This window comes from Helianthus annuus, chromosome 13, assembly GCF_002127325.2.
Source record: "Helianthus annuus cultivar XRQ/B chromosome 13, HanXRQr2.0-SUNRISE, whole genome shotgun sequence".
NCBI lineage: Eukaryota > Viridiplantae > Streptophyta > Magnoliopsida > Asterales > Asteraceae > Helianthus > Helianthus annuus.
In genome coordinates, this window is record NC_035445.2 from 172,403,687 (window position 1) to 172,540,200 (window position 136,514).

The following is a 136,514-nucleotide window of genomic DNA, read 5'->3' on the forward strand; positions in this document are numbered from 1 at the left end:
GTACTTGACACTAATTAAAATCTTTAAAATCCTCTTTTTTATAATTAATTAATGGAAACTCATTCTATTAACTAGTACTTTAAAATGTATTATATTATACAGATATGACTTATAAATATTCTGCTCGTATATAATATTTCCAACATGCTATTTATTACATAAAGACAAAAAAACCCAAATTATCATGTTAGATAAATTGTTTATTTATGGTATAATATTGAAAAATTGGATCCTGGTGACAGTTGGTAATTATCAAGGATGATACTTCATGTCCAAACAGCTTGTTTTCCACTTTCAGTTTACCATGTCAATATACAAACTTTACTAAAATAGTAACACATAGTAACACATTTTAACCTTTTAGTAAATCGACAAAATGGCCCCTAGGTTTGGTCACTTTTGTCACTTTAGTCCAAAACTCAAAATTTTTGAATCTGGATCCCGTAGTTTCAATTTTGCTATTTTGATCATTTTGCGTTGTGGTTTCAATTTTACATACAATCGTAGCAAACCTTTTGAGTTTTGGACTAAAGTGACAAAAGTGATCAAATCTTAGAGACCATTTTGTCAGTTTACTCATTTTAACGAGTGTATTTTTGCAACCTTCTATATATATATGATACTGACATTTTGCTACAATTGTATGTAATTACCTATCAAGATATAGATATGTTGTGTTAAATCATATGCTGCACTAAAATTGCTTCTAGATGTTCTTTACATTTAGATCATTAAAAAAAATTAAGAGAAGACTCTATCGCTATCGAATGCAATTAAACGTACGTGACATATGTTATAAAAAAAATATGCTTGATTTTGACGCAAACCGCTATATATTTGCTAACACTACATCAACATATGTCGGTTTTTTTAACTTGGTAGATGTAATTAAGTTGGTAACAACAACCCTATAAAGTATTTGACAAGAACTATATATGTATCTTAACTTTAAAGATGAAAATTTAATACTCTCTCCATTATATAAAACCAAACCTATTTCACTAATTAAATGGAGTTAATTACATGGTCATATACCGGTTTAATTAGATTAGATGAAGCAGTGGCGTTTTTTAGAATTTATGTACCCTATTCGAGCTCGAAAAAATGTGTCTTTATAACGATAAACAATGCAATTACTATTTAAACCATAAAAATTGGACTCACTAAACCCAATGACAATTGGCTAACTTCTAAACTATAAAAATTGATTTGTAAATTGAGCTATATTGGAATTGGTATGGGTATACTATTTAAAAAAATAACATATACAAGCACACATACACATATATATATATAGACTTTAAAAAAACACGTGCCCCTCAAAATCACATGCCCTGTGCGGTGGTCCTTACCGCATACCATAAAGGCCGCCCATGAGATGAAGTGTGCAAGCCAAAAGCCTTCTAGTTGAGTGGTAGCCTCCTGGTTTTTCAAATGGGAAGTCATGAGTTAGAGTCTTGCTTTGGACAAATTTTGTTCCGGGTTGAACCATGGGGTTTTCCATGTTGTGAGTTTCCTTGTGGGTGGGTGGGCTGGGACATCACGTTTTGTTATTCAGGCTATGGGCCAAGCTTTTAAGGGGCGGGAAGGGGCGGCCGACCCCCCAAACTTTTCGCTCAGTAGTGGAGAGTATGTAGTTTTCGTATATAAATTTTTGGGTATATACGTTTTCGACCCCTAGATTGATAGAAATTTTTAGGCCCGCTGACTTCCGCCCCCCAATCGGAAATCTCAAGTTTCGCCACTGATTCGGGCAGGATGATCCCAGATTCCCAGGTGTCCGGACTTTTGATTTTAAAAAATAAAAAGATAAAGTGTGAAATTACCAAAGTGCACTCTTATGACCCCTACCGGACACTTTGTTTGATTGATGCAATCATGCATGCTATACAGTGACTTCATACACACGTAAAACGAAGGTAGGGGTTGGGAAGGACCATTCATTATTCACAACCAACATTTGTCTCCTAAGAAATCAAACCTAACATAGCTAAAAGCTCAAACACTTTATTAGTGCAATTTCACCAACCATTTACTAATTTCATACATATGTTTATCTTTAATTCCTACGATCCTTAAGATATATTTTTTCGATAGAAAATTTGATGAATTTGACACATATAGGTAGAGTTGATAGTGTCATATTTGGTGGGTTAGTGGTATTGCGTTGTCGGAGTAAGGAATTTAATTTATTGAACCCAAACATGATTAATAGATTTATTCGGATCGAATATATCTACTATAACCCAGACTCGACTCTTGTATCATTTTATTTGAACGGGTCAAACATGTTGACAAATTAAAACGCGTCAACAAGTTAGAAAGATGTTGATGGGTGAAAATTATGAACTACACACACATATTAAAAAGGCTTCATAATGTGGAGGTTGTATTTGTAGAAATGTGTGATTAGTTAAAATATTAAAATCCAAGTCAATTTCTCATCTTGTTTTATTTGGTATAAAAAATCTGCATACCTACCTATACCAATTATACTATGTAACCATCTTACAAAAAATATTCCATGCATATAGATAAAACAAGCTTAAAGGTGTATTATATGCTATATTATTCTTTAATTGTGTCATTAGATATGGTGTAGTTGTCAAAAGCTTGCATTATACCATTAATTAATAGCTAATTTATATATAAATATTTTGTAATCATCTACTTTTTCTAAATATAATACACAAATTAAACTTTTATGGGGTCACGAAATCAAGAAGGATTTCGTAATAATTTTTTTATAGAATAACTTTATAGTAGTGAGTAATGAGTAGACTCGAGAATTTGTTTGAGAAATGTTGTGGTGGTAAGCTGTCTCCTTAATATCCTAGAGATTGTGAGTTCAATTCCTGCATAGCATATGTTTTATTGTTAATAGTAATATATTAGTTTATCGTATAAAGAAAATAAAATTTCAGTTATATAATGTCTTCAATATTATTTTTTTTTATCCTTTTCAATTTAAATTATGGTCTTAAAAGAACAATCTCAGAAGAATACTTAACATACAATGGAAAGTTTGATTCGATCAAAGATTACTATACTTAATATACAATGGAAAGTTTGATTCGATCAAAGATTACTAGTGTTTTTAAGCGGTTATTCAAAATTAAGAATTATAAAATATCTCTTACATGAAAACTTTAAATTATATATTCGATATCAGGGCCGGAACCACCAATAAGCAGTCGTAGCACAGGCTACGGCTCAACCCTGTATTCGCTATGTTTTTTTGTTTTTCTATAAAGGATATCCCTTAAAAATACGTCTAACCATAAAAATAGGATAGTATAAAGTGTAAATCTAATTTTTTTTTACAAGCCCAAACATAATTGTTAATAGCCTATTAAGCTGGTCCATTAGCCCAAGACCCAAAATAATAATAAAACACGCCCATCTATTTGTTGATTATGGGGGCGACAATGGAACAGTAACGACACAAGAAAACCAAAGGTCGAAGTTCGAACAAAGAAAGAACAGGAGCCAGGCAGCCAGCGATCTCACCTCCTGCAGCTCTGAACTCGCACGGTTGCACCTCACATGCGTTTCGATTCATCCCTGAAGCCCTGAACTCGTTGCATTTCCTTGATGCTATTGCTGGTGAAATCATTGAAAATCAGTAAGTTTATATTAAGTTTTTTGTTATAGTTTGTACGTGCACCTGCGTTTCACTTATTGTTTTTAAGTTTTTTTGTTAATGAAAATCAATAGGTTTATGTTTATGTGAAGTTCTTTAAATGTTTGTGTGGTCGAAAATGATTTTTTTCATAAAGTAAAAGTCGAGGAAGGGATGGAACGATTTCAAGCTATGAAAAAAGAAATGACATATCTATTAGGTATTTGTTTTACTTTATTTATTTATTGTCTTTTTTAAATATTGTATGATTGCACGGTTAATTTTTTTTAGATACCCCTGATTTAATATTTCCACCACTGTTCAATATCATATATAAGACGGAGAAGAAAAGAAATCCATACGCCCATCAACCATCAAAATTATCTACAAGCACCTTCTAATCAGATATGACTTTTATATTTCAGATTTTAACATTCAAACAAAAAATCAAAAGGTCCTTCAAAATTATACATGGTTTGGCAGACAAAGAAGAAAAATTCGAAATACCCTAAAAAAATAGCCATTTTGAGACTAGGGATATCTTAGTATTTGCTCAGATGTATCAAATACATAAAACGAAGAAAGAAAAAAAAATTACACTAGTTTTACAGATCATTGATAAAAAAATTGAAAGGTACTCTGGGCTACCCCTAAGCCCTTCATAGAAATTTAAGGTTAGGTTAAGAAATTGATTCCTCAATGGAAATTTAACAAGCTAAAGGCTTTATATATTTTTTTAATAAATGTAAATAGTTGAGTGGTTATTAACGTTTCATAAAGATATATGACATATCATATATGCTAGGTCGAGGTGGTTTCTATGTAACCAAACTACAAGACATACAAAAAATCATATGATATGTGTGGCTTTATCATTGGTCGTAGATTTCTTTATGACAAATAAATTATATTATATCATATACAAATCACCAAACAAGTCATTGTCTTTTTTTTTTTTTTTTTAATTCTATCTACTTTTGTTCTTTTGCATACAACTACAAATAAAGAAATAATTTAAAAATCATAAAATTTGGAAGTTCAATGACTCAATGAGAAACAAGTTAAGTATTAAACCACCCAAAGTAGTCCCAAAATATTATCTAAACGGCAAACCGACATTAAGTAGTAACAGTAAAACTATTTTTATTTTATGACTTGTTGTTTGCAAGTTAACATATAAGTAGTAATCTTTTTGTTTTTTTAATTGCTTTAAGTAAGTAGAAAAAAATTGCTTTTCACAAATGTAATATTTTTATTTTTCTTGTCTTTAATTGGTTTTTAAACCTAAGAAATTAACCGAAAATTAATTTTTGTTATATATATTACTTACAGACAATTAACAAAATTTTAGACAATATACGTAAACATTAGATTTTAATTTTACAAGTTATAACCTATTGTACAACCATTCGAACAGGATCATGTGTCTTTACAACTGATGTAATAAAACTCACGGTAATCTAATAGTGAATAACCCACAAATTCCGTTTTTCTTACAAACAATGCTAATTCTGCCATTACTAGCTATACATGATACAACGAAAACAATGCTAGCTCTACCATTACTATACATGATTCAACGAAGTGGATATCAAAAATTATGTCTCGTTTTGGATTCTCTAATTTTTTCCTCTATGACATTTACTAGATCAGTCAACTTAACACAAAATCAACACGATTATAGTCAAAACACACGAAAATGAAACACAAAAGTTAGAGTGGTTTACCTCTTTTATGTATATGATCATATGTTCACACAAAACAATTTAAAAAAATCATTTTACAAGTATAATATTTTAGTAGAGTTAAATGTCATTTTAGTTTTTGTGGTTTGGGCCATTTTGTCAGTTTAGTCCAAAGGTTTCATTTTTCCTCTGTGGGTCCAAAAAGGTTTCACCGTTGCCATTTTAGTCCTCTGAGTTAACTTCATCCATTTTTTCTGTTAACGAGAAAGACAATTCGGTCATTATATATGTAATTCTGTGAACTAGAAGGGCAATTCGGCTATATAAAATGATCGAATTGTCTTTCTCTTTAACAAAAAAAAATAGTGAAGTTAACCCAGTGGACTAAAATGGCAACTGTGAAACATTTTTTGCACCCACAGGGTAAAAATGAAACATTTAGACTAAACTGACAAAATGGCACAAACCACATAGACTAAAATTACATTTAACTCATTTTAGTATAAGTCAAAATAAGTTTGTGTTAACCAGTCGACATCTTTATCTGTTTTATTTAGTTTTTATAAACCAACATGTGCACTAAAAATGTATACTATCAAAATATTGTTCTAGTAGTTTAGAAAATAACTTAATGCGTCATAAACTTTTTAATACAGTTAAAACAACTTTAAAAATCGTTGACCAATAGCACCCTTGTATATACTTCTTTTAATTTTTAAATCTGCTTATTTGACCCATTAAAAAGAATAATATTTTAGAAAAAAAGCCAAATCTGTCACGTTAATGATGACCCATGTTATCTCTTTTCTAAAAATCGTATGATTAAAATATTTATTTTTTATAATTTTAATTTTGATGATTAAAGTACAACAAATATAAGTGCTAATAACTTTAATGATTGATGGTATGAAAAATGGCATCACACGATGGGGATAATGACTGGTTAGTTTATCATGGAGTGGGTTTACCTGATCCGTCAACAAAAGTAAGCTTCCCACGTGTCAAATTATCAACCCTTAGATCATTGCAGCTTCAATCAAGTGTTGATTATGGAATGGGGGGACCATAGTTGTTAAGGTTTCATTACCATAAAATCAGACAAACAAAGGATATATATGAATATTAATAGCTAATAATATCCACATAGAGACAAACCAAGTATCATTACATTTGCCACTAATTTGCCTTTTAAAAAAATATATTGATTAGAAAGATTACATTAATTATTGTTATTGAAACTGGGCTACTCGAACCGGCCCGTTTGATCACTTAATGGTTCAGTTAAACCGTTCGGATCTTAAACCAGCCAACCCAACTAAACCGTCAAAAAAGTTTCCATTAATGTATGGTTTTCTAGCTACTAGTTGACCGTCTTGATAGATTTAAATGTTTCATTTATTTTCAAGTAATAACCTCATCAATGGAATGTTGACGAGTCGTCAAACATGCCACGTATCAACGTTGTCAAATACACATTAAGAAACCCCTCGTTAAATACCGACCATCTTATAGAATAAGCACGTGTGGTCAATTCGAGCATAGGCTACCCTATGCTGGAATAATTATCATTATCAGTACTCCAATAAATATGACCTTAGGTAGTTATGGGGTTAGTCCTCTACTCCTTCATTGTCCATACAAAATAACTCATAGAGACCCCCACATCAAGAGTCAATTTACACTGTAGTTGGTAACCAACTAACCATACTATTTATCTAGGGTTGTTCACGAGTCGAACTGACCCGAGCTAGGATCAGTCGGTGCTTGTCTTGGGTTTTAAACAAGTCAACTCGAGTAATGAGTTGATCCGAGCTCGACTTGATTTATAAACGATCTTAGCCGAGCTGATTGGATTTTTAAACATGCTGATTTTGAGCGTGTTTTTTCGAGTGTATCATCACTCATTACAATTTAAAGCCCAAATGATGATTATATCCTCTATCAGATGTTATAAAGTGCAAAAGACACAAATGACTTATGTAACAACTAATGTCAAACTCATGTTTTAAAAATGTGAAACACATATTGTAGTGTTTTGACAAACTAAACTCACCTTGATGGTTGGATGATAATCACAACTCGTTTCAACGTCATGCAGGGGCGGATCCAGGGGGTTTCTGGAGTTCCGAGAAACTCCCTTAGTTTGGAAAAAAAATAGCGATAATTAATGAAAAGCTATCAAAAGAAACCCTCGAATAAAAGTCCTAGATCCGCCACTGACTTCATAGTCCAATTCAATCTTGGAACATTAAATAATAAGGAAAACAAATAAGCTTAACAAATACACAAATTTTATAAGTTTTCGCAATTCATTTATTCTATACATTAAAAATTGGAAAAAAAATGCACCATTTAGAAACTACAATACACATCACCAAATATTACACATTTAGGATCGTGAGAGTTCATCATGATATAACCAACAATCCAACATGATGAGGTTGGTACCATCGTGGGAAATTAAGTACTTGATTGATATATGAAAGCAAATAATTGCATAATGTAATTTTTGTCCAAAAAAGATATAAACTATTAAACGTTCAATTCAAAATCAGTCATCATCATCATACTCAGTAAATCTCACCAATAGCAAAGCAAAGGTAGGGTCTAATGAGGGTAAGATGTAGACAATTTTACCTCTACCCCGTAGGGATAGAGATGCTGCTTTCAATGAGACCCCCGACCCGATAGTAGTTTTGCATCAAGACTTGGACATAAGGCACATAACACCCAGTAATCGGGACAAAGGCCGATTAGTGCATGTACCCTTTTGTCTTTCAGCTATCAACGCCACCACATGATACATGATTAACCGTCCTCATCTTTTACCGTTATTTTCACGAAATTAGTAAAATAACATTAAATTAGTGCACTTTCTCTTTTGTCCCTGATGGCCCACACATATACATTATATGCGTAAACCGCAAACGGACATTAATTGAAAATCAATCAATCTATTATTGCAAGACTAAAAATTTATAATTGTTCCCAATAAGTTGCAAAATAGGCATCTAAGCCGTATAAAATTCATCATATGTTGATTACAAGTTAGTCACTAACATTTGCATAACTTGAACAAATTCTTCGGATCATTTTGCATAATTTAACATCATTTATTCACGGAACACAAGCAATTTTAATCATGAAAACACATAATCGTCTGCGTATAGTTTGACTAAAAGGAAAATTTGATTGAGATCTTGAACAAAACTAGACTGATATTGAATTGATATGACTAACCTTATGATCTTCTTCATCTGCGTGATTTCGACCGATTATTGAACGATTTGACATCGACTATTGCGATTATCTAAACTTGTTCTAGATTTTGGGGAAAATGAGTGAAACATACGAAGTGGGGGAAGAATCACATAATACATTATAATCACTAACAATTATACACGTAAAAAAAGCGTAACCTATATACATAATCACGCGCCCTTGTATACATAATTACACAACCTTTACATGCAACACAACAAACTTTTAAAAAATAAAGTATTTTTTTAAGCATAAGCAATACCATATATTCATACTAATATTTTTTTTTAAAGAATAACGAAGTGTGTAAAAATATGTGTGTTAAAAAAATTGATGGAAATAAGATCAACGATTGCTAGCATACTTTTTTTTTGTGCGTTAGTTATAATATTTTCACGGTCTCCATCTTAACCATTGATTTGCCTTGATCAACGTTCGAGATCAATTTCATACATGATACACCTCACACACCTTTTGGATTTCGTATTTCATCCCACTTCAATTTAGCCCGACCTATTGGGCTTTCTGTGCGCGAAAAAGCTTCAAAACTGGTGGACATTGTATTTGGGCTTTTTTTCCTCTTTGTGAATTCATTTGGACTCGTTGGCCTTCTCTTATAATATACATGTGGGCTTCCTACATCATGATAATTATCGACTTATTAACAACCCCTATCGTTTATTCGTTTAAAAAAAAAAGTTAAATGTCATTTTAGTCCCTGTGGTTTAAATCATTTTGCCAGTTTAGTTAAAATGTTTCATTTTTCTCATCTGTGGGTCCAGAAAGATTTCACCATTGTCATTTTAGTCCATGAGTTAACTTCATCCATTATTTCTGTTAACGAGAAAGACAATTCGGTAATTTTATATGGCTGAAGTGTCCTTCTAGTTCACAGAATTACATATAAAATGACTTAAATGCCCTTCTTGTTAACAAAAAAAAAAATAGATGAAGTTAACTCAGTGGACTAAAATGGCAACGGTGAAACATTTTTAGACCTATAGGAAAAAAATGAAACATTTGGACTAAACTAATAAAATGGCCTAAACTACAGAGACTAAAATGGCATTTAACTCATTTGTTTTCATCACAGATATTGAAATTAAACAAAAAAAAAACTTAAATTAAACGAATACATCACTATTGTAAAATTAAACCAAAAAAAAACCTTAAACTAATACATCACTATTGTAAAATTAAACCAAAAAAACCTTAAACTAAACGAATACATCACTATTAGTGACAATATGTAACATCACACACCTATAAAATAATAAGCCACTATTACTTTTTTTTCTTTAAAGGCTGATTTATTAAACCCAAAATATATACAACCAGGAGGGTATCGTCCAAACCACATTTACAATCAAGAATTAAAAACTAAACTTGCACCATTGCCCCCATTCCAACGTGATTGCTTTTGCACGATTCTTTACCATAAGTATCCGAGCGATTTCACTTCCTCCATCATATTCACGTTGTGATGAATTTACATAACATTCATTATTCACGTTGTGATGAATTTAAACCACAGTCCATATTTGATATCTCATAGACCATATAAATTAAAAGAGGTCTTGGGTTCAAGTCTCACAGACCATATAAATTAAAAGAAATTCACCGTTAAAAAAATTTATAAATGTGCAAAGTTTGATATGTACTTTACCTCAACTGTATTTTTCAATAAAATACTAATTTTTTAAAAACATAATTATCTATACAAGCGATCGGTGACACTGTTACGTGATATGAATATGAAAACAAAATGTTTAATGTAAATATCATGCAATCTTCATCAAGTAATAATAAAGGGTATGGAGAGGCTCATCCCCATGAGGATATGAGCCGTCACGTAGGCACCATATCATCATCTCATGGGGGATGGGCCTCCATACATTTTGAGGGGGTGGAGGATGAGCCTACCCCACCTATTATTTTATAATTTTCTAAGTTTTTTTTGTTAACTTAATAAAAACTTCAAAAACATTTAAAAATACAACATAAATAAATTCATTTCATAAGATTAAAAAAATTGCATTCCCTAAAAACATAAAACCGAAAAAAAAATCCGATACGATTAAAAAAACTAAACAACCTACGACGTCCATTTTTTCTTCACCTCTTATTTCATCCTCCGATAAACCTCGCGTTCATCCTCCGGAACCGAGTCGTGATCCAACCTCATAATCCTAAAATCATCCGCTCGAGCATAGTCGGCCGACACGGTTTTCTTGTGAGTATATTTTTCGGCCGCGAACTCTTTGAACGAACGGAATTCGTTTATCAAGTCGTCCATTTTCGAAGACGCCTTCGAGCCGCCCCCTCCACTCGAGTCGTCCCCTTTGCGCTTTCCGGACGCCTCTTTTTAAGCTTTGTCCCTTCCGGTGGGACGTTCCGACTCGTGAACGGGCAACATATCCTCGTCATCTTCCGGGTCGTCGTTTATGTCGATTTGACAACGAGCAGTGGAGCCTCCCGCACTATAACTTCCGGACTCGGAAGTTTTAGTCCGTTTGGCGGTTGCGACCTCATTTGGAACCGCCTTCCATTTTGGTTCTTTCTTTAAAACGTTCCATGCTCGGAGGTGCGGGAAAGGCGTTGAATTTTGAGAGTCCCACTTAGCCATAGCAAGGTTAAGAATGTCCTCGTCGTTACTCCTGCTAGGAGGACAAGTGTAAATTTGGTTATAATACCCGTTAAAGGTATTGATGGTCTTGCTCATTTTACGCCACTTGCCTGAGACGGATTCGACATCACGAGCCGGGCCATGCTCCATAATCCCGTTAAATCTTTCCGTTGTCGGGCCTCAGCCGGCCCCCATACCTATTAATGACAAATGACGTCATAAACAACTTAAAATTGCACACCCATATATCGTATAATTTGGTGTAGATTTGCAATATCAACAAAATATAAAGGTATAAATCTTAAATAAACAAAATACGAAGGTATATATGAGATTAATAGAAAAGGTAAAAATAAATTATATTTGGATATTAGTTCTAACCACGTATACCGTTCTTTGGTTCAACGGATCCTCGTTCTAACCACGTATACCGTTCTTTGGTTCAACGGATCCTCTCATGATTGACCATAATAAGATTCATATTGAAACACAGATAAAAAGTAAGTGCATCACAATGGTATATTTGATATTTTATAAAACATATATTTGAAAAGAAACCAAATATGTTACATCAATAAAAAACAATAAAAATAAATACCGAAACCAAACCAGTTTCTATAATATAGATACATGACGTTGTTTGGATTCATTTCATTACATTACCGTAACGTACTGACATAGAAAAGATAAATCACACATATATGAGGAAATTGTTGGGAAAAAAAGCATGAAAACCACTTTTGAATTTTAATATTCAGTTAAGTCTAACTTTCCACTTTAAATAAGATAGAACACATTTTAATTAAAATAGAATACATTAAGAGAGACCAAATGGGTAAAAGCAAAAGGTAACAAAAAGGTTGTGATCAAAAACACAAAACTATAAAAGTACGTTGTAGATACTCTTTTCTTTTAATTTTTACTTAATGACTAAGTATCTTTTACACTTCTAGAGTTTTAGACTTTAGAATAGCAGGTTACCAAAAATATCAAGGCAAAGATGTAAAAAGTAGTATGAACATTTGAAAGATGCTTGATATGCAATTAAGTAAACGTGAAGCTTTGAATATTAAAACCTATATAAGTAAACTTTTTTTGCATTATTAGTTGTAAGTTATGCTTTATGAGTTTTTCAAAAAAAAAAAAAAACTTGATTTTTTAGTTTTAACCCAAAGGTTTGTATCTTTTCCAGTTTTAACCCTACATAATTTGTTTTTTTAATTTTAACCCAAAACTTTTCATTATTTGCAATTTAACTTCACAACTTTTGTCACTTATACTTTTCATCTTTCGCAAATTTTCGTTTTACGTATAGTTCTAAATTTTTCGAGTTAATACGACGCAACGTGCATGTGTGGTTCAACTTTTTTACCTCTATTTTTCCATGTTTGACAGGTTCGTCGCAATACGCATATTATAGGTCAAGTCAGTGTTGGTTGTCGATGACGGTTGTGTGACATTAGTACTATTTGACACCGTTTTACGCCCCGCCGCAACGCGGGGTGTGCTTTGGGGGTTTTCAAAGAAAAAATTGTTATGCATATTGTTGTCGTAACGTTGGCTTTGGGGGTTTTCAAAAAAAATGTTTTTTTTTTTTTACTTTTCACCCAAAAGTATTTCATAAATTACTTTTAACCCAAAACTATTTGTTTTTTTACTTTTAACCCAAAACTTTTTATCTTTTGCAATCTATCATCATAACTTTTTTTTACTTTCAACTTTGGTCATTTATAGTTTCCATTTTTCGCAAATTTTTCGCTCTATGCTTGGTTCTAACTTTTGTGACTTAACACATCACAGCTATGTCTTTGGCTTAACGTTTTTACGTTTCGTTCTAAATTTTACGAGTTAACACGACACAACGTGCGTGTGTGGGTGAACGTTTTTACATCGTCTATTTTTACCCCGTTTGACAGGTTTAACATAACGTGTGGGTCGTAGATCGACTTAGTTATAAATAAAGAATTCCCGCCGCATTGCGGCGGGTCGTAATCCTAGTTAATAATAATAATAATAATAATAATAATAATAATAATAATAATAATAATAAATGCTATGGAAAAAAAATACTCTATTTGACCTCATGATCTAATACCCTCTTGTTATGGGTGAATGTTTTAATCAATATTCCAGACTAAAGTTGACAATCCGGGATTACGAATAGATTTGATATTCTGAACCTAGTTCTTATGTTTCACAGACGTATTTCTTGCAGATGTTATTTATTAAATGAAGGGAATAAAATAAATGACTTGATCAAAACTAAATATAGGTTTGATGTCCTGAACCTATATATGTGACAATTGGTAACTATCCATGATTGTGATCTCATCCGTTTTATCACTTGTTTTTGTATTTGGAATTCAATCTTATTTCCATCGTGAATGTATTATTGATTAATAAATCAATAAAGTATCTTGTTCCCTTTAATCAATCTCATTGTATTTACGAATTTACTTTGATTATGCAAACATGTGCGTATTCATTTAGACACTTACATAACCATATATCCGATATTTTTTTAACCAACCATACACAATGGCGGATCCGCCCCTGACCATACAAATATTTCATTGTTTTTTCCTTTTGGTAAATTCTCTTTAATTCTTAGTAATCTTTTTCTAAATTCGATAAGGTTCTCATTATTTTTTCCATTTTCCCCAAACGCACTGGGTTTATGGAAACCCACAAATATGGCTGGATCCGCCCCTGACCATACAAATATTTTATTATTATTTAAAATATATTTAATTCTTTAAATTCTAACAGATATCTATACACATAATAAACTCAAAATATTAAATATTAGAACTTTACTATCCTTTTATTCTACTAAAACCTTAATACTAAATTAAATTTAATTCATTATCACTATTTTTTTCTAATTATTTTTTCAGTCTGCAACGCTAGAATTAATATAAGGTTATGTGGTATGATGATGGTCTTCCCTTGGAGGATGATCCGCTACGTAGGCGCCACGTAGATCGGGTGTGATGATGTGGCAAAGAGAATGGAGGTAAGGAAATGGGAGATGGGCCTAAAATATATGTATATGTTGTATGATGTATATATGTGCGTGAGGGGGTTTTGTCCTCTAATGGGACGTCTTCAACGTTTGCAGGTAGCTAAACAGGCCGCCGACAGTGGGGGGAATGGGGGAGTTGTGGCGCCGGTCTTCGACACCCCAAGGCCGATGCCCACACCGACCAGCCTAACTAAATAACTTTCTGATAAAACTATGAACAAAAAGTCACGGTAACCGTTGTTTTTTGTTTGATTTAAAAATTCTGAATTCATCGTAATTCATGTATTTATTTTTACTTAAACTTTGCCAAAAAATAATTTTAATGTAAAAGTATTTCGCGATGCAAAGGCTACCTACACAAACTCCAAATAGAAAACAAACACAATAAACTTTATACTAATCATAGTAGTTACTTATTTTTAACAATTTTTTTACAAGTTTGGTTAGATTAATCTCTTGTAAAGCATCTAATTTGTTTTTAGTCATTCAATGTTATCGTCCCTTCTAGTGAAGCTTCTTTGTATATTTCTACAATATCAACATCACACGTTTTATTGGTGTCATGCCAGAAAACCATGTCATTTCATTGACTTAAAACTACACCAAAGTTTTAAAAACCGTGAAAATGAACAGTAGTTTGTGTTTTTCTTAAGTTTATCCCTTTTATTATTATAATTGATTTTGAGCATATTTTGTTTTTCTATTATAACTTTTCAGATACAATATTTTATATAATTCCAAGTATGTTGTTGCAATATGTCTGATTTTATCTTCATCTTAATATAAACTTTCCTCGAAACCGAGTTGTGAATAGTATTATACAAATAATGGAAACTCAAACATATATATTATTAAAGTTGAATCACATATAGGTTTTTTTGGTAAGTTAACGTTTTTTTATCCTTTTGCTTATTCAAATAACATAATATGTTGTAGGACATGGGCAACAATTATAAACTATAAAGAGTTAAATGCTTGGTTGGTCCCTGTGGTTTTTAAAAATTGCAGACTTGGTCCTAGTGGTTTACTAATTACACGCGTGGTCTCAAAACTTGTCAAAAATGCACTCGGTTGGTCCCTAGCCCTAACATCAGTTAAATTTCTCAGTTAAGTCCATGTTAAATGACCAAAATACCCTTGCTTATTAACTCTCTTTATAAGTTTTGTTTAGTTTACTTTTGACCCATCTTCGTCTTCATTACCTGATGGAGACGATGAAAATGTTGAAAATTAGGGTTCGAGATTGGGGGAATTTGGAGTCGGCAAGAAAGCACCGGCAACTGCCGACATCCCCACACCCTCACTTCTCCTTCTCCTTCTCCTCCCCCTCTCACCTCTGCACACCTCTGTGTAATTAGTAAACCACTGGGACCAAGTCTGCAATTTTTGAAAACCACAGGGACCAACCAAGCATTTAACTCAACTATAAATTAGCGATAAAATGTTGCTTTATGTAGTTGTACCATATGCATGGGGAGATTTAAAAAAAATGATTTTTCATTTCTAACCCAATATTTTTCCTCTTTTGTAATTTAGCCTTAACACTTTTTTATTTTCATCTTTGACCTCTCATAAGTTTCATCTTTCACAAGTTATTTGTTTTACGTTCGTTCTAAATTTTGTAAGTTAATACGCCGTAATATGTGTGTGGGGTTCACCGTTTTTTGGTATATTTTTTCCATTTGACAGATTTATCGCAACACGTTTATTTTTCTCTGTTCTACTTACTTATCAGTTGTAACATTGTGTTATACTTGGACTATCGAGTTCACTTCTATCAGTTGTAACTGCTACTTCGATTGTTGTACTATAAAAGATGTATCAATATATGTCATGTGCCACTTAGGCTAGAGGGTATGGTGATGGCCCTTCAAGGAGGATGATCCGTCACGTAGGCGTCACGTCATAGTCCTTCTAAGGATGGTCCATCTCACAAAACTAGAGGGTATAGAGGATGGTCCTAGATGATCATACCCCACCACTTTTATGTTTTTTATTTTTTTAATCTTCTACTTTTTTTAACATTTAACAAATAAATTAACAAAATATTTTCATTAATATTAAAAACCATTACACAAACTCAAAAAAAAAAGAGATAAACTTAAAAAAAAACGAGAAAAATGCCCGGATAGTCCCTGTGGTTTCGCCTTTTTTCACATATAGTCCCCAACTTTCTAAAACTACCTGAATAGTCCCCAACTTTTCATTTTTTGTTCCCGTATAGTCCCTGGGTCTAACTTCAGTTTGTTTTCTCTGTTAAATGGGTGTGAAATGACCAATTTACCCTTTCCTTTAAAAGGCCAAACCACAGGGACTATCCGGGCATCTTCTATATTTTTAGAGAAAAACCCCACCACCACACTTCATCTTCAACCACCACCCACCATCACCCTCCTCCACCCTCCACCATCAAAGGTGGAGGAGGGTGATGGTGGGTGGAGGTTGAAGATGAAGTGTGGTGGTGGGGTTTTATAAATAAAAATGAAGAAGATGCCCGGATAGTCCCTATGGTTTGACCTTTTAAGGAAAGGGTATTTTTGTCATTTCACACCCATTTAACAGAGAAAACAAACTGAAGTTAGACCCAGGGACTATCCGGTAACAAAAAATGAAAAGTTGGGGACTATTCAGGTAGTTTTAGAAAGTTGGGGACTATAGGTGAAAAAAGGCGAAACCACAGGGACTATCCGAGCATTTTTCTCAAAAAAAAAGTCATAAACTTAAAAAAAATCCTAAAAATATATTACACATATAGGATTAATTAACCAATACATAATATTATAATACAAATATTACACAAAACGAAAACTAATATAAAAGGCCCAGCAAAACTAATATAAAAGGCCCCAAAGCCCAACCCATCCTAAACCAATACATATCATCCCCTAGGGTTTGTTTACCTGCACCTACCGCAGCAAAATCTCCAATCTCTTCAACAATGGCAGGTCTATTATTTTTTTTTTTTGAATTTTTAATTTTTTAATCTGTTAATCATCGTTCCTCACAAATTTTTGGCATTTAGCGCCCGTCTCCAACTTTAAGTACTTGCCGGTGACGACGGGGACGGAGGGGGGCGAGATGGTGTTTTGGCCGGCGACGGTCCTCGATGGTCCTCGACGGTGTGGGGACGTACCCCATACCGCATAACGTTATCAAATCTGATTCTCAGTTGTGGCTTGACTTTTGTTATTGTCTATTGCATGGGCGAAGGATAGTGGGGGCGGGAGGGGGCGGCCGACCCCCCGAACTTTTTGCTCAGTAGTGGAGAGTATGTAGTTTTCGTATAGAAATTTTTGGGTATGTACGTTTTTGACCCCCCGTTTTATAGAAATTTTTGAGTATATATGTTTTCGACCTCCCAGTCGAAAATCTCAAGCTTCGCCACTGGTCTATTGTATGTGTTTTTACATGTTTATACAGACAATATCATTATACAAACAATATATACATATTAATTTTCATGTCTGAGAAAATAAGGAAATTTCCTAAACATTTCCTCGTTACTTCTAACCGGTAGATTGATGTTTCAAGCATACTTAAAAAACTAAACATAATTAGAATATTAACATTGGAGCCTTTCATACATGTATTTTATATAATATAGATAGGAAAAATGAGGAAACAACAAAAACACTACTAAATTATAATCTCTAAAATAGAGAAAAGTATATAGAAACTAAAGTACACTTCTATATTTAGAGGCTTACATTAACAATGTATATGTTTATTGTGAATGTGTAGGAAAGGGAAAAAACTAATTAAATAAGTGTTTGTAAGTATGATAGAGATAAAGAGAGAGAGTTGGATGTGAAAGGTTTTTGAGAAATATTAAATATTTAAAGAAATGTGCTTTTTTAGTGTTATTATATAGAATGAGAATAAAAGGTCCACTATGAATGCTCTTGCTGCCGTCCAAATTCATGCATACCTAGTTGACAGTTGCATATCTCTATTAAAATAAACACGTCACATTATTCCTTTAACACATCAAAGCATAGTCATCCTATCTAATATAGGGTTAAGTTTATATACAAAGTGTTTTATCATACAAAACGTACGAAAGACATGCAAAAAAAAACACGGTGTCAGTTTCGTAATTATTTGCTCGTATGATAATTATCAAAATTACTCTAAAAATAATCTTGTAGAGTAATTTTGATTTTGTAGGGTAATTATCAAAATAACTCTACAAGTATCTTGTAGAGTAATTTTGATCTTGTATGATAATTATCAAACTTACTCTACAAGTCTATAAAAATTACCCTGCATCAAAATTACTCTACAAGTGTATCAAAATTACTCTGCAAGTTTATCAAACAACATACAATTCAAAATTACTCTGCAAATCATTTGTATAGTAATCATAATACTCTACAAAATTACCTTACAAAATCAAAATTACGATACAAGATCATTTGTATAGTAATTATGATACTCTAAAAAATTACTCTACAAGATCAAAATAACTTTACAAGATCATTTATAGAGTAATTTTGATAATTACTCTACGAGTAAATAATTACCAAAAATGTCGCCGCTTGTCTTTTTTTTTTTTTTTACATTTTCATCATATTTGTACGTTTTGTATGATAAAAGTATTTATATTTGATTATTTGTCATGTAATATAATCTATACATATAATAAAAGAAACCAATTGATGGACACATGTCAATATGAGAGGCATCTATTTTTTAGTTTTCCCGCCATATATCTATGTTTATTTAAAATAATTTATCAAGTTATCCCATATTTTAAGTCGACATTTATCTAGAACTATATCTCTATATTTATCTTTATCTTCTAATATAATCTTCATACTTATCTTTATTTTATTATTTTGCGAGTAAATTGCACAAAACGTCCTTTATATTTCCTCAAACTTGCAGGTTCCAACCTTAATGTTTAAAACTTGCTAAAAACATCCTTTAAGTTTATTTTTGTTGCTGGTTTAATCCTTTATGACTAACCAAGTTAATTATCTTAGTTTATTTCCCTCACGTGCCTAACATGTGAGGGTCCCACTATCGTTTAATGACCGACATCAACTGACTCGCAAAATGGAACGGAGATGTGGTGCAAACGCAAAACTGCCTGAAACCCAAGCAAAATTGCCTATGTTTTCACCGGAGATGTAGTCCAAACACAATTGGATCTCTTAAATTTATGGGGCCATTCACATGGAGCAAGCCCCTTTTCATTCCGAGCTATCAACATCCACTCGGAGGAGAGATCCAGCCCGCGTTTCGCTGACTAAATGCCAAACAAGGCATATTTGCAGGTTGATAGACTCACATTAGTTTTGTATGTGATTTCAAATTGAAGAGTGCATATTATTTTCTGTAATTGTTTTCCTCTTTAATTTTGATTACTTAATTGAGATTACATGTATTAAATAGGGAAGAATAAAAACTAATATTTAGGTACAAAGCAATGGGTTATGAATGGGGAAAGAAGAAATAAGTGGATTTAATGGACTGAATGTATATTTGAGTGCAAAATTTGCGTTTATTTAAATTGTGAATAGATTCATTTCATACTCAAAAGTCTCTAATGGTGACGGTGGCTGAGGGCCTAAGCCTTTTTATTTTTTACACTTAATAATAATAATAACAACTATTTAATATTTTATTGATCCGACCACATGTAACACAGACGTTTTTAACCTGTTAATAAATAAAAAAAACAACAAAGTAAAATGTTATAATATTTGTAATACACAAGTTTATAACCTAATAATAGAAAAATAAAAAAACAAAGTAAAATATTCTAATATGTAAATAGTATATCAAAGTTCTTTTTACCAAAAACGTATTTTGACGACTGTGTGTGTTAACTGATTACATTATATTTATTCAAGTTGTGTAGTACACGTGCTTATTTAACTCATGTTATACACGGGTAATTAAAGACGTAACTTTTTTATTATACAAAAATATATTTAATCACCCCGTGTAATACACGGGGTTCTAACCTAGTAATCATATATTCCAAATCATCGTAAACATTTGGACAAAAATTATCTTTTGTAGGTATCATCAACGACGACTAGTTCTCAAGGAACAAAGTATCTCAAACCAGAATATTCCCCTCGTGACATACTTCATTGCACTTTGGCAAATGAATTTCAATAAATAAATTTAAACCTCATCCTCCGATAATAATATATACTCAGTACGTCGTACGACAACCTTATATAGTGGAAAAGTTACTATCTTTGACCTTAATAAACAATTAGCTATAATATTTATCACAATAAAAATGTTATAAGTTGTTTTGAAACGATATAAATGAAAGTTAGGGAGACACATAATTCTTTTATATTAGCAACAAAAGTGAAAGTCATGAGAATACTGGTACAAATTATATCAACTGATTGATTACATTTTGAACTATTAATTCAATTTGCTTTTACTTTGTTGGTTCCGAACCCTTGACATGTTAATTGAAGGAAAATAGTTCCATCCACTCCATCATTTACCTTACATGTTCCAAACCTTGACGTGTTAATTGAAAGAAAACAGTTCCATCCACTCGACCATAAATAATTTTTTATTTGATTTTCAACTAATTGTTTATACGTCATCGTAGAAAAATAACTATTAGGTCACTCGAGTTTTCGTTGTATTATTGTCATATAAAAGTAAAAATATCTAATGGGTTCCTGACGCGATTTGCACCTTCATAGCTCCGCCCCTGATTATTAATAAATTTAATATAAAGTTATTTATATAATTGGTTAAAGTCTTTTAACATAAGTAAATGATGAAGAGTTAATAGTCAAAGTTAAAACTCATAGGATATGTCAAATCTCGAAAGTTTGAATATAATTGTTAACTAGTGGGAAACCCGCGCGTTGCGGCGGAGTCAACAATACGTCACTTGGAAAAGAGTAGAACATGCGAACTTGGGTTGGGATGAGTTAGGTTTGTTGATCAGAAAACCTTTAATAGTTTGTCCATTCTTAGGCTGTTTTCACGCAAAAACCTCCTACGAGCCCTAATTTTGACCAATTGTGACCCAAAACTACATGAGGCGCGCCTTCATTCCACGATGTGTAATTAACAGAAACCATAATAATAACAATAATAAGAATTATATAATGCATTTTAGGATGTTTAGCATTAGAAACACTCTTTGGGCAACGTCCGAACATATTTGGGATATCATCATGGGGCATTCCTCGTCCATTGTCCTACAAAACATTTCAAAGCATCGGTCATCATCTGAACCAAACAAGAAACTTATTAACCTATATCCATGCATTACAAATCTGAAAAATCAATTAATAAAAGGTTCAGAGCAGGGATATGTCAGACCTTACAAGTCACTCTGTAAAACGAGGCCTCGCCTCGACCCTTAACGGCCTTTGCAGAAGTCGGTTCTTTCACGTTCTTCCCAAGGGCAGCATTTTTCGCCTGAACTTCTTGCAAACGGGCTTATTTGGCAAGCCGTTTCTAATAACAGAACAAGAAGCAGTGAAAGGTGAAACAACATAAGTGAATACAAGTTTTTTAAGATGTCTAAGCTGTTAAAAGAACTTATTGTTTCGAGTTTTTCAAACTTATTCACTAACGCGTACATGATTCAACTTCTAATCTATAATACATCAAGTCATCAACAATTCATTGTTGAAAAATTAAACTACAACTTACAGACCTCACGAGCCTTGTCGGTCTCAAAATTACCGTACAGCGCCTCATCAATTCGCTCACGGTCAATCAGACCAATCATGGAACTGAATTTGCTTTTATTAATCTCCTCACTGTCACACCAAAACAATATGAAAAACACACCTAAAAAGCCCTATGTGCTTATAGCCTTATACCATAAAAAATACACACACACACATATTTACAAAACCCTAGCCACTTACATTGTAACTTCAACTAACGGAAGCTCAGCAATGGACTCTGCAGAATCAAGTGCATTTTCAACAAGTTCTCTAACAGTAGTGTAAGAGATTTCCCAGGCTGATATTCATCCAAACAAAACACAACTTGGTTGCTCAATTTGCACAATATATAAACAATCATATGTTTTCAACAAACTAATGGAACTCACGTTGTCAAATCCGGCAATATTTTTGTTCTCCGCAAAAAATTCAGCCGGAGATTCTGATAGATGCAAACGTAAAAGTAAATTAACAGTGAAATAGTAAAATTTATATATGTTGAAGGGACTGCTTTTGAAACGTCTCTTAGCGCGTCAACATCTAATCCAAAATCAATTTCATCCAATATCGCCAAATCTGCCCCAAGCACCTTTTTCAGAAATAAAACGATCAAATAACAGAAATAAAAATATAGGGTTCCTCAACATTATCATTTGAATTTGATTAGAAAAATATGAGAAACAGAATAGCACTTATTTAAGTTGACAAAAATAAGAAAGTAAAGAAACTACAGACATAAATTTTATAAATTGGAATGCAGACCGCGAGTTGTAAAATGTCGTTTCGCTTCTCCAATTTACAAGTTCTCATGAACAAGTATAGAGACCATATAAAAATTAAAGTGTTGTCAAGACTAAAATAACTGAGTTAGAAACTATGAACCTGAAGTGGATCAAGCTCAGGTTGACCAAGTTTCCTTCGTCTGGCATTGTACGCCATCTGCAGAAAGTAACTATTGCTGACTCCGGGAATTTCAACAGGAGACTGAAAGCTTAGAAAAACACCAGCAAGTTGATGTCGTTAATGTTGTTGATGCCGTTTTTAACTGATGATTGATTTTTCTCGGTCTCCCATGGCTGGCCCGCCATGTATCGCTCTAACCAACTCCAACCCCATTGCGGATTCGTCGCGTCCATGAAGAGTAAGTTTGTCGTTCTCGGTGATTTCTTCCTTGGTTGCTGTTTTGAAAAGGATTGTGTCATATTAGGAGCTAGAACCCTCTACCAAAGGTAACAAAATGGATTGAACATCTGAAGGAGCTTTATCAATGTCATCATTCTCTGGTAGAAAATAAAACCAAATTGTTTCGGCGCGAATCGCTTTGACGCCAACCGTTTCGATGCGTAACATTTCGACGCGAACCGTTTCGACGCGAACAGTTCAATCTGTACCGTTTCGACCCGCATCGTTTCTACCAGTACCGTTTTCGACCCGAACCGTTTCGAATCGAACCGTTTCGACACGAACCGATACTGGTTGACACGGTTCGGTTCGAAACGGTACTGGCAGATTAACACTCAGTTTCACATCCCAGCCCAGGTCATCTTCTTCGACAAAATCTATTTGTTTCAGATCATACATGCTATATCAGATCACAAACAGCCCTGCTCATCTTTTACAAATCTAAACAAATTCTTTTTTTTTTTGAAAATCTTTCGAACTCAATGTACACAGTTCAAAATATTCGAAACTACAACCTGAAAACAAGTTCAAAATGATTGAAATTTTGATCGAAAATCAATGCAACAGATCGAAATGAACAATAATCGATCTCATACAGATCAAAAACTTGTTCAAAATTCACCTAAAATCAAATAATTCAGTTCAAAACTCGTCGAAATCACACCGAAACACATTGAATCAGTCTGAAATACACATACAATATACCGAAACTTATCGAAAATCAACTGAAATTGTCCGAAATTCGACAGACAACCTGCAACTTTAAATTGACCCGTTGTGACCCGAACCCATTTCGACCCGAACCCGTCTTGACGCGAACCAAAACAACCCCTTTTCTAATTGACCCGTTTTGGCCCGACCCGGTTGACCCATGACCCGACCCGACCCGTTTGCCAGGTCTAGTTTAACCCGTTAAGTTAAAAAAACCAATAAAAGGAAATTGACCCACAGAATCAACAAATCAACAGTACCTATTAAAACTTTAGCTATGAAACTAATTTAATTGTGTTTGTAAGGGATATTGAACAAAATTTATATTGGTTTCATATGGGCATAAATATGGTGACTTTCTACACGAGAGATAAATTATCGTTAAAATCAAGCACTTCTTGTATGCATATCATGACTAATAATTCTAAAATTAGATAAAGTTATAGTTTTAACTTTTACCTTTAGTTTGAGATTCTACTAATAATCGCCACAAGAACAAGATCCACAAAGGAAATGATGAAAACAATTCATGTCTCTTTATATGATTTGTCGCTCTACCACCAGAAATCTGTGGTAGCCCCTTCGCCACTTGTCGCCCATGCATATACATTAATTAATAAATTTGTTGCGGGTATTAACTAAGACGGGTACGTGGATCGGGTGAGACGTGTATACTCATCTCGCCATTTGTCGCACATGCACCCATGCTATGCCACTTGTCGCACATGCATAGCCTCTTTGCCACTTGTCGCGCATCCACACTTGCGTCACCGCTTGTCGCATATGCATAGCCCCTTCGCCACTTGTCGCCCATGCATATACATGTCCGCCACTTGGCATACATGCAAGGATCTCCATATCCTATTTAAACGGATGTTGGGACTTGCATTTTGGGGTTGGAAGAAGTTGCTCTAAAACTCTCTCAAACACCCACAACAACCACCACCGCCGCCGCCGCCATAGCCACCTCAGCCATCGCCGCTTACCGCTGCCTGTACCGTCGGCCACCGCCGCCGCCGCCATAGCCACCTCAGCCATCGCCGCTTACCGCTGCCTGTACCGTCGGCCACCACCGCCGCCACCCGGAATATACTCGCGTTTCGCCAGTTCGTGTGACTAGCACGTGTTCGTTGAACCTCGGTGTCCCAACCGGTTAGTTATTAACCGAGGTATATCTTTCTCATCGATAGCTATATATCCTAATCACTGTGCTCGTATTTGCATGTAACCGGATCCTGTCGAGTTTCGTTTTGTTGATCACTTGTTTATTTTTCCGTTGCGTTTTATTAATTAACTCGCTTAATTGATTGACTATTACTTATTTAACCGGGTTTTAATTAATTAAAATTTTAACTGATTACCATGGAATCCCTTCATTTCAATGGTGCAAATGGGTTCCTCTCAAATGCAACATAATGGCATGAAAAGCGAACCTAGACAGATTAGCAACAAGGAAGAATTTAAGAAGAAGGAATGTAAACATCCTCTGTCTTATATGTGATGAGCAGGAGGAAACGGCAAATCATCTATTTACGGCTTATATGTTATTGAATAGAATTTGGTTGGGGCTTAGTGAGTAGTGCAATATTCCGCCAATTTTTGTGTTCGAGTTCAAAGACCTTATGGAAGCTCAATTTTTTTTTTGCAATTGAGGAAGAAAGCTAAGAAGATTATTAAAGGTATCGTTATAATAACAAGACGATGCATTTGGAAAGGAAGAAATGAGGTGCTTTTTCAAAACATTAAGCGCGACCCGCAAAATATCTTAGGAGAGGTTAAATCTAGAGGGTTTGGGTGGTTAAAAATAGGTCTTCCTATAATTCTATTAGATGGAAGGAATGGTGTAAATATCCCTTGTACATGTTGTAATTTGTGTGACTTCTGTCCGTTTGGGTCGGAGGTGTGTTGTTTGTTGACCTTTTGCCCTTTTGGGTCGGAGGTGTGTTTAATGAAGTTTAGTTTTCAAAAAATTTTTTTATTAATGTTATCCAGTTTGTTATGATTAATTTAATTATCTCTTTCGTAATTAGGACATTGTATGTGATTAAATTTCTTTCCAGCCTCTTTGTAAGTTTGTAACCTAATATATAGTGATCAATAACTGTGGATCTTCACAGATCTTACAAAATGATATTCTTTGTAAATTGTTTTCAAGAGGAGTTTATTGATTAATGTTACAAAATGATTATGACATATAGAAGTGAAATTTGTTATTTCACTAGGAGTAGTAGGATCAGCCTGCAATGACTTTTTTCAGGTTACAGAAGTAACTTATTTGTTGTGGTGACCACAACAACAAAAAGAGTTGTGGTAATGAAATCGAAAAGCGAACAGTTGGCCCTTGTTTGCTCCATCAAACTTGCAGTCGGCTACACCCACCGTCCGTTTCTTTGAATTCCCTCCGAACACGGTCAGGCATTTTCCTGTACCGCGAGAGACCCAGAATCTGAACTCCCTATGGTTCAGTCGCTTGGGTGGGGCTATTGATTTCCAATCTGCAAACGCCAAGCTTTCCAATGAAGTTAAGGACTGGAGGCTCACTTTGTCGTGCTTGCTGACTGTGAGGTAGTTCTCTCCTCCTGAGCATTTATCCATGTAGTTAGTGAACCTGTTATCTCAAAGTAGTTTAGATGTTAAACCTGTTGAATAAGGTGAGTGTGTATCTATACTGTTAAGTAGTTCAATTATAAAGTTGTGTCAACTACAACAAACAAGCTATATGTATACACTTTTTCCTACAAGGTTATGGGAGAATTTGTTTTTTTTTTTTTAAGAAAAAGGATTTTACACTAGATTTAATAAAAGATAGGGTAATTTTATTCCGATTATGTGTTAGTTGATGTCTAAAATAACGACTTCTGATATCTTAAATTTCACACAACTCGTGATATCATACTAGGAGGGGGCATTTTGTTTTGTAAAAGCTGAAAGGGCTATCTGATATAGCAACTTCACCTCATAGTGCGAATATCACCAAATATAAAATTCACCACAAGAAAAAAATAGTTTCTTGAACGACAAACACAGAATTGAAAAAAAATGGCCCATTTGTCATCATTAATTTTGAAATAATCCATTTCTAAAAGAAATACAAATTTGATTTCTTTCTTAATTTTAAGCTATTCACACTTGTAATTTATAAACACGGATAGATTAATAATCTTCATAGAAAAATATGACGGAAGAAAAGAACATGTTACAGAAAAGAAGGTCTGCACTACTAAGGGTGACAGAAATATATGTCTCTGAATATTCACAATCTGAGAAAATGTTTGCATCAAAAGTGAAAATTCTTATTACTTTGCATATTTCTTCTTGTTTGCAAGTTTAACTTTTTTCAACGTTTACAACGCGTGATAAAATCTAGTTGTCATTAGAGGACTAACCGGTGATAGCCAGAAGCCGAGCCAGAGGTAGATTTCCATCCAAAATAGGCATTATACTGTGCAGACTCGCCACCAACAATGTTTGGGACCGAGTAAACTCCTCTGTCACTTGCATTAACATAGTCAGACTGCAATGCACCAGCAACGAGGGTGTTATCAAAAGCTGTCATGTGAGGGTAGGCTTCGCTTGGTGGACACGTTTTGGTGTCACATTTGGAGCACTGGTTGCATAATCTCTTGCTTTCTAATACGGTTGGAGGAGTGGTACCTGCGTGCACCCTTGCCAGTGGTACTGCCAAGTTGATCAAGATGATGATGCTGCATAATGCGCGTATAATATTCATATGCTCTCGGTTTTTCCCCACTCTCTCTCTTGCGTCTGACATTCGTGCATGCGTGTTGTTCTTGTATGTATATGCAAATTCATTCGGCATATGATGCTAATCTGTTATATATAGTGAGCTCTTTGTGACATTCATTGCTCCTAAGACCGTTAGAAAACGACTAGTTTTTATTGTTTATATATGTTGTTATCTTTTATATCGCCCCTATATTTTCACCTGTCCCTTCTTTCAAAGCATCCCCACATAGAAAACATAAAATAATTTCAAACATAGTTAATATCAACAAAGTTCACAGCCTTCAAAGCTTAAATCTAAGCAACAAATTATATATTGTTACAAACAAGCAAACAAACAAAAGAGTATCACAAATTAGACAAGGTTTTATTAAAAAGTAGGTTGTTTTCCAAACGGCAGATGACAACTAGGGTCTTTCTGGTGCGGTTTGAGAAATGGGTTTAAGATAACGCAATTGTTTCTTGGAGTTGCCAATATTTCATACGAGATTTTGTCTTAAAAGCAAAAAGACAAAACTCATATCTCACCTCAGATTGCAAATTCCAAATAGCTAAAGACTAAAGAGGATATCGACATTTCGTAAACCCCACCATAAAAAGACCCTAGTTATGTTTTCAAAACAACCTACTTCTATCTATACAATTCAACATGATAAATATACATATACTATAATCGATCGATCCAACATGAGTGTTCAGACACCTCCTGTGATGCAAGAGAAAAGCTTTTGGCTCCTGAACCGAACAAGTTGCTTCTCGTGGACATGATTCTTGGTGGACTTGCTTCGTTTGGTTGAAACTTGGTGTTGAGGGTACTTGTAAATGTATCCTTCGGGGTAGAAGTCTGCGATGTTGTAGCTTTTAGAATGTTGTTTTACGGTTATGCTTCTCTTGATGCTCTTATAAACCGTTGGGATCAGTCCCTCCATGATCACAGTTCTAGCTCTCGCCAATAATACAAACACAAATCATCAATCCCGGCCTTATAGCTGATGTATAATAACTGAATGTGCAGATCATGCCTTTTTTGCTCATTTGACTTCATCACACTCGCAATATTTTCTTATTTATTTCTTATCATGTTGGTGCTGACTATGTCCATCCGACGTGAGTCCCATTAGGCACCTGGATATGTGATATGTAACCAAACTACAAAAAAATCATATGATATGTGTGGCTTTATCATTGGTCGTAGATTTCTTTATGACAAATAAATTATATTATATACAAATCACCAAACAAGTCATTGTCGTTTTTTTTTTAAATTCTATCTACTTTTGTTCTTTTGTTCTTTTGCATACAACTATAAATAAAGAAATAATTTAAAAATCATAAAATTTGGAAGTTCAATGACTCAATGAGAAACAAGTTAAGTATTAAACCACCCAAATTAAGTAGTCCCAAACTATTATCTAAACGGCAAACCGACATTAACTAGTAATCGTTTTGTTTTTTTAATTGCTTTAAGTAAGTAGAAAAAATTTGCTTTTCACAAATGTAATATTTTTATTTTTCTTGTCTTTAATTGGTTTTTAAACCTAAGAAATTAACCGCGAAATTAATTTTTGTTATGTATATTACTTACAGACAATTAACAAAATTTTAAACAATATACGTACACATTAGATTTTAATTTTACAAGTTATAACCTATTGTACAAGCATTCGAACAGGATTATGTGTCTTTACAACTGATGTAAAAAAACTCACGGTAATCTAATAGCGAATAATCCCACAAATTTCATTTTTCTCACAAACAATGCTAATTCTACCATTACTAGCTATACGTGATACAACGAAAACAATGCTAACTCTACCATTACTATACATGATTCAACGAAGTGGATATTGAAAATTGTGTTTCGTATTGGATTCTCTAGTTTTTTTCCTCTATGACATTTACTAGATCAGTGAACTTAACACAAAATCAACACGATTATAGTCAAAAGACACGAAAACGAAACACAAAAGTTAGAGTGGTTTACCCCTTTTATGTATATGATCATATGTTAACACAAAACAATTTTAAAAATAGTTTTGCAAGTATAATATTTTAGTTGAAGTCAAAATAAGTTTGGGTTAACCACTCGACATCTTTATCTCTTTTATTTAGTTTTTATAAACCAACATGTGCATTAAAAATGTATACTATCAAAATGTTGTTCTAGTAGTTTAGAAAATAACTTAATGCGTCATAAACTTTTTAATACAGTTAAAACAACTTTAAAAATCGTTGACCAATAGCACCCTTGTATATACTTCTTTTTAATTTTTAAATCTGCTTATTTGACCCATTAAAAAGAATAATATTTTAGAAAAAAAGGCCAAATCTGTCACGTTAATGATGACCCATGTTATCTCTTTTCTAAAAATCGTGTGATTAAAATAATATTTATTTTTTGTAATTTTAATTTTGATGATTAAAGTACAACAAATATAAGTGCTAATAACTTTAATGATTGATGGTATGAAAAATGGCATCACACGATGGGGATAATGACTGGTTAGTTTATCATGGAGTGGGTTTACCTGATCCGTCAACATAAGTAAGCTTGCCACGTGTCAGATTATCAATCCTTTGATCATAGCATCTTCAATCAAGTGTTGATTATGGAATGGGGGGACCATAGTTGTTAAGGTTTCATTACCATAAAATTAGACAAACAAAGGATATATATTAATATTAATAATTAATAATATCTACATAAAGACAAACCAAGTATCATTACATTTGCCACTAATTTGCCTTTTTTAAAAAAGATATATTGTTTAGAAAGATTACATTAATTATTGTTATCAAAATTGGGCTACTCAAACCGGCCCGTTTGATCACTTAATGGTTTTCAGTTGAACTGTTTGGATCTTAAAACAGCCAACCCAACTAAACCGTCAAAGAAGTTTCATTTATGTATGGTTTTCTAGCTACTAGTTGACCGTCTTGATAGATTTAAATGTTTCATTTATTTTCAAGTAATAGCCTCATCAATGGAATGTAGACGAGTCGTCAAACATGCCACGTATCAACGTTGTCATATACACATCAAGAAACCACTCGTTAAATACCGACCATCTTATAGAATAAGCCCGTGTGGTCAATCTAAGCATAGGCTACCCTATGTTGGAATAATTATCATCAGTACTCCAATAAATGTGACCTTAGGTAGTTATGGGGTTAGTCCTCTACCCCTTCATTGTCCATACAAAATTAACTCATAGAGACCCCCACATCAAGAGTCAATTTACACTCGCTATCCAATGTAGTTGGTAACCAACTAACCATTCTATTTATTTAGGGTTGTTCACGAGTCGAACATACCCGAGCTAGGATCAGTCGGTGCTTGTCTTGGGTTTTAAACGAGTCAAATCGGGTAATGAGTTGATCCGAGCTCGACTTGATTTATAAACAATCTGAGCTGAGCTGACTGGATTTTTAAACATGCTGATTTTGAGCGAGTTTTTTCGAGTGTATCATCATACATTACAATTTAAAGCCCAAATGATGATTATATCCTCTATCACATGTTATAAAGTGTAAAAGGCAAAAACGACTCGTGTAACAACTTATGTCAAAAGTCATATTTTAAATATATGAAACACATCATGAAAAATGTGTGTTGACAAACTAAACTCACCTTGATGGTTGGATGATAATCACAACTCGTTTCAACGTCATGATACTCTTCAATCCTAGAATATTAAATAATAATGAAAACGAACAAGTTTAACAAATACATAAATTTTAAAAGTTGCTACAATTCATTAATTCTATACATTAAAATTAAAAAAATGGAAAAAATGCACCATTTAGAAAATACAATACACATCACCAAATATTACACATTTAGGATCTTTGTAGTTCATAATGATATAACCAACATAATGAGGTTGGTACCATCGTGGGAGATTAAACTTAGATTGATATATGAAAGCAAATAATTGCATCATGTAATTTGTGTCCAAAAAAGATATAAACTATTGAAAGTACATATGAAAATCAATCAATTTATTGCAAGATTAAAAACTTATAATTGTTCGGAATAAGTTGCCCGCATAAAATTTACATTGACATGTCGATTACAAGTTAGTCACTAACGTTTGCATAACTTGAACAAATTCTTCAGAACATTTTGCATAATTTAACATCATTCATTCACGAAACACAAGCAATTTTAATCATGAACACACATAAATTACACATAATCGTCGCATATAGTTTGACTAAAAGGAAAATTTGATTGAGATCTTGAACAAAACTAGACTAACATTGAATTGATATGACTAACCTTATGATCTTCTTCATCTGCGTGATTTCGACCGATTATTGAACGATTTGATGTCACACCCCGATTTCCACGTGTCTCACCGGTGGGCCCGGTGGGGGATTACCGTGACGATGTTGGCAACAATATAGTCAAACCACACAATTATATAATGCACAGCGGAAGCATAAGATAAATATATAAATTTCAACCTCTGATCGTAATATCAAAATGTATTACAGGGGTTGGATATATCCACAGTGGATCGTAAATAGATATAAAGTATTGTTCCATCAGATACTGCAATCAAGCTTGCGAGACTTATCCCGACGCTAGGGAGCTAATACCAGCCAATTACGTTTAGGTACCTGCACTTAATCTTTTTGGGGAAAATACGTCAGTTTACACTGGTAAATACATTCAACTGACACATTTGAAAATGTTTATTAAAATTGATTTGAATGCACAAGGCACAAACTCTTTTATAACTTGGGAAAATTCATAATGATCTTGTGAACGTTTTACATGTTCTTTTATGTGTTCAGTAGCCCGGGTCGTGCCGGGTTAAAGATTTATAGACACATCACGTTTGCGTAAAACCGTAGTATGAAAACCAACGGCTACGTCTTTTAATTTTAATGTCGACACTTTATACCGGGTGTACGCCTACACCGGGATGTCGATGGTCGTGGCCATTTCGTAAAATGATGCCAAGGATATCCGGGACAACGGTCATTAAACCCCCCAAAGGCTTATAAGCAACAAAACTGTTTAAATGAGCCGATCATATTTAATCAATTAACCACCTAAGCGATGGAATTATATAATGCTCAATCAAGCGGTATTAATATACCGTAACCCAAGCCCATATAGGGGAAATAAGTTAAAGTATTTACCTTTGCAAGTATAAATCCTTAATTTAGATCAAGTCACCGATAGCTTTTACTGGGGCTCCTAATCTGGAACGAAGGTTTTAATTAACCTCTTAGAATCCTAACGGTCCTTATATTAGCCGTAGCTTAAACCGGTTGATTCCGATATATAGATATGGTTAATTCGCACGAAAAGGCGAAAACCGAGAATGGAGTATGATTTGGACCCAACAAGTTCAGTGACTTGTTTTATATGGGTTTATAGTTCATACTCTGGATTTTGGGGTTCAAATAATATAATTTGATCCATATCGGCTATTGCACGAAAACTAGTTCCATGGGCCGTACCGTGTGCGCAAATAGGCGAAACGGTTAACCATAAGTGTCCTACGCTTATTTCCTAAGTCAATATGCCTTAAATGTGTTGTGGTATCAGTAGGATACCTTCCGTGACGCCCGTAACGAGTTTAAGTAAATATTATGCCCCGTAGGGGCTTTTCGGTCATTTTAAAGACTTTAAAATGGCTTTTCGAGTTCTACAGGAAATCTGAGTTTCCTGAACAGCTTATAAAGCTTAAAATACTTTATTTATTATTTAAAACCAGTAGCAACTGGAATCGGGTCAAAAGACCTTGTAGAACTCCCGTTTTGGCAAAAAAGGGCATATTCGGTATTTACCGAACCGTAGCCATAACCGCAGGTTATGAGCAAGGTAAAAATTTTTAAAAATCTTTAAAATTCCCAAAATATTATTTTACCACAGTGGGTAAAAGTTTTGGTGACGAAAACTTGGGTTAGATGGGCGTTATGCTAATTGCGTCGTTAATTACAAAACTTTCTTAAAAGTGCGCCTTTTAGCATAACTCTCATTCTAGACCTCGGATTGACGTGAAACTTTAAGGACATGTTTATAATTTAATAAGCAAGGTTTTGGTCCGTTCACGTGTCCGAAATACTCGTTTTAATTTTAAAAGGTCGTTACGGTCAACTTTTAGGCGAATGACGGAATTGCGCAAAAGACACGGATAACTCATGAACCGACCACAGAGGCTTATACCAACATGTGACCTGGTCCTAAGAGAGTCCTAAGGTATATTTATACCTCACTAAAACGGGTCAGAACTGAAGTCAAAGCAAAAGTCAAACTTTTGTGACATTCGGCTCCGAACCGAGTTAATATAGTAAATGATCGATTCAAACGAGCGCAAACAGGTTTATATACTTATTATCATGTTTTATGATTGTCAAAACATGTTCCATAACATATACATTACAGATTATGCATAAATTGCTAAAATAGCTTTCTGTTGACTTTTTAACCGCACGTTTGACTCGACATTTGACATAGTTAGAGTGGTGATCAGGGGGAACCATTTTAGAGGTTTATTACCCACATAAATACCAACTCATAACCACTTTTGATTCGTCATAAGACTGAACCATTACTGATTTATTGTAAAGTCAAACCGTAGTTACGACGGTTTGGTTCTTAGCCATTTACTAAGGAAATGTGAAACCACAAAGGGTTAGATCACTTACAGAAGTTGTGTTCTTGCTTATAGAGCAGAGAAAGATGCTTGGAGCTTCTTAGAATGATCAGTAGTTGTGTTTTGAGTTGTGTGAATGTTGTAACTACAACATTGCTATTTATAGTGCAAAATGAACCTCAAGATCATTCCACATTGGCCTATACTGATCATGGATCATGGGCAGGTGTCCCTAAGGTGTATGGGTCGAGTAGGGGGCGCCCATGCTTCATTAATTGAAGATTTGATCGTTCACAAGCTCCAAAAGGCAAGAAACTACAACTTTCTGCATCTGGGCACTTTACGCGGCCCGCATGGGAGTTCCCATGCATTATAACGCGGGTCGCCTGAGTTTAATAAATCAGATGTGTAATTGAGGTGGCTCGCGGCCCGCCTCAACTTAAACATAACCTTCACGCGGGTCGCGAGAGGTTAAGATTTCAGAATTTTTAAATCTTTTGTTATGATTACAGAATCTGGCCATTAATAACGAAATCTTTCGTAATGATTTACCTGACCTTTCGGTTTTGAAGGGGTAACTTTGCGGTTTGGCCCTCGGTTATTTACCGATAGGGGCCTCGTGTTATTTACCCGCATTATTAAGTCCCCGGTTTATTTATTAATTTTATTGGAAAGCCTTAACTTTCACTGTTGACGCTTTTAACCCTTCTTCTACGAATTCGAACGTAACTTTCTCGTTTCATATCGAAACTTCGCGAAATTCATATATATTATTTTAGTGAGGGTATAATACCGTTACAAAGTCTTTGGAACGTTAAAGGGTCACTCAGAGGTATTATTAAACATGTTGACACAGTTAACCCCTGCAGTTTGTAATCTCTCACTTTCTTCCGCGTTTTGTTTTTGTACGATCTATAATTTATTCGTTTAAGGTTTAAGCATTATTTAGGGATACTATACAGTATATTTACCCTTGTTGACATTTATAACCCTCGAATTTATATACTTTCAAGGTTTGTCAAAATTTGTCCTTTATTTATTATAGATGCCACGTGTAAACAAATGACACGTGTTAACACATCATTGGACACAAAAATTCGAGGTGTTACATTTGACATCAGCTATTACGATTATCTAAACGTGTTCTAGATTTTGGGGAAGATGAGTGAAACTTACGAAGTGAGGGAAGAATCACATAACACATTATAATCACTAACAATTATACACGTAAAAAAAAAGCGTAACCTATATACATAATCACGCGCCCTTGTATACATAATTACACAACCTTTACATGCAACACAACAAACTTTTCAAAAATAAAGTATTTTTTTAAGCATAAGCAATACCATATAGTCATACTAATAATTTTTTTAAAGAATAACGAAGTGTGTAAAAATATGTGTGTTAAAAAAAATTGATGGAAATAAGATCAACGATTGCTAGCATACCTTTTTTTTTTGCGCGCGTTAGTTATAATATTTTCGCGGTCTCATCTTAACCATTGATTTGCCTTGATCAACGTTCGAGATCAATTTCATACATGATACACCTCACACACCTTTTGGATTTCGTATTTCATCCCACTTCAATTTAGCCCGACCTATTGGGCTTTCTGTGCGCGAAAAAGCTTCAAAACTGGTATTTGGGCTTTTTTTCCTCTTTGTGAATTCATTTGGGCTCGTTGGCCTTCTCTTATTATATACATATGGGCTTCCTACATCATGATAATTATCGACTTATTAACAACCCCTATCGTTTATTCGTTTAAAAAAAAGTTAAATGTCATTTTAGTCCCTGTGGTTTAAGTCATTTTGCCAGTTTAGTTAAAATGTTTCATTTTTCGTCTGTGGGTCCAAAAAAATTTCACCATTGTCATTTTAGTCCATGAGTTAACTTCATCCATTATTTCTGTTAACGAGAAAGACAATTCGGTAATTTTATATGGCTGAAGTGTCCTTCTAGTTCATAGAATTACATATAAAATGACTGAAATGCCCTTCTTGTTAACAGAAAAAATAGATGAAGTTAACTCAGTGGACTAAAATGGCAACGATGAAACATTTTTAGACCTATAGGCAAAAAATAAAACATTTGGACTAAACTAATAAAATGGCCTAAACCACAGAGACTAAAATGACATTTAACTCATTTGTTTTCATCACAGATATTGAAATTAAACAAAAAAAAAAAAAAAACTTAAATTAAATGAATACATCACTATTGTAAAATTAAACCAAAAAAAACCTTAAACTAAACGAATACATCACTGTTAGTGACAATATGTAACATCACAGACCTATAAAATAATAAGCCACTATTACTTTTTTTGTTTCTTTAAAGGCTGATTTATTAAACCCAAAATATATACAACCAGAAGGGTATCCTACAAACCACATTTACAATCAAGAATTAAAAACTAAACTTGCACCATTGCCCCCATTTCAACGTGATTGCTTTTACACGATTCTTTAGCCATAAGTATCCGAGCGATTTCACTTCCTCCATCATATTCACGTTGTGATGAATTTAACTCACAGTCCATATTTGATATCTCATAACACCTGGGTTTAAAGGAAGATGTTTTGGGTTCAAGTCTCACAGACCATAGTAATTAAAAGAAATTCACCGCTAAAATTGTTTATAAATGTGCAAAGTTTGATATGTACTTTACCTCAACTTTATTTTTCAATAAAATACTATTTTTTTAAAAACAACTTTATTTTTCAATAAAATACTAACTTTTTAAAAACATAATTATCTATACAAGCGATCGGTGACACTGTTACGTGATATGAATATAAAAACAAAATGTTTAATGTAAATATCATGCAATCTTCATCAAGTAAGATTAGAGGGTATGGAGAGACTCATCTCCATGAGGATGGGCCGCCACGTAGGCGTCACATCACCATCTCATGGAGGATGGGCTTCCATACATTTTGAGGGGGTGGAAGATGAGCCTACCCCACCTATTATTTTATAATTTTCTAAGTTTTTTTTGTTAACTTTATAAAAACTTCAAAAACATTTAAAAATACAACATAAATAAATTCATTTCATAACATTAAAAAAAATTACATTTCCTAAAAACATAAAACCGAAAAAAAAATTCCGATACGATTAAAAAAACTAAACAACCTACGACGTCCATTTTTTCTTCATCTTTTCTTTCATCCTCCGATAAACCTCGCGTTCATCCTTCGGAACCGAGTCGAGATCCAACCTCATAATCCTAAAATCCTCCGCTCGAGCATAGTCGGCCGACACAGTTTTCTTGTGAGTATATTTTTCGGCCGCGAACTCTTTGAACGAACGGAATTCGTTTATCAAGTCGTCCATTTTCGAAGACGCCTTCGATCCGCCCCCTCCACTCGAGCCGGACCCTTTGCGCTATCCGGCCGCCTCTTTTTTTGCTTTGTCCCTTCCGGTGGGACGTTCCGACTCGTGAACGGGCAACACATCCTCGTCATCTTCCGGGTCGTCGTTTATGTCGATTTGACAACGAGCAGTGGAGCCTCCCGCACTATAACTTCCGGACTCGGAAGTTTTAGTCCGTTTGGCGGTTGCGACCTCATTTGGAACCGCCTTCCATTTTGGTTCTTTCTTTAAAACGTTCCATGCTCGGAGGTGTGGGAAAGGCGTTGAATTTTGAGAGTCCCACTTAGCCATAGCAAGGTTAAGAATGTCCTCTTCGTTACTCCCGCTAGGAGGACAAGTGTAAATTTGGTTATAATACCCGTTAAAGGTATTGATGGTCTTGCTCATTTTACGCCACTTGCCTGAGACGGATTCGACATCACGAGCCAGGCCATGCTCCATAATCCCGTTAAATCTTTCCGTTGTCGGACCTCAGCCGGCCCCCATACCTATTAATGACAAATGACGTCATAAACAATTTAAAATTGCACACCCATATATCGTATAATTTGGTGTAGATTTGCAATATCAACAAAATATAAAGGTATAAATCTTAAATAAACAAAATACGAAGGTATATATGAGATTAATAGAAAAGGTAAAAACAAATTATATTTGGATATCAGTTCTAACTACGTATACAGTTCTTTGGTTCAACGGATCCTCTCATGATTGACCATAATAAGATTCATATCGAAACACAGATAAAAAGTAAGCGCATCACAATGGTATATTTGATATTTTATAAAACATATATTTTTAAAGAAACCAAATATGTTACATCAATAAAAAACCATAAAAATAAATACCGAGACCAGTTTTTATAATATAGATACATGTATTGACTTGTTTGGTCGGCAACTCGGTATTGTTTCGATTCTCGATTCATTTCATTAGTGTAAGGTACGGACATGGAAAAGATAAATGACACATATATGAAGGAAATTGTAGGGTAAAAAAGCATGAAAACCACTTTTAAATTTTAATATTCAGTTAAGTCTAACTTTCCACTTTAAGTAAGATAGGATAGAATACATTTTAATTAAAACTAGCAATAAGACCTGCGCGCGTTGCGGCGCGATACATCGTAAACATCGAATAGATTACTCCAAACGTTATGTGATGCGTTAACCATATGAAAACACGTGTTTCAACGTATTTGATTGAACTCAACGTTACCTATATAAGCATTGCAATTGGATCAAACACAAAGTAAATCAAATTTATACCCAACAATCATAACGTATTATATGTGACCCGAGTCATACATAGAAAATGTAACGGGTATAACGGAAAAGCTGACACGTATAATCAAAAGAGATGAATTAGAGCTTCTGAAAAAATGGAAAAAAGCAAACCCTAATTTGATTCCACTCGATTTGAAACAAAATTTACGAAGCATCACCTCACTCGTTTTCTAGAAAAGTTTACGTCGAAACATACACCAACTCAAATTTATACCGAAACGTACATAAAAATATGCACGTAAAAATGTTTTTTAAACGAAAACATATTATATTTGACCTAACTCGTTTCCAGAAAAAGTTTACGTCAACACGTAGAGAAAATCGAATTTATATAGGCACGTACGTCAAACTATGCACGTGAAAAAAAATCAGTTTTTCTTAAGTAAAGAAGGTATAACGGTAAACTCAAAACAAATTATTAGTAAAAAAAAAAAACTTAATAGGTTAAATACGTTAGTAAAATTGTGCCAAGTAACACTAATGCCAAACCACTGCCAACGAACACCAACATCAGAAGAGCTTGTAAAAATAAAATAAATAAGAAAGTAAAAAATAACACCGGACAAAAAACATACGTAAAATCGTTGAACCACGCACCCCAGTCGCGGCGTGTTAATGCGAAAAAATTATATAGAAACGTAAAACGTAAAAAAAATAACTAAGTCGATCTACGATTCGCGCGTTGCGATGAACTTTTTAAACGTGGGAAAAATAGACGCGCTACGACTGGACTGTCAAACAGGGAAAACAGACGAAAAACGTTGCACCCTACACGCACGTTTAGGGCTGTAAACGAGCCGAGTCGAGCCGAGCTAGACCCAGCTCGAGCTCGGCTCGAACTCGATTCGAGCTGGCTCGGCTCGAGCTCGAATTTCAAATCGAGCTGAGATTTGAGGCTCGAGCTCGGCTCGATTAGAATTCGAGCTAGCTCGGCTCGATCTAGCTCGAACTAACAAAGAACCGCAAAATTTATTACTTAAAAAGCCCTTAAAATGAACTTCTTCATAGCCTAAGGGCCATAATTGCCATTTAATTTAACCATATGGCTAAATATGCAAGTATAAATAGTTAATTCAGTATCTCCATTGTCTTTACCTTCTTTTATAGGGGAGATACTCCCTTAGTTTTTGTTTTCTAAGCGATGTGGGACAAAAAATGAGGATGTAAACCTTATTGAGCCAGCTCACGAGCTCACGAGCCGAGCCAGGCCAAGCTCGAGCTCGGCTCGTTTATAAATCGAGCCGAGCCGAGCTGGCTCGTTTACAACCGAGCCAATTTCGAGCCGAGCTTTCTTCGAGCTTTTTTCGAGCGAGTTTCGAGCGAGCTGCGAGCCACGAGTTTTTTAAACACCCCTACGCACGTTGCTGCGTGTTGACTCGCAAAATTTAGAACGAAACGTAAAACGAAAAACTTGCGAAAGATAAAAAGTATAAGGGACCAAAGTTGAAAATAAGAAAGTGTTGGGGTTAAATTGAAAAGTTTTAAAACTTTGGGTTAAAACTAAAAATGTCAAAGGGTTGAAAATGAGAAACATAAAAACCTTTGGGTTAAAAGTTAAAAATGCAATTTTTTTTGAGAAACACCCAATGCACATCTTACCACTATCAAAGCAAGAAAAATTTGTTAATTTATAGTTTGTAAATAGAATACATTAAGAGAGACCAAATGGGTAAAAGCAAAAAGTAACAAAAAGGTTGCGATCAAAAACACAAAACTATAAAAGTACGTTGTAGATACTCTTTTCTTTTAATTTTTACTTAATGACTAAGTATCTTTTACACTTCTAGAGTTTTAGACTTTAGAATAGCAGGTTACCAAAAATATCAAGGCAAAGATGTAAAAAGTAGTATGAACATTTGAAAGATGCTTGATATTCAATTAAGTAAACGTGAAGCTTTGAATATTAAAACCTATATAAGTAAACTTTTTTTGCATTATTAGTTGTAAGTTATGCTTTATGAGTTTTTCAAAAAAAAAAAAAAACTTGATTTTTTAGTTTTAACCCAAATGTTTGTATCTTTTCCAATTTTAACCCTACATAATTTGTTTTTTAAATTTTAACCCAAAACTTTTCATTATTTGCAATTTAACTTCACAACTTTTGTCACTTATACTTTTCATCTTTCGCAAATTTTCGTTTTACGTATAGTTCTAAATTTTTCGAGTTAATACGACGCAACGTGCATGTGTGGTTCAACTTTTTTACCTCTATTTTCCATGTTTGACATGTTCGTCGCAATACGCATATTATAGGTCAAGTCAGTGTTGGTTGTCGATGACGGTTGTGTGACATTAGTACTATTTGACACCGTTTTACGCCCCGCCGCAACGCGGGGTGTGCTTTGGGGGTTTTCAAAGAAAAAATTGTTATGCATATTGTTGTCGTAACGTTGGCTTTGGGGGCTTTCAAAAAAAATGTTTTTTTTACTTTTCACCCAAAAGTATTTCGTAAATTACTTTTAACCCAAAACTATTTTTTTTTTTACTTTTAACCCAAAACTTTTTATCTTTTGCAATCTATCATCATAACTTTTTTTTACTTTCAACTTTGGTCATTTATAGTTTCCATTTTTCGCAAATTTTTCGCTCTATGCTTGGTTCTAACTTTTGTGACTTAACACATCACAGCTATGTCTTTGGCTTAACGTTTTTACGTTTCGTTCTAAATTTTACGAGTTAACACGACACAACGTGCGTGTGTGGGTGAACGTTTTTACATCGTCTATTTTTACCCCGTTTGACAGGTTTAACATAACGTGTGGGTCGTAGATCGACTTAGTTATAAATAAAGAATTCTCGCCGTATTGCGGCGGGTCGTAATCCTAGTTAATAATAATAATAATAATAATAATAATAATAATAATAATAAATGCTATGGAAAAAAAATTACTCTATTTGACCTCATGATCTAATACCCTCTTGTTATGGGTGAATGTTTTAATCAATATTCCAGACTAAAGTTGATAATCTGGGATTACGAATAGATTTGATATTCTGAACCTAGTTCTTATGTTTCACAGATGTATTTCTTGCACATGTTATTTATTAAATGAAGGGAATAAAATAAATGACTTGATCAAAACTAAATATAGGTTTGATATCCTGAACCTATATATGTGACAATTGGTAACTATCCATGATTGTGATCTCACCCATTTTATCACTTGTTTTTGTATTTGTAATTCAATCTTATTTCCATCGTGAATGTATTATTGATTAATAAATCAATAAAGTATCTTGTTCCCTTTAATCAATCTCATTGTATTTACGAATTTACTTTGATTATGCAAACATGTGCGTATTCATTTAGACATTTACATAACCATATATCCGATATTTTTTTAACCAACCATACACAATGGCGGATCCGCCCCTGACCATACAAATATTTCATTGTTTTTTCCTTTTGGTAAATTCTCTTTAATTCTCAGTATCTTTTTCTAAATTCGATAAGGTTCTCATTATTTTTTCCATTTTCCCCAAACGCACTGGGTTTATGGAAACCCACAAATATGGCTGGATCCGCCCCTGACCATACAAATATTTTATTATTATTTAAAATATATTTAATTCTTTAAATTCTAACAGATATCTATACACATAATAAACTCAAAATATTAAATATTACAACTTTACTATCCTTTTATTCTACTAAAACCTTAATACTAAATTAAATTTAATTCATTATCACTATTTTTTTCTAATTATTTTTTCAGTCTGCAACGCTAGAATTAATATAAGGTTATTGGTATGATGATGGTCTTCCCTTGGAGGATGATCCGCTACGTAGGCGCCACGTAGATCGGGTGTGATGATGTGGCAAAGAGAATGAAGGTAAGGAAATGGGAGATGGGCCTAAAATATATGTATATGTTGTATGATGTATATATGTGCGTGAGGGGGTTTTGTCCTCTAAAGGGACGTCTTCAACGTTTGCAGGTAGCTAAACAGGCTGCCGACAGTGGGGGGAATGGGGGAGTTGCGGCGCCGGTCTTCGACACCCCAAGGCCGATGCCCACACCGACCAGCCTAACTAAATAACTTTCTGATAAAACTGTGAACAAAAAGTCACGGTAATCGTTGTTTTTTGTTTGATTTAAAAATTCTGAATTCATCGTAATTCATGTATTTATTTTTACTTAAACTTTGCCAAAAAATAATTTTAATGTAAAAGTATTTCGCGATGCAAAGGCTACCTACACAAACTCCAAATAGAAAACAAACACAATAAACTTTATACTAATCATAGTAGTTACTTATTTTTAACAATTTTTTTACAAGTTTGGTTAGATTAATCTCTTGTAAAGTATCTAATTTGTTTTTACTCATTCAATGTTATCGTCCCTTCTAGTGAAGCTTCTTTGTATATTTCTACAATATCAACATCACACGTTTTATTGGTGTCATGCTAGAAAACCATATCATTTCATTGATTTAAAACTACACCAAAGTTTTAAAAACCGTGAAAATGAACAGTAGTTTGTGTTTTTCTTAAGTTTATCCCTTTTATTATTATAATTGATTTTGAGCATATTTTGTTTTTCTATTATAACTTTTCAGATACAATTTTTTATATAATTCCAAGTATGTTGTTGCAATATGTCTGATTTTATCTTCATCTTGATATAAACTTTCCTCAAAACCGAGTTGTGAATAGTATTATACAAATAATGGAAACTCAAACATATATATTATTAAAGTTGAATCACATATAGGTTTTTTTGGTAAGTTAACGTTTTTTTATCCTTTTGGTTATTCAAATAACATAATATGTTGTAGGACATGGGCAACAATTATAAACTATAAAGAGTTAAATGCTTGGTTGGTCCCTGTGGTTTTTAAAAATTGCAGACTTGGTCCTAGTGGTTTACTAATTACACGCGTGGTCTCAAGACTTGTCAAAAATGCACTCGGTTGGTCCCTAGCCCTAACATCAGTTAAATTTCTCAGTTAAGTCCATGTTAAATGACCAAAATACCCTTGCTTATTAACTCTCTTTATAAGTTTTGTTTAGTTTACTTTTGACCCATTTTCATCTTCATTACCTGATGGAGACGATGAAGATGTTGAAAATTAGGGTTCGAGATTGGGGGAATTTGGAGTCGGCAAGAAACCACCGGCAACTACCGACATCCCCACACCCTCACTTCTCCTTCTCCTTCTCCTCCCCCTCTCACCTCTGCACACCTCTGTGTAATTAGTAAACAACTGGGACCAAGTCTGCAATTTTTGAAAACCACAGGGACCAACCAAGCATTTAACTCAACTATAAATTAGCGATAAAATGTTGCTTTATGTAGTTGTACCATATGCATGGGGAGATTTAAAAAAAATGATTTTTCATTTCTAACCCAATATTTTTCCTCTTTTGTAATTTAGCCTTAACACTTTTTTATTTTCATCTTTGACCTCTCATAAGTTTCATCTTTCACAAGTTATTTGTTTTACGTTCGTTCTAAATTTTGTAAGTTAATACGCCGTAATATGTGTGTGGGGTTCACCGTTTTTTGGTATATTTTTTTCCATTTGACAGATTTATCGCAACACGTTTATTTTTCTCTGTTCTACTTACTTATCAGTTGTAACATTGTGTTATACTTGGACTATCGAGTTCACTTCTATCAGTTGTAACTGCTACTTCGATTGTTGTACTATAAAAGATGTATCAATATATGTCATGTGCCACTTAGGCTAGAGGGTATGGTGATGGCCCTTCAAGGGAGGATGATCCGCCACGTAGGCGTCACGTCATAGTCCTCCTAAGGATGGTCCATCTCACAAAACTAGAGGGTATAGAGGATGGTACTAGATGATCATACCCCACCACTTTTATGTTTTTTATTTTTTTAATCTTCTACTTTTTTTAACATTTAACAAATAAATTAACAAAATATTTTCATTAATATTAAAAACCATTACACAAACTCAAAAAAAAGAGATAAACTTAAAAAAAAAACGAGAAAAATGCCCGGATAGTCCCTGTGGTTTCGCCTTTTTTCACCTATAGTCCCCAACTTTCTAAAACTACCTGAATAGTCCCCAACTTTTCATTTTTTGTTCCCGGATAGTCCCTGGGTCTAACTTCAGTTTGTTTTCTCTGTTAAATGGGTGTGAAATGACCAATTTACCCTTTCCTTTAAAAGGCCAAACCACAGGGACTATCCGGGCATCTTCTATATTTTTAGAGAAAAACCCCACCACCACACTTCATCTTCAACCACCACCCACCATCACCCTCCACCATCACCTTCTTCTCTGCAATTTTCTTTAAAGAAACCCTAAAACACCCTAGTCACCTCTAAACTAACTGTCCATAACCATAAATCAAAACATCCTTAAATTAAATCTATGACTTTATATTCACCATCTTAAATCATATGACACCATCATTTTGTTCTCAAGTACTCTGTTTTACATGACAAATAACAATTCAGTTTACATTTTGAAACAATGGAAAATACAGTTCAAGAATAAAGAGGCAACAAAAACACATCTATACACCTTCACCAACAATCTCACAAATCAAATAACCGGGCATCCATCGACCACAATACTTGCAGCAGCCGGACAAGAACCCAATAATTATCCAACTGTTATAGTTCCCGGCGAGACACCACCGACCACCACCGCCGTCGCTGCATCTAGCGGCTCTACCGCCGCCGCACACCACACTTTATCTGATCTGTCTCTCTCGTCCCTCTCTCCGTCTCTTCTTGTTCTGCCGCCACGCCGCCGCCGTGCGTGGCGGCTCTCTTTCTGGTTCCATTAACCGACGTAGGGGGTTTGATTGTTTGTCGATGAAGGGGTGTTGTGTGGTTTGTTGTCTGGTCGGGTTACGCAACACCGGAGCGCCGGTTAATCGGCTCCGGCAGCTGTCTATCGGGGGTGGGAATGAGGAATTGAGAGGGGGGAAAGGCTTGTTGTGGTCTGTGTTTGTGTTGTTTGCTGTTTTCAGGCGGTGGAAAAGAGGATGACGACAACGGCAGTGGTTATGCGCGGCGGAGACGGCGGCGGCCGGTGATGGTGGAGGGTGGAGGAGGGTGATGGTGGGTGGAGGTTGAAGATGAAGTGTGGTGGTGGGGTTTTATAAATAAAAATGAAGAAGATGCCCGGATAGTCCCTATGGTTTGACCTTTTAAGGAAAGGGTATTTTTGTCATTTCACACCCATTTAACAGAGAAAACAAACTGAAGTTAGACCCAGGGACTATCCGGGAACAAAAAATGAAAAGTTGGGGACTATTCAGGTAATTTTAGAAAGTTGGGGACTATAGGTGAAAAAAGGCGAAACCACAGGGACTATCCGAGCATTTTTCTCAAAAAAAAACACATAAACTTAAAAAAAATCCTAAAAATATATTACACATATAGGATTAATTAACCAATACATAATATTATAATACAAATATTACACAAAACGAAAACTAATATAAAAGGCATAATATTATAAAAGGCCCAGCAAAACTAATATAAAAGGCCCCAAAGCCCAACCCATCCTAAACCAATACATATCATCCCCTAGGGTTTGTTTACCTGCACCTACCGCAACAAAATCTCCAATCTCTTCAACAATGGCAGGTCTATTATATTTTTTTTTGAATTTTTAATTTTTTAATCTGTTAATCATCGTTCCTCACAAATTTTTGGCATTTAGCGCCCGTCTCCAACGTCAAGTACTTGCCGGTGACGACGGGGACGGAGGGGGGCGAGATGGTGTTTTGGCCGGCGACGGTCCTCGACGGTGTGGGGACGTACCCCATACCGCATAGCGTTATCAAATCTGATTCTCAGTTGTGGCTTGACTTTTGTTATTGTCTATTGCATGGGCGAAGGATAGTGGGGGCGGGAGGGAGCGGCCGACCCCCCGAACTTTTTGCTCAGTAGTGGAGAGTATGTAGTTTTCGTATAGAAATTTTGGGTATGTACGTTTTCGACCCCCCGTTTTATAGAAATTTTTGAGTATATATGTTTTCGACCTTCCAGTCGAAAATCTCAAGCTTCGCCACTGGTCTATTGTATGTGTTTTTACATGTTTATACAGACAATATCATTATACAAACAATATATACATATTAATTTTCACGTCTGAGAAAATGAGGAAATTTCCTAAACATTTCCTCGTTACTTCTAACCGGTAGATTGATGTTTCAAGCATACTTAAAAAACTAAACATAATTAGAGTATTAACATTGGAGCCTTTCATACATGTATTTTTATATAATATAGATAGGAAAAATGAGGAAACAACAAAAACACTACTAAATTATAATCTCTAAAATAGAGAAAAGTATATAGAAACTAAAGTACACTTCTATATTTAGAGGCTTACATTAACAATGTATATGTTTATTGTGAATGTGTAGGAAAGGGAAAAAACTAATTAAATAAGTGTTTGTAAGTAGGATAGAGATAAAGAGAGAGAGTTGGATGTGAAAGGTTTTTGAGAAATATTAAATATTTAAAGAAATGTGCTTTTTTAGTGTTATTATATAGAATGAGAATAAAAGGTCCACTATGAATGCTCTTGCTGCCGTCCAAATTCATGCATACGTAGTTGACAGTTGCATATCTCTATTAAAATAAACACGTCACATTATTCCTTTAACACATCAAAGCATAGTCATCCTATCTAATATAGGGTTAAGTTTATATACAAAGTGTTTTATCATATAAAACGTACGAAAGACATGCAAAAAAAAAAACACGGTGTCAGTTTCGTAATTATTTGCTCGTATGATGATTATCAAAATTACTCTAAAAATAATCTTGTAGAGTAATTTTGATTTTGTAGGGTAATTATCAAAGTTACTCTACAAGTGTATCTTGTAGAGTAATTTTGATCTTGTATGATAATTATCAAACTTACTCTACAAGTCTATAAAAATTACCCTGCATCAAAATTACTCTACAAGTGTATCAAAATTACTCTGCAAGTTTATCAAACAACATACAATTCAAAATTACTCTGCAAATCATTTGTATAGTAATCATGATACTCTACAAAATTACCTTACAAAATCAAAATTACGATACAAGATCATTTGTATAGTAATTATGATACTCTACAAAATTACTCTACAAGATCAAAATAATTTTACAAGATCATTTATAGAGTAATTTTGATAATTACTCTACGAGTAAATAATTACCAAAAATGTCGCCGCTTATCTTTTTTTTTTTTTTCATTTTCATCGTATTTGTACGTTTTGTATGATAAAAGTATTTATATTTGATTATTTGTCATGTAATATAATAATCATATATTCCAAATCATCGTAAACATTTGGACAAAAATTATCTTTTGTAGGTATCATCAACGAACGACGACTAGTTCTCAAGGAACAAAGTATCTCAAACCAGAATATTCCCCTCGTGACATACTTCATTGCACTTTGGCAAATGAATTTCAATAAATAAATTTAAACCTCATCCTCCGATAATAATATATACTCAGTACGTCGTACGACAACCTTATATAGTGGAAAAGTTACTATCTTTGACCTTAATAAACAATTAGCTATAATATTTATCATAATAAAAATGTTATAAGTTGTTTTGAAACGATATAAATGAAAGTTAGGGAGACACATAATTCTTTTATATTAGCAACAAAAGTGAAAGTCATGAGAATACTGGTACAAATTATATCAACTGATTGATTACATTTTGAACTATTAATTCAATTTGCTTTTACTTTGTTGGTTCCGAACCCTTGACATGTTTAATTGAAGGAAAAGAGTTCCATCCACTCTATCATTTACCTTACAGGTTCCGAACCTTGACGTGTTAATTGAAAGAAAACAATTCCATCTACTCGACCATAAATAATTTTTTTATTTTATTTTTAACTAATTGTTTATACGTCATTGTAGAAAAATAGTTTTGGTTGTATTATTGTCATATAAAAGTAAAAATATCCACCTAGCTCCGCCCCTGATTATTAATAAATTTGATATAAAGTTATTTATATCATTGGTTAAAGTTTTTTAGCATAAGTAAATGAGGAAGAGTTAATAGTCAAAGTTAAAACTCACAGTATAAGTCAAAATTCGAAAGTTTGAATAAATTGTTAATGATTTATGAATTTATCGTACTTCGTTAGTTCGTTGTATGAAAATAGTTAAATAGATTTTTTTTCTCATATCCTATTCGGCCCATCGTTATATTAAATAATTGTTAAATAGATTTCTTTTTCTCATATCCTATTCGGCCCATTCAAAGTCAAGACCCTATAAAAGCTTATGTTGTTGTGATCATCATTTATTTAAATGTTACTTTTGTAAAAAAAATCGTTTATTTAAATGTTAAAAAAAAGTTAAACATCAGTAAAAAGTTTTTTTTTTAACAGCGTACGGTTAGGATGTCACTATTAGTAATTAGTATGTTAGTATAACAAGTTAGTAAAAATTAATATATATTTCATATGACTTCAAATTGCGTCGTTTTTTTCAAGAATAATAGCAAGTAATGTTATAAATGACATTTATTTAATACCATACAAATGATATATCCTCTGAAAATGCATATAAGTATCTACATATGTATCGATAACTTTAACAAAATTACAAGAAAAACAAAAAGTACTTTTAGTAATTTTTTTCTTCAATAAAATAACAAATACAAAACAAAAACTAGTTTTCATTATTGTCATATATAATGACGATTTCTAGAAGGTTGTGGCTAGTTGACCATAAACAAATTTTAGTCAATGGTCGTATAACAAGTATACCAAGTCATTGCTTCAAACCCAAAATACAATTGAGAAGAGAGAGAAAACATAAATTTAGAGATCATTATAAACAAATATTCTATTCAATTTAATATATTCAAGAATGGCCTATGTGGTTTGACCATAAGCTCTATTTCAGTCCTTGAAGTTTTTTTCCCTACAATCCTCTGTAATTTTTGTTCTTTGTCAGTTTAGCTCTAGAGACCAACACCATTACATTATCTTGTTAGATGAAAAACATTTTAGTCTTTTACCTTATGCATACATGTCAATTGAAGAAATTCTGTTGCTATACAATAAAACAATCAAAAGCTTTACATAACAACATAATTAAAAGGTAAAAGACAGAAATATCTCGCTATTTAAAAGTAGAATGTCACAACTTCTTTGAAAAAACACCATTTCTAATCCGCTTAGCTTATAACCAAAGATATAGTCTCGACGGGGGGTTAATCTTTAATCCCTTTAAAATCGACAACTAATGATGTTCCGAGAGTACATATGCAAAATAAGAACACTGTGAAGCTCGTTATGAGAAGGAGAGACGAGGGGTTCTTCTCGTAACCACCATTCGGCGTGAGAATAAGTATGGCTTTATAAAGAGTAAAGATGTGTGTGTTAATTGTGAGAGAGTGACAAAACGAATCCTTAAACTTGTGGTTTAAGGTTGATATTTATAACCAAAGAGTGTGGAGAAGGAAACTGGCCGATGGGCCTTGGCTAGACGTCGCCAACAAGGAATATATGGTTGGTCCCTTTTGACACGGCATATAGTGTTTACAGAGGAAGTGGGACGTTGGCGCATTGTGGTAGGTGCCACGTGGCCTCCGAGTGTACTTGTTAAGTCTGTCACCAGCTGTGATTGAAGATCATGGAACAGTGAATGATGCATGCTGATTGGCTACACAACACTGTCCTTTTGTACTGTTTGTCTCCTGTACGATTGATCATCGTGGGAATTGTATAGGAGAGCCTGACGCATGATGATTGGCTGCAGACTCATGGCTCCTGCTATTTGTATTATTTATGAGCGGTCATGTTATGCGCGAAGGGTATCCGCACAGAATTACTATAAGAAGCCGAGTGTTTGCTGCGATTAAGTTTGAGCATGATCCTTTGTATACATCACATGACTCGCACATGATTTAAGACTATACCCGTTCATTCTCATAGACAAAAATATCACCAGATAAGTCTCTATTTTAGACATCGAACCATTGGGTTGGGTAGGGTAAACCATGGTACATATGAAAGAAACGTGTATAACAAGTTAAGTATAGGTTAGAGGAAGTGGCGAAGAAATTGCAACCGTAATTTCACCAAATGGCAACTGTTTTTATGAATAATAAAATATCTATATTATATGTACAGCAGTCAACCAAGTAACAAACCGGCATAAGCTCAAAACAAATTTCCCCCTTTTTGTAGGTGTAATCATTGCAACTTTTCCATTTCTCTTTCGATAACATCGATTTCAGTAGTCCGTTTTCACCGCCATACACTTTTTCCACTTCATTTAGGGTTTTCAACATGTCATGAAGCTTCAGTGATTGATTTACTGAAATTGAAGAAGGATGTATGTAGATATTCATCGCTGTAAGTGTGTATATAGCTCGATTGTATGTTGTGTTTGATTGTTTCGATTGATTCATTTTGAATTTCTAGATATTCATCTGTGTAACTGTGTATATTGCTCGATATATGTAGATATTCATCTGTGTAAGTGTGTATGAGTTTGAATTTGTGAACAAACATATAAGTTATTTTGTGTTTTAAGCAACTGATATTCATCTATGTATGTGTGTGTATATAGTTCGATTGAGTGTTGTGTTTGATTGTTTCGATTGATAATCTCATATGAGTTTGAATTTGTGAACAAATATATGCATATATAAGTAATTTCGTGTTGTAATTGATTGATTCTGTTGATAATTGCAATTAATTAATATTCATCTGTGTATGTGTGTATATAGCTCGATATATGTAGATATTCATCTGTGTAAGTGTGTATGAGTTTGAATTTGTGAACAAACATATAAGTAATTTTGTGTTTTAAGCAACTCATATTCATCTGTGTATGTGTGTGTATATAGTTCGATTGAGTGTTGTGTTTGATTGTTTCGATTGATAATCTCATACGAGTTTGAATTTGTGAACAAATATATGCATATATGAGTAATTTCGTGTTGTAATTGATTGATTCTGCTGATAATTGCAATTAATTAATATTCATCTGTGTATGTGTGTGTATGGAGTTCAATTGTCTTTTATCTTTGATTGTTTTGGTTGATAGCCACTCATGAGTATGAATTTGTGGACAAACATATGCACATACAATGTGTGAGTGTGTTATAACTGATTGATTCTGTTGATTATTGCAATTGATTTGAGTATAAATGAACGTATTCAGGACTGTTATGATAAGAAAACCTAACGTTTGAGATGGCGAGGATGAGTGGGATAAGGTATCCAGTTGTGGACACATCGGGGATCATGGAAATTGTTGAAGATAAGGTTTATGTGGCGGTTGGGAAGAATATGAAAGAGAGTCAGTCAACTCTGCGATGGGCGCTACACAATTCTGGAGGTAGACAGATATGCATACTTCATGTTCACCAACCTGCAGAGAAGATGAACATTTGTAATGTCTTTTTCCTTAGCTTTAGTCGATAATTAGAATTCAGTCAGTTTGGTTAATGTTCGATAGATGCTATTGTTTTGGGGAGTTATATTAACATGATTTTAAAATTATTTCAAGGAAGTGCATACATGTCAAAAGAGGTTTAAGGTCAAAGGGGTATGATAGGGCAACTTTTTCTCAATAAGGAAACGGTTATAAGTAGAGAACTGTTGGAACCTCATAAACACTTGTACGTATTGTTTTCACTACGATACATAAGTCGGTTACATTACTGCATAATCTTCTCTCTTTATCTCTCCGAGTGTATCTATAAAGCACCGAGTACAAGTGTTTATGAGGTTCTCGTGGTACTCTACTTGAAGTTGGTTTTGTAATGAACATGTAGATATTTATAGGTAGCTCACATCATATAGAAAGAAACATGATTTCACATGTATATGCTACAATATCGTTAGCGCATCTTTGAGTTGATGGTTTGTTCTAGGGAGGGGATGGGTTACAAGTTTTTGTTCTCTAATATCTTTAGTGTGTCGTTAGAATATAGGATGCGGTGTTGAAGTGTTACAAAAATGTTATATAATCTGGGTGGGCATTTATGTACAAATTTGTTAATGTTTATTGACTCTGCTTTAATTCTCAGTGGGCACAAACTTTTCAATAAACGAACTTGAAGCTAGTAAAGTAGAGGCGTACCATGAAACAGAGAGGCAGGATATGCGCCGGCTTCTTGACAGATATAACAAGACATGTCAGCAAACAGGGGTATTGTAACCAGTTGTCGGGGAACCTTATTGTTGCTAAGGGGATGCGGATCTGCGTTTTGTTAATGATTGTCTGATTATTGCCCTTTGAAATCAGTTTTTAGTGTTTGGATGAAGAGATCTTGCTTCTGATTATCTGATTATTGCGGTCAAGTAATCAGCTTTATACCAGTTGCTAAAAAAACTGATTATCTTTTTATCTGTTTGTATTCTTAAACAAATCATAAATTTTTAAACTCTTTAACTTCTTAACCGAGTAGTATAACTTTAAACAACAAAGATGTTCCCAAACACTATTTTCGGCAACTAGTTTTGTTTCAGCTGATCATCAGCATTTGATTACTTAATATGACATAATCATTTCCAATACACACGCTCCAAATACCCCTTAAATCCATTACATTCCCAGCTTTTAACCCTGATTTGCGGAATCGCGATTCTTTAAATTACATAGGTATCTGCCGAGTTGCACCCCATTGAAATGGATTCTATTGAGAAAGGTATTGTTGAATTCATTCTTCAGCACAATGTCAGAAGACTTGTCATGGGAGGAGCTGCTGATAAGCATTATTCAAAGTAAGTTGTAAGGAAGCTTCACAGCTTGCGTTTTCATTCTTAATTATATGAGTATCGCATTTTCATGCTTTACGTAACTTGAAAATATAGGAAAATGGTAGACTTGAAGTCCAAGAAAGCTATCTATGTACGTTTGCTAGCACATCCTTCCTGTCAGATTCAGTTTATATGCAAAGGAAACCTTATTTTTACTAGGTATGCCGTACTGTCTATTCTTGTCTGTTGCATGTTGTATGCTTGTACATATATGTATACACAAAAAATACCAAGCTCCAAAAGGACCAGGGGTTAAAAACGGGGGTTGGGTAATGGGTTAAAAACGGGGTTGGGTCTAAACAAGTTGCGGAAAAACCAGGTTGGGTTGACTTTATACAAGTTTTTGTATTTATAGAATTTAATTTGAAGTTTACAACTTTTTACAATTTTTTTGTATGCATAGAATTTCTAAGAGTAAAATGCCATTTTCGTCCCTGAGGTTTGGTCAATTTTGCGACTTTCGTACAAATGTTTGTTTTTCCGCATATGGATCCAAAAGGTTTAAAATCTTGGAATTTTCATCCGACTCGTTAACTCCATCCATTTTTCTCCGTTAAGTCAGGGGTGTTTCCGTTCTTTTTGCTAACTTAAAGGGCAATTTGGTCTTTTTCACTTTATGTAAAAAGACCGAATACCCTTGAAAAAGACCAAATTGCCCTTTATATTAATAAAAAGACGAAAATACCCCTCACTTAACGGAGAAAAATGGATTGAGTTAACGCCCCGGATGAAAATGGCAAGATGCGGAAAAACAAACCTTTGGACGAAAATCGCAAAACTGGCCAAACCTCAGGGACGAAAATGGCGTTTTACTCTAAAATTTAATTTAAAGTTTGCAACTTTTTACAAGTTTTTTTGTTTTCATAAAATTTTTAATTTAAAGTTGTCAATGCAGGCCGGCCAGGTTGGATGGAGTTGGTGTCGCAATTTCATCTCCATCACGCTTACCAAATACAAACTCTAGTTCTGTAGAGAGTTCATTGAGGTCAAGATCCATTACTGAAGGACATAGTAATACATTACCGCTCACTAGTCCAACTCCAGACTACCGCCGAGTCATGTCTGACAACCGTGGGACCAGAATATCGCCAAATTCCGCTGGGGAGTTAACTCTTACAACCAGGTTACCTTCAGGAAGGACCTATGATGAATGGGGTGGGATTTCACAAAGAAGCCCTTCCACTGGTTCACGATTCTCTACATGTTCTAGTGAAATGGCGGATGATTCAGGATTGATCCCATATGCAACAAGTGAAGCTGATTCAGACTATGGTTCCGTGCCTAGATTTAAAGACGATGTTCTAAATCCTTCCCCTCCCAGTGTCCTGGTATGTAAAATAATCTCCTAAGATGGACGGGTTGAAATGGGTCCCGGGCGGTTTGACATTACGTTTTCCGTCCGTTTTCTAAAATTTACTTATAAATAATGCGTTATTTTTTATTTCAGAAACATTGTTATTACTGTAACAATTTACATCTTTGAATAAAACGATTTGGGAGGTTGAGTGCATTAAAAATAGATTATTGATCAAAATTGGTCACTTTCTGCTACGCGTTGAGTTTGTTGACCTGCAAACATTTATTTGTCCATTTTTTATATTGTGTAAATAAATATTGCAGTAATTATGGTTACAAAAACAATGTTATGACACTAAAAATATATCTTTAAGTAAAATGCTTTAGGAGGTTGTATGCGTTTAAAATAGATTTTGGCGACTTTTTACCTGTTCGAACGATTGATCCATTCTCCTTAAGACCCTTTGTTTCCTTGTTTGAATATTGAGATTAAATGCAACCTAAAGCTATCCATTCCTACATAAATCGGTTGTGATTGCCACCTGTAATCGAACATGTTTACACAACTGTTTTGAACATTTATAATTAATTTTTAGCGAGAGTTTATTCTTCAGCAGGAAAGGGGAATGAATGATGAACTTTATGATCAGCTAATACAAGCCATGGCTGAGGCAGATAATTCTAAACGAGATGCAAATGACGAGTCTATCAAGCGCAGGAAAGCAGAAATAGATGCCATTATGGCTAAACGCAGGGTAAATTTTTAAGTCTTTGTTTTAAAAATAGGGCTTGTTTAATATTTTTCTTACTTTCATGTTGATCATGTTTACGGGAAACCTTCCAGGTTAATTTATATAAATGAAATGTAATAAGGGAAATCTTCCAAGTTGTTTGATGTCTTAAGGGGCTAAACATGTTATTATTAACGTTGAGAGGCTAAACATGTCATTATTAAAGTTGAGGGGTTAAAGTTGCTTTATGTAGTTAAGGGGCTAAACCTGTCATTATTAAAGTTGAGGGGCTAAACTTGTCATTATTAAAGTTGAGTGGCTAAATTTGTTTATTATTAAAGTTGAGGGGCTAAAGTTGTTTTAGTTAAGGGGCTAAACATGTCATTACCAAAGTTGAGGGGCTAAAGTTGGTTAATGCCAAAGTTGAGGGGCCAAAGTTGGTTGAAGTGACAAAATAGCATATTTAGTTATAGTATATATAATTAGCATAGTTATCAAAAGCGGTCGCTTTTGGCGCCTAAGCGATATTTCTGGGCGAAGCGAGTTGAATGCGCTCCTACTTCCTAGGTGTTTTGAGCGCAATGATAAATAATCTTTTTTTTTAATTTGTAAATTCCTCATTATCTGCAGTATTTATAGGACTATTGGCAACTGATTATATCACTAAATGTTGAATTCGGTATGCTGAATTAATCATTACTACTCACAGAAACTGCATATCCTATATATATGGCTAGCTACTTTTATCCTATTTTTTTGCACGGCTAAAAAACTTTCATTAGAATCCGGCAAACAAATACAACAGGAGCTAGCAAGTTACTCTTATCCTAAATACATTAACAGCAGCTTTTTGTTCTCTGATTTAGTTCTGTATTTTCCAGTATTTATTTTTAATTAGTTATGAGTATAAATGTTTTATTGTTTTAGGAATCAAGATCCAGATTTTCCTTTTAAAGAAATTCAATTTGATTCGTCCCTCTTCTTCATTTCTCTCTGCAAAAAAGTGAAAATCTATTCTTTTTCCTTTCCCATTCGTGTTATCCTTTCTCATTCGTGTTTTTTTTAATATTATTTTTCCGATAATATTTCATCTTCTTCTTGAATCCTGCGTGATTCTGATTCTTCATTTGTATGTTCATCAACTGATAGTATCATCAGTTGATTGTATTGAACATTTGTTCATTTCAGATCTTATAGAAGTGATTTTTGTTGAATGACAAGTTGAGCCACCAGGTGTTCGATCAAATGCCTCAATGAAGATAAGGTTTTTTTAAAAAAAACTTGTTTTTAGCAATCTTGTGGAGTGGGTATTGGTTAAGGCGATTTGATCTTGTAATTTAGATTCAATTGTGTTAATCTTTAACTACACGGCATGGGGTAAGAGGTTAGGTGGGACACCATTTAGAGGGTGGGCAACCAGCGGTTGCTGCCCTCCTTCATCTTCTATAGAATTTTACCGGATTTCTACCCCCCACAACTCATCTCGAGTTTGGTGTATCATTAGTTAACATACGATAACATACGCGCATGGCTCCTACAAGGGGGGGTCGGAACGTTAAGTCAGGCGGCCATGCGCAGGGCTCTGACAGTGGTTTAAAGACCTGTCCTTTCAAATTTTTCCACGAATGTAAAGATGGTAAACCGGGGTCTGTGGGTTTTTTCCGCCTATTTGAACACATGCAAAGCACCCACCTCAAGACAGAAAACCGAAGGCTATCTTTGAAGGAGGCTATTTCAAACGACCTGGACCTTTTTATGGATGTTGCAGAAGTTCTTAGGGCAGGGGATAAATGGTTATGTGGTAAGTGCATGGTGATGCACGCACTCAGTAGGGGATGCAAGCATGATAATGAGGTCGTGTCGTTTGCCATGATCTCGGGGGGTGTTGAAGATTTCATTGTTGGGATCGGGAAACCATGCCAAGTGGTGGTTGACACAAACCCACCTCACCCAGCAAGGCTCGGGAGTGATGTTAACCTTCTCGAGCGTGTTTTCTCCCTCCCTATTCAGACTGTTAAAAGCATTCCCCCTAGTTGTCGGCTGTTGTTTGCTCAGGTCCTAACAGGTGCTTTGCGCAAAGTGGTAGCGTCACCAGGATCGGTCAACAATTGGGTCCAATTGCTTTTACTACCGCGTTGCACCTTGCGAGTGGTTAGACCATCCTCCAGACAAGAGCGGAGATCAGGGAATAGGAAATCTCTACAGTGTAGTAACATCTTGCACGCGCTTACAGTGTGGAAAGATGGGTCTGGGTTTGATGATTTGGTCGCTTCCCTATTGGATAGCGTGGGGGAGACGGGGGCCCCTAGGGGAGAATGCAGGAAAGAGGAAGAAAAAGAAAGGGACCCTAATATTAAGCAATGTCTTCGGAAAGTTAGGGATGGACATTTCACGGCTGCGGTTAAGGTCCTATGCTCTAGTGGAGTTGCCCCTCTAGGTGATTCGACCTTGAAAGCTCTTATTGATAAACACCCAGTGGTGTCGCCCCCATCATTGCCTTCCAACCCTTTGGCCCAACCCACTCTTGTTGTTGATGGGGATTGTGTGCTCAAATGTATTCGATCATTTCCTAAAGGGACATCATGCGGTAGAGACGGGATGCGGGCCCAACACCTGTTAGATGCTATTGGTGGCGAGGGCTCGGTGACTTCCTCAGGTTTGCTTACGAGCATTACTGAAGTTGTTAACTTATGGCTTGGGGGATCCTGCCCTATGGTGCTTGCTGAGTTTGTTGCCTCGGCCCCCCTCACCCCCTTATTGAAACCTGATAAAGGAATTCGGCCTATTGCTGTGGGGGGTATTTGGCGAAGGTTGGTTTCCAAGGTGGCGATGAAGAAGGTCGGGAAAGAAATGGCCCAATACTTAGGTGACTATCAGTTTGGGGTGGGGATGCCAAATGGGGCAGAGGCGGTACTTCACAGTGCAAACAGGTTTCTCAACTCATTTCATGCAGATGGTTCCTTAGCCTTGCTTACTGTGGATTTCTCTAATGCTTTTAACACGGTCGACCGCACAGCCTTTCTCCAAGAGGTTCATCAGTGTTGCCCGTCAATCTATCGGTGGGTCCAATTTCTTTACGCTCAGCCTGCTAGATTGTATGTTGGTAACGAGTGTATTGGGGCTACTACCGGAGTTCAACAAGGAGATCCTTTGGGGCCCCTTCTTTTTGCCCTCGCCTTACACCCCCTTATTCTCCGAGTTCAGAACCGCTGTAAACTTCCGTTTCATGCTTGGTATTTGGATGATGGGACGATTATCGGCAATGCCTCTGAGGTTGCTAAGGCCTTAGACATCATCAACGAGGAGGGGCCATCTCTAGGGCTTTATCTCAATATTAAGAAAACAGAGGTTTATTGGCCGACATGCGACGGTCAGAAAGTTCAGGACGGGCTTTTCCCGAGAGGGATCGGTAGACCAGAGAAGGGGGTTAAGCTCCTTGGTGGAGCTGTTAGTCGGGATCCTAGCTTTATTGGAGAGTTGGCAGGGCGACGGGCCTCGGGGGCGGTTGACCTTATGAAACTCTTACCCTGCCTGAGGGATCCCCAATGTGAACTCCTCCTGCTAAGGTCGTGCATGGGTGTTGCTAAGTTGCTTTTTGGGCTACGGACTTGTCAACCCCATTTGATGGAGGATGCGGTATCTCGGTTCGATGATGGCCTTAGAAAGGCAATAGAAGACATAGTAGTGGGTGGCGGCCCCTTCTTTGGTGACCTCCAGTGGCGTCTAGCATCTTTGCCAATGCGTCTAGGTGGTTTGGGCCTCTTCTCAGCCCGAGATGTTGGGGCTTATGCCTTTGTGGCGTCTAGAGCTCAGTCTTGGGAACTACAGGATCATATCCTTCGAAACGGTGGGGTCGTCGGGCTTGACCCAGACTATCAACAAGCGCTCGAACGCTTAAATGTCTCTCTCTCAGACTTGGATATTGGCGGTTTCTCTAACAAGGACACCGCCCCCTCGAAGCCGCAAAAAACTTTGGCGAATGCACTTTTTAGCAAAATCGCTCAAAGCCTGGGAGAAGCTTTTGATTTGTCACCCCGCCAGAAGGCGGTGTTTGAGTGTCTGAAGGGTCCCCATGCTCAGGAATTTTTGACCGTTATCCCGATTGAGGGGTTAGGACAATGCATGTCGGCAGTAGAATATAGAACCATTCTCAAATACCGGCTAATGATCCCTATGTACCCAGAAGATGAAACCTGCCCGATATGTCGTAAAGCTTGTATGGATAAATATGGGGAGCACGCAGTTCACTGTAAAGAGCTCCCTGGGTTTAAATATCGGCATGACTGGGTGCGAGATGTTTTGGGGGACATCTTAAGAAGAGCTGGGATTTCTGCTAAGAAAGAGGCCCCTGTGAATTTCCTCACGGACCCTATGGAAGGGAGATCTACTCTGCGACCAGCGGACCTGCTCGTCTTTGGCTGGGCTGGGGGGAAACATGCTTGTGTAGACCTCACGGGGGTTTCCCCTTTGGTTGGTTTAAGGGAAAACGGGTTTGTAGCTGGACTAGCAGCAAGAAAGGCAGAATTAAAGAAAGTGGATAAGCACGCTAAAGCTTGCGCAGAGAACCAACATGTCTTTATCCCTTTTGCCTTTGATACTTTTGGCTCCCTAGCGCCAGAAGCCATCAACTTCTTGACGAGGGTTCAACGGGTTATCCACAGCAATTGTTCGACCCCAAGGGGGCAGGGGTTTGTGTTCGGGAGGTTGGGGTTTGCAATTCAGAAAGGGTTGGCGGCGCAGCTTGTTGCCCGTCTACCTTCTGTTTTGATGTAACTTAACAAGTTTTCTTGTTATATTAAAAAAGTATAATTTGTTTTCTAAAAAAAAAAAAAAAAAAAAAAAAAAAATTAGTTAATTCTGAATTAGTTCTCTAAGTTCTAGTTTTTGTTCTCTGATTTGATTCTGAATTCTGTTGTCACATTATTGTTTTGGTTTTGAGTACTTTATTCCCGTAATGAACTTTTTAATTTTTTTTATTTAAGTGCGCTTTTTTTTTCTCGGGCCCACGCTTTTTTTTTCTCGGGCCCACGCTTTTTTTGCGCCTATTGCCTAGGCCCTAATCGGAGCTAATGCGCCTAGAGTGCGCTTCGCCCCTTTAATAACTATGATAATTAGTGTGGCAAGTATGATGAAAAAATAATGATGTTATTTTAATAGCGTTCTATTATTTAAATAAAATAATTTTCGAAGGTTTTATGCTTTAAAAGTACAATTAGGGCGGGGTTTTGACCCGTTTAGTGTTAGTTAAATTTTTATCTTACCTGTTTGACTTGTTGATAAGACGTAACCCAATTAGGATTGCAAACGAACCGAACGTGTTCGTTTCGTTTGTTAAGGAAATATATGTATTCATGAATCGTTCATGAACACTTAACGAACGAGATTTTTTGTTTGTGTTCGTTCGTTAAGGAAATGAACGTGTTCGTTTGTTAATTTTAGGTAACGAACGCAAACGAACATCCATGAACACAAATGAAAACAAACGAACTCCATCTATAATACACTGATACTTGTTAAATATTTTATTTGTTGGATTTGAATTATTTAAAAAATGTATAACAAATAAAAGCGCTAATAAACTATTGAACACAAACGAACATAAACGAACACGTTACCGGACGTTCACGAACATAAATGAACGAACGCGGTCTCCGTTCATGTTCATTCGTTTAGTTAAACGAACGAAATTTGTTGTTCGTGTTCGTTCCTTTATTAAACGAACGAATACAAACGAACTTCCCGCCGAGATTCACGAACTGTTCGTGGAACGTTCAGTTCGTTTGCAGCCCTAAACCCAATTAGACCCATTTATTAGTAAATGATGAGTTCAAAGTGTTAATTTAATTGCCATAATCTTACAGGTTAAAGAATATGAAAACTTGTATGCGGAAGAATTGAGACGAAGGCTAGAGATTGACGAAGCTTTCAAAAAAACCAATGAAGAACATGAAAATATCAAAAGGGAGCTAGATGAAGTTTCAGAAGAACTCCGCATGGCACTTGAACAAAAATTAGTTCTCGAAAGTCAAATTGCTGATTCTGTCCAAACGGTGCAAGATCTGGAACGAAAAATGTTCGATGCTGTTGAGCTTTTGCATAAATACAAAAAGGAACGTGATGACATGCAGGTAGAGTGTGATGATGCACTTAGATTGTTAGAGGAAACGAGGGAGAAACAAGCGGAAGAAGCCTCATGCTCAAGTGCCTCTCAGTTCTACACTGAGTTCTCGTTCTCGGAAGTCAAAGAGGCCACTCGCAACTTTGACCCGTCTCTCAAGATTGGAGAAGGGGGTTATGGAAGTATTTTTAGAGGTTTTATTCGGCATACGGAAGTTGCCATTAAGATGTTGCACTCGCATAGCCTGCAAGGGCCCACCGAGTTTCAGCAGGAGGTATGATGGTTACAAAAATTACTATATAAATAATAATCTAGTTTTTTTTTTTTTTATTATTATTTTTTTTAATACTGAGTTTGATTGAGTATCATCAGAGTTGGTTACTTGGGTTATGCAAATCTGTAATATAGGCATTTATCTTGTTTCTTAATTCTTATAATTGTCTATTCTGTTTTTTTTTTTTAATTCTATTTTTCAATTTCCGCATAATTTTTGCCCGGTTGCTGTTAGTTTGACCCAGTTGACCAGTTTTGTTTCTAAGTAAGTATTTTAAGTTTGACCATTGTAGAGATCAAATATAACATAAGAGTAAAGTACGCGGATGGTCCCTGTGGGTAACCAAAATTTTGGATTTTGTCCTCACCTTTTTCAAAGTACACGGATGGTCCCTGTGGTTTGTACTTTGTGATACATTCAACTTTTGCCAGAAGTACATGGATGGTTCCTGTGGTTTGCACTTTGTGATGCATTCAACTTTTGCCAAAAGTACATGGATGGTCCCTGTGGTATGCACTTTGTAACACATTTAGTCACTAAACATTAGGGACTAAATGCGTTACAAAGTGCAAACCACAGGGGCCATCTGTGTACTATGGGAAAAAGTTGGGGACTAAATACGTTACAAAGTGCAAACCATAGGGACTATCTGTGTAGCTTAGAAAAACTAGGGACTAAATCCAAAATTTTGGTTAACTACAGGGACCATCCATGTACTTTACTCATAACATAAATCCAAAAGGTCAAAACTATCACCTCTAACGATACTATACTCTGCTCAGTGGCGGAGCTTGAACGGAAACTCGGTGGGGCCAGACTCTAAAAATCAAATGTTTTTGCTTGTTGACTTTTCAGGTCAATATTTTGAGCAGGCTGAGACACCCGAATCTTGTAACCTTAATAGGAGCCTGCACTGATGCATGGATAATCATCTACGAGTATCTTTCCGGTGGAAGCCTCGAAGACCGACTCAACTGCAAAGGCAATACGCCCCCATTATCATGGCAAACTAGAATCCGGATAGCTGCTGAACTTTGTTCCGTTCTTATTTTTCTTCATTCTTGTGACATTGTTCACGGTGACTTAAAGCCCGCTAACATCCTTCTAGACAAAAACTCGGTAACAAAGCTAAGTGACTTCGGAATATGCCGTGTGCTCTCCCAAAATGAGCTTTCAAGCAATAACACATCTTATTGTTGTCGAACCGACCCGAAGGGTACGTTCGTGTACATGGACCCGGAGTTCCTTTCTACCGGAGAGCTTACTTCGAAGTCGGATACGTACTCTTTTGGTATAATATTATTAAGGTTATTAACGGGTAGGCCCGCTTTGCGGTTACAAATGGAAGTGCAACAGGCAATTAATGAAGAAAATTTGAAGAATATATTGGATCCTACGGCTGGAGATTGGCCGTTTGTGCAGGCACAACAACTGGCTCTTTTAGCAATGAATTGCTGTGATGTTAGGAAAAATCGGCCCGATCTTGCATCCGAGGCTTGGAGGGTGCTTGCACCCATGCGGGTTTCTTGTGGACTTCCGTCATTTGAATTCGGTTCAGAACGACAATGCGCGATTCCACATTACTTTATTTGTCCTATCTTTCAGGTTAGTTTTAACTTCTTGTTGCATTGTCTAATTCTCCTTTAGCGATCAAAATAAACTTTTTTATTCGACCCATTTAAATACAAAAGTCAACACACTCACAAGTAAGATATGTGGTAGGGGTGTGCAAATGGCTATTCGGTTCGGTTTTTACTTTTAACCATATTCGTAACCGCTATCTTCACTTATGGAATTTCGTTAACCATAACCGTAACCGAACTTCGCTTCGGTTAATCGGTTTTGAGACTCGGTTATAGTTTGGTTTTGGTTAATTAACCGATCTAAGTTTGAACTAAAAATTAAGAGTAAAATGCACGGATAGTCCCTGTGGTTTGGTGAAATTTCACCTTTAGTCCAAAATTACACTCTTAGTCCCTGTGGTTGACAAGTTGTTACTCGGATAGTCCCCAAAGCGGATGGAGGTTAGTTTTTCTGGTTAAGTGGGTATGAAATGACAAGGACTATCTGAGTAACAACTTGTCATACCACAGGGACTATCCGAGTAACAACTAGTCAAACCACAGGGACTATCCGAGTAACAACTAGTCAAACCACATGGACTATCCGAGTAACCTTCATCCGCTTAGGGACTATCCGTGTAACAGCTTGTCAAACCGCAGGGACTAGGAGTGTAATTCTGAAAAGTTGGGGACTAAAGGTGAAATTTCACCAAACCACAGGGACTATCCGTGCATTTTACTCAAAAATTAAACTAAATGAACATATTAGACAGTTATTGTCTCGGTTACAATCGTTTTTATAAATACAAAAAAGACAAAAAAGCACACACATTTTATGCTTATAGGGTTATTTTTTTGTATTTATAAGAACGATTCATAAATGTTTATCTTAATTATATAACATAAAAATCTTCCGTATATGTTTTTTTTATGCGTATAGGGTTTGATTCCTTGAACATGTATATTCTAAATATTGATATATATATATTAAAAGCATGTCTTAATTCATTTCGGTTCAGTTATGGGACATCTTTAATCATATTTATAACCGACTTATCAGTTAATCAAATAGCATTATACATAAAAGTCGGTTAATATCGGTTCGGTGGCGGTTCGTTTATCGGTTAGTTTTGGTTAACGGTTAAGGTTTGCTCACTATGTGGTATAACAAGACTGGGATCACATTTGCAGGAAATCATGCAAGATCCGGTGGTTGCTGCCGATGGGTTTACTTACGAAGCGGAGGCTTTAAGAGGATGGTTAGACAGCGGTCGTAACACCTCACCCATGACCAATCTCGAGCTAGCCAATTCCAACCTTGTCCCGAACCATGCGCTTCGGTCCGCCATTCAAGAATGGCTCCAGCAAGCATGATACCATGTTCTTTCACAACTAATTATAATATTATTGCGTACATGTGTACATATTTTGCATTGTTGTGTATATGAGTACGTTATGCCTACTAGTTATTCTGTATTAAAAATTAAAAATACTTTCATAAACTGTTATAAAATTATATTTAGCATAATATCATGGAACATTGGTCTTCTTGGTGTTATTATGAATCAAAACTAGACCTATAACCGATACTAGTGGGATATCCCGTGCTTCGCGGCAGGCTTTTGATTGATATCGGTTTGGTGAGTTACAACACCATTATGATACTGGGACTAGTATAGCAACCAAAAGAGATACAAATGACCACTGGCGTCGGTACCGATGTTGTCCAGACACCATCAATTTGCTTTAGCACGGTACTCGGCCCAAATGGATATCGACACGTGCTTACACCGATCGAAAACCTTAATTTACTTTGAAATAGCCATATTCTTGTATCGAATCCAGTAATATCAATAACGATAGCGATTGTTGTTCGGTCAAAATCGTCGTTACAACTGTACTATATGAAAAAAAACTTACTTTCTTTTGAATATAACCATATTTTCAATAATTATATTTACCCGTTTAAAGAAAAAAAAAACGATAGTGTAGCCAATAGTTGCAAATTAATATAAGAAATAATAGTGTATCCCTATTGTCTTTTGTATAATATGGATATTTGACAAATTAAAGGATAAAATATGTGAGTCATCCAATATTTAATGTATTTTAAACATGTCATTGATACACGAAAGTCGTCCAATATTTTCTAAGGTGTGCAATCAGGGGTTTAACCAAACTTTTAAAAAGCGATCGAGATTTTTGCATACAAAGTACACTAAATTTTTTTAAGGGGGACCCGCCTCCCCACCCGTACATGTAGTTATGCCCCTGCTTAGAAAGCTCACCCAAAGACCAAGAGAAAATGTATATGATTCTATATGAAACCGTCAGTTTTGCATGAACCTTACGTGTTATATACAGTTCGTTACATAAAAACCCAAATTTGAAAGAAAATATAGTTGCGCCTGCATGTAAAATAGTAGAGATTGTGTATCGCTAGACGGTGTGAAAAGAAAAAAATCAAAGCGATTATGGCACCAGATGTGATGCTTTTAAACCTGAAATGCAATAGAATTGATTCTGCACATTTGGAACTTGAAATGTGAATCTTTTATTCATGTAAAAGCCACTAATGACAGTAACCAATTTAAGTGGAGTTTGCATCCATGTGGATTACACCAATAATATAGCATGAATTATGAAATCTCAAATAAAGCATGGTGATCAGTTTAAAAATTATTTATTAAAAACCTGATTCAATAAACAATAGTCATTTAATTAAGCGAGTTAATCAATAAAACACAGCGGAAAAATAAACAAGTGATCAACAAAACAAAACCCAACAGGATCCGGTTACATGCAAATACGAGCACAGTGATAAAGATATCTAACTACCAATGAGAAAGATATACCTCGGTTAATAACTAACCGGTCAAGACACCGAGATTTAACGAACACGTGCTAGTTACAAGAACTAGCTAAACACGAGTATAGGCCGGGTAGCGCGACAAACGGCGATGCAAGTGTGCATGCACGACAAGTGGCAAAGAGGCTATGCATGCGAGACAAGTGGCGAATATGCAAGAGTGCATGCACGACAAGTGGCGTAGCATGGGTGCATGCGCGACAAATGGCGAGATGAGTATACGCGTCTCACCCGGTCCATGTACCCGTCTCTCAGTTAATACCCGCAACAAGTTTATTAATTAAGATAAACATTTATATTATTAATAATATAAACCCGCTCATGATCATATATATAATTATGGTCCGTTTCGCATATCGTTCGTAATTACCAGTTAAACCAGTTAAGCGGATTTTAGTTCGTTGTCCACGGTGTAACTCTTATGGGTCATAACTCGGTCGGCCGCGTTAATTAACCATACCGGTCCATTTTCCAACAAAAAGTGCTACAAATCTCGGATATAATGGAAACGGAGACAGGTTAGGCAGGGTCAAACAAGTAAAAAGTACTTAACACAACCAGGCCAGTTTGACAAGCAGTAAAAGGTACACATTCACAATATAACCCGTTACGCACATCTAGTAAACCGACAAGTTTAAATAGGAAGGCAGCTATGCAAAACCATAAGATAAAGATATACATTATGATGTAAACAGGGAACTACAGTTCATATTTGTCTTTAAGAATACCTTAAGATAGATGGTAGCTCTATACTGCCATTTTCATTTCTATTTTCTGGTGGGGATCATAGCCCACGAGTTTAAAATCATTCGCCACAAAAGCATCTATATCCTTCTTCTCGGGATTGATCTTCAAAATCTGCAAGCGTACATTTAAAAATGAAAAACGAATCGCTTCATAACTAAGATATGGGCAGTAAGGTAGAGGATCCTGTACATTAATCCAGAAGTGTGAGAAGTGTATTATAACACTATATATAACATTATATAACACCATATAAACACCGTATAACAATATGTAACACCATATAACACTATATGACACTATATAACAAATATAACACTATAGTTTGTCTGATAGATGTATAGTGTTATATATTGTTATAGAGTGTTATATGGTGTTACATAGTGTTATACGGTATTTATATGGTGTTATATATAGTGTTATAATACACTTCTCACACTTCTGAATTAATGTACGATATCCCTACCCTGGGCAGTAAAATGGTAAATAGCATAAGAAAATTATGCTACGCGATATACTTACAGGAAAAGGTCTAGGCAGCTTCTGAAGCTGGTCCTGCAGAGGTCGGACGTGATTGGTATAGACATGCGCGTCACCAAGAACGTGAACAAAATCACCCGGAACAAGATCTGTATGTAAAAAAATGAAGAATTAAATTTACGTGTTAGTATAACAAATCGTTTAACCGACAAATGCCTACTTGAATACGCACAGGCTTTAGATGGCCTTATAAAATTTAGAGTAAAATGCCATTTTCGTCCCTGAGGTTTGGTCAGTTTTGCTACTTTCGTCCAAAGATTTGTTTTTTCGCATCTGGATCCAAAAGGTTTGAAATCTTGTCATTTTCATTCGACTTGTTGATTTCATCCATTTGTCTACGTAAAGTCAGGGGTAATTTCGTCTTTTTTGTTAACTTCAATGGCAATTCGGTGCTTTTCACTTTATGTACAAGTATTGAAAAGACCGAATTGCCCTTTCAGTTAACAAAAAAGACAAAAGTAAAGTACACGGATGGTCCCTATGGTTTACCAAAATTTTGGATTTGGTCCCTTGCTTTCCAAAAGTACACGAATGGTCCCTGTGGTTTGCATTTTGTAACGCGTTTAGTCCCCAGCTTTTCCTAAAAGTAAATGGATAGTCCTTGTGGTTTGAACTTTGTAACGCATTTAGTCCCTAACTTGGACCCGCTGAAACCTTTAGATTTTTTGGTTAGGGACGAAATGTGTTAAAAATTGCAAACCATAGGGACCATCCGTGTACTTTTAAAAACCTAGGGACCAAATCCAAAATTTTGGAAGACCACAGGGACCATCCATGTACTTTACTCAAAAGACAAACATACCGCTGACTTAATGGAGAAAAATGAATGAAGTTGGCGAGCTGTATGAAAATGGCAAGATTTCAAACCTTTTGGATCCAGATAACCTTTGGACGAAAGTCGCAAAACTGGCCACATTACATATATAAAAAAAATTCTAGAATCTAGAACTTAGAAACTTGTTCCTAATCAGTAATCAATTATCAAAAGCACTAATATAGTAATGAGTTTAAAATATCCATACCGCAAACATGCGCGATCATGCATGTCAATAAGGCGTATGATGCTATGTTAAAAGGAACACCCAAACCCATATCGGCAGATCGTTGATACATTTGACAGGATAACTCTCCCTGATTTACATAAAACTGCAGAAAATAACAGAAATATGTTACTTTTAGAGACCAACGAGAGATGAAGAAACATAAACAGATCGATACTATGCTGCCGACGCACACCTGTGCAAACATGTGACAAGGTGGAAGTGCCATCTGCTTAAGATCAGAGGGGTTCCACGCTGAAATAATTATTCGACGATCGTCGGGATTGTTTTTTATCTTGTTGATAACGTCTAGCAGTTGATCAAATCCTTGGCCAGTGTAGTCAGCATGCATGTTGGTATAGCTGTAAAAACATTTTTTAATTTCTATTAAGCTGATGTTTGAACTTTGAAACATTGCCTAGTGTAATAACCTATGCGGTTAATATCGGTGATATATCGGTCCCTTAGTAAAATATCGGTCAAAATATCGGTACCGATATTATCGGCGATATTGACCGATATTTGACAGATATAACCGATATATCACCGATATTTGACAGATATAACCGATATATCACCGAATTATTGGTGTTAAATTGCTATATATATAAATTCTGCATTATATTAAAGCTACCGATATCCCACCGATATCTCACCGAGATAACCTATATTTCAAATACTGGTCCTTGACCAATATTTTACCGCATTAACTGCATAGGTAATAACTAATATAACAGACTGCCAACCTTGCACCAAAGTGTCTCCATTGAAACCCGTATACTGGTCCCAAGTCACCTTCTTCTCTATCCACCAACCCAATACTGTAGTGTGAATGTAACGTGAGATCAAAAATAAATAAAAAAAAAAACGAGTAAATAGCCATTTTCATTCCTGAGGTTTGGCCAGTTTTGCGACTTTCGTCTAGAGGATTGTTTTTTCCGCATCAGGATCTAAAAGGTTTGAAATCTTGCCATTTTCGTCCAGCTTCGTTAACTCCATCCAGTTTTCTCCGTTAAGTCAGGGGTATTTCCGTCTTTTTTGTCAACTAAAGAGCAATTTGGGCTTTGTCATTTTATGTAAACTAGCTGGAGATGTATGAAAACGACCGAATTGCCAGTCAACAAAGAAGACGGAAATATCCCCAACTTAACGGAGAAAAATGGATGGAGTTAACGAGCCAGATGAAAATGGCAAGATTCCAAACCTTTTGGATCTAGATCCTATAAAACAAACCTTTGAACGAAAGTCGCAAAACTGGCCAAACCTCAGGAACGAAAATGACATTTTACTAAAAAAAAAACGCATATCACTTGCGAAAGGAAAGGCTCTTGCCTGTCTAGGTAGTTTCTGGATGCGTTACCGTCCCATATATGAATGCCCTTATCTTGTAAAACCTGATGACCATATAAATGAAAACGAAGACAATTAACATATGCTTGTACAAAATCAATACAAATTCTATTCAGTTCTTCAGATAAATATTTTCAACATATATATAAACAGTATTCCTTGGTTACTTATGTAGCTATGGGAGATATTATATTCTATTCTATGTTGTCAAAGACGCAAGGCGCAGGCGAGGCGCATCGGCCTCGCCCGGAGCCTAGGCGCAAGGCGCAAAAAAAACGTGGGCTTTTTTAAGAAAAGCGCACAGAGAGAAAAAAAATATAAAAAATATGTTATGCTTTGAAAATAAATAAGATTCCACATATAAAATTAGAAGAACTATTATATATGCCATTTAAGATCATGTAGCTAATAGTTAGTAGCAAAGGACACGAATGCAGCTCCGAAAACCCGGGCCCGCGTGAGGCAGTTTTTGCACGCACTCGGTTTCTTTTTTTTTTCAGTTTTCCTGCTTAGCACCGTTTTTGCGCCTGCACTCGGTTTCGTTTTTTTTTTTTTCAGTTTTCCTGCTTATCCACTGCGCCTCAGCACCGTTTTTGCGCCTAGGCGCGCGGCTTTTTGCGCCTCAGCAGCGTTTATTCCAAAAAAACCCATTTTTGCGCCTAGGCTGCCACCAGGCGCTATAGGTGCGCCTCGCTGCGCCCAGTCACCTAGGCGCGCGCTTTTGATAGATTCTATTGTAGAAAAAACAGAATATTACCTTGGCACTTGTTGACCCACTGATGAACCACAAAAGTTCTTCCACAACTCCACGCCAAAACACTTTCTGTAGAAACAAATAAATAATAATATATTTATGTGAATGAATAAGTAGAACAACAGAGTTTGATGTATGATTTAAAGAAATGTGCATGCCTTTGTTGTAAGAAGCGGGAAAGACTTTCTCAGATTGAACCGCATCTGTTCACGTTAAAAAAAAAAAACCATTAATAAGTACGAATTCGTTAAACCATTTGTGGAAAACAAGATCGAAAGTACCTGACAACCAAATTTTGATAAAGTACCAGTCCCAGTACGGTCACCCTTTAAAGCGCCATTAGAAATGATGTCTTTCACCAGCCTCAAGTAAAGGTACTCCTCATGCTTCTCAAATATCGTTTTCGGCAGGAAAGAGAACATCCTTGCATCAAACTTCACCGAGTCCGATTTACTATCGGACAACAAGCCGTTATTATTATTAGTCGTTTCAATCGCAGAATTCCTCACACGAACATATGTAGTGAAACAATGTCGAATTTCGTTTTCCGTTAACGGAAATGACGAGTACCACGGCTGGAACTGTGAAGCATCGATAGCAGGGATAAAAGTGTCGCAATCAAAGTCGGTTTCGATTTCGGTAATATGGATAGCGTCACATCCGGCGCTGTTGAGGGACTCCCTGCAATAAAACTAGCCGTTAATCGTTAAGCACATACACAAAACCAAGAAACCGTAAACCATTGGCGAAGTATAGATGGGGCGGGGAGGGGCACCCGACCCCCCCGAACTTTTCGCTCAGTAGTGTTATATATGTCGTTTTCGTATAGAATTTTTGGGTATATACGTTTTCGACCCCCCGGTTCTATAGAAATTTTATGGTATATACGTTTTCGACCCCCCGGTTCTATAGAAATTTTATGGTATATACGTTTTCGACCCCCCGGTCATTCGGGTCAAGCTTCGCCACTGCCGTAAACAACAATGTTTGTACAAACCTTAAGATCTCACCACCACCTATAATAAACACCTTCTCGATACATAAACAATACGGAGACGATGCCAAGATTTCCAAAGCGGAAATCATGCTCCCGCACGTTAAAACGTTTTCGGTAGTTGCAATGTCGGAACTCCCTGAGCGAGTTAGAACAACGTTAAGGCGACCGGTTAGTGGTCGGTGTTTTAGAGGTATGCTATCCCATGTTTTTCTTCCCATGATAATAGCGTTCTTCTTCGATGGATCGGATGTAGCCATGGTGACGTCTTTGAAAAACTTGAGGTCAGAAGGCAACTTCCATGGCAATTTTCCGTCTTTACCGATACCCATAGTACGTGTGGCTGCGACCACAACTTGATAAGTTCTTTGAGGATGAGGTGGTGTGTTGAGAGTGTCGTTGCATGTTACCGCAAGCGTTTCAGCAGCCATGAATAGATTATGAACCTGGGATGGACTTAACAACAATAAGTGGTGTGTTTTCATCTTTTCAAAACGCTCAATTACATCTTCATTAGTAACACAAATTACACAAGCGTTCAAAAACACAAAGATATTGATTAACTCTACTCAAATAACTAACAATTGACAGCAGTGGCGGACCCAGAAATTTTTTCCAAGGGGTTCACTTTTTTAAATGTTCCAATATCATATGTCCGGGCATAAAAAAATACGGGTCTATTCGATGGTTTGGGTTGGGTCGGATAACGACTTGCAAACTTCATCAATTTGAATAGAGATAACGACTTGCAATCTACATAGGGCTGGCAATTGGGTACCTGTTAAGACACGATTAGACTGTTGGGTTGTGGAGGATTTGATTAGCAAGGGTGTTCTTAGTTACACTCCTTCTGCATCTAGCAGGGGTGTTCTGTGTTATACTCCTTCTGCAGCTAGCAGGAGTATTCTCTGTTAGTATAGTTTAAAGTCAACAACCCTAATTGTAACCCTATATATACTTCTTATTCATGTCTGTAACTTAGGAGCACCTAATAAAGAAGAGAACTACTTGTGGGAGTGGATGTAGGTCAGATTAGACCGAACCACTATAAATCTTGTGTTCTTGTTCTTGTGATTTAGAGTGTGTGAGTGCGTGTGCTTGGTGCAGATTGTTCTTGTGTTTGTGTGAATCGTGTTTCTTGGTCCTAACATAGACCTGTTTGACTGAAAAATACACCCTTTGACTTTTTTACTTTTTAAAATAATTAAAATTACAATGTTAGGATCTATCATTTATTCATCTTTGTACATAAAACATAAAACTGTTTTATAAACATGAGGTAGAAAGTAGTTAAACGAGTCGTAATCATGTTTGAAACTTATGTTGTGCGCGCCTTCAGAAACCTGTTAAACCTGTTAAGACACGATTTACCAGCCTTAAATCTACATCAAATTGAATGTTAAAAATCAACAATTGATTACCAGAAGATTCATATACTACAGATACAACATCAGTACATCATCACACAGGATCAAACTGACAACTACCAAACACAATTTAACAACTTTTCAAGCAAACCTACATAGTTTAATTGGACTACAGATCCTAAGAACACTACAGAGCAAATAGGCATTTCCCATACCTGGTTCAAATCGGAAACGGTGTGGCTGGATGACGAGTTTGAGAGGATGAGTCTGGGCCTTTGGCTTTGAGAGTAAACAGGAAATACAAGTAAACCCTAGATCTGATCTAGATTTTAAGTTCAAAAAAAATTAGGAAAAAAAAGGGTTAAATTACGAAATTCCACAATTGCAAATTAAACAAATATAAATCAACGGAGAAGAAAATAACTTATAATTTGACTTTCTGAATTCGGATGCTGGAGAAGACGACGATAAGTGGTGAGCAACAGAACTGGCTAGGGTAGGGAAGCGTTTCTGGCGGGAAAAATGTGGGAATTGGCGGGAGAAATATAAAGATTTTTTAGAGTTAAATGTCATTTTAGTCCCCGGTGGTTGGGATGATTTTGACAGTTTAGTCCAAATGTTTCATTTCTCTCGTATGGGTTTAAAAATGTTTTATCGTTGACATTTTAGTCCACTGGGTTAACTTCATCCATTCTTTCTGTTAACGGAAAGGGCAATTCGGTCATTTTATATATAATTCTGTTAACTAGAAGGACAATTCGGCCATATAAAATGACTGAATTGCCCTTCTCGTTAACAAAAAATGGATGAGTTAACCCAGTAGACTAAAATGGCAACCGTGAAATCTTTTTGGGCCTATAGGTGAAAAATGAAACATTATAACTAAACTAGGAAAATGGTCCAAACCACAAAGACTAAAATGACATTTAACTCTTTTTTATGGTGAATTAACAACTTTACAAGATAACTCCTTGAACTATTATATAACCTATGGTTTTAGTCATTTGACTTTATAACTGGGTTGTACAAAAAATTGAATTAACTGAAATATCGAACCGATATGACCGAACCAAAACATTAACTGATGGGTTGGTTTAATGGATATGTGAACCAAAACATTAGTGGGTCAGTTATGATTATAAGATTTTTCATAACCGCCAAAATCGAATCAAACCGAAGTTTAATACATATAACCCAACTAATGGAACTCGGTCATAATAATTTATGAATGATAGTGATGTTCAATCCATTATTGTTTTTTTTTTTTTCATTTGGAATGCAAACACTAATTTCAGATGTAGTTTTACCATGTCAAAGAAAACATTTGTAATGAAAACATTTGCAATCTCTAATGACTATTATATGTTTTTTAAGGGGAAATGAACTGTATCACCCTAAACTATGTAAAATTGGTCAATACCACACCCAACTTTCAAGTTGGCTCCCACCACCCTCTACTCGACATTTAGGTTGTTGTGTCACCCCTTCGTTAAATAATCACTAACTCAGTTTGTTTTTTAATCCTACGTGGCAAGGAACTTGTGAGGTGGACAAGCTACGTGGAATCACCATCATCTATCTATGTAAACATAAATAAAAACCCTAAATCACTTGCCATTTCAACCCAAACACAAATTGCAGATAAAATCAATCGGAATTCCTACCACCACAACCAACAAGAGGTGATGGTGGTTGGTGGTGATTGTGGGAATGGTTAGTGGTGGTGACGGAGGTGGTTCATTTCTTTTTGCTTCATTTCTTTACTACTACTCCAGTATTAGCTTCAATTCAATTCTTGACTTCTCATTTAGCATAATTGGATCATGTTCTGAGATGGGTTTCTCAAGATTGTTTGTAAAGTTGTGTTCTTGATGAAGAATGAATGCAATATGAAATGGGTTTTTCAAGATTGTTTGTAAAGTTGTTCTTGATAAAGATTGAATGCAATTTGAGATGGGTTGTTGGTATTGTGTGTAACCCACTAATGATTTGAGCATTTGTTGTTGTTTCTTGATCTGGGTGTTCACAATTCTCTAACTTTTATGTTTAAAGTTTGGTTCTTGATGAAGATTTGAGGTTCTGATCTTGTTTCTTGATATGGGTGTTCTGTTTCTTGAAGAAATTGATCATCATACTCTGTTTTTTCATTGATTTAGCTTTTGTTTTGATCTGATATGGATGTTGACCTTCAAAAGGTTAAGATCATATCTTTCAATTTTTCATCACATTTAAACAGATCTAGATACATTCATGCTTAATTTCTCAAAACGGTGATGGTGTTTGCGTTTGATTTACGGCGGTTGTTGCCGCCAGAAAAGGTGTCGGTGATGACTCGAGTTCGACTGGGTGGATAATGTTTCCGGTTCCGGTACCGCGTCTGGAGTTGATTTTGAGTTGAATCTCCGGCCAGTTGGCTTCCGCCAATTCGCCGGAAAAGTGACCAGTCGGTTGGCTTGCGCCATAGGAAGGAGGTGGTGGCTGAGTTGATGGTGGCGGTGTTGAGAAGGGCGAAGGAGGGGAGGCGGCAAGGGTGGTGGGGAAAGGGCGGTGGTGGGTGGTTGGTGAAGATGATGATGGTGGCGGTAGTGTTGCAGCTAGGGAGAGGGGGGGGGGGGGTTGATGACTCATGTAGGGTTTTATAAAATAAATCTTTTAATTTTATATTTTTAATCAAATACAAAACATAATAAAAATCCAAGTCATCATCTGCATGCCACATAGGCTTAAAAAACTAACTCAGTTAGTGTTTTTTTAACGAAGGGGTGACAGTGACACCAAGTTGGCGAGTAGAGGGTGGTGGGAGCCAACTTGAAAGTTGGGCGTGATATTGGTCAATTTTGCATAGTTTAGGGTGATACAGTCCATTTCCCTTTTTTTTTTAAATAATGTAACCCATATTTAGGCCGTGGGGTATGGAGCGGGACTTTTGGCGTGGGTTGGGGTAAAACGCCCAAGTCACCACCCCGGGTGGGCTTGGGTTGTGGCGTGGCCCCTTGGGGCTTGGCTTTCAAGCCGGGCGTGGAGCAGTTTGGCCAATCTAGCTGGCAGACTATCATGTGCTCACCCCGCCACGTCAGGCGGGGGTTTAAATTTTTTAAATTTAAAATTCAAATTGGTCCCCCCATCCCCCCATCTTCTATAACCGCCACCCGGGTCACCCAGAGGCCCTATATATTGCAACCCCAACCCCACCGGTCCCCCATCCCACGAACCAAACACCCCACCGGCTACACCGCTGTCTTGAACCCGCTACCCCGCTGGTCTCCCCCATCCCACGAACCCAAGAGGAAATGGCATCCTGGACCCGTCAAGAAGAAATGACACTCGTAACTAGCGTCGTCGACACTATGTAGGGGCGGCGGCCGGGCCAAACAAAATATTGGGCGGAAGCTTTTGCGGCCTACCGACAAAACGTCGGTAACGACCGCCACAACCTCAACGCGTGCCAACATAAATGGCGCAAGCTACGGCCCAAGCTCGAGCATTTCAAGGCTTACTACGATGCGGTTCCCGGTGGCGAGTTAAGCCATGAGGACCGGGTGGCGGTGGCGAACATAGCGTTTCGAGGCAAGGAAAACAAGGCGTTCGACAAGATCGACCTTTTTGAAATTTTTTTAACGCTCTAGGTTTTTTTATTTTGTAATTTTTAGAAATTATGTAATTTTTAGGATTATGTAATTTTTAAAATTTTAATGAAGTTGTAGGTTTTTTTATAAATGTTGTGTGATTTTTTATAATTTTTTTTTAAAAAAACCATTTATGCCACGCGGTTCACCCAACCCAAGCCCAATCCACGCCCCGCCATACCCCGCGGACACGTAACCCGGCAGTGGGCTGGCCCCGCGGACACGTGTCACCAAATGCCCAACCCAAGCCCCGCCCCACCATACCCCACGGCCTTAGGTATTGCATCATTAGTTTGTTTTTATGTCATTTTTATTTAAAATTTTGTCGATGTTTGATTAATTTATTTGATTATGATTTATAATTGTAGATGGAAGCATCATGTAGCGAAAGATCGATTGTTTTGAGCTATTTTTAGTTAGGCCTAAACATTTTACGAAAAAATGTAGTTCATGGTTAACCAACTCATAACCATCCGTTACAATCTTCAAAATCGATTAACCAAAACCCCCATAACCAATTGGTTATGGCTATGGTTATTCTAAAACCGACATTTCGGTTATGGTTATAGGCTAAAACCGACCCATGCACACCCCTATTTTATAATATTTGGTTTTGTATCGGGGTGTCAGTTGTAGGGCTGTAATCGAGCCGAGTCAGCTCGACTCGGTTTTTTTTCGAGCCGAAAAGTCGAGCTCGGCTCGTAAAACCTTCAAGCCGACTCGTTAATTTTTTTATTTCTTTTTACAAATATTTGTAACATAAAAACAAAAATAAAAAAAATAACACACGTTTCTTAAAAAATACATATACACACATATACATAAGAACCATAGAGTCGAGCCACAAGCCGAGCACCCTGGATCGAGCTTTGCTCGAAAACAAAGCGAGCTTTTTTTGAGCGAGCCGTGAGCTTTTCAAACACCCCTAGACAGTGGTGAAGATTGAGATTTCTGACCGAGGGTTGAAAACGCATATACCTAAAATATTCTATACGAAAACTACATATCGGGCACTACTGAGCGAAAAGTTAGGGGGACGGGCGCCCCACTATGTTGCGCCTCTGTTCCTAGTCAATTGTATCGGGTTTATGAGGTGAATTATTCCAACAAAAAAATATCTATGTGTTTATTTGTGTAAAAAAAATCAATCTTAACGCTCACACGCTTAAAAATGTGTAACACGAACATACTTGTTTAAGATATTTATCTAAACATGTCAAAGGCAAAAGGGTTGACAAATAGAAGTAAAAATTATAAACGAGTTAATTGGGGTGATGAGTTGTAATAAAGGGTTAAACGAGTCAAAGACAGGTTGGTGCATCTAATTTGCATGAAAAAATTCTAGCGATTCAGTTATCAACAAAAAAAAGAAGCCCAGTACACCATATGGTGGTGTTCGCATGGTCGTTCCTGTATTTTTTGAGACCCTAAGCGAACTATGAAGTGAAGGCCCTTTTGCTAAATTATCATTTTCAACGTATTTAGTAACAAAACTCTCCTCCTTTACCTAGTCCTGGGACCAGAAAAATTTATAATTGGCGAAGTTGAATTTTTTTTTTTGAAAGTTATATGTTTACAGCTATCTTTAGAAGCATATAACTTAAAAAAAAAAAATTAATTCGCCGATTATAAACTTTTTAGTTTATAATTGCCCAATAAGCTATACAATTACACTACACAAAAGATCTTAACTATATTAAGTTGTTAACAATTTAACTTCATTAAGATACACCCAAGATCAAACATTAGTTAACTATAAGACCACCCGTAGTGGGGCGTTATTTAAAAAAAAATTGAAAATAAACGCCCTAAAACGCCCCCTCCCCCACTACAGTAGGCGTTATACAGCGTTTTTTTTTTTGAAAAAAATGGGGCGGGCGTTTTATTTAAAACGCCGAAGGTGCAAGACTCTTACTTTGACTGGCCAATCCGTGTGGTTTCTTTTTAATTGATTCTGACATGTTTGACAAAAAGTGAGGTATTAATTGCTTTTAGTCTGACATTTGTCAACTTTCTTTCTTTCCTTTTTTTATACTTTTTTAATAATTGGAAGGGGGTTATTGGAATAATGCCCCACTACACCACTTTATGCTATAATGTCCCATGCTGACTGGGATGACACGTATCAGATAATGTCCCATGATAGGGGCATTATAATTCTTCACCACTACACATGGTCTAACAAATGCACCCTTAGCACAATGGTAGTTGTATGTTTTATTCTTATTTTTGACGCTAGTTGTTTCTTTGAGGTTTTACTTTCTGAGACTCATAGCAAAACTTTTTTTTTTTTTTTTTTGAACGGTAAGATTCTATGATACATAGCAAAACTTAATGGTCATAAACAGACACTAATAAACTATTATTAACCGTTCAGAAAAAAACACAATTTAACTTCATTAAAGCTGTTGTTAACAATTTAATAAACTTCATTAATAAAGCATATTACACAAAAAGATCTTAACCATACTAATAAACTTCATTAAAGCTGTTGTTAGCAAGTTAACCGTACTTAATAAGCTGAAAACAAATAAGATAGTAACCATATTTGCGGCTGGAACAAATAATACGTGAACATTGAACAAATAAGTTGAAAATCAGAAGAAGAAACCTACCTTATGCGAGTTGCGACTGAGAATTGAGTACATAATATTTCGAATATACATGATTAATGTGGATTAATTTAACAGAATCGAAGTGTACCTGATTATTTCGCACAAATCTATTGTTACTCAACCGACGCCACAAATTTTGAAGTTCTTCAATTAGCCACCCATCTTTCGCGTTTCTTTATGAACTACAACTTGGGTTTAGCAAATCTCATGTCATATTCACACTCCTACTTATAAGTACCAAAATGTCATTCCTTCCTATTTATAAGGAGTGCCACATGTTACCATTCCAATCCTTTTTAGGCTCCTTAAGGGTGAAGGGGGTGCTCACCTAATAGGTGAGTCCCCTCTCTTACGCCAAACCAATCCCCGTGTGCCACGTCAACTCCCCTCTTAAACTCCCCTAACACCCCAATTTGATGGCGCCACTCCCCTCTTAACTACCCTTGTTTTTTTATTCAAAAAAAAAAAAAAAAAACAAAACAATTGATTGGTTGGAAAGTTGATTGGCCCCACCATCTCTCCTTCTTCAATCGGTGAACCCACACCCAAAACCCACCCCGAATCGGGACCCCGCGGTGATGGCGGCGGTGTTCCCGATCGGGGAAACCCCTCACCGAATCACCTCCCCGAATACGCCCCGGACACCCTAAGCAAAACTCACCTTTTAGTGGATTCTTTCCCCAAATTATATAACTTCTAATTTTGGTTTATCAAATATGTTTTATTTATTTATCTTACTATAGTTTTTTTTTTTTTTTTCAAATAAATCGGTTTATGCATATAAGGGTGGAGGAGACATCCACCCAACAACACACACCAGTTAATAGGATTCTATCATCTAGGAGGAGGCACCCATTTAGTTTAACCCACACTCACAACACCCGGGTTCACCATTCTCACCACACACGATAATTCGGTTTTGATAGAGATTAATCATTTTTTCTCGGATGCATTGATGTTCCTCTTTTTCTAGTTATCGACGCATATAAGGTTCACATACTCGCAATTGATACTCGGGGAGCCCAACTTGTCAGGGTTGCGGCGGTGTACCCGCTTACCCAACATACTCGCATCACCTTGGATCACCTCCTTAACTCGAAACAATCACGACAAACACTATTACATTTGGTGAATCTATTACGATTTATGAAATTAATATATCTATATTCTACAGAGACAATAATTTTCCTGTCGATTGACTTCTCATACCCAAATACCCATATATGATTCCGGTTTACCTTTCAGAAAAAAAAAATGATTCCGGTTTGATTGTCTAAACATTGATGCTCATTTAATATTACATGTTGTACACGTGGCACAATCCTATTGGTGAAGCCACGCAAGTAAAATAACCGAGCGAGGACCTTTACGACCTCTATCCTCCCTTCAACCAAATTCACAACGAAATTTGTACACAAACAAAAATGGCAGAAGAAATTCAAAATCACACAACAACAAAGCCTCCGAATCCATCTTCCTCATCATCTTCTTCACATCAACCCGATCCTAAGCAGGTATTAAGCTCGATCTCTTTCACTTTTTGCCTATTCTTCACTTCAGATCGGTTTCTAGGGTTTCGAGTGTGTGATTGATTTAGAATATATGTTTGTGTATGGATACGGGATATGATTTTGATGAGAATGATGATGATCTGTTGATCTGGCTTTAGTTAATTTGAGAAACAATACACCAATTATAATATTGAATACTGTATACAGTTTACCTATCGGCCGAATTGATGTGAAGTTTTGCTACGAATTATATACTGTTTTGCATACGTTTATATACAAAATTATTAGGAGTAACCAGCAGCAGATGCAGATGTTATGTCGGTTGTTAATTCTTATCATAGATTTGAGAGTTACCGGTTTTCTTTTGGTAGCACTTGTTACAGAGTTTGTGAGGAGTGATTGTTGCATTGTATATGAAACATATGCACAGTTGAAAGCTTGTTGTAGTTATACGATACGTCATACCGATAATTATTAGGGTTTTTTGATGTTTTAGTGTGTTGGTTGGGATTTTAATGATCTTAGCTATTTGAAATTGTTTTGTTGGAGAATGTAAAGGTTTTTCACTTTTTCTAATGTGGAATGTAGGAGCTTCTTCTTTTGTGGAAGTTTATGAGTTGTTATTAGGCCTGTAAACGAACCGAACGAACACGAACATAGGCGTGTTCGTGTTCGTGTTCGTTCATTTAACTTTAACCGAACACGAACACGGACACGAACATGTAATCGAACACATTTTTTTGTTCGTGTTTGGTCATTAAGAAATCAGGCATGTTCGTGTTTGTTTATGCTCGTTCGTTTAAAGTCGAAACGAATAGTTCACGAACATAAACGAACACAAACAAACATAAATTAACATGATTGAACAAACATAAACGAACACAAATGAACGTGATTGAACAAATATAAATAAACACAATTTAACATTAGTGAACACAAACAAACAAGTCTAATATATTACAGTTTATCCGAAAACACATCTAAATTAGGTTCATAGATGCTAAAATTAAGTAGGTTTTTATATAAATATTAAGTAAGTGATCAGTTACGATCTAAGAAAAAGTTTAAGATTTCATTTTTTTCACTAGAAAATTTAATTACTAATTAGTTATATTTATGTAAGTAGTTAGAAAAGCTAATATTCATCTAAATATAACTATTTATGTATTTACTAAAATTTAAACGAACATAAACGAACGTTCACGAACATAAATGAACGAACATAAACTAACGTTCACGATGATTAATGAACGAACACGAGGTGTGTTCATGTTCGTTCATTTAATTAAACAAATAAATTTTTTTGTTCGTGTTTGTTCGTTTATTAAATAAACGAACTTCCCGCCGAACAAGTTCACGAACAGTTCATGAACGTTCGGTTCGTTTACAGGCCTAGTTGTTATGTTTAGGATCTAATCGTTAGTCTCTATGATATCTGTGATTTGATTTTGATATGTTAGGGCTTATGATTGCTGATGTGTTCACAAGATTATGGGTAATGGCTGTGTGGATGACAAGGTTAATATGTGTAAATAACGATCTGTGTGTTTTAGTGCCCCTTATCCATGTTGATACATCATGTAAATTTTCTGTCTATTTTGCTGCTGTTTCTGGTTGCACAAAATGTGCTTTCTTTGTCATGGTTACCTTTCATATCTTATTTAAACTATGTCTTTCCTAAAGGGTTCCTTTGCACTCTAGTACTATACTTTTTCTGTTACGTTCCATATAGTAAATCCTCGAGGTTCAAACATAAATGCTATAATCTAAGTATCTGACAACGATTTTATCAATATTTATGTTGGTACTATTTTGCGTATATTTTAGAGATAACGTATAAGGAGGCCATCCAACTCTTCAACGTATTGTTATCGGGCCACCCAACTACTACTGAACTAGCTTTATATGCCACACAAATACGTTTCTAGTTTCGTATATACCAAATCCAGCAAAAGACAGGTTGAATGACAAATATAAGTAGTAACCATAGCATTTTTAGAATATTATGTTTGTTATTTTATTTCTGTTCTGTAAAGCAAAAACTTATTGAACGATTGAAAAAATGAAGATTGTATCATCATTAAGATAAGACTGTCCTTGTTGGCTGTATATTGTCTTCATGAAAGTCTTTTTAACCCTTTATTTCTAATCTTTCTACAGAGAATTAAAAAAAAATCAAATTAATGATAATACTGGAGTCAAAAGCCTTTGATGGGGTGTGCAACTTTTGTCATATCCATTTTCATTGTAATTTCAGCCACTTAATAATCGATTTAACTTTGTTGCAGTTACCTCCATTCTATGGCTTCACACCACCAAATGGCGAACTCCCGAAGTTTCCAGTCATGTACCCAGTTCTTGTTCCTGGTTTAGCCCCTTCACAAGAGGGTCAGGAACAAACGGATCATGGACCTGGCTTATATGCGGTTCCCACTTTCCCGAATACGTTTGGGGGACCAATTGCTGGATTTCCATCCAACACTCTCATCCCTTTTACTTACAATGTTCCTACGTAAGTCATTCATCTTTCCATAAGTTTCAATTTTTTTATTTTTGTTTCTAGATGTTAAGTAATCTGCCATTTGTAATAAATGCATGTATCTGACTGTTAGATTCCAGATAGCCTTTTTAATTATATTAAATTCACCCCTTTAGAGAGAGAGTTCTTACAACCTGTTAATATACGTATTTAACTGGAAAAACCTTTGTTTCCGTAATTCCGTGCTTATTAAGGACTGACAGATGAGTAAAACTGATGAGAGTTATAGTTGTGAAATACACAAAAGATGTATTTATTGTATTAAACGTCAAGAGACTGATCTGTTTGCCCTCCCCTACTACCTCTTTGGCTCTGATAAAGAAGAAAAGAAACATGAATATGTTTTCAGTAGGGCTGTAAACAAACCGAACATTCAGCAAACATTTCATGAACCATTCGGCGGGTTCATTTAATAAATGAACAAACACGGACAAGAAATTTTGTTCGATAAATTAAACAAACGAACATGAACAGAGGCTGCGATTGTTCGTTTATGTTCGTGAACGTTTGGTAATGTGTTCGTTTATGTTCGTGAACGTTTCGTAATGTGTTCGTTTTTGTTTGCTCCTTATGTCCATTTGTGTTGTTCGTTCATTTAAAGGTTTTTAATATTATATTTTTATCTTATTGGTTTTAGTTTTCAAAAAGTTGAAACCATAGTTATACTACATTTGACCATTTCAATTTGAGTTTGTGTTAAAGCTTTACAAACTTCTTAATTTTTGTGTTAATTTTGCTTATGAAAATCATGTCAACTATGTTCGGATAGTTATGTTAAGTTTGGTGGATTCTTATTTTAAAATGAATATATAATGTTTGTTTGTGTTCACAGTTCATTTATTTTCATGAGCATATGTTTGCGTTCGCTAAGTGTTCATGAACATGTTCATTTTCTTAATGAACGAACACGAACAAGAAATCTCGTTCAGTAAGAGTTTGTGAACTGTTCATGAACATGTTCATTCCTCCTTAAGAACGAACACGGACAAGGCCTAGTTTTCACTAAACAAAAAACCTAGGTTGGCCAATAAAGTTAAATCTGTAAAGTATCTATAAAATATAATTCATTTATATATTTAATTGCTAGTTTTTAATGAAAAAACTAATATTAATAAGTAGCGGGCCAAGTCCTTCTGAAGCCGGAACACAAGGTGAGGAACAAGGGCAAGCGGGACAGCAGCAGCAACCGCAAGCGGGACAACAGAGACAAGTTGTCGTCAGGAGATTCCAAATCGCAATTCATGTTGATTTAATGCTCTTATTTAAGCTCGCAGCCGTTATCTTTTTGTTCAACCAAGATGGCTCAAGAAAAAGGCTTGTCCTACTCATATTTGTTGCTTCACTCATTTATCTGTAAGTCATAAACAACCATCGTCAATTACTCAATTGTACGTTTTTTCTAGAAAATAGTTTAGTAGTTATGGGAAATAGTTTATAACTACATTAAGTGTTAAGAGCTGGCACAATCGGCGGGTTAGGTAGTGGATCAAAAGAGTTGCTAATTGATTGGGCCATTTTCAATACGATGGTCAAAACTGGCTGGGTCAGGTCGATATGTGAAACAATTTTTTGTCAAAATTTTGGAAATTTTGGAAATAAATAATATGTGAAACACTTTTTTGTCAAAATCTTTGAATAAAACCGAATTAGGAAATTGTATGCGTTTAAAATAGGGCTGTAATCAAGTCGAGCCGAGCCGAGCCAGGTTGAGCTCGAACTTAAACGAGCCAGCTCGGTCGTTTATTTTAACGAGCTGAAAATTCAAGCTCGAGTTCGACTCGTAAAATGTTTGAGCTGGCTCGTTATTTTTTTTTTACTTTTTTTTTGTATTAAATTTTTTTTTTTCACAAATATTGATAACATAGAAAACGAAAAAAAATAAAATTAACACATATATCTATATGTATTATTTTATTTTTTTTATAATATTTTAAAGACTGAAAGGTATATCAAAAGTTTTATATGTATCATTTGTGTTTATTTTCCCAAATTTTTATATGTTATTAATTAATTAAACTTTAAACGTTAACCCTTCAACCCCCTCCACATATTTTGTATTTTAAAACATTTAAAATAAAAATTAGTCTATATAAAATATAATAATTCGAGCTGGTTCACGAGCTCACGATCCGAGCCATCTCGTTTACAACCGAGCTATTTTCAAGCCGAGCTTTTTTTGAGAGAGCTACGAGGTTTTTGTAACACCCCTAATTTAAAACAGACTTGGGTCAACTTTCAACCCATTTGACTTGTCTCGTTTTTAAATGCAAACGTTTATGTTATGTGTGTCAGGTATCAAACGGGAGCTCTTGCACCGTTGATACGTTGGCTGTCACAAGGAATGCAGAGGGCGGGTGCACCACCCCAACAACCAAGACCGCCTGCTGTTAGGGCAGATAACGCCCCTGCAGCCGCTAGGCAAGAAAACGAGAATGCTCCTTTGTTAGGTATTTTCTCCGTTCTTCTGACTAGCCACATATTCAAATATTTTGATGGGAGTAAAATGCCATTTTCGTCCCTGAGGTTTTGTTAGTTTTGCGACTTTCGTCCATAGGTTTGTTTTTTAGCATCTGGATCCAAAAAGTTTGAAATCTTGCCATTTTCATCTGGCTGGTTAACTCCGTCCATTTTCTCCGTTAAGTTGGGGGTATTTCCATCTTTTTTGCTAACTTAAAGTGCAATTCGGTCTTTTTCACATTATGTAAAAAGACTGAATACCCTTAAAAAAGAGCAAATTGCCCTTAAGTTAACAAAAAAGACGGAAATACACCTGACTTAACGGAGGAAAATGGACGGAGTTAACGAGTCGGATGAAAATGGCAAGTTTTCAAACCTTTCTGATCTAGATTTTATAAAACAAACATTTGGACGAAAGTCGCAAAGTTGGCCAAACCCCAGGGACGAAAATGACATATTACTCTATTTTTATGCAAGTATTGTTTACATATACAAAATCTGTAATTAGATGGGCAAGCAGGAGGTGAAAACGAGAACCGGGCTGCAAATGAAGGTGACGTGAACGAAGAAAACGGAAACAACAACAGATGGTGGGCGTGGGGGATCGTAAAGGAGATACAATTGATTGTTTTTGGCTTCATTACGTCGCTTCTTCCCGGGTTTCATAACATCGATTGAGCTCATGGTGTATACACCATTATCTAGTAACGGTAAAAAATCGACATATGACTTAACGTTTTTGTATCTTCATTTCCTCCCCTTATATTGTAAGTCACTTATAGAAGCTTGTTAAAGATAGTTTGGTCATATGGGTTCCAATTGTTTGCATGCCATACAGACTAACAAAAAAAAAAAAAAAAAAAAAAAAAAAAAAAAAAAAAAGGTTAGGGTGTTGCTAAATGCATTCCTCTGTTTTACACTCCCCTTGATGTTTTTAAATAAGTACAATAAATCAAACCTTTGAATTGGTATTTTTTAATTGCATATACTTTTAGTTTTTAAACAATTTAAAAAAGATAATTAAATTAGATTAGATAACCAGAACTTGTCTAAAATTTTATATGGATTGAATTTTTTACACCTTGTTTTTATCTAAATAAAAGAAATTGCAAAGATGCTACAAGGAAATCTAAATAAAAGAAAAACAAACATCCCAAACATGTTATCTTCACGTAATAGTATACATTGATATTTATGTCTCTGTTACTCAAACCTGTTATCTTCACGTTATAACCCGAAATTTCTATACCGTTTCCATTCACTATAAGAAAAATAAATATCCCAAACATGTTATCTTCACGTAATAGTATACATTGATATTTATGTCTCTGTTACTCAAACCTGTTATCTTCACGTTATAACCCGAAATTTCTATACCGTTTCCATTCACTATAAGAAAAATAAATATCCTAAGGGGGAATTAGGATATCCTAATGAGGCTTCGGGTTCAGTTTCTACCACCTTTGTCTAGTGGTGTAAACGAGCTGAGCCCGAGCCCACTATATTGAGATCAAGCTCGGCTCGAAAGTAAAACCCAAGAGCTCGAGTTTGGCTAGGCTCTGCTCCAGGTAATTTGAGAATAATTTTAAACGACCTAAAAGCTCAGCTAGAGCTCGCTTCGACAGCTTAAACGAGACAAAGCTCAGCTCAAGCTTGACTCGCAATGTTATTTGTTAAAATTGAACATGTTCAAATGAACAAAATTGCATACATAAAAGATAATATAAAATTTGTTTGGGCTCATTTAGGCTCGCTAGCCTAAATGCTATGTATGTAAAGCTCGAGCTCGGGCTCAATAACTAAACGAGACATATTTCAGGCTCAAGCTCTTTAAGGCTCGGTTTATTCAAGTTTTTTATTGATCCTATCCTGAGTAACTCTCAAGCCGCTATACCTCATTTACACCACTGAGTAAAAAAAATGATTTTGCATTAGGAAACACAGCCACCATCCCCCTCCACTCATTAAATATAGTTATAACACCCACCTATTGTTCATATTATAAGACTTAAACCTATACCACTTTGATAGAATAAACACCTGATGTCATTATATCGAGAGATCATCAACACCATTTTTTATTTTATGTTTAATTAACCGTTAAATCGAATATTGGGAAGAATTATAAAATGTTACTTTTGCTCAAAGTGACAAATTGTTGGCCAAATTTTTACTTATGAAAGTTTGTTGAAAGTTATGGGCCTCCGAAAAAGAATGTAAAGGCCCACTAGTTTTGAGTACCGGGATAACGGATACACGGGGCATTAATTTATATTGATCCACAACTACAAAAATTGGTTAGGGGTGTAAACAAACTCAGAGGCTCGAGAGCTACTCGTTATCGGCTTGGTTAAAAGTTTGAATGGGCCGAGCTTTAACAAGCCCGAGCCCGAGCTCGAGCCTGAAATAGAGCTCGTTTAGTTAATTTAATTGGTGACTGATTTTCCGTGTTATTTTTGTATAGACTACCTATAAAAGTAAACCTTAAACAATAAAATAATAATGGTAACCTTTTTTGGGTGGGACGATTAAGCCAAGCATAAATAGATGTAAAAACGTTGAAGCATAAAATTTATACCAAAACATAAAATAAAACGGAATTTCCATGCGTTATAGTAAAAATGTCGACAATATCCGAAATCTTATGTAAAAAAAGTGAAGCACGCTGCAGCGATACCGTTAAATTGAACAAAACTTAGACGTAAACACATGAACAACATACGCACGTTGTGGGGTGTTAACTCGCAGCTCAATCGAGTTTAAATTTATATAAATATTTAAATAAATCTACAAAGTATAGGGTCTTTTAGAATTAAAAGTAAACGATAGGGGTTATTTGATACTTATACCTTTACTCCAAGGGAAGATATTCAGTATTCACTTTTAGTAATATTTTAAGGGGTAAATTACAGTTTTCGTCCTTTATGTTTATCACGAATTGCAATGGATACCCTTTAACTTCGATAATTACAGTCATAATCCTTTATTTGTAAAATCATTACACACTACGTCCTTTAACAATAACTAAGTTTAAATTTTCAGTTAAGTTTGATCAGTTAAGGGTAGTTTAGTCATTTTACCAACTTATTTAAAGAAAAAATCAAAACATAATTTTAAAAACCTACTTCATCTCTTCCATTTCTAGTTTCTTCTTTCACCATCACCATCACCATCACCACCACCCAGTTCTCTCTCTCCCCTCTCCAACCAACCCAAATCACCGCCACCACCAAATCCGCCGCCATCACTGCTAAATCCCACCACCAAATCTCCAACCAACCCCCACGACCACCGGTTCCAGATCTGAACAACCCTTAGCCACCAAACCCATCTTATTATCATCATCCAAACCTAAATTGAACAACAATTTCAAAGCTTTCTTAACACAGCCGCCACTATCTCCTCTAAAAAATAAAAGCCAACACATTTCAGTTATCAATTTATTGAACAATGATAATAATAAAGATGGTTTCAGATGTTGGTCTAGCTCGAGGCGGTTTCTGGCGATATGGTTGATCGGAGGCCCTGGTTGAAGACGATTCACCGGTGGCGATAACCATCGTTTGGCTGGAATACTCGCCGGTAAACATCACCGGAAAGATAAAGATGTAGAGGGCAGTAAAACCCATTTACTTCAGCCGCTGCAACAAACATTTTGTTATCCTCATGGTGGTTTTAGTCCTCATCTGCAAATCTCTATCATTCCACTGTTTCCGTGCATTTAACCCATCTCCATTCCCTAAACTAACCAATTTAAATCATCTAAAACACCAAATTTTGATGAAGGTTCAGATCTGATGTTTAAGTGGGTTAGGGCAAATGCAGGTTGCGTTGAGCTGTAGTTGAAAAAAATGGTTTTTATTTGGGTGTAAAAAGACATAAATGCCCTCACATGATAATCGCGTGATATGACTTAATTGAGAATTTTAACTTGGTTAGTGTTAAAGGACGTAGGGTGTAATAAGTTTTATAAATAAAGGATTGTGACTGTAATTATCGAAGTTAAAGGGTATCCATTGCAATTCGAGATAAACATAAAGGACGAAAACTGTAATTTACCCTATTTTAAGAGAGGAAACATAAATATTTATACGCAATAGAGACTTGTATACATAGCTTTAAGACTTGTACATATAGATAGAAAAAAATTAAATAAAAAATAATGGATGCCTCATCACATCCACCTATTACTCAACAAAATTCATTAACCAGTCCATACACTAAAAAATGAATAGTAAAACTTCATCTCATAGCTTATTCGGTTTTGTCTACAAGTATACTAAAATCTGGAAACTAGGAAATATAGTTGATTGATAAACATATTAAAACTAACATTTCGTATACGCTATAAAACATTAGACAAAGTAACAAATGAGTTTATCCAACATGTGAAGTAAACTTTGGAAATGAAATGAACAAGACAAAAAGAAAAATCTTGTTCTTCCTTTCATTCTTTTTGACATATGCCCAAATTCATAAACATCATTTAGAGGATTCAAACAATGTTTAAAGAAAACGATGGAATGAACTTTTGTCAAGCATTTGGTTGGAAGAATGGGATAAAATTCTTTTGACTTTTTTGGTTTATAAACATGTCAGATATTTCGTGAGCCAAAATGGCCTTATTATAACCATACTACCTACCGGTACGACTAGTTATTGCGAAGGGTCAAAAGTAAACCGGTCATTTTAATATAATTATAGTGGAAAATTGTCATACTTGCTTCCACTTTTTATTCACAGGCGTTGAACTAAGGATGCATACGAGACAAGCCGAGCCCAAGATTGAGCTTGAGCTTGTTTGATTTGAGCTTTATTTTTAAACTCGAGCATGCCTTGTTGTTAGTTTCTCAGGCTTGAGCTCCGCTAATTTACTATCAATTGATTAATTTGTGTTAATTATTATGATTATTTTTTAATTAATGTAAATAACAATATATATAATAACAATATATACACACACATACATACGTGTGTGTATATAATAATAATTTAGTTATTTTATTATAATTTTATAAAAAAAACTTATTACTTGAAGAGGTATGGTCCCAATTCCTCGCCTACATGGCAATGACCACACCACTTTTTCATCCTACATGGCGGTTACATCAACAAGATAATCCAGAAGCTTCTGAAAGAAATCAAGGTGACACCAAAGATGCTCCATCCGACAAAAAGGACAACACGTGTCACTAGTCATCAAGCGCCATGTAGGCCTGCAACAAATCAAGGAGCAGACAGCCGACACCAATACGACGTCTCTAATATGAGCAAATGTAAGCGCGCCACGTGTACCACTACGCTGGCCATGACAGAGGAGACCAAGAGGATATTCCCCTTAGTCGGACAGCTGGCACAGCTGGCATAGCTGCTCCTCCCTCCTTCACCCTCCGGGCTATAAATAGGACCCTTCATCATTCAGGTTAAAGGAGCTTGCTCTATATTCTCACACACTCAACACACACTGTTTATTCTTCCTCAGAGCAGTACTTATTCTCACGCCGGAGTCTGGTTAAGAGGGAAACCCCCATATTCCCTCTTAACGAGACTAACGGTGTTGCTGTTTTGCAGGACCCAGGTCATTTTCGCGAGTTAGAAAGGAGATTGAACCCACAGGAGAAACAACCCCACAGTTTAACCTCTGTGTTATTCTGTGTTTCATCATTACTACTATATGTATATATAATTAAATATTAACTATATAAACAATAAATTCATTTACGCTCGTGAGCCTACTTGAGATCAATAAGTGAAACTCGGGCTCGTTTACTAAACAAACTTATTTTTAGGCTCGGGCTCGAGCTAGTCTAAGATGCGCTTGTTTTGAGCTTTTCCTGAGTTGATCTCGAATATCTCGGCTTGTTTATACCCCTAGGTTGAACGAATAAAACAATAGCCCTACCGATTCATATATCGCTCAACAACCAGTCTGATTTTCAGATCTTTGTATTTTACTTCTTAGGCACCTGATTATCCATACTACTTATCAATTATATATCATTACTTTAACTTAATTATTGTTTGATATATAATAGGGAGATTCAGATTATACATTAGTTGTGTTTTAAAGACCGGGATGGACCGGCCGACACACTTAACAACATTCATAATTTTCTACTTATTTGATATAAAACTGGGATTATTCAGCCATAGAGTGGTCAAAACTCAAAAACCTGCACGCTACTATTTAGGTTTATTAACTTTTTTAAATATGTATATTTATTGTAGTAAATTTCACATGTATATTAATTTAATTTCATTAAATTTCACATGTATATTAGCTTTGTTAGGAAGGACTTGGTCCTACAAAATTCAATACCTTTTAATTACTTACTTCTTTTTGAATAAAGACGATTTTATTATACCTTTTAATTACTTACTTCTTTCTGAAGAAAGACGATTCATGTTTAATGAAAGGAAAAATTACAAGTTCGGTCCTTTATTTTAATACCACTTATTAGGCGGTGTCCTTTAACTACGGAAATTACACCAGATGTCGGTCAATGAGCTAGTGGTGGAGTGGTAAGGGAGAGACCTTGTGTTCCAAGTGACCCAAGTTCAATTCCTACCCCTAGCATTTAGTTTCTGCGGCACCTGGTGATGATGGGAGACTAGGCGAGTAGGCGGCGATCGCTAGTTCGATCCTTGAACTGAGCGGGTTTTACCTCACCGCACTGTCGTGCCTTCGGGCGAGTGTTCACGGGCTTCGGCCCTAGGTGAGGGTTTTCCCCGGTTCGGAAGGCGAGTGTATCCCGATGTGGTGAATTTCACCAGTAGCCCATTTGGAGGATTCGTTGGCCGTTAAAAAAAAAATTACACCAGATGTCCTTTATGTTTTAACATTTATGCAAATGGTGTTCTTCACTACTAACCCAATTAATTTATAACGTTAACTCCACTCATGTGAGAGCATAATAGTTTTACCTCTAATTTATAACGTTAAATCCACTCATGTGAAACGGCAACGTTTTTGCTGGGTTCCGAGTTCGGATCCAAAGTAGTCGGCTATTGAATTATTGATTGGTTTTGTTGATCATAGAAAAGTTGCATGTTTACTATTATCTGATATCAACAATTTAGTCTATGAATTTACACTTGCAAGCAACTGTTAGGCTTGAGATTCTTCAAATTGTAATTTATTTTTGTCTACTGCTATTGATTTATTATGCAAATTCTTTTTTGAGTTAACTGCCATTTTCGTCCCTGTGGTTTGGTCACTTTGACCATTTCAGTCCATTTTTCAAAAATGCGCCATTTTCCTCCCCGACGTTCTGGAAAGGTGCCATTTCAGTCCAAAAATCATAACCCAGTTAAGTCGGTTTGTAAATAAGGACTGATTGTGTAAATTTGTTAATAAAAGGACCATTTAAGTAAAATGTATAAATATTTATATAACTATAAAATCTATATTATACAAAATATAAACACATTCAGTAACCTGTAACCACACCATCACCGCCACTCTTTCTCTTTCTACTCTCTCTCTCTCTCTCTCTAAACCACCACCACCACCACCATCACCTTCACCTTCACCTTCACCTCCACCGCCGCCGCCACATCAGACCCCACCCACATCCCCTTCCAACACCATCACCATCCACCAAAACCAAACCTGTTCTATCTCTACACTCTCCACCACCTGCATCACCAGTTCCCACCACCGCCACCACAGCCACTGCCACCACCACCACTCCGATCTGCCACCAACATCTCATACCACCATCTCCACCTCGTTCACCACTAACACACCACCACCACCACCACACCTGCCGCCTCCCTTTCTCCCCCTACTCTATATAAAAACACCATCACCACTAGCCCTGGCCGCCATCAACATCTCAGGCCACCGTCACCGCCTCGTTCACCACCGTCACCATCCAATCCATAACCACCGTCCCATCACATTACCCTTTGTCTCTCTACTCTCTCTCTCTCTCTCTCTAACTCCAGTAACAACAACATCTCAGACAACCATCACCAATTCACCACCCTCATTCACCACAGTCAACATCCCATCCATAACCACCATCGCCATCACCAAAACAGCCAAACAAACCTAACACCTAAAACATTTCATTTCACATAGACATTTCATCAAACACCTTACCAACATACTCACCGCCGCCGGAACCGGAGCTCCGGTGGTCACCACCGCCGCCGCCGGAACCACCACCATCAACGTCATCATCGTCATCATCTGTTATCATCATCATCGATCATCATCGACCTTCATCATCATCATCATCATCGCGATCTTCATCATCATCATCAGACCTTCATCATCAGACCTTCATCATCGACCTTCATCGTCATCATCGCGATCTTCATCATCATCATCAGACCTTCATCACCACTGCCGCCGCCTGCAACTCACCGGAAAAACGGCACCCCCACCGTCGCCGGTTCTCTCTCCCGCCTCCTTCTCTCCCTCTCTCTCGTCGTTATCTCTCTCTCTCTCCGACTTTCTCCCTCTCTCGTCTGATCTGTGAGATGTGGAGGGGTGTGTGGTTAGTTTGGTTCGTGGGGGTGTGGGGTGTCGGAAAGATGGTCGGATTTACTCCGGTCACCGGAGTAGAGAGGTAAAGGTGATGGTGGTGGTGATTGCAGAGCATAGAGAGAGAGAGTAGAGAGAGAGTGTGTGTGTGAACTGAACAGAGTGTGTGTATACATTATATATATATATATATATATTATATATATTTTATAATTATATTAATATTTATACATTTTACTTAAATGGTCCTTTATGTTACAAATTTACACAATCAGTCCTTATTTACAAACCGACTTAACTGGGTTATGATTTTTTGGACTGAAATGGCACCTTTCCAGAACGTCGGGGAGGAAAATGGCGCATTTTTGTAAAATGGACTGAAATGGCCAAAGTGACCAAACCACAGGGACGAAAATGGCAGTTAACTCTTCTTTTTTAGTTTTGTGAACAATTTTAAAATTAGCGATTCTTATTCATCTGGTCATGCTTAAAATGCACTTGCACGCTTGATCTTGTTGAGTGGTGTGTTTGAAGATGGAGTTGAAATGGAATAAATTACATTTTGTATCTTTTTATTGGGTGAAGAAAAAGGACGAAATTGCCCACAACTGCTTTGAACTAAACAAGAAAATATAACTGGGGTTAAGGCAAAATGACACAACCTGTAGAAATGTTAAAACATAAAGGACAACCAATGTAATTTCCATAGTTAAAGGACAACGCCTGCAAGTTCGTTAAAACATGAACGACGAAAAGTGCAAATTACTCGAAACAAGACTACAAGAGCAAGCCTAGCAAGATGCCCTGGCATATTATAAGCACAATACAGTACTGAAAATAGAAAATGAAAAATTAAAAGTTTTGTCCTTTATCTTGATACCCTTTTTCAGACGGTGTCATTTTCAACGAATTTTGAAAGGTTTTGCCCTTTAGACCATGCGTAATGGGGCGTTTTTTTTAAAAATTTTTGCCCGAAAACGCCCTATAACGCCCCACCCCCCATTACAGGGGGCGTTATCAGGCGTGATTTTCGAAAAAAAAAGGCTCCGGCGTTTTAAAAATAACGCTTAAAATTGTGGGGGCCACCATCTTTCGACCGTTGCTTCAAACGGTAACTTTCTTTATTTTTTTTTTATTTTAAATAATTCCCACTATATATATTTAACTCACATTCACACCATTTTTTATACAAAACTTCACAAACTCTCCCACTTTCTTCCAACTTTTATAAAAAAAACCCACTTTCTTCTTATTTTTATACAACCATGCATCCTTTCCGCCCTCCTTTTGGTGTCCCCGCTAGACCCGCAAACCCGACCACCTACAAGGCGATGCGTTGATCTTTGCGCAAATGCGTCGCCAAAAAATTAAAGAAAAATATGGACTCTAGATCATATTATTTTTTTATGTTTTTTTTTATTTTTTTCAGTTATTTTTCTGTTTTTTTTTTATTTTCAGCTTTTTTTTTTTTACTTTCGGTTTTTTCTTTAGTTTTTTTTTTCAAGTAATGTAATTTTTTTTTAAATTAATGAATGTTATTTTATGTTTTAAATTTAAAAAAAAATAATTGTGAAATGATTGTAAAATGATTGAATGGGGCATTATGGGGCATTATACCACTACACCACTTTTGCTATAATGCCCCCTTGCTGACTAGGACGCCACATGGCGCAAAACGCCCCATGGTGGGGGCATTATAGTGTTATACCACTACGCATGGTCTTACAGGGAAAACTGTTGCATGTCTTGTCCTTTAGCCCTAACCCAGTCATTTTTTTTGTTAAATCTGATCATGTGACTTGCATATAAGGCCCTTTTTGTAATTTCATCTGAAAGGATTAAATATGTAAATAACGCTCGGACACCTAATAAATATCTTTTCTCAAGTTTCTCCATCTTATGCCGACACTAAATTGATGTTTTCATCGGACACCTAGCGGCAACACCGTCTGCCACCTCCTCGATTAACGCCATCGTCTCGTCGTGGGACCAGCACGACAAAGGTAGGCGGCGTGTTGCGGTGGTGGGAGGGCGAGCGTGGGTTCAGATGATGGTGAATTTGAGCTATCCATGGTGGTTGTTATGGTGGTGGGGGTAGGGGGTATGATGAAAAAAAGGGATATGGTGGAATGATAAAGGTGAGGAGAGAGGCATGTGGCTAAATTGGGGATCTAGCGGTTAGGTGGTGGTGAGGGCTATTCAAGTGTGAATATCAGATGACAGTGTAATTTAAGAGTTAATTACGTGTTTCTCGTCCCTGTGTTTTGTCAAAAATCATTATTTCAGTCCATTAGTTTAAAACTTATCAAAACAGTCCATGTGGTTCCAATTTCGTAAATATTACAGTCTATCCTCACTAACGTCATCCATATATTCTATCATTTTATTTTATTTGAAATGACCATAATACCTCTATTATTAAAGTATAAATAAAAATAAATAGAGTTAGTTACGTTTTTCGTCCTTGTGGTTTGTTAAAATAACTATTATAGCCCATTAGTTCTAAAACTTGCTAAAACAATATCAATACTTTCACAACTTCCACTTTCAACTCACCAATAATGGCGATTAACAACTTCATCTCCACCCCTCAGGTTTTTCAGGTAGGCCTCAAGTTTTCCTACTAATGTCGATTGTGATAGAGAAAATTAGGTGGCCGAATCTGAAGAAACGAGGAGGGTGAAAAGTAAAGTGAAGGATACTGGTATTGTTTTGGCAATTTTTAGAACTAATGGATTGTAATGGTTATTTTTAACAAACCAAAAGGACGAAAAACGTAACTAACACTTTATTTATTTTAAATTTAATTTTAATAACAGAGGCATTATGGTCATTTCAAATAAACTAACAGAATAACTGGATGGCGTTAGTGTGGGTGGACTGTAATAGTTACGAAAGTGAAACCACAAGGACTGTTTTGGCAATTTTTAAACTAATGGACTGAAATAGTGATTTTTGACAAATCACAGAGATGAAAAACGTAATTAACTTTGTAATTTAATTTCAAGTGGGTTCAGATGATCATAGTGTAATTTCAAGTGTGAATATCAGATGCTATTCAAGTGCTCATATTTCCTCTGAGATTGTTTGAATTCACAGTATTTAATTTCAAGTGTGAATACCATATAAAGCATTTACGGTATTTCCTTTCTAAGTGTTCAATTTTGAGGGAAGTGGGTGGTTGTAGGATTTGGTGAAGGATGGGTGGTTGATGGTGGGTGGGTGTTTGGTTATGGTGTGAAGGCCGGCGGTGCAGGTGAATGGTTGTAGTGTTAGGGGCGGTGGTGGAGGTGGGTGGTGGTGGTGAATGGTCTATGAAATATTCCCTTTATTATTATTTAAAATGGTTGAGTATAAGTATTTACATATTTAGTCATTTAAGGTGAAATTACAAAAATGGCCTTACATGCAAGTCATATGATCGGATTTAACAAGAAAATTTGATTGAGTTAGAACTAAAGGATAAGACGTGCAACAATTTTTCCTATAAATGACAAAATCTGTCAAAATTCGTTAACAAAGATACCATCTGAAGAAATGCATTAAGATAAAAGACAAAACTCGTAGTTTTCTAATAGAAAACCATAGAATTACATATGTTGAAATTAAAGTCCTCCATTTCTTCCATTCCAAGTTCCAACTATGCATTTTTTTCCATTCCCATGATTTTTTTTTATTTTCAAAGGTTTTGCATAAGTCAACTTTCTTACCAATGCATTAATTCCTCTCATCTACGTAAAGCCCATTTTCGTCATTTCACTTCCTTCCCACCACATTTAAAAACCAACCTTCTAACATCTCATTGTAATCCTCATTTCCTTTTCTCTCCTCTTGAGTCGTAAGCGGGCTTGCTGGCTCTTTATATATAGATATATAGCGGTTTTCGTTTAAAAAGAACAGCCTTCCCTCTCATCCCTCTCTCTCACTTCACAACCATGTCGTTACCGAAGCCGGAAACCCCCGAAAAAACCTTCCCGCCGATCTCCAAATGCGAATTCTCCACCGTAAACCACCGCTCAATCGCGGCGGACCTCGACGGAACCCTACTAAACTCCACCTCCGCCTTCCCATACTACATGCTGGTCGCAATCGAAGCCGGGAGCCTCCTCCGGGGCCTCATTCTCCTCCTCTCATTTCCAATAATCGCAATCGCATACATCTTCGTCTCCGAAGCTCTGGCAATCAAAATGCTAATCTTCATCTCGTTCGCCGGTATCAAGGCGCGTGAGATCGAGCTGGCCTCACGCGCCGTGCTACCGCGGTTTTACGCTGCGGATGTGAGGAGTGATAGCTTTGAGGTGTTTGATAGGTGTCAAAGGAAGGTTGTGGTGACGGCGAACCCGACGGTGATGGTGGAGGCGTTTGTGAAGGAGTATTTGGGGGCGGATAAGGTGATCGGGACGGAGATTGAGATCGATGCGAAGACGAAGAAGGCGACTGGTTTTGTGAAGGAGCCTGGTGTGTTGGTTGGGAGGTTGAAGAGGGTGGCGGTGGTTAAGGAGTTTGGTGGTGAGTTGCCGGATATTGGAATCGGTGACCGGAAATCGGATCATGATTTTATGTCTGTGTGTAAGGTCAGTTTGGTTATTGTTTAAACAAGCCCAGAGGCTCGAGAGCTACTCGTGATCAGCTCGGTTAATAGCTCGAATGATCTAAGTCTTAACGAGCCCGAGCTCGAACCTGAAATAGAGCTCGCGAGCCTAAATGAGCCCAAACAAAATTTTAGTTTTTTTTATATATAATATAATAATAATGATGATAACATTGGCGAGCCGAGCTTTTAGCTCGTTTGAGGTTGTTCTCAAAATAGCTCGAGCCAAGTCCAGTCGAGCTCGAGCTTTGGGTTTTACTCGCGAGCCAATCTCAAGATTAATCGGGTTCGGTCCGGCTTGTTTACACCCCTATTATGAGTGTTGTGTATTTATTCTAGAAAATGAAGGTAAGAAAAATTGTAGTTAATTAAGTTAAAATGAAATCTGGATTTGATTAGAGGTACATGGAATTAGTCATGCTTTTTTTAAGTGATTTTGTTATTTATTTTGAACAACCAACAAAATTAATCACGAGTATTTTTGGGGCACTCATTTGACCCTAACTCATCTTGACCCTAACCCATTCTAATTTTTTTTTTCTAAATACCCATTCTGAACCAAACCCATCCTAACCCAAACTCATGTTAACCCATGACCCAAACCCACCTAACCTACCTACTTTGCCAGACCTAATATTTACGTGTGAAAAACTACTTTGAGAAAAAAGTCTCTTTGCCAATGAGCTTGTGGTGGAGTGGTAAGGGAGAGACTTGTGTTTCTAAGAGACTCAAGTTCAATTCCTGCTTCTCCCCATTAGTTTTCAACGGCACCTGGTGATGATGGGAGACTAGGCGAGTAGGTGGCGATCGCTAGTTCGATCCTTGAACTGAATGGGTTTTACCTCACCGCACTGTCGTGCCTTTGGGCGAGTGTTCACGGGCTTCTGCCCTAGGTGAGGGTTTCCCCAAGTTCGGAGACGGGTGTATCCCGATGTGGTGAATTTCGACAGTAGCCCATTTGGAGGATTCGTTGGCCGTTCAAAAAAAAGAAAAAAAGTCTCTTTATAAGTGAATTTGCATTAAATGTCAGTTTAAGTGGGTTTTCTCATTTATTGTATCTACACATATCAATTATGTCCTGATCGGGTTTTTACAGCTAGAGTCTTATACTCGATTGTAAAATCGTGTGTCATTCTTATTAGATACATATTACTCCTTACCTAATTGGTTTACGGGTTTCTCGTGGGAATTTGGTATACCCTTTTATGATATCATGTCTCGGTTGGTTTTTTTCTATCATTCTTGTTGTAGTGACGTGTTTACCACATAAGTTGTTCGGATAAAATAGGTTAATAATAATTGTGTTTAATAAAAAAGAAGTCACATCTTATCTAGTAATTTAAAATATTGTTTTTTAAGTTGTAAACGAATCTACAAGACACGAAATTGTCTATAGTAGTAGTATATATGCCCAATTGTCCATTATGCTTAATACCACAAGATTTAAACTCTAGTTATTTTTGTTTTCTTCTGTAATACCTTTTACGTCATAATAAATTATTAAAAACAAATTTTAATAAATAGATTAAAAAAAAAGATAAATTTCTTGGAAAAAAAAACAAGATTTTGTAAGATTTAAACTCTAGTTATTTTTGTTTTCTTCTGTAATACATTTTACGTCATAATAAATTATTAAAAACAAATTTTAATAAATAGATTAAAAAAAAGATAAATTTCTTGGAAAAAAAAAACAAGATTTTGTCTGAAATCTGTATTTTCGGTGCATATTTATGGGTTATCCGAAACACATTAATTTGTTTAGTCCAGTAGTTGGTGAACAAAAACAGCTGGTACACTGGTAAATTAATGGGCCCACATACATATTTAAGCTGTAATCCACTAAAATTAAAGTCTGCCTTTAACAGGGTTGCTTTATGACATTGGTAGATGGTAGTTGGCCCAAATTTAAGGTTGAAAGAGACACTTGATGAGTTGATCCGATACTTATCAAGATTCGCTGGACGATAGCGATAAGCTACCTATACGCTATGTAGTGTTAACGATGCTATTTCATGTTTAACGATACATTAGAATAAAATTTCAGAAATATTTTACATGTAGGCAAAAGATCAAATACAAATAATCTTAACATACTAAACATACAAATTGAAGGAAAACCCAAAAAGACAAGGTGGCATTTTTGTAATTACCACCAACTATCAAAGTTACAACCAAAAATACCTAAAAAAACACAAATTTTTTTTTTTAACATTTTTTTATTAAAAAACCGCTACATTTCGTTAGCAAAAAAAAAAAAAAAAAATTAAAAATTTTTTTTTTGGCTGCTACTAAAAGTAGCGATTTTTTAATAAAAAATGTTAAAAAAATAAAATAAAATAATTTGTGTGTTTTTTTTTTATTTTTTTAGATTTTTTTAGGTTTTTTTGGGGGGTTTAGTTTTTAGCATTTTAGCTTGGGTTGTTGGGGGGGGGGGGTTAGGTTTTTTTTGGGGGGGGGGGGGGGGTGGGGGGGGTAGGTTTTTTTTGGGGGGGGGGGGTTAGGTTTTTTTTGGGGGTGGGGGGAGTGGTTAGGTTTTTTTAGGTATATCTGTAGAGTAACTTTGATAGTTATTGATAATTACAAAAATGTCACCTTGTCTTTTTGAGTTTTCCTTCAATTTGTATGTTTAGTATGTTAAGATTATTTGTACAAGAACTTTACCCTTTACATGTATACTTTGAAAATTCATGTAAATATAGAAGAAATACGCTTCATTTTTCATTCCTAAAATAAAAAATCGAGAAATACGTTTCCTTTTTCATTCCTAAAATAAAAAACCCTAAATACGTCTCTATTTTCAATCTCTACCCGCTATTTATCAGAAAAAACCCTAATTCACTATTTCCATGCTATTTAAGCGCTAAATATCATTTAGCGGAAACTCATACTTCGCTACGCTATTCGCTATAGTGAGCGCTATGCTCGCTGTTAATAACTGTGGTTGATGCTGACTTATGTTATCCACATATCTAATGTCCTTTTTTGTTGCTTATGTACAGGAGGGCTACATGGTGCACAAAGACAAGTCAGCCACCATTGTATCGCCGGACCGCCTAAAAACCCGCCTGATCTTCCACGACGGCCGCCTAGTCCAACGCCCAACGCCACTAAACGCTCTGATCACCTACATCTGGCTGCCATTTGGATTCGTTCTTTCTCTTATCCGAGTGTACTTTAATCTCCCGCTACCAGAACGTATAGTTAGATACACCTATGGCATGCTTGGGATCAAGCTCGTGATTCGTGGCAACCCACCTCCACCACCGTCACCTGGGACCCCTGGAAACCTCTATGTGTGCAACCACCGAACTGCCCTAGACCCAATCGTTATCGCCATTGCACTTGGCCGGAAACCATTTTGCGTGACATACAGTGTAAGCAAACTATCGAGATTCCTATCACCGATCCCCGCCATTGCCCTAACCCGGGACCGTGAAGCCGATGCTTCTCGGATCAAAGAACTGCTTCAAAAAGGCGATCTAGTGGTCTGCCCGGAAGGAACCACTTGCCGTGAACCGTTCTTGTTACGGTTCAGTGCATTGTTTGCTGAACTAAGCGATAGAATAGTCCCGGTTGCCGTGAACGTAAAACAGAACATGTTTCATGGGACAACGGTTCGTGGAGTCAAATTCTGGGACGCGTATTTCTATTTTATGAACCCGAGACCGACATATGAAGTGACGTTTTTGGAACGATTGCCGGAGGAAATGACGGTTAAAGGAGGTGATCGGTCGGCTATTGAGGTAGCGAACCATGTTCAGAAGGTTTTGGGTGCGGTGTTGGGGTTCGAGTGCACCAATTTGACAAGGAAAGATAAGTATCAGTTGCTTGGAGGGAACGATGGGAAGGTAGAGTCGATGTATGGCAAGAAGTGAATATTGTGAAATGTTTATTCGTGTTAAATTACTATTATTCTACATGTAATGATATAAGAATGAGTTAATTATTGTTTTCGTCCCTGTAGTTTGTCAAAAATCACTATTTCAGTCCATTAGTTTAAAAATTGCGATTTCAGTCCCTGTGGTTTCACTTTCGTAACCATTTCAGTCCACCTCCGTTAACCCCATCCATTTATTCTGTTAAGTACACATGAATTGACCATAATGCCCTTATTAATAAAAAACAAAAAGATGTCTAAATGAGTTAATTACTGTTTCCGTCCCTGTGGTTTGTCAAGAATCACTATTTCAGTCCCTGTGGTTTCACTTTCGTAACCATTTCAGTCCAGTCTCCTAACACCGTGTATTTTACCGTTAAGTTTTTAATGAAAGACCTAAATTACCCTTGTGTTAATTAAATTGGATTGTAGGGGGGTTCGACCCACTATGGCTTCAGTAGAAGTAGAAGTAGAAGTCTGGCATTATTTTTACATATATTGTTCCAAAAGGCTGCTATTGCATATAAATACATGGTGTTAGGAGACTGGACTGAGATGGTTACGAAAGTGAAACCACAGGGACTGAAATAGTGATTTTTGACAAACCACGGGGACGGAAACAGTAATTAACTCATTTAGATATCTTTTTGTTTTTTATTAATAAGGGCATTATGGTCAATTCACGTGTCCTTAACAGAATAAATGGATGGGGTTAACGGAGGTGGACTGAAATGGTTACGAAAGTGAAACCACAGGGACTGAAATCGCAATTTTTAAACTATTGGACTGAAATAGTGATTTTTGACAAACCACAGGGACGAAAACAGTAATTAACTCTATAAGAATATTAAAGTAATGATAAAAAAAAGTAATATGGAATGACATTCAACAACTAAGCAAACAAATAATATTTATTATCTGAAAACAGAATTCATAAAAGCATAAAAATATGACACAAACAAGCAACTGTAGCTTCTTGCATGATTTTGGTTTTCTTACAAATAGGTCAGCTGATGCTTAAAACAGAACCTGCTATTCACACCGACAAAACCACATTTTTCGTCATCATCTCGTCACCTTTAACTTCAAAGATCTCTTGATCTAATGGAGAAACCTCGTCGGTTGCCACCTACGATTGCATCTTTAAATCGGGAAATTGGTCCCACAATCCTTCCAAATTTCTGTCAACGGTAAAGACTACTTTAATTTTAATCATAGAAAAATAACATGTAATTTCACCCTGCATGACTATAGGTGGAAATTTCAACCCGTTTCCCTTATGAGTGGGTCGCTTTGAGTTATGTTTTATATTTGACGGGTCAAAACAGGTGAAACAAAACAAAGTCTAATTAGAAAACATGTCAAAAGTCGCCTGAACTCTCTTCAACGCATAAAGCCTTCTAAATTATTTTATGAGTGAATTGCAAATTTTGTCCTTTATCTTTATACCTGTTTGCAAGGATTGTCCTTTATCTTTAAAGTTGACGAGTTTTGTACTTTATGTTTCTAAATCCTACACGTTTTGTCCTTTAGGCCTAACCTGGTTAATTTTTTCAGTTAAATCTGATCATGTGCAAGGCACATGAGGGCAATTTTGTCATTTTACCTTCTAGGGACTAAATACGTATAATCTGTTATATATATGGGTTGTTGTGTATAAACAAAACTCATCAAATCATCATCATCACAGCCTCTTAAACTCATCAGATCATCAGCATCAGCTTCAACTTAAAAGATGAATTTAATCATCTTCCATATCCCTCTAAATAATATACGGTACAACCCACAAGCACCATTCTCAGGAACCACCTATCACCACCACGGCACCACCACTCAAGAACCACCTATCACCCTCGCAGAAGCACCGCATCACACCACCTAACATCTACCACCACCACCACTCTCAAGAACCACCTATCACCACCACGGCACCACCACCATCACCGATCACAACTAAACCCTAACCTACCACCACCACCTCTCTCTCTCTCTACCTGCAACCTACCACCACCACCTCTCTCTCTCCTCACTCTCTACCTGCAACCTGCCACCTCCACCTGCCGCCGACCACCTCAACCCCAAACATCTGAAAATACAACCCACCGCCATCTCTTTACCACCTGCAACCCACCCTCAGCACATATAAACCCTAGTCCCAAAACAGATCTAAAAAACGATGGGGGAGTTGGACTGATTTTACATATCAAAGGTTACCTGCCGCCGGAGTATGGAGGTCGGATCCGACAGTTGTGGTGTGGGGGAGGTGTGATGGCGGCGGCGATGATGATGGCGGCGACGATGATGAAGGCGGCGGCGATGATGAAGGCAGCGGTGTAGAGGTGATTGTTGGTGGTTAATGGTGGCGACAGAGAGAGAGAGGGGTAGAGAGAGAAGCAGGGGTTAAGAGAAGAGTTAGAGAGAGAGAGGTAGAGAGAAGCAGGTTTTTTAAGTTGAAGATGATGCTGATGATCTGATGAGTTTAAGAGGCTGTGATGATGATGATTTAATGAGTTTTGTTTTATACACAACAACCCATATATATAACAGATTATACGTATTTAGTCCCTAGAAGGTAAAATGACAAAATTGCCCTCATGTGCCTTGCACATGATCAGATTTAACTGAAAAAATTAATCAGGTTAGGCCTAAAGGACAAAACGTGTAGGATTTAGAAACATAAAGTACAAAACTCGTCAACTTTAAAGATAAAGGACAATCCTTGCAAACTTGTATAAAGATAAAGGACAAAATTTGCAATTCACTCTTATTTTATTCTAAAATTTGATTTTATTAAAAATTTTAAAAAATATAACCTTTGTATGATATTACACTTGCTGTTTGAAAATACAACAGAAGTGTTTGACCCGCACAAAAAAAGCCCATCACGAAACCCACCCATTTTACCACTTTTAGTTTATAAGGTTGTATAATGTTCAGTTACATGTCATCACCGATTTCCTGAATCACTTCCTTGTGGGAGTGATGCTCAAGGGTCTTTAAGCATTGCTGATTAAAACTTAAAACTTTTCAAATAATTTATTTATAAATAGACACTATCATCTACTATCAACTGTAACCGTCCAATTTTGGCACCATTTAGGGGGGAGGGAGATTTCTGTATGAACATGATTGACAATTAAAGAACTCGTAAGCCTACTCCTAAAGATAAGGTTTCCATACATAGTTCAATTAAAATGGTAAAGATCTTATACATCTAAACAGATTCGTGCATTATTAACACCTACAACATGGAAACCGCTTTTATCAGCCAAAATATTGTCTTGTATGCAATTCTATACCAAGGGAATACTATAATAGCTGTGCTGATTACATATATATGGAGAAAACTTAAGCTGGTTGATATACAAAATATTAGGTTCCTACAGCATAAGCAAGCAAAAAGATCAATTTTTTATCCGAATGAAGGTGCGTACCTCATCATACACCCCAGAATGCCACCTATGATGCAAAACTTGCCATCTTTCTTGTTGCCATTGCTGGCCAATAATCACAAGGCCCATTACTGCAGCAGCAATGAAGATGGACCAAAACGTATTGGCCTCTTTTGCATGAGCATATAAAGCAGCAGCTTGTTTCTTCCACCATGTTGTGTATGGCAGGCCTGATCCATCATAGTTATCTTCTTCGGTATGTTTAGGAACATTTGAACCTACGGACGAGTCGGAAGATTCTATAGATTCCGCCAACACTCTGTCTTCATCATCTATGTTTGACTCGCCTGTAATCGGTTCACTATGAAGTGAATGAAACTTGGCTGAATTATAAATACTCTCCTCTTTTCCCGCCAAATTTAAACCTGGCAAGGTTCTGCTGTCTGCAAAGTCCACGTCATTAATCGTCAATACGTTACCTTTTTCGTCAAAAAATGGGATTCCACGAAAATCATCAGACTCGGTTAATTTCTCAATATTCCAATTATCTTGATCCTTAGCAAACGATTTTTCACCTTTTTCGTTAGTAGATTCTGAAGCAAGATCTTCTCCTCCTTGTTCACCAACAATCTCTGTGTTTTCGGGTTCCAATGGCAGATTTTCATGCTGACTTGGCGGGAAGAGAAAATGACCAGACATGAACAACGCGTTTGAAGTTTCGTTTTTATCTGTGTCAACCAAGTCACTCTTTTCACCACTTTTCGGGTCAACCATATCTGGACCAGGAGCAGCAGCATATGTAGATCCTGTTAGTGATACAACCTCCCAGTCAGCACCTCGAGGCTCGGTTTCATTCCCTTCCTCTTTATCTGCCATCTACCAGAAGAATAATATCCCGCGATTACATACCAATATTCAACGTTAACGAAAAGAACGAAATTGCAAAGGATACTTTAACCAAATTCCTTTCCTAATCAAACATAATAAATACAAACCACACCACACCACGAGTTTCCATAAAACAACCATACCGTATCCAATAGAATCCCACCCCAAGGGATAGAAAGACTGCTTCCAACGAGACCCCCAGCTCTAAAGTCATACCCAACCATAAAAGTCAAATAAAACATACACAGCTACTAAAAAATCCGCACATTAGAAAAACATCAACGAGTATAAAAAGACGCACAATAGGGACAAATAAACCATGTAGACACACAAAGCAACGATAACATGCAAAGGCCACCTAAATAAACTGAAAAACTAAGCTCCTAAGGCAAGAACCTAAAACAAAACAAAACTAAACCATCCTTCTAAAAGTTCTTAAACTTAATCCTGCATCTCCACAAACTCCTATCCTCGACCACTAGTTTCCATACATCATGTAAATCCATATCGTTTCAACTTCTAATAATCTCATTGAAGTATGGCAATGCTGATCAACTACAATTACTTAGCCAATGCAAGTTTAATGTAACAAAAGTATAGCGGCACAGCTTGTTGCCCGTCTACCTGCCATTAGTCTGTACTCGTCTTTGTTTTAATGAAAAGTAAATATGCAATGTAACAAAAAAGGAGGCTAAGGACACACTTAACGGATCGCCCTAAGCGGTTTATAGAGCGAGCACACGCCTTAAGAGGACCTACACATCATAAACACCTAAATATCTCATCTAAATGTTGGATTGTTTGTAATAATCCCTAACATTATTAGGTAAATATTAGTTATCAAGCTAATCATATATCTATTTTCTCATAATTCAAAAAATAACAAGCAGATTCTACCTCAAAAAACCGTCAAATGAACAACAATATATTGATACATACATCAAATCGATACAAAAATAATCAATTACATAGGGAGAACAAATCTAATCAATTAACCTAAACGATTATACACAAAAAGAAAAGACAATTACAAGCACAAATTCATTCTACGAACGGAAGAAAACCTAGGTCGAATAATAATATGATCATGATTACAATAATAATAATACGATTGATGAAAAGTTCAATGATTAACTAAATTATGATCAGATCGGAGCTTACAGTTGAGTGATTCAGATAGAGAGATCGGAAACTGTACGGAAGAAACTCCGGTGACCGGAAAATGATTGAAAGTGCGCAATCGGGATAATATATATTAGTGATGATGTAAAGGAGTAACGAGATAAAGGAAACCGGGTGTAGCAGGTAATGAAGAGATGATAAGGTTGCGAGGGAGTACGGTTTACCGGCGATTGTAAGTTAATAACGTCGTCTACTTCAAATCCAATAATAGAGTGAGTTACCAATTTACAAAAGCAGTCCCTTGATTTATAAGTAGATGTGCGATTTTTGCCCCTTGGATTAGGCTATTTAAGTATTTATCATAATTATTGGATTTTAATAATCATAGGTTTCACCTATTTGCTAATAATAATTCTAACAAAAAAATTTCTTCATAACAATCCCAACTTATAAGAATATGACTCGCATCGATTCTTTTCTAACTGAAGTCTAACTCAGTTAGTTCTTGATGACGTGGATGCTGACGTGATCAACACTTTATTATATAATGATGTGGATAATGATTTGGCACTCTCATAACCACCTCACCTCCACCACCATCAGTCACCACCTCCATCTACACCGCTCACCACCACTGTCATCTCCACCATCACAACTACCATCTCCAACCACAACCACCACCACCTACCATCGTCATCTCCACCACTACCGTCACAGATTCACAACTTCTAACCACCATTGTTATCCTTTACATTGCCACCTTCACCCACCAATCTAATACTAATCCCCACCTTCACCCACCGATACCTACCAGAAATTTTGATACCTGCCAAAAATCTGGTTTTTTTAGTTCTGATCTTAAATTTGACGACCTAACCTTGATACCTACCGGGAATTTTGAATTGAACGGAAACCTAGGTGGTCATGGTTTCTAGTAGGGTGTGGTTTGGAGGAAAACAGTTTGAAGACGGAGGTTGGGTGGTTATGGTTGTAGTGAGGTGGTGGTGAAGCTGGTGTGTGTGTGTGTGTATAATTATTTTTTTTCATATCAATATCCACGTCATCATCCACATAATGAGCCAACTCATTTTCTACACATCAGCTTCTTCATCATCAAGAACTAACCGGGTTAGACCTCAGTTAGAAATGGATCGATGGAGGCCAGATTCTTACAAGTTGGGATTATAATTGGCCAACAGGTGAAACTTAGGATTATTAAAATCCAAAAATCCTATTTTGTATATGACAAAATGAATATACATCATGAGACAATACCGTGGTCGTAACCAGTGACGGAGTTTGAATGAAAACTTAGTTGGGGGGGGGGATTTTTTAAAAATCAAATATTTTACACTACAAAAAGTCGGAAATCTTTGATAAAATTAACAATACGAGCGAAATATCAAGAGGGGCCGGGCACTCCCGCTTCGCCAGTGGTGGTAACTGGTATAATTTTAGTTGTGAGTTTAAATCCTACATATTACAAATACAATATATTTATTTTAGAAAATCTAAAGTTTGTTGTTAAAAAAATGAATGTGCTATTCTCACCTCTTTCTTTTGATAATCAACTGAAATCTTGATAGAGATTATACTTTCTTTCACCATTTTGGTACACGATTTACAGGATCTGTCGGGTCCATAAATTTCGGTCATGTATGGATGATGTTAGTAGAAACAATGTTTTAAAAACCGGTTTTTTATTCATACCGGGTTAGGCTCTGAAATGGTTCAACTGGTTGAACCGGGTTGTACCAGGCGGTTCAACGGGGTAACTGGTTAACACTATAATTCCACAAAATACAAATTAATCTTAAAAAACAATCCATCTCAATTAAGATTTATATAACTGATTATGGTTTTATCAAAAAATAATTGTTTTCTTGTAAAATGTTATGCATTTTTAAGAGCATTTTTATTACTTATAAACAATATTACATTGGATGATGTGAGTAACAGTAGTTTTAATAGCGATGAAATATTGTAACGGAAGACACTAGGTTAATTACCAACAATGGAACGTCGGTATTACCTTAATATCGTATTTTTTATAATTAAAAAAATCAACTTTTAAGATAATGCAAATCGGTTCAATGGTTTGAACCGGTAGAACCGGAATTACCGGCGGTACATAAGACATATCGTATTTAGGTTTTACTGGCCTTTATTGTACCGGGCACGTGTCCGGTATCCGGTTTAACCGGTATAACCGGTCGGTTCATACCGGTATTTAAAACATTGAGTAAAAATGGGTAGGGTCAAAAAAGTGGTTTAAGAATTATTTTGTAAGACCATAAGTTATATTTAATCCATAAATTTGTTATAATCCTATTTGTTCTACATTTCTTTTTTATCTTTTGTTTCAAGAAACTTAACTGTATTTTAATCTCTATTTATTCAACCTAGCAATTTTTTTTCTTAGGGAATAGGGATTATGATTAAAACTTAAGATTTTAAACAAAGTCAAACATATAAATATTCTCTATGTTGTGTGGTTTTGGTTTAGTGGAGGGCACACACTCCAGCTTTCAATTTTCTATGTCCCTACACTTCATATGTGACTTAAAACTATTTTTCTAAATAATGGAGCATATTTCATATGAGCCATAACAAAACCCAAAAAAAAAAAAGAACACATGATCACGACCCACCGTCAAGATCGTAACACCTTTTCTCATGATCATGACATCAAGAATTAATCCAAGTTTCTACTTTCGAGAATTTACTTTTATTAGCAGTTAAAAAAACATTATGTTTCTAATTTTCGAGATACATAATGGATAGAGACTACTTTCTAGTTTTGTTCGTCACCATGATCACGACGTGCATCAGATTACTATCACGGCAGAGGGCATGACAAAGATCATTTGACTAACATGAATGGCAAATTAAGAAGGAAATATTGAGGTTAGTGTAAGTATATTTTGAGATTTGCGGTAACTTTTGAATTTAACTATAGTTGAGGGACTGGTTTTCATAATTTGGTTATGTATAATATGTGTAGAGATAAGATGAGTAGAAGCATTGCGTGTGTATGGAGAGAAGGTATTTATGTGACGTGTTGCTTTTTGCATTTTTGTGCCATGAGTTGAGTACAAGTATGAGATAAATACTTTCTAAACATGCAATTTTATTATTGTAAGAAGTTAAACTTATCTTACGTGTATGTCACCTTCTTATGAAAAAAAAATAATAAATAAAATTATAGATGATATGATTAATTTAACAAGAGGTGCATTCAGAGGGGAAAAAAAACAATACGGGTGAAGAGTATATTAAACAAAACTCTTTACTGTAACTAAAACAGTTTTGTGTATGTTTTGATTCTTTTGCACTTTGTAAAATCTCTACAATATGAAAATATTAATAGTTCGGTTCGGTTTGATTCAATTATATTTTAGTTAAATAAGGGTAAAAAAAATTAATAACCGGTTTTGTGTGACAACTCGGAAATTTTAAATCGAATAACGTGGCAATACGTGTCCGATACACTCTCAAATATTCTAGATATGTTGGACGAGAGGGACTATTTTGTATAAAATATGGAAGATATTGAATGGATGGATCAAATGTGACAAAATGCCAAATTTTTGGCTTCTAACGGTCCCTTACAGACTGCAATCCCTTACGGTCTGCAAGGGGTGTCGCTTGCAGAATATTGTGTTGGTAGTTGTAGCCAGCTACTCCTGCCACCATATTTGCGAATTTGTGATCCTTGTTCAAGTATAAATCGAGGTGTTTTCGTTCATTCCAACTTGTACCTTTCAAAATTTCTTTCCCTCTTCTCTTGGAGCAGCTTCTCATCTATAGAGGCCTCCTACTTGAAGTTTAATCTTCATCTTGAACACAATTAAATGTTCTCTTTCAGTCTTTTTCCACTCCTAGGCTAGTTATTAGCCGAAAATCAATTAAATTAACTTTTGCTTTGACTTTCGGTTCTGACCATTTCGGTCAAGTCAAAGTTCGAATCGAACTTTGCTACGTGATCGTAATAATGAAGGTGTTAATCCCTTGCTATTACACCCTCCGAATATCAAGTTAAGTAGGCGAAATGATGAGTCAAAATTATATTAAAAAAAGTCAAAACGCAGATTTTTGCAAATTACGCTAAATGAGTTTTTAAGTATTGAAACCTTAAATTTTGTCATTACAACAGTTTATATAACATATTAGGACATGTATAATTATGTTCAACTCGTCATTTCCTGCCTAGAGCTCATTTCGTAATAGAAAGTCAAACAATTTGACTTCTGCTTTGACTTTCGATTCTGACCCGTTCGGTCAAATTTAGAAATGTATAAAGGTTGTTATATGATCATATTATTGTAGGAAATAACTCTTTGAGGTTTCACCTTTTGATTATACCATTTGATAGGTTATTTGATAAGTCCACATATTATGCCTTAAGAATGTCGAAAATGCCCTTATGCCATAAAATGGGTTTTAAAACCAAATAAATTTATAATCTGACTTTGAAACCGATGTTATAACATTATAAGATATATATTGGAATAATGGACTTGTTATGAACCTATTCAACCACTCGATACCGCATATGCGCGTACGACTAGTTTATATAGAATAAAATATATAAACTAGCCGAATCGAGTCAAAACCTTTCAAATTCAGTTCTAATCAGAATGTATTATTTGACCCGTATTATACGAGTTCTTACACTCAGAAGGGTATAAGCCACATTCTATCCGTAACTCTCTCTTCAAAGGTTCCAGCTCTAAATTTCATGAAAACTATGATGGACACATATCTAGTGGTGTAGATTTTGTTGATCCTAGATAAAGATGCTCTTTTGACTAATTATGACAATAGATTTCAACAAGTATGGAAATTTTGTGCGGAACTAGAAATCAAACTTTCAAGAAACACAAATTACGTAATTTTCAAGTTTATATCACTTTGGAAAAACAAAGTTTATAAGGTGATTGTGAGGTTATTGACTATTACAAATGATTGCTCAAAGAATTATGTAATGAAGGGTAATGGAGTGTTTGTTGTATGTATTGAATGCTTGGCTTAACTCATTTAACCTTCGGTGGTGACATCTCTATTTATAGAGAGTCTTGGTCATGAATAAACATTTGTAGCTTTTTGGTATATTTATTGAATCCACAGAGGTCAGCTTGCTACTTTACAAATGTGGCAGAGCCTGATCTCTTAGACAAGTTGACTCATTAGAATTTCTGATGGCCTTCTTACCAGAATTCTGTTGAGATGATCATCAGAATTAATTTCTGATGATTAGAGTTTACAAGATTCTGATGATAAGTACCGAATTTATCATCAGACTTATCAGAATGGTCTCTTCTGATCATCTTTCTTTGTCTTGGATCAGTTTGTGATCTTTGTTGAAGATTTGTCTTTCATCTTCTCTTGTCCTGTTATCTTGTATTTACCTTTTTATTGATCTTCTTGACTTTATCTTCAGCATATATGATCAGGTTGATCATCTTTTTCTTCAATACTTACAAAAGTTTCCTAACACATTTCAAAAGAGAACAAGCAGTTAGATCTCATCTTTATCGCAAAAAAAAAGTAAGAGTTTCAGGTCTAGATCTGAAACAATCCTTGTGTGTGGATCTATCAAGAACACGTATCTAAGATTTTTAGGGTAGAACGTACGGTGGGTGCTAATGAAGAAAACAGGATCACGACAGGGTGATAGGAACCGCTTTCTCTAAGAGACCGAGAACCACACCTTTGTTCTTCCTCTTGAACCTATATCCGCAATGGAGAAAAGAGAAATGTGAGGATGTAGAGACAGCCGGTAGAGGAGGAATCCTCTTTTTCCAGCTACAAAAGTGAGTTTTCCCATATCTTTTGCCCCAATAATGAGGTGAAGACGTCCTTATTTAGGAGTCATGTGCAACCCTAACCTCAATGGGCCAAGCCCAGTTAGGGGTTGTCTCTACAAGCCCACAACCTAGTGTAGTGTAAACCACATCGCGCTGGGCTTCGCGGGTTAGTACACAATAATAAATAACATAATAAAATGCGATAATAGAAATGACCGATCGTTTGATTCGGGTCCAATACCATACCTCTACAGTTGTATTATTGGTAATCCAAGTCTAACATCTTATTTTAAAATCATGTCTCATACTTTATCTCATACTACTAAGATACCCATAACTAAATACAGCATATGTATATTCATTTATGATCTTATGTGACTAAAACCTATTGGTTAAGATGTCTATTACCAAAATCCATCTTAAACTTCCCTAAAAACCGATCTGATTAAATACCAAAAACTCAACTATAACTGAAAACAATTTTATAGCTTGAAGTTCCAAGCAATTCAATACTATTTATTATACTTTTTACGAGTACATAAGATACTAACAAATTCGATTGTGGTAAATGGGTTCAAGTAATAGGGCAGGTTTATTTCACATAATACTATAGTTGTCATAAACCCATGAAATATTTAATACAATAATCTTATACTCAGTCTTATACTTGTTTTAAATGTTTTAGATATGCCAAGTAGTTTGTTTGGCATTATCCTCCCCGTCATACCAATATATTAAAACCTTATAAATAAGCAACAACTTTGGGCTTATGTTGATTGTACCATGGGCTTGGGGTGCTTCTAAAAAAAACATTATGCTTCTGCTTCATACATCCACTAAACACTGATCCACGCACCTGAGAAACCCCAATTTTCACCCATATCACAAAATTAACGCTTTATACAAGGTTCTTCCGTGTATAGGTTATGGATGTTACCGGTGGTTAAGACTGAAAGAGGCGAAGACAGGAGACACTCCGGCGGCGAGATTAGGGTTTCGCCGTGATCCTTGATACTGGTGGCGGCGCGATTACGATTTTGCCACTTACTTTAGGCTCCAGGTGATTGTTCATCTAGCTTTGGTTTTATCTTATAAGTTTGGTATTATTTTTAGTATTTATTTTTGGTTTTTTTGATGATTTAATCTTCAATTCGCTGCAGGATGTTAAGGATAACGATGTAGATCTTAGCATATACAAGGGAAAAGTTGTATTTATTGTTAACGCTGAGTCCAAGTGTCACACTCACAATCTCCAGTACTGTTTGTTCGAATCTTATTGCATCCTATTTGCCCAGTAATATTAATATAGAAGCAAACTCATCTTTTTTTTGTATATATATATTGGTATTGTGATTATATCTTTTAAAGTTGCTTACGGTCAGTTGTGTTGTGTTGTGTTGTGTTGTGTTGTGTTGTGTTGTGTTGTGTTGTGTTGTGTTGTGTTGTCGGTTCTTTGTGGCAGTGTGCTCACAAATAACAACTATGATGAACTGAATTGTCACACCCCGATTTCCACGTGTCTCACCGGTGGGCCCGGTGGGGGATTACCGTGACGATGTTGGCAACAATATAGTCAAACCACACAATTATATAAATGCACAGCGGAAGCTTAAGATAAATATATAAACTTCAACCTCTGGTTGTAATATCAAATGTATTACAGAAGTTGAATATATCCACAGCGGATCAAAATTTATAATAAAATATTGTTCATTCAGATGCAGCATCGAGTTTGCGAGACTATGTATGATGCTTAGGACGCCTATACCAGCCCATTTCGTATAGTACCTGCACTTAATCTTTTTGGGGAAAATACGTCAGTTTACACTGGTAAATACATTCAACTGACACATTTGAAAATGTTTATTAAAATTGATTTGAATGCACAAGGCACAAACTCTTTTATAACTTGGGAAAATTATTAAAATCTTGTGAACGTTTTACATGTTCTTTTATGCGTTCAGTAGCCCGGGTCGTGCCGGGTTAAAGATTTATAGACACACCACATTGCGTAAAACCGTAGTATAAAAACCAACGACTACGTCTTTTAATTTAATGTCGACAATATATACCGGGTGTACGCCTACACCGGGATGTCGATGGTCGTGGCCATTTCGTAAAATGATGCCAAGGATATCCGGGACAACGGTCATTAAAACCCCCAAAGGCTTGTAAGAAACAAAACTGTTTAAATGAGCCGATCATATTATTTAATTAACCACCTAAGCGATGGAAGAATATAATGCTCAATCAAGCGGTATTAATATACCGTAACCCAAGCCCATATAGGGGAAATAAGTTAAAGTATTTACCTTTGCAAGTATATTTCCTTAATTTGGATTAAATCACCGATAGCTTTTACTGGGGCTCCTAATCTGGAACGAAGGTTTTAATTAACCTCTTAGAATCCTAACGAGTCGTTATAATGGCCGTAGCCTAGACCGGTTGGTTCCGATATATATAGATATGGTTTAATCGCGCGAAAAGGCGAAAACCGAGAATGGAGTGTGATTATGACCCAACAAGTTCAGAGACTTGTTTCATATGGGTTTATGGTTCACACTCTGGATTTTGGGGTTCAAATAATATAATTTGACCCGTATCGGCTAATTTATGAAAACTAGTTTCATAAGCCGAACCGTGGGCGCAATAGGCGAAACGGTTAACCATGAGAGTCGTACGCTTATTTCCTAAGTCAATATGCCTTAAAGAGGTTGTGGTATCAGTAGGATACCTTCCGTGATGCCCGTAACGAGTTTAAGTTAATATTATGCCCCGTAGGGGCTTTTCGGTCAATTTAAAGACTTTAAAAAGGGCTTTTCGAGTTCTACAGGAAATCTGAGTTTCCCGTACAGCTTATAAAGCTTAAAATACTTTATTTATTATTTGGAACCAGTAGCAACTGGAATCGGGTCAAAAGACCTCGTAGAACTCATGTTTTGGCCGAAAAGGGCATATTCGGTATTTACCGAACCGTAGCCATAACCGCAGGTTATGAGCAAGGTAAAATTTATTAAAAATCTTTAAAATTCCCAAAATATTATTCTAATACAGTGGGTAAAAGTTTTGGTGACGAAATCTTGGTTTAGATAGGCGTTATGCTAATTGCGCCGTTTATTACAAAAGTTTATTTTAATTGCGCTAATTAGCATAACTCTCATTCTAGACCTCAGATTGACGTGAAACTTTAAGGACATGCTTATAATTTATTAAGCAAGGTTCTGGTCCGTTCACGTATCCGAAATACTCGTTTTATTTTCAAAATGGCGTTACGGTCAACTTTTAGGCGATTAACGAAAATGCGTAAAAGACTCGGATAACTCATGAACCGATCACAGAGGTTTATACCATCATGTAACCTGGTCCTAAGAGAGTCCTAAGGTACATCTATACCTCACTAAAACGGGTCAGAACTGAAGTCAATGCAAAAGTCAAACTTTTGCGACATTCGGCTCCGAACCGGTTCAATATAGCAAACGGTCGATTCAAACGAGCGCAAACAAGTTTATATACTTATTATCATGTTTTATGATTGTCAAAACAGGTTCCATAGCATGTACGTTACAGATTATGCATAAATCGCTAAAATAACTTTCTGTTGACTTTTTAACCGCACGTTTGACTCGATATTTGACATAGTTAGAGGGGTGATCAGGGGGAACCCTTTTAGAGGTTTATTACCCACATAATTACCTACTCAAAACTACTTTTGATCCGTCATAAGACTGAACCATTTGCAAGTTATTGTAATGACAACCGTTAGTTACGACGGTTGTGTTTATAAGCTATAACTATGGAAATGTATGACCAAAATGGTTATGAACGACTTACAGAAGTGGTATCTTGCTTAGAGAGCAGAAATGGATGCTTGGGAGCTTAGAATGATCAGGAGATGAGTTGTTTGAGGTGTGGTGAACTTATGAGCCAATGTGGCTATTTATAGTGTTCAAAAGCCTTCAAGATCATCACAACTCAGTCTACATTTGATCATGGATCATGGGCAGGTGTCCCTAAGTGATATGGGTCGAGTAGGGGGCACCCATGCTCCATTAATTGGTTGTTTGGTCGTTCAAAGGCTCCAAAAGGCAAGATGTTACAACTTTCTGCATCTGGGCGTCTAATGCGGCCCGCATGGAAGTTCCATGCCATTTTAATGCGGGTCGCCTAAGATCCAAATAACAGGCGCGTAAAACAGGAAGCTCGCGGCCCGCCTACACTTAGGCTATTACTTAACGCGGGTCGCGAGAGGCTTGATTTCCAGAAATTTTAAATCTTTTGAAATGATTATCAGAATCTGGTAATTAATAACGAAATCTTTCGTAATGATTTACCTGACCTTTCGGGTTTGAAGGGGTAACTTTACGGTTTGGCCCTCGGTTAATTACAACTAAGGACCTCGTGTTATTTACCCGCGTTGTTAAGTCCCCGATTAGTTTATTAATTATTCAGAAAGCCTTAACTTTCATTATTGACGCTTTTAACCCTTCTCATACGAATTTGAGTATAACTCTCTCGTTTTAAGACGGAACTTCGTGGAATTTGTACAGTATGTTCTAGTGAGTGTATAATACTGTTACGAAGCCTTGGGAACGTTAAAGGGTCACTCAGAGGTATAATTAAACATGTTGACACAGTTAACCCCTGTAGCTCGTAATCTCTCACTTTCTTCCGCGTTTCGCTTCCGTACGATCTATGATTTATTCGTTTGAAGGTACAAGCGTTATTTAGGGTTACTATACAGTATATTTACCCTTGTTGACATTTATAACCCTCGAATTTATATACTTTCAAGGGTTGTCAAAATTAGTCCTTTATTTATTATAGATGCCACGTGTAATCAAATGACACGTGTTAACACATCATTGGACACAAAAATTCGAGGTGTTACATCCTCACCCCCTTAAAATAAATCTCGACCCGAGATTTACTCAAATAAATAGGGGTACTTTTCTTTCATTGTAGCTTCGACTTCCCACGTATATTCAGGACCTCTACGAGCATCCCATTTGACTTTTACAATCGGTACGTGCTTTCTGCGAAGCTTCTTTACCCGTCGATCTTCAATCGACAAAGGTTTTTCTATAAATTTTAAGCTCTCATCTATATGCACATCTGTGTGTGGAATCACCAATGATTCATCGGCGAAGCACTTTTTGAGATTGCAGATGTGGAACACGTTGTGAATTCCATTGAGCTCTTCAGGCAAGTTTAACTTATAGGCAACTGATCCGACACGTTCAATGACCTCAAAAGGTCCTATGTATCTCGGACTCAGTTTGCCTTTCTTGCCGAAACGCATCACCCCCTTCCAGGGTGATACTTTGAGCAACACCTTTTCACCTACATCAAAGTGAAGATTCTTACGTTTTGGATCGGCGTAGCTTTTCTGCCTATCGCGGGCAGCCTTGAGACGTTCCCGGATCTGGACAATCTTGTCCGTTGTCTGGAAAACAATCTCTGGTCCTGATAATTGGACCTCTCCTACTTCCGCCCAACAAACAGGCGATCTACATTTCCTACCGTATAATGCCTCGAAAGGCGCAACCTTTATGCTGGTGTAGTAGCTATTATTGTAGGAGAATTCGATTAGGGGTAGGTTCTTATCCCAGTTACCACCTAAATCGATCGCACACGCACGAAGCATGTCTTCCAACGTTTGAATGGTACGCTCACTCTGACCGTCCGTTTGTGGATGGTAAGCCGTACTGAAATTCAAACGCGTGCCCAAAGATTGCTGGAAACTCTTCCAGAAGTGAGACGTGTACCTGGTATCCCTGTCGGAGATAATAGTCACAGGTATGCCGTGTAAAGCTACAATCTTATCAACATACAGTGGGGCTAACATATCGGAGCTATATGTCTCCTTGATGGGTAGAAAATGAGCTGATTTAGTCAGCCTATCGACTATGACCCATATTGTATCGTTTCCTTTCCTGGTTTTGGGTAGCTTGGTTATGAAGTCCATAGTTACGCATTCCCACTTCCACTCGGGAAGTTCAGGCTGTTGTAGCTGTGACACCCCGTTGAAACGCTTTTACTCACACTAGCTTGACAGTGGCTGTCTTAACTTTCGGGACGAAAGTTCCTAAAACTTGGGGATAATGTGACACTTCGGGTTTTCCCCGGACAATCTTTCGATGTAACTTGTGTGTACATAGATTCTATTAAAATGAAAATTTGAACTATTGTGTTACATGCTATTCATGTAAATGTGTATATAGATATAAATGTGTATGTATTATATATATATATATATATATATATATATATATATATATATAGATATAAGAGAGTGGGTGTGCATGCGAGATGAACCGGAACCCGAAACCACAACCAAACCCGAGAACCCGACTCGAGACCACGGTCTCGAGTGAACAGTGAAGCACTTGGGCCGGTTAAGGCCTTGTAGCCAAAAACCCAACCCGGAATCCCTACTAGCCCAATTCGGAACCTTATATAAACCAACCCACCCCTCCCTTAACCATTTTTACAACACTCATCTCACTACACTCTCACACTCTCCTCTCACACTTAAACCCTAAAACCCTAGCAAACCAAGATCATCAACCTCCTCTCACCTTCTCTTCCTACTCGGAACCAACCGGAGACACCAAGACCCTCGGATCGAGCTCAAGATCACCACCCGACAGTCGGTTCATCGGATCTTCACACCCTTACATCTAACCGGTTAGTGAAGATGATATTGTTTGTGTTTGCTTGTTAAATGTTATGCATGACAAATGTGCCTTATCTTGTATAATGATGCTATTATTGTTGTTTAAGCAAAAACTTAGTGATCTAGCACTTGATTGATAAAGAAAGTGACTACTAAATACCAAATAATGCTTATGTGATGATTAAGGGTCTTGAATATGAAATGATTGTGTTAACCGGTTTGCATATGTGTGACACCATGTGAGTCGGTTTGGTTTAGAACGGATTTTTAGGACCTTCATGATAAAATGTTGTTTTGATAACTTGTTTGTGTGCTTTGATGTTGTCCGAGATATATAAGGGTTTGGTTAGAGGGTTTTATGCATAGTATTTGGGTTTGAATGTTGTTTGAATGTGGTTTGAATAAATGATGAACTTGATGAATGTCACTTGAATATTTCAAATATGCTTAGTTTGATCCGATTTATGCCTATTGTAGACAAGAAAACATGTTTATGCAATATTAGTGGACAGTACATATTTGTTTCATGAAAATGCAATTCTATTGGTTAGTACAAGACAGGTTCTAGAAGGTCTTCATGAGCACGTAATCACGGTTGCGAGTCGCAACCTTTGGTTGCTACTCGAGACCACAGCAGGATTTGTCGAGACCTCCTGGTTGCGAGTCGCAATCAATGCGTGCTGGATCCGGTTGCGAGTCGTAACCATTGCTACTAAGCCGGAACTGCTGATTGCGAGTCGGAATCTCTGATTGCGAGTCGTAATCAAAACGTGACGAACCGAGACCTCGGTTGCGAGTCGCAACCTTGGTTGCGAGTCACCCTTGTTTCGACTGGGCTGTTATTGGGCCAAAGAACTTGTTGGATTATCTGTTAACTGGACTGCTTGAATATCTGTTACTGTTTAGGCCCAATAACCCCACTGTTGTATGTTGGACCTTCTGTTGGCTGGGCTGCATATATAACTGCTACTGTGGTTGTTTGCATTTATGTTAAGTGTGTTTTATACGTGTTTACTTGTACCCAACTTGACCCATACTTGGTAACCATGCTAGGACGTGGTGACCAACATACTTAACCAAGTAACGTATCATACCGAGCAACCCAAGGTGAGTTCACAACTTAAAAGCATGCGTCCCGGTGGTTTGGGACACGAGACTAGAACAACCCTATCCCCTTGTAAAGGGGATACCATTTACATTCCTTCCCTAGTCATTGGGAACAAACTTACTTTTCCTTCCCTTGTCATTGGGAAACCTTTTAGTTAATTACTGTTTATACGGAATGCAACCATACGGCACTAAACGCAACTCTATCACCCAAGTCCCTACTACATAATACCGATTAGTCGCCGGTGCCAGGCGAACGGGTTATTAGTTGATAGCGCTATTTAGGTTTTACCAACCTCACACCGTGCCATGGTATGGGATCGGTCGTGAACTAATGTACTCAGGCATCCGTCAATGATGATAGAACATTGACATCGGGGCATCCTGCGGAAACGCAAACGGTTACCTAGTGTTCGGTATTGGAAAAACAGTTTAGTCGCTAACTTTTGGGGTAGCTCCCCATGGCATGTATAAACGGGTAAATTAACTGGCGAAACAAGTTTTTGGTAATTAAAACTGGACAACTAGTGAACTCACTCAGCATTATTGTTGACCCCTTTACTGCATGCTTTGCAGGTGGCCAGTGACTGGAGCAGCTACTTGGGATGTGTAGTGGTCGTCTGCCCATGTGTTGGGCATTTATTATGCTTACCTTATGAACACTGTTTAAAACTATTTAATTATGCTTCCGCTACTCGTTACTGTTTAAACTTGAAACCTTAAACTCTGAACTTGATATTTGTTAATCTCATGGTTAGTAAGTATTACTTTCGTTATCAAATTGGTTATTCAGTATAATTGGTGGCTGGATCCTGGTCAGTCACGCCCTCGAAGCGGGTGTCATCCGCGGGTGGATTTTGGGGGTGTGACAGATTGGTATCAGAGCCATTGGTTATAGTGAACTTGGTTTTAAAAAGGGGAAAAATCTTTTTGGGAAAAAAAAAAAAAAAACCAGACTATAACCCGTGACTCGTGACGACACTACACTCCAAGTACAAGGCTCGACATATCTGACCTCATAGCTCGGACCCATAGTTACTTGCTTAATTGTCTTATGCTTTCCGCTTTACTATACGTACTGGTTTGCCTGATTAGATAGATACATCTTCTCTCTTCTATCTTATTCTCGCTATCACGCACTCATACTATGTTTTCTGGTTATGAAGACAATGAGTGGACGCGGACGAGGAAACGTCAACATGACTCAGGCTCAGTTCACTAACCTGCTCAACACTGTGGCTGCAGCTTTCGCAGCTCACCCGATAGGTAAACTCGTTGTTTTAGGATGTTTAGATCCTACCGCCACATCGTCTTTTCGCCTGTAAACCTATTTCGCTTCACTCCTCACAACAGGTCAGCCTGCACCTGTGCAACCACGTGTCTGTACCTTCAAGACCTTCATGGATTGCAAGCCTCTTCCATTCAGTGGCACTGAGGGTGCCATAGGTCTTCTACACTGGATCGAGAAGGTCGAAGCTGTCTTCGCTGTCTGCGAGTGTCCCCCTGCTAATTGGGTGAAGTTTGCTACTGGTACTCTAGAGGGAAGCGCACTTTCATGGTGGAAGGCGCAAATTCAAATGCTTGGTTTGGAGACTGCTAACGCTACTGCGTGGGAGGATTTCAAGGATATGATCAAGGAAGAGTACTGTCACAGGGATGACATCCACAAGCTGGAAAATGAGTACTATGAACTCAAGATGGTTGGGTCAGAGATTGAGACCTACACCAAGCTGTCCAACGACTATGCTGCTCTTTGTCCAAACATGTCTCGACCTATGTATCGAAGAATCGAACTGTACATCAAGGGTCTGGCTCCAGAAATTCGAAGCCATGTAACTTCAGCCAACCACACTACCATTCAGCCGATCGTTCGACTTGCTCACAAACTCACTGATCAGGCTGTGGAAGAGGGCAGGTTGCCCAAAAGAATCAATGCTACTGTCGGAACTTCTAATGACAACAAGCGTAAGTGGGATGGAAATCAAAGCAAGGATGCTAACTCTACTCAGGCCCCAGCTCAGCAAAGGAAAACTGACAACAACAAAGGCACTCAGCAACAGGGTGGCTACCGGGGAAACTACCCTAAGTGCAACAAGTGTAACAGGCACCACAATGGGGCATGCAACAAGGGTCAGTGTCAGCGATGCCACAAAATGGGGCACGAAGCAAAGGATTGTAGAAGTCAGTTCCCGGCAAGACAGAATCAGCAACAACCCCAACAGCAACAGCAGCAGGGAAACAACAGAGCATGTTTTAAATGCGGGGCAACAGGGCACATGCGAAAGGATTGCCCTGAACTGAATCAGAATCGCAACAACAATCAGGGAGCTGGGAACAATGAGCAAAACAACAATGCTGGGAATGGTGCAAGGGGAAGAGCTTTCGTGATTGGAGCTGGAGAGGCAAGGAACGATCCCAACGTCGTGGCGGGTAAGTTCCTACTTGATGACCGTTATGTTTCTGTGTTATTTGATTCCGGTGCCGATGCCAGTTATGTGTCCCTTCGCATTAGTAAGAAACTTAAGCACTCGCCCGCATTATTAAGTTCTAAGCACATCGTCGAGATAGCTAATGGTAAGAACATCGAGGCCACGCACATGATCCACGACTGCACCCTAGAATTGTCTGGCCACACGTTTAGTATCGATCTTTTCCCCGTCAAACTTGGAAGCTTCGATGTTGTCATTGGTATGGATTGGTTATCCAAACATCGCGCTGAGATCCTCTGTCAAGAGAAAGCGGTTCGTATACCTTGCCGTTCTGGCCAACCCCTCATCGTCAAAGGCAACAAAGGTGGAGAAGTCACAGGCATTATCTCGCTCCTAAAAGCCCAGAAGTGTTTGCAAAAAGGGCACACCGCTATCCTAGCACTCGTCACCGACACCCACGATAAGGAAAAGAGGATTGAAGATTTTCCTGTAGTACGCGACTATCCCGAGGTATTTCCTGAGGAACTACCTGGACTCCCTCCTCACCGTCAGGTCGAATTCCAAATCGAGCTAGCTCCCGGAGCAGCACCCATAGCTCGTGCACCGTACCGTTTAGCCCCTGCAGAACTGAAGGAACTCTCGACGCAACTACAAGAACTGTTGGATAAAGGATTTATCCATCCTAGTTCATCACCCTGGGGAGCACCAGTACTCTTTGTCAAAAAGAAAGATGGCACGTTCCGAATGTGCATCGACTATCGTGAGCTGAACAAGGTTACCATCAAGAATCGTTACCCTCTCCCGCGCATCGACGACCTATTCGATCAGTTGCAAGGATCGAGCTACTATTCAAAGATTGACCTGCGATCAGGCTATCATCAACTGAGAGTTCGTAATGAAGATATTTCCAAGACTGCATTCAGGACTCGTTATGGTCATTACGAGTTCCTCGTCATGCCTTTTGGAATGACCAACGCGCCGGCAGTGTTCATGGATCTTATGAACCGCGTATGTAAGCCTTACCTCGATAAATTCGTGATTGTGTTTATCGACGACATCCTGATTTATTCGAAAAGTCAAGAAGAGCATGAACAACACCTACGCCTTATTCTGGAACTCCTTCGCAACGAGCAACTGTACGCCAAATTCTCTAAATGTGACTTCTGGCTTCGAGAAGTCCATTTCCTCGGCCATGTAGTTAATAAGAACGGGATTCACGTCGACCCCGCTAAGATCGAATCGATAAAGAACTGGCCTACGCCTAAGACTCCCACTGAAGTTCGCCAATTCTTGGGTTTGGCGGGCTACTACCGCAGATTCATTCAGGGATTCTCGAAGATTGCACAACCCCTCACGACTCTTACTCAGAAAGGCGTCGCCTACAAGTGGAATGAAGCGCAGGAATTTGCTTTTCAGAGACTTAAGGATAACCTCTGTAGCGCTCCTATTCTCTCGTTACCTGAAGGCACTGACGACTTTGTGGTTTACTGCGATGCGTCTATCCATGGACTCGGTTGCGTGTTAATGCAACGCGAGAAAGTTATTGCCTACGCCTCTCGACAACTCAAGACGCATGAAAAGAACTACACGACGCATGACTTGGAACTGGGAGCAGTGATCTTTGCTCTTAAGATATGGAGACATTACCTGTACGGTACCAAGTGCACTATTTACACCGATCACAGGAGTCTCGAGCATATCTTTAGGCAAAAGGAGTTGAACATGCGACAACGTCGATGGGTCGAACTCTTGAATGACTACGAATGCGCCATCAAATACCATCCGGGCAAGGCCAATGTCGTGGCAGACGCCCTCAGCCGGAAGGACACTATACCAAAGCGCGTGCGAGCACTACAACTTACCATCCAGTCTAACCTCCCTACCCAGATTCGAAATGCTCAAGTTGAAGCATTGAAGCCGGAAAACATCAGGGCTGAGTCTCTGCGAGGATCGAGACAGCAACTAGAACAGAAAGAAGATGGTGCTTACTATGTAACAGGGCGTATTTGGGTTCCTCTCTTTGGAGGTTTACGTGAACTCGTGATGGACGAAGCCCACAAGTCCCGCTACTCAGTACATCCTGGTTCGGACAAGATGTACCATGATTTGAGGACTACATACTGGTGGCCTGGTATGAAGGCCCACATAGCAACATACGTCAGCAAATGTTTGACTTGCGCAAGAGTCAAGACAGAATACCAGAAGCCAGCAGGCCTACTCCAACAACCAGAAATCCCGAAATGGAAATGGGAGCAAATTTCCATGGATTTTGTTACAGGGCTACCTAGGTCTCAACGCGGAAATGATGCTATTTGGGTAATAGTGGATCGATTGACCAAGTCCGCGCACTTTCTGGCTATTAAGGAAACAGACAAGTTTTCTACCTTGGCAGAGATTTACTTAAAGGAAGTAGTTTCGAGGCATGGAGTGCCAACTTCGATTATTTCCGACCGAGACGCTCGATTTACTTCGGAATTGTGGCAAGCTATGCACAAATGCTTTGGCTCACGTTTGGACATGAGCACTGCTTATCACCCGCAAACGGATGGACAGTCCGAACGTACCATCCAGACTCTAGAAGACATGCTTAGAGCGTGTGTGATCGATTTTGGCAAGAACTGGGAGAAGCATCTACCGCTAGTAGAGTTCTCTTACAACAACAGCTACCACACTAGTATTCAGGCAGCACCTTTTGAGGCATTGTACGGTCGTAAATGCCGGTCACCTCTCTGCTGGGCAGAAATCGGTGATAGTCAAATCACAGGCCCAGAGATGGTGATAGATACAACGGAAAAGATTGCCCAGATCAGACAACGCATGGCGGCAGCTCGTGACCGTCAGAAGAGCTACGCTGATAAGCGTAGGAAACCATTGGAATTCCAGGTCGGTGACCGGGTTCTACTTAAAGTCTCACCCTGGAAGGGTGTGGTCCGCTTTGGTAAATGGGGCAAGCTTAATCCGCGATATATCGGACCATTCGAAATTACCGAGAAGATCGGTAAGGTTGCTTATAGATTGAACCTGCCTGAAGAACTGAGTGCGGTACACAACGTTTTTCACGTATCCAACCTGAAGAAGTGTTTGTCGGATGAAACACTTGTGATCCCTTTTAAGGAACTGACGATTGACGAACAGCTACACTTTACTGAGGAACCGATTGAGATCACGGATCGAGAGATCAAAATCCTCAAACGTAGCCAGATACCTCTTGTACGAGTTCGTTGGAACTCGCGACGTGGCCCAGAGTATACCTGGGAGCGGGAAGACCAGATGAAGCACAAGTATCCCCAGTTGTTCCCAAACGAAAATCCCAGCACTGAAGCTACGAACGAATTTCGGGACGAAATTCCAAACTAACGGGGGATGATGTGACACCCCGTTGAAACGCTTTTACTCACACTAGCTTGACAGTGGCTGTCTTAACTTTCGGGACGAAAGTTCCTAAAACTTGGGGATAATGTGACACTTCGGGTTTTCCCCGGACAATCTTTCGATGTAACTTGTGTGTACATAGATTCTATTAAAATGAAAATTTGAACTATTGTGTTACATGCTATTCATGTAAATGTGTATATAGATATAAATGTGTATGTATTATATATATATATATATATAGATATAAGAGAGTGGGTGTGCATGCGAGATGAACCGGAACCCGAAACCACAACCAAACCCGAGAACCCGACTCGAGACCACGGTCTCGAGTGAACAGTGAAGCACTTGGGCCGGTTAAGGCCTTGTAGCCAAAAACCCAACCCGGAATCCCCACTACCCAATTCGGAACCTTATATAAACCAACCCACCCCTCCCTTAACCATTTTTACAACACTCATCTCACTACACTCTCACACTCTCACACTCTCCTCTCACACTTAAACCCTAAAACCCTAGCAAACCAAGATCATCAACCTCCTCTCACCTTCTCTTCCTACTCGGAACCAACCGGAGACACCAAGACCCTCGGATCGAGCTCAAGATCACCACCCGACAGTCGGTTCATCGGATCTTCACACCCTTACATCTAACCGGTTAGTGAAGATGATATTGTTTGTGTTTGCTTGTTAAATGTTATGCATGACAAATGTGCCTTATCTTGTATAATGATGCTATTATTGTTGTTTAAGCAAAAACTTAGTGATCTAGCACTTGATTGATAAAGAAAGTGACTACTAAATACCAAATAATGCTTATGTGATGATTAAGGGTCTTGAATATGAAATGATTGTGTTAACCGGTTTGCATATGTGTGACACCATGTGAGTCGGTTTGGTTTAGAACGGATTTTTAGGACCTTCATGATAAAATGTTGTTTTGATAACTTGTTTGTGTGCTTTGATGTTGTCCGAGATATATAAGGGTTTGGTTAGAGGGTTTTATGCATAGTATTTGGGTTTGAATGTTGTTTGAATGTGGTTTGAATAAATGATGAACTTGATGAATGTCACTTGAATATTTCAAATATGCTTAGTTTGATCCGATTTATGCCTATTGTAGACAAGAAAACATGTTTATGCAATATTAGTGGACAGTACATATTTGTTTCATGAAAATGCAATTCTATTGGTTAGTACAAGACAGGTTCTAGAAGGTCTTCATGAGCACGTAATCACGGTTGCGAGTCGCAACCTTTGGTTGCTACTCGAGACCACAGCAGGATTTGTCGAGACCTCCTGGTTGCGAGTCGCAATCAATGCGTGCTGGATCCGGTTGCGAGTCGTAACCATTGCTACTAAGCCGGAACTGCTGATTGCGAGTCGGAATCTCTGATTGCGAGTCGTAATCAAAACGTGACGAACCGAGACCTCGGTTGCGAGTCGCAACCTTGGTTGCGAGTCACCCTTGTTTCGACTGGGCTGTTATTGGGCCAAAGAACTTGTTGGATTATCTGTTAACTGGACTGCTTGAATATCTGTTACTGTTTAGGCCCAATAACCCCACTGTTGTATGTTGGACCTTCTGTTGGCTGGGCTGCATATATAACTGCTACTGTGGTTGTTTGCATTTATGTTAAGTGTGTTTTATACGTGTTTACTTGTACCCAACTTGACCCATACTTGGTAACCATGCTAGGACGTGGTGACCAACATACTTAACCAAGTAACGTATCATACCGAGCAACCCAAGGTGAGTTCACAACTTAAAAGCATGCGTCCCGGTGGTTTGGGACACGAGACTAGAACAACCCTATCCCCTTGTAAAGGGGATACCATTTACATTCCTTCCCTAGTCATTGGGAACAAACTTACTTTTCCTTCCCTTGTCATTGGGAAACCTTTTAGTTAATTACTGTTTATACGGAATGCAACCATACGGCACTAAACGCAACTCTATCACCCAAGTCCCTACTACATAATACCGATTAGTCGCCGGTGCCAGGCGAACGGGTTATTAGTTGATAGCGCTATTTAGGTTTTACCAACCTCACACCGTGCCATGGTATGGGATCGGTCGTGAACTAATGTACTCAGGCATCCGTCAATGATGATAGAACATTGATATCGGGGCATCCTGCGGAAACGCAAACGGTTACCTAGTGTTCGGTATTGGAAAAACAGTTTAGTCGCTAACTTTTGGGGTAGCTCCCCATGGCATGTATAAACGGGTAAATTAACTGGCGAAACAAGTTTTTGGTAATTAAAACTGGACAACTAGTGAACTCACTCAGCATTATTGTTGACCCCTTTACTGCATGCTTTGCAGGTGGCCAGTGACTGGAGCAGCTACTTGGGATGTGTAGTGGTCGTCTGCCCATGTGTTGGGCATTTATTATGCTTACCTTATGAACACTGTTTAAAACTATTTAATTATGCTTCCGCTACTCGTTACTGTTTAAACTTGAAACCTTAAACTCTGAACTTGATATTTGTTAATCTCATGGTTAGTAAGTATTACTTTCGTTATCAAATTGGTTATTCAGTATAATTGGTGGCTGGATCCTGGTCAGTCACGCCCTCGAAGCGGGTGTCATCCGCGGGTGGATTTTGGGGGTGTGACAGTAGCAAGCCAGACGGCTTTTGGTGCTCGGCTTTGACTTGAGCACAAGTCAAGCACTTTGCTACATGGGCGGCTACAGACTTTTTCAAGCCTATCCACCAATAATTTGCCTTTAAGTCTTGGTACATTTTGTCTGCACCAGGATGGACTGAGTATTTGGAACTATGGGCTTCCTGGAGGATAACATCTCGTAGTCCTCCATAAATCGGAACCCATATACGTCCGTTCAATCTAAGGATTCCATCCTTGCTAAGAGTCAACTGCTCCTCAGTTACTCCCAGCTTTTCATTAGGATAATTAGCTTCCAACATAGCCTCTCGCTGTGCAGCTAATATCTTTTCAATCAAAATTGTTCTTGACCTCAATGCTCTTGGCATTGATTCGAATAGGTTTTACCCTTTCTTTTCTGCTCAAGGCATCGGCGACTACATTCGCTTTGCCGGGATGGTACCTGATCTCGCAATCATAGTCATTCAAGGTCTCCATCCAACGGCGCTGCCTCATGTTCAACTCTTTCTGATTGAACAGGTGCTGGAGGCTTTTGTGATCAGAATAAATCACAAATTTAATGCCATAAAGGTAATGCCTCCACAATTTCAGTGCAAATACAACGGCACCCAACTCCAAGTCATGGGTGGTGTAATTCTTTTCATGCACCTTTAATTGCCTTGAAGCATAGGCAATCACCTTGCCCTTCTGCATAAGCACACACCCCATGCCCGTGTGTGATGCATCGCAGTAAACTACGAATTCATCTGTACCTTCAGGTAGTGTCAACACAGGTGCGTTGCTTAGCTTTTGCTTCAGTATTTCGAAGGACTCTTGCTGCTTTGGGCCCCAATTAAACTTTTCTTTCTTCTTTGTCAGGGAAGTCAAGGGCGCAGCAATCCTCGAAAAATTTTCAATAAACCTCCGGTAGTATCCTGCTAATCCTAGGAAACTACGAATTTCGGTAGGCGTCTTTGGCTCTTGCCAGTTCATGACTGCCTCTACCTTAGCGGGATCCACTTGGATTCCACGCTCACTCACAACGTGTCCTAAAAATTGAACCTCTCGTAGCCAGAATTCACATTTCGAGAATTTGGCGTAGAGTTTCTCACGCTGTAGTAATTCGAGAATGCAACGGAGGTGCTTCTCGTGGTCAGCTTGGTTTTTGGAATATATAAGGATATCGTCGATGAAGACTATGACAAATTTGTCCAAATATGGCTTGCAGACGCGATTCATGAGATCCATGAACGCAGCCGGTGCATTCGTGAGCCCAAAAGGCATCACTAGGAACTCGTAATGACCATAGCGAGTCCTAAATGCTGTCTTATGTACATCTTCATCTCTGACCCTTAGCTGATGATAACCCGACCTCAAGTCGATCTTTGAGAAGTAGCTTGCTCCTTGCAGTTGGTCAAACAGATCATCGATCCTTGGCAAAGGATATCTGTTCTTTATGGTAACTTTATTTAGCTCTCGGTAGTCGATGCACAACCGCATCGATCCATCCTTCTTCTTTACAAATAGGACTGGTGCTCCCCAGGGAGATGAACTAGGTCTGATAAAACCTTTCGCCAGCAGTTCATCCAACTGGGTCCTCAGTTCTTTCATTTCCGTTGGAGCTAGCCTGTAAGGTGCTCTTGCTATCGGAGCCGCTCCAGGAATGATGTCTATTCTGAACTCCACTTGTCTATCCGGTGGCAAACCAGGTAGTTCTTCAGGGAAAACCTCAGGATATTCAGAAATGACAGGAAGATCTTCTATCTTCGGTTTAGGCTCTTCTATTATCACCTGAGCCATGTAAATTACACAGCCTTTGTTCAAACACCTTGAAGCTTTGAGCATAGATACGTCCTTGGGCAACCCGTACTGCGTATCTCCTCGAATGGTAAGAGATTCACCACTCGGAGTCTTTAAAACTATCTGCCTTTTGCCGCAAATGATTTGGGCCTGGTTATGGGATAACCAGTCCATGCCTAGCACAATGTCAAAACCCGCTAATTTGAAAGGAAGTAGAGATAGAGGAAAAGAATGGTTCTTAATGGATATTTCACATCCCTCTAAGACAGTAGAGGCGGTTTCCATTGTGCCGTCTGCTAACTCTACCTCGTATTTCACGTCAAGGGTTTTGATAGGCATATTTAGTAGTTGGCAAAATTTCTGGTCTACAAAGGATTTATCAGCGCCAGAATCGAATAGTACTCTTGCAAATATATTATTTACGAGAAATGTACCTGTAAGCACGTTGTCGTTCTGAACCGCTTCCTTTACATCCATGCGAAAAACTCTCGCATTTGACTTCTTTGTCTCTTCCGCCTTCTTGGCATACTTAGGGCAGTTACTCTTGATGTGCCCCTTTTCATAACAACCATAGCAGGTTGCATCCTTGATCTTTTTGCACTCCACAGTCTTATGATCCTTGGACTTGCATAGTCCACAGGAAGGAGTCTTTGATTGCGACTGTGAGTTCGATGCAAATCTGCATTTCCCAGAGCGGGGTTTCTTGCATAATTTGCAGTTGGGCCTTTCACCAGTTTGCCCATCTTTCTTTGCCTCCGACCCTCTTTTGCCTTCACCGTTTCCACGGTGCTTCTTCCCTGATCTTCGTGAGGTATCATCCTCACGTTTTCTCTTCTCAGCCTCCTTGCTCCTCAGTGTCCTCAGACGAACAGCATCTAAAGTTAGAGACAAGGAGAGGTCAGTAACTGACCTGAAGGTCGTCGGCCGAGAGGCCTTTACGCTAGCCTTTATTGCAGGCTCTAATCCCCCAATGAAACGGGCGATTCTTCTGGGTTCTGGTGTCACAAGGTATGGGACCAGGCGAGACATCGTATTGAAGCTCGTCAAATATGCCTGGCAGTCCAGGTTCGTCATTACCAGTGACACGAAGTCAGCCTCGATCTTCTCAACCTCATGCTGAGGGCAGTAGTTTTCCTTAATGAGAGCAATAAATTCCTCCCATGTCATCTTGTACAAAGCAGACTTACCCGATGCCTGCACCAACGCTCTCCACCATGCCAGGGCCTCGCCCTTAAATGACTGGGACACATACTTCACCACATCCCTCTCTGCACACCCGCTGATGTCCACAATAGTGTCCATCTCATCTAGCCAGGTGATACAATCCACAGCACCTTTCTCCCCTGTAAATTCCCGGGGCTTACAAGATACAAAATACTTGTAAGTGCAACCCTTAGCATTTGATGCATCAGTATATTCCCTATCGCGATGAACGCTGTTCTCAGTGGACGAGTGTTTGTCGTCATCTTTCTTGGGTTGAGAGGGTGGTTTGGAGTGTGTCTTTGGTTTAGAGGGTGGTTTTGACACGGTTCTGCCTTGGGACTCAGTATATTGACGATCAAGAGCTGCCTGAACAGCATTGTCAATCAGAGCCTTTAGCTGTGCGCCTGTCAGATGCACTGGCGCATTGTCATAGTCATCTTCATTTGTGTGGCTGTTCTCTCCATTGGGATCCGCCATTGTATCTTGAATCTGTTGCAGAAGATAACAAAATTTTATTCAGGAGATTATTATATAATTGTCTTTTATGACAATTTGTCAACCATGGTACAGAGACCGTATTTGGTTAACTTATTACTTCATTACATATTAGGATTTGAATATATCCTATTTCAGCTATATAAATAGTATTGGCGGCATAAAGCCTAATCACGAGGATGTATTATAATTTTAGCCGAGATTTCTGAGAATCAAAGGCATAGAGATTTGAACCGTAGTTCTTTTATCTCTTTCTGACAGGGAGTCATAGACCACCACTGCCTTTTGTCGTTATAAGACAATTATTACGGCCCATAGGCACTACACCTCTAATGGATGTTTTAATATGGTTGGCCCATAGGCACTACATCTCTAATGGATGTTTTAATATGGTTGGCCCGTAGGCACTACATCTCTAATGGATGTTTTAATAAGGTTGGCCCGTAGGCACTACATCACTAATGGATGTTTTTATAATACTGGCCCGTAGGCACTACATCACTAATGGATGTTTTAATAAGATTGATCACCTTCATTGGTGATTTAACCCACGATTTATAAACCATTTAGTTGGGTTTTGAAATCCTTAAGGGATTATTGTATAAGAATGACGTGCGTGATTTTAACGAACCACATCTGCCATGATTGTTAACATGCGTACAGAGGTTAACAGGGAATCAGAATCTTTTCAATTAGGTCGTACCATCTTGACTGGATCTTAAAAGACACCAAGCTAGGTTTCACCTTTTAAGATTCTTTATCTAGGCAGATCAATATAAAAGGAATGGTTTTGATTTATTTTATACATGTTAAAACAAAACTCATAACATACATTCCATAATCTCAAATACAATTACATATTGCCCTAAACGGGTCTTTCAAATAGTACATACCTCCTTAGAGGTATAAAATAAGTGACAAGTCCACGCAGGGACTAACATAAGATAAATGTCCATGCAGGGACTTAAAAGATAAGTCCACGTAGGGACTGTAATACGATAAGTGTCCACGCAGGGACTTATTTCAAAGTAGAAATTTACATTAGTACAACTATTAAGGGCTAATGGTCACGTTTCTTCTTTTTGCCCTTTAGTAGGTTCGCCAAGCCTTTGAGAAATCCTCGGTGGCTCTTTTTCTCTTCCTCGAACTCTCTCTCCACACGATCTAGTCGATGGAGTATTTCTTCCTGTTCAGGAGGAGAGAAACGTGGTTGTGGCGCTTGATGCGGAACTGGAGGTCTGGGAGGTATTGGATACCCATGAGCTGAGTAGTCCGGTGGTCCCATGTTTCCATGTGCTCCGTCAGGGTAGCGCGCATTATATTTTGCCGACACCACATATGGGTCGCGCTCATAGCCGTAGTTGTATTGTGCTTGTGACGGTTCGAACGGGTTGTAAGCCGTGGGACCCGTGTAAGCAGGTATGGGTTGGTCATACCCAAATGGTGGCGAATTTTGTGCAGCTGGTGCGGAGTTCGCCTCCTGTGTAGGACTTGAAGGTCCTTCTTCTTGTAGTGGCGGATAGTGGCTACTACTAGAATGTCGAGGAGTGCTGAAGTGGATACCCCCTCCTCCTCGTGTAGACATACGAGCATTTGTCCTCCTACGTCTTGGCGGATCAGGTATTACTGGTTGTGCCGGTGGCGGAGGTGGTGGCGTAACTGCCTCAAAGCGTGAATCCTCAGAGGGATCCTGTGGATGTCGCGGTTGTTGTGATGTCTGTTGGGGTGGCGTGTAGTACCACTCATGTCGGTCAAACAACGCTTGGAAACTGTCTGGTCCCTGATAGGGTGTGCCATGGAAGGATGACCCATCAGAGACTTCTATCGGATGCGTGGGCGTACCACGCGCAGGTTCAGTTGGATCAGTATCTTCGTCCATATGGTCCTCGGAGAAATGATCTTGTGGCCCTAGTGGAACAAAACCTGAAGGTTCCTGTATGTAGTCAGCCGGATTAAACTGACCTATGAAGTATGGAGTAGGGTCGTCGTAATTTCGGTGCGATACCGAACGTTGTAGAGGTATGAAGGAAGGTTGTGGGTTGTTGGGATCATTCTCTGAGTTTGGCCCAAAGGAGTGCCGGTAGGATGGCGTCGAGCTGTGCGAGGTGGAATGCCTCGCGGGTTCATAAAGATCTCTTCGTCGTTGTGGTTCTTCACTCCTTGTCATCGAAGGATGTCTTGTACCTGATGGTCCAGCTTCGTTATCGTGATGTGTCACGACATCTCCTCTGCCTCTTCTCCCCCTTCCTCTTCCTCGGAATATAACAGGTGGCATTTTCCTGCTTTATAAAACTTTTAAGTTTCCAATAATAAAAGAAAAAGACAAAATTGGAATAACAATTCGAATTTGTCCTAAGTTCTTGTCTAGACTCAAGTATGTGCAATTGTGTCATTGAGATTAAACACAATAGGATAGTGTTTAATTCACTCAATGTTGGCTCTGATACCAACCTGTCACACCCCGATTTCCACGTGTCTCACCGGTGGGCCCGGTGGGGGATTACCGTGACGATGTTTTGGCCGAAAAGGGCATATTCGGTATTTACCGAACCGTAGCCATAACCGCAGGTTATGAGCAAGGTAAAATTTATTAAAAATCTTTAAAATTCCCAAAATATTATTCTAATACAGTGGGTAAAAGTTTTGGTGACGAAATCTTGGTTTAGATAGGCGTTATGCTAATTGCGCCGTTTATTACAAAAATTT

General features: G+C 37.1%; 7 protein-coding genes and 1 long non-coding RNA gene across 23 annotated transcripts; 3 read left to right on the plus strand and 5 right to left on the minus strand.

Moving 5' to 3' along the window:
* Nucleotides 1-21,230: 21,230 nt before the first annotated feature.
* On the minus strand, nucleotides 21,231-24,337 carry LOC110900386. 5 transcript variants are annotated; one of them, XR_004876654.1, is made up of 6 exons: nucleotides 24,245-24,337; nucleotides 22,282-23,451; nucleotides 22,094-22,190; nucleotides 21,877-21,982; nucleotides 21,537-21,674; nucleotides 21,231-21,412 (listed from the first exon to the last, which is right to left on the minus strand). It is a non-coding gene; the product is annotated as an uncharacterized LOC110900386 (long non-coding RNA). The 5 variants fall into 5 exon arrangements; XR_004876651.1 differs by having other exon boundaries at nucleotides 21,537-21,982; XR_004876652.1 differs by having other exon boundaries at nucleotides 21,537-21,982; nucleotides 22,282-23,070; nucleotides 24,245-24,287.
* Nucleotides 24,338-25,918: 1,581 nt separating this feature from the next.
* On the minus strand, nucleotides 25,919-27,555 carry LOC110903579. The gene is made up of 2 exons (XM_022149419.2): nucleotides 27,172-27,555; nucleotides 25,919-26,393 (listed from the first exon to the last, which is right to left on the minus strand). Exons 1-2 carry the CDS (start codon nucleotides 27,513-27,515, stop codon nucleotides 26,057-26,059), a joined length of 681 nt encoding a protein of 226 aa, XP_022005111.2. The 5' UTR covers nucleotides 27,516-27,555; the 3' UTR covers nucleotides 25,919-26,056.
* Nucleotides 27,556-37,539: 9,984 nt separating this feature from the next.
* LOC110902375 lies at nucleotides 37,540-37,968 on the minus strand. The gene has a single exon (XM_022149057.1). It carries the CDS (start codon nucleotides 37,966-37,968, stop codon nucleotides 37,540-37,542), a length of 429 nt encoding a protein of 142 aa, XP_022004749.1.
* A 12,796-nt stretch (nucleotides 37,969-50,764) lies between these two features.
* LOC110900388 (U-box domain-containing protein 33) lies at nucleotides 50,765-65,074 on the plus strand. Of its 2 annotated transcripts, none has more exons than XM_022147270.2 (10): nucleotides 50,765-51,137; nucleotides 51,952-52,182; nucleotides 52,823-52,944; nucleotides 53,398-53,519; nucleotides 53,610-53,714; nucleotides 54,451-54,883; nucleotides 55,466-55,606; nucleotides 61,444-61,974; nucleotides 62,830-63,579; nucleotides 64,728-65,074. In XM_022147270.2, the coding sequence occupies exons 2-10, from the start codon at nucleotides 51,984-51,986 to the stop codon at nucleotides 64,908-64,910; spliced, it is 2,586 nt and encodes an 861-aa protein (XP_022002962.1). In that variant the 5' UTR covers nucleotides 50,765-51,137; nucleotides 51,952-51,983; the 3' UTR covers nucleotides 64,911-65,074. The 2 variants fall into 2 exon arrangements, with proteins under 2 accessions (XP_022002962.1, XP_035837658.1); XM_035981765.1 differs by having other exon boundaries at nucleotides 50,832-51,137; nucleotides 55,469-55,606.
* A 1,945-nt stretch (nucleotides 65,075-67,019) lies between these two features.
* Nucleotides 67,020-73,726, minus strand: LOC110900389 (bifunctional dihydrofolate reductase-thymidylate synthase 1). 7 transcript variants are annotated; one of them, XM_035981769.1, is made up of 13 exons: nucleotides 73,619-73,726; nucleotides 73,410-73,511; nucleotides 72,606-72,713; nucleotides 71,831-72,273; nucleotides 71,115-71,514; nucleotides 70,992-71,036; nucleotides 70,837-70,902; nucleotides 70,062-70,123; nucleotides 69,476-69,550; nucleotides 68,926-69,091; nucleotides 68,712-68,835; nucleotides 67,672-67,778; nucleotides 67,022-67,263 (listed from the first exon to the last, which is right to left on the minus strand). In XM_035981769.1, exons 4-13 carry the CDS (start codon nucleotides 72,256-72,258, stop codon nucleotides 67,153-67,155), a joined length of 1,584 nt encoding a protein of 527 aa, XP_035837662.1. In that variant the 5' UTR covers nucleotides 72,259-72,273; nucleotides 72,606-72,713; nucleotides 73,410-73,511; nucleotides 73,619-73,726; the 3' UTR covers nucleotides 67,022-67,152. The 7 variants fall into 7 exon arrangements, with proteins under 7 accessions (XP_022002963.1, XP_035837662.1, XP_035837661.1 ...); XM_035981768.1 differs by having other exon boundaries at nucleotides 72,606-72,719; XM_035981767.1 differs by having other exon boundaries at nucleotides 73,410-73,516.
* A 7,067-nt stretch (nucleotides 73,727-80,793) lies between these two features.
* LOC110900390 lies at nucleotides 80,794-86,770 on the plus strand. Its single transcript, XM_022147279.2, has 5 exons — nucleotides 80,794-80,949; nucleotides 83,235-83,458; nucleotides 84,605-84,838; nucleotides 85,778-85,932; nucleotides 86,451-86,770. The coding sequence occupies exons 1-5, from the start codon at nucleotides 80,860-80,862 to the stop codon at nucleotides 86,618-86,620; spliced, it is 873 nt and encodes a 290-aa protein (XP_022002971.1). The 5' UTR covers nucleotides 80,794-80,859; the 3' UTR covers nucleotides 86,621-86,770.
* Nucleotides 86,771-98,238: 11,468 nt separating this feature from the next.
* On the plus strand, nucleotides 98,239-103,030 carry LOC110900391 (probable glycerol-3-phosphate acyltransferase 8). 2 transcript variants are annotated; one of them, XM_035981770.1, is made up of 3 exons: nucleotides 98,239-98,643; nucleotides 98,683-99,010; nucleotides 102,027-103,030. In XM_035981770.1, exons 1-3 carry the CDS (start codon nucleotides 98,372-98,374, stop codon nucleotides 102,900-102,902), a joined length of 1,476 nt encoding a protein of 491 aa, XP_035837663.1. In that variant the 5' UTR covers nucleotides 98,239-98,371; the 3' UTR covers nucleotides 102,903-103,030. The 2 variants fall into 2 exon arrangements, with proteins under 2 accessions (XP_035837663.1, XP_022002972.1); XM_022147280.2 differs by having other exon boundaries at nucleotides 98,239-99,010.
* Nucleotides 103,031-103,763: 733 nt separating this feature from the next.
* Nucleotides 103,764-108,500, minus strand: LOC110900392 (ATG8-interacting protein 2). Of its 4 annotated transcripts, none has more exons than XM_022147283.2 (4): nucleotides 108,346-108,500; nucleotides 106,872-107,172; nucleotides 106,339-106,739; nucleotides 103,764-104,085 (listed from the first exon to the last, which is right to left on the minus strand). In XM_022147283.2, the coding sequence occupies exons 2-4, from the start codon at nucleotides 107,170-107,172 to the stop codon at nucleotides 103,990-103,992; spliced, it is 798 nt and encodes a 265-aa protein (XP_022002975.1). In that variant the 5' UTR covers nucleotides 108,346-108,500; the 3' UTR covers nucleotides 103,764-103,989. The 4 variants fall into 4 exon arrangements, with proteins under 4 accessions (XP_022002975.1, XP_022002974.1, XP_035837664.1 ...); XM_022147282.2 differs by having other exon boundaries at nucleotides 106,339-106,775; XM_035981771.1 differs by adding an exon at nucleotides 107,328-107,388 and having other exon boundaries at nucleotides 106,339-107,172; nucleotides 108,346-108,484.
* Between the last annotated feature and the right edge of the window lie 28,014 nt (nucleotides 108,501-136,514).

Coding starts and splice junctions, on each gene's coding strand:
- LOC110903579 (XM_022149419.2), bottom strand. CDS start 27,515: ATGAATATTATACGCGCATTATGCAGCATCATCATCTTGATCAACTTG. Junction 26,394..27,171: donor TCGGCTTCTGGCTATCACCG/GTTAGTCCTCTA, acceptor TTGAGATAACAG/GTTCACTAACTACATGGATA.
- LOC110902375 (XM_022149057.1), bottom strand. CDS start 37,968: ATGGAGCATGGCCTGGCTCGTGATGTCGAATCCGTCTCAGGCAAGTGG.
- LOC110900388 (XM_022147270.2), top strand. CDS start 51,984: ATGGCGAGGATGAGTGGGATAAGGTATCCAGTTGTGGACACATCGGGG. Junction 53,520..53,609: donor GCTGATAAGCATTATTCAAA/GTAAGTTGTAAG, acceptor TTGAAAATATAG/GAAAATGGTAGACTTGAAGT. Junction 53,715..54,450: donor GGAAACCTTATTTTTACTAG/GTATGCCGTACT, acceptor TTGTCAATGCAG/GCCGGCCAGGTTGGATGGAG.
- LOC110900389 (XM_022147271.2), bottom strand. CDS start 72,258: ATGGCTGCTGAAACGCTTGCGGTAACATGCAACGACACTCTCAACACA. Junction 71,515..71,830: donor GGTGGTGGTGAGATCTTAAG/GTTTGTACAAAC, acceptor GTTTTATTGCAG/GGAGTCCCTCAACAGCGCCG. Junction 70,903..70,991: donor TCCCGCTTCTTACAACAAAG/GCATGCACATTT, acceptor TTGTTTCTACAG/AAAGTGTTTTGGCGTGGAGT.
- LOC110900390 (XM_022147279.2), top strand. CDS start 80,860: ATGGCAGAAGAAATTCAAAATCACACAACAACAAAGCCTCCGAATCCA. Junction 80,950..83,234: donor ATCAACCCGATCCTAAGCAG/GTATTAAGCTCG, acceptor ACTTTGTTGCAG/TTACCTCCATTCTATGGCTT. Junction 85,933..86,450: donor CGAGAATGCTCCTTTGTTAG/GTATTTTCTCCG, acceptor ATCTGTAATTAG/ATGGGCAAGCAGGAGGTGAA.
- LOC110900391 (XM_022147280.2), top strand. CDS start 98,372: ATGTCGTTACCGAAGCCGGAAACCCCCGAAAAAACCTTCCCGCCGATC. Junction 99,011..102,026: donor ATTTTATGTCTGTGTGTAAG/GTCAGTTTGGTT, acceptor GCTTATGTACAG/GAGGGCTACATGGTGCACAA.
- LOC110900392 (XM_022147281.2), bottom strand. CDS start 107,172: ATGGCAGATAAAGAGGAAGGGAATGAAACCGAGCCTCGAGGTGCTGAC. Junction 104,086..106,338: donor ATTCTGGGGTGTATGATGAG/GTACGCACCTTC, acceptor TACCGTTGACAG/AAATTTGGAAGGATTGTGGG.